Source organism: Coffea arabica, chromosome 7c (assembly GCF_036785885.1).
Source record: "Coffea arabica cultivar ET-39 chromosome 7c, Coffea Arabica ET-39 HiFi, whole genome shotgun sequence".
Lineage (NCBI taxonomy): Eukaryota > Viridiplantae > Streptophyta > Magnoliopsida > Gentianales > Rubiaceae > Coffea > Coffea arabica.
In genome coordinates, this window is record NC_092322.1 from 15771141 (window position 1) to 15874096 (window position 102956).

The 102956-nt window shown below is 36.2% G+C and overlaps 6 protein-coding genes, 1 long non-coding RNA gene and 1 other non-coding gene across 24 annotated transcripts; 3 read left to right on the forward strand and 5 right to left on the reverse strand.

Annotated features, from left to right (window-relative positions):
• The first annotated feature begins 9158 nt into the window (after positions 1-9158).
• Positions 9159-10855, forward strand: LOC113698969 (uncharacterized). The gene has a single exon (XM_027218965.2). It carries the CDS (start codon positions 9285-9287, stop codon positions 10518-10520), a length of 1236 nt encoding a protein of 411 aa, XP_027074766.1. The 5' UTR covers positions 9159-9284; the 3' UTR covers positions 10521-10855.
• A 6733-nt stretch (positions 10856-17588) lies between these two features.
• LOC140010570 (probable disease resistance protein At1g61300) lies at positions 17589-18132 on the reverse strand. Its single transcript, XM_072057862.1, has 2 exons — positions 17803-18132; positions 17589-17699 (listed from the first exon to the last, which is right to left on the reverse strand). The coding sequence occupies exons 1-2, from the start codon at positions 18130-18132 to the stop codon at positions 17589-17591; spliced, it is 441 nt and encodes a 146-aa protein (XP_071913963.1).
• Positions 18133-33143: 15011 nt separating this feature from the next.
• On the reverse strand, positions 33144-42753 carry LOC113699365 (putative disease resistance protein At4g10780). 4 transcript variants are annotated; one of them, XR_003450406.2, is made up of 4 exons: positions 42542-42742; positions 35409-38408; positions 34273-34391; positions 33144-33770 (listed from the first exon to the last, which is right to left on the reverse strand). XR_003450406.2 is itself a non-coding variant. In XM_027219693.2 (4 exons), the coding sequence occupies exons 2-3, from the start codon at positions 38401-38403 to the stop codon at positions 35431-35433; spliced, it is 2850 nt and encodes a 949-aa protein (XP_027075494.2). In that variant the 5' UTR covers positions 38404-38408; positions 42542-42743; the 3' UTR covers positions 33144-33770; positions 35409-35430. The 4 variants fall into 4 exon arrangements, 3 of the variants coding, with proteins under 3 accessions (XP_027075494.2, XP_027075492.2, XP_071914287.1); XM_027219693.2 differs by lacking the exon at positions 34273-34391 and having other exon boundaries at positions 35409-36314; positions 36438-38408; positions 42542-42743; XM_027219691.2 differs by lacking the exon at positions 34273-34391.
• Positions 42754-48057: 5304 nt separating this feature from the next.
• Positions 48058-54547, forward strand: LOC113699279 (putative disease resistance protein At4g10780). The gene is made up of 4 exons (XM_027219530.2): positions 48058-48407; positions 49216-49364; positions 51506-52925; positions 53164-54547. The coding sequence occupies exons 3-4, from the start codon at positions 51510-51512 to the stop codon at positions 53191-53193; spliced, it is 1446 nt and encodes a 481-aa protein (XP_027075331.1). The 5' UTR covers positions 48058-48407; positions 49216-49364; positions 51506-51509; the 3' UTR covers positions 53194-54547.
• LOC113699278 (disease resistance protein At4g27190-like) lies at positions 51943-62166 on the reverse strand. Of its 12 annotated transcripts, none has more exons than XR_011817891.1 (6): positions 61887-62166; positions 57577-60553; positions 55112-55743; positions 53170-53372; positions 52796-52918; positions 51943-52690 (listed from the first exon to the last, which is right to left on the reverse strand). XR_011817891.1 is itself a non-coding variant. In XM_072058187.1 (3 exons), the coding sequence occupies exon 2, from the start codon at positions 60546-60548 to the stop codon at positions 57600-57602; it is 2949 nt and encodes a 982-aa protein (XP_071914288.1). In that variant the 5' UTR covers positions 60549-60553; positions 61887-62166; the 3' UTR covers positions 57158-57403; positions 57577-57599. The 12 variants fall into 12 exon arrangements, 1 of the variants encoding a protein (XP_071914288.1); XR_011817890.1 differs by having other exon boundaries at positions 53170-53388; XR_011817892.1 differs by having other exon boundaries at positions 51943-52298; positions 52390-52690; positions 53170-55743.
• A 13164-nt stretch (positions 62167-75330) lies between these two features.
• Positions 75331-75437, forward strand: LOC113702595 (small nucleolar RNA R71). The gene has a single exon (XR_003451232.1). It is a non-coding gene; the product is annotated as a small nucleolar RNA R71 (small nucleolar RNA).
• Positions 75438-77711: 2274 nt separating this feature from the next.
• On the reverse strand, positions 77712-78746 carry LOC140010759 (uncharacterized). The gene is made up of 2 exons (XR_011817874.1): positions 78061-78746; positions 77712-77867 (listed from the first exon to the last, which is right to left on the reverse strand). It is a non-coding gene; the product is annotated as an uncharacterized lncRNA (long non-coding RNA).
• A 1304-nt stretch (positions 78747-80050) lies between these two features.
• Positions 80051-82373, reverse strand: LOC113700657 (NAC domain-containing protein 104-like). Of its 3 annotated transcripts, none has more exons than XM_072056678.1 (3): positions 81993-82373; positions 81622-81875; positions 80051-80356 (listed from the first exon to the last, which is right to left on the reverse strand). In XM_072056678.1, the coding sequence occupies exons 1-3, from the start codon at positions 82153-82155 to the stop codon at positions 80330-80332; spliced, it is 444 nt and encodes a 147-aa protein (XP_071912779.1). In that variant the 5' UTR covers positions 82156-82373; the 3' UTR covers positions 80051-80329. The 3 variants fall into 3 exon arrangements, with proteins under 3 accessions (XP_071912779.1, XP_071912780.1, XP_071912778.1); XM_072056679.1 differs by having other exon boundaries at positions 80051-80329; positions 81622-81835; positions 81993-82363; XM_072056677.1 differs by having other exon boundaries at positions 80051-80329; positions 81993-82331.
• Between the last annotated feature and the right edge of the window lie 20583 nt (positions 82374-102956).

Sequence of the window (102956 nt, forward strand, 5' to 3'; positions counted from 1 at the left end):
GTAGTGACCCACCGGTTCAACCACTTACCCACCGGTTCAACCAGTAACCCGTTGACCCACCTCCTTCGCCGGGTTCCTTCTCGGGTTGGGTTTAATAACTATGCTCACATATAGTTATTTTTTAGGAGCAAAAAGATTAGATACCATTTGTAGTTAAACAAATGATTTAATCTATATTCATTTTTACATCTAAAAAATGTAGAATCTGACCCTAACTATGTATTCATTTTTCTCTTAAAAAGTAAGATCTGACCAGATTTATATTCATTTTTGCCTTTAAATAACTGGGATTTGATCCTTTTATACCTAAAAAGTTATTATATGCGAGTTACATGATGATTTCAAACCAACAAGTGACTGAAATTTAGGAGAAAATTGCACCAGTTATCCCTCACATATTACTAATGTGAAAATTTAGTCCCTCAGAACGAAAATAAGTAATTTGAGTCATTAATAAATAAAAAAATTTTGGTCCCTAATCACTTCTCCGTTGAATTTTTTGTTGGAATTAGTCATGTGCATATCATGTGACCAATTTTTAAAGAGTAAAAATGCCATATCACTCTAGTGTTGACCAAAATGTAAGGAACCAACCAGTATTTTTCTTCATCTCCTTCAATTCTTTAATTTTCTAAACCGTGCTACCGCTACCACCGTGGTCCACCACTAAAATATGCGACAATGAGTCGAGTAGAACGACTAGTTGGATAAAGCAAATAGTCTTTGAATCATGTGTGGTAGATGGGAACGTCTGCTACCAGTGGTTAGCCAGACAAGCATGAATTCTTGCTGGCAAATTTTATTGAGTGGGTAGCTTAGTAACGGTGGCTCTTCTTCGTCTTCAAACTCTAGGGTCAAAAGAAAAAATGTAAAGAAATATGTAAGCTTTTTCCGTTGTTTCAATACAGTTGAAAAATCATTTTGATCCTCAGTCAATTGAATTCTTTTAGATTTTTCATTTGTAACGTTATTCTCAATTGTGTTGGCTTAAAGGGTTTGCAAGACTGATGTAGGAGAGCTAAACGCAATGAAGTTTACAGAATTTATTAGTTGTAAGAAAATAGCAAATGCGGTTTCTGCTATACTTGACTATATCCCCACCCCATGAAAAAAAAAGGAAAAATATTGATAGAATATGACAATATTGGAGAAATAAATCTGCTTTCTTGTGGGATCTAAGATTGGTTTAGTATTGCCATAATTGGGAGGAATATTCTTAGGAATAGTAAAATACCAGAACTGGTATTTTCTCTTTAGTTTGTCCAGTACTTTGTAATCATTTTGTTTTTTTTATCCTATTGTACTAAAAAAGTTCAGGTTTTTGGAACTTTTCGGGGAAAATTGTCAATTTAGTCTACAAACTTTTTCACTAAAGCCAATTTGGTCTCTAAAAGTTTTATCGTATCAATTAAGTCCTTTAACTAAAATTCTTGTGCTAATTGAGGACCTATACGGTGTCACCACCCAAACATGTGTTTCTATACTCAAACTAGCAGCGGGTTATGGGCATCTTTTAAAGTAGAAAATACGATTTTCTATAGGAAAGCAAACATCAAGCATTTGAGACCAAATTGGAGGAAACCTTAAGCGAAATAGGCAAGCAAAATTAGGGCTTTTTTTTTTTACTAAAATAGCCACCAATTGAGAGGGATTGGATGAAAGAACCAAAGCCGAATGGAGAAGCTGGTTTACAGATGGCACAACTAAGCAAGGAAAAGCTCAAGGATGACAATTCTGGTAGGGGCTATAAATCAAACCAAACAGTGTAGTATAAGACTTGAACGCGACTTAAATTAGACTTGTTCAAATTTGTTTGTTTAGGTATCAATCCAAACCCCAACATGATTTCAGGATCATAAATATTAACGAATCAATCACGATTTTCACGTTATCCGACTTGATATGTTTAGGACATATAAAATAAGTAAATTTTATAAAAATATATCTATAGTTTTCCTTCTAAACTCCACTTCTTTCCTTCTCATATATTACTTATCTTATAAAATAGTAAGTATATAATACTCTTATCTCTTAAATAGGCATAATTGATTTTAATTACATCCCTAATTCATTATAATAAATTTCTTGAACAGGCATAATTGACTTTAATCACATCCCTAATTCATCATAATAAATTTCTTGAATATCATAAAGTAAATATTATGGGAAAAAAGCAACAAATTAGGGTGAAAATCTCTATATAATACAACATGAAATTTCAAGTCAAACCAAACTTTGATTGTCTGTGTTTGAACTTAATACTTTGACAAGCCAAGCCAAACTTTTCGTGAACTTACAACTAAAATTTCAAACCAAACTTGATCTATGTCTTTCAAAAAATTATCAAACACAAGCCAAGTTCAAACATTCCTTTGAATTTTCAAACCAATCCTGAACATACCTCTGTTTGACTCATTGAGACTTGTATTTAGTCCTAAACTCTGGCAGAATGGCAGTGAATATTTTCGATGAGTCTTAGCTTGCTCGTAAGTGTTTGAAATTGAATTTTTTTTTGAATAAGTTGAAGTTTATATCTGTAACAAGTTGTTGGTTGTTGAATTACAGTTGTCGGATTTGAATTTTATAATTTGAATGATAGGGTTTTAGTACATGTGAGATATTGGGTATGCCATGGTATCTATTGTAGCCTTCCTTCTTACTTTAGTTTCGGTGGTCCCTTTGCTGTAAAAAATACACTATATTGTTGTTTTCATGTTGCTTAGTTGGGTTATAGGATAGTGACTGAGCATGTGGATGCCTAATTAATTTTTTTTTTGTCTTTTGTGAAAAAGAAAACATAGGACATGAGCCGGACTATTTTATACTAAAAATATATTATGATGGGGTATATTTTGGATCACCACATGAAAAGTATGTGGGGGCTAATATGGAATCCTTTGAAGGTGTTATTGCGAATATGGATAACATGTCACATATTCATTGCTTCTGCACTTTAGTCAAATACCAAGAAAATGTGAAATTGCTTTATAGAGTTCCATGTGGAGATTGTGTCTTCAAACTTTGTAATATAGAAGGTGAAGATGATGCTATAGACATGGCCCCTATTGAGAAATAAACTAGTGAAGTTGAGGTGTACTTGGTGTAGAAATTTCACGTTAGATTTATTGATAGTAAATTGGGCAACTTTAATGCAAATATTGGAGAGTTGATGTATCAAATGAAGATGCTTTTTATGTTGATATCATGTTTGATGACTCCACCACATTCAAAGAAACCAAATGTGTTGGTTGAATTAGTCGAGAAAGAAGATGGTTGTGGGATTGAAGAAGGTGTACAATCAGATTCTACAGAAGATGAAAGTTTGGCTGATAGTGATTATGTATTCAGTGATGATGAAGATGATGTCATTCTTAAGAAATCTGTTGTTGGTGCTAATAAAGAGCTTGAAACAGGGAAGAAAATGGCAGAAACAATTGCTGTTGAAAGCCAAAATAAATGCAGAAAAATGAACAAAAAAAAGCTAGCTGCTGGAAGAGCATTTGGACAACAAAATAGGGATGATAAAACTGGTGACTTGAAATTATACGATGGAAAAAATATTCCAATGCATGAAGAATCAGAGTCAATCAATTCCGAAGGTCTAAATAGCAACAGTAAAGCCTCAGATGATGATAGTTTAAAGAGGAGGAAGTCAAGATACGTGAAGTTTAGACCTGAGCACGATATGGTGAATCCAAAATTCTTTGTTGGACTATTGTTTGATGATAAACAGATATTTAAATGAGCTGTTGATTATTATGGAGTCAAATGGGGGTGAAGGTTTTAGGTGGGGAAGAATGATACTAGTAGAATACGGGCTTAAATAAAATAGTGCAAATTGTAGTTGGTTCATTTATGCTTCAAAGGAAGTTGACAGTGATGCCTTTGTTATTAGAACCATGGGATGACCTTGCAATTGTGGTAGGACTTTTTACCACAAGCACGTCAATTCAGGTTTCCTAAGCAACTACAAACGTCGATATACAAAGCTGTGGGATTACTGTGAAGAGCTGCTGGCTTGCAATCCTGGCTCAACTGTGCATATGGAGATAATGGTTGATGATATAAGTGGTAAAGAAAGATTTTAGAGTATATACATATGATTTGTCGAAACTCTATCGAAATTTTTCAAATTTTAACACAATATAAAGTTACATGAAATAGCATATAAATTATCATGTCCAAGACCAATAATAAATAGATGCATCCATACAAACAAGAACATTCCATTGCAGACTAACCTACCTTTACACATGTTTGCACGTACACAGCTTTCCAACAAACATGCCTAATCAGCTTAAATCTATTAAACGCTATTTTTTCCAACAACTTGACTATTTTAATGCAGCATTTTGAGTCCTACTTCCACAGGCCTTCTTCTTGCATTGTGAAATGACAATGCCATTAATAAGATGTAACCTTTTACCAGTGCCAATATCAATATCTTAGCTTGTTTGTTCAATTTTTGAAATTCTATCTCATTTTTCTATTGTCTCCCTCAGCTTTCCTTAGTTCTCTTAACAATTTAGCAATCGTGTTCTTCGTATACTCCAGTAAGGGCTGATCATACCATAAAAAAGTTACAAGAATGAGATGCTTGCATTCAAAATTAATCCACCATTAGTAATTATAAATAAATAAATACAGCCCAACCATTACAAAATTATTAAAATTTAAGCATTTGTTTAGTCATATTACACCATAATTTCTACACCCATGGAACCTTCTTGATGGATTTGTTGTAGTTCAAGAAGACACTTGTGATAGGCCTACCTCTCCCTAAGGCGAACCAAAGGGTTCGGCGGACCGCCTACCCAACTCTCGCCGAGACTCACTCACTTACTACAGTTCTCAAATCAATTACAATGCACATCTCAAATATTACATCAAATGTTCCACAAATTTAATTACACTACAAATTAAAACCTCAAGAGATAAAAGCAATACTAATTTCCCGAATAAGACAAAGGTCCTCAGTTCTCATATAATTACAAATACAATCGCAGTTTCAAATATTACATAAGATAAAACTAAAACTCCAACTGTACAGGAGATAATCCAACCATTCACACGGAGAACTTAATACAAGCTTTCTTTGCCTCGAGCCCTGTGGAGGGGAAATAAAATATTTTTAAGGTGAGCTAGAAGCTCAACGAGTAATTAGTAATCAAATAAGTTTCACAATAGTTCATTTCAATGATGTCATGAATCAGTAATCAAATGTATGTTTATTGCTCTTGTGAGCCAGTGAAATCATTATACTTAAACATTAAATAGATCCAGTAATAGTGAAACAGGAATAGGAAGCCATTTGTGCTCCAAATATAATGTAAACAGTGGTGGAGACGTTGGTTCTAAGCACAAGACTTTCCAAGAACTCATTGAAACCAAATCATGTCATGAACTCGCATGCAAGCACACATGATATGCAATCGAGTAAATAAATGCAAGAAACAGTTAATAAGTAGTTTTAAAAATAGTTTGGAGTCACTCATCAACCACGGCTCATAATTCTCATCCATCATAGACAGTTTCCTCGATCCAGTCCAAGCTTTTCATTCTACCAAGAATTAACCCAAACTCACAGCGATTAAACGTTCTCAAAGATTGGATAGCACTTCCTCTTAAATTCCTTATTTTCCATCCTACAAGACATTACAAATCACATCTCAACTCCATCACAATTACACATACAAATCATAAACTATTAAACACTCTTAATTAGGGTCACAACACCCTTCACATACAACCATTAGATAGCTCCATAATTAATCACAATAAAGCCCTAAATTAGAAACCCTAATCTGAACTTTAACCCCACAAGCGGAAATTTTCCATAAGTAACCGCAACTAGAACATATAAGCTTTATCTTACACCTAACCAAACTATCATTCCATGGCCCAACATTAATTATCACATAAGAGCAGAAAAATCACTAATAAATCTGAAAGTTATCAAACTCTACTTTCAGCCATGAAATCTTCCACAATACAACATATTTAACCACTATAAACCACTAATATGCCATTATTAGAACAAAGAGGGAATTTTCCAAGCAAGGTACCTTAAATCCTCAAGAAAGATGGTGACTTAGAGTTTCCCCTTCCAAAACAACTCCACCAACCTCTTTAAACCTCCATAGTGAACACTTGTATGGAGTAGATTGAAAAACTAACGGTGAAATCTCAAGATGTAAGCAAGAAATGGAAGAATGAAGTTGAAGTTTTCTTTCTCTCTTTTCCCTCATGAAGCTCGGCCAAGCCAAGGAAAGAAATGAAGATATTTCAGCCAAAAAGCAAAATAAGAATGAAGAAAACAACCAGTCAAACCTGGCTGCCGCCTGTGACATGTCACAATCCGACCGGATTCAAGACAGAATGAAATCAATTTTTTTTCAAATGGCCAACTCAATCCGGCCAATAACTGGCCAAATATGCGGCCGGATTTGCTAACACTGTTCACCAGCAATTTTTTTCCTCTTTCTTTTGGGCGTCACAACACTATTTTGCAGGATTCTTGGCAATGGCATTTCACAATTTCTTCTCCATTGTAGTATTCAGCTTTTCCTCTGCTAAATCCTTCAACATATGAACTTCCATATGTCTCATTCCTTGAAGATCGATTTGTAGTTGAGCTTGACGAACATGAACCCAAATTTCTCCATTTGTTATGCATTTCAAATGATGAACTTGAAGACATTTTAGTTGAAACCTAAAATTGGGAATAGATGGAAGAACCCTAATTTCTTCCTTTATTCCCCCGTAGCTCTTTTTGCTCCAAATTGGTCTCAAAATGGTTGATATCTTATTTTTTTTGTTAAAATCGTATTTTCTACTTCTAAAAATGCCCTACCTTGCCGGTGGTCTAGGTACAAAAGCACATGTTTCGGGTGATGACACTGTATAGGTCCTTAGTTGGCACAAGAATTTTATTTGAAGGATTTAATTCATGCGACAAAACTTTTAGGGACCAAAACGGGTTTAGTGAAAAAGTTTGGGGACAAAATTGGTAATTTTCCCAACTTTTTAACATTAATTATTGTCCTAAAGTATTAGTTTATGCCTTAGATATCAACTAAAGTTGGTAATCTTTGTTGTAGATTCATGGAATCCTGAACTATTATTTCCTCTGGGTATCATCATAGCAAGGTGCTTGAGAACATTTCCTTCGACAGACCCCGTCTAGTTTTGTCTTCATATTTTTCGCCAGTTATCTGCCCATGTGATTGGGCTTGCCGGTTAAGGCACCAGTTTGAAGCTTAGAAGTGAATCTAAGGAATTTTAGTACTCTAATCATTAGAATATTGGGATTGCACTCTTTGCTGTTGCCATGGTGCAGGTAATTCATGGGCTTGCCGGTTAAGGCACCAGTTTGAAGCTTAGAAGTGAATCTAAGGAATTTTAGTACTCTAATCATCAGAATATTGGGATTGCACCCTTTGCTGTTGCCATGGTGCAAGTAATTCATGATAGAGTTTCAATTACCACAGTGGTAGTGGTGGTGGTGGTGATAAGGTTTAGAAGATTGAAGAATTGGAGGAGATGAAAGAAGAATAGTGATTGATCTCTTACATTTTGGTCAACATTAGAGTGATATGCCATTTTTACCCTTTAAAAGTTGGTCACATGATGTGCACATGACTAATTCTTGCAAAAATTCAATGGAGAAGTGATTGGGGACCAAAATTGATCATTTTTTATTTATTTATTAGGGACTCAAATTACTCATTTTCATTCTAAGTAACTAAAATTTTACATCAGTGATATGTGAAGGACGATTAGTATAAACTTTTCAAAAGGGATAAATTTAGAAACCTTCCCAGTGGTTTCTGACAATTTCACTCGCCTCTCCTGAAATTTGTAAAATTATACAAACCTCTCTTGAGGTTAAGGTTTTGATAACAAAGTTAGTCCAATTAGAAAAAGTAATATTAAAAAAGTATTTTAAAAAAAGAGATGAAATTTTTATTTCAAAAATACCCCTTATACATGTATATAAGTCGTATTAGTAAAAGAATAAAAATAATTAAAAGTTAGAAACAATTAATACACATATTTAACCATTCACAAAATTCACATTTAATAAATTAGATAACATAAATAAGCAATAAAACTACACCAATGATTATAAGATTTAGCAAAAAAACTAGCCATGTTTTTTAACGTGATGTTTGTTATGATTCTCATTATTTCGAATAGAAAAATTTTCAAATTTTGTCTTTCTTTTCCTTCCTTTCAATTTTCTTTGAAACTCTTAAAACTGTGACAATTGTAAAGTAATTTCTTGGAAATAAAGGAGACAATTGTAAAGTAATTTCATGGAAATAAGGGAGAAAGGAGGGAAAAGAAAGGTAAAATTCGAAAATATTTCTATTCAAAATCACAAGAATCATAATAAACATTATGTTAAAAGAGATGACTAATCTGTTTTGATGAATCTTGTAATCATTAGTGTAATTTTTTTTGCTTATTTATGTTGTCTAATTTATTAAATATGAACTTTTTGAGTGGTTAAATGTGTATATTAATTGTTTTTAATTTTTAATTATTTTTATTCTTATACTAATACGACTTATATACATGCATAAGGAATATTTATAGAATAAAAGTTTTATCCTCTTCTTAAGGTACTTTTTAAATGTTACTTTTCTAATTGGACTAATTTTATTATCAAAATCTTAATTTCAAGGACGAAATATGAAAAATGTTTTAAAAGATTTTACTTTTTAAATAATCTACAAGCATGGATTCTCGTCTCACGAAGGGATATGTCTTAGTTGGGATTGGGCAGTTGGTATCGTTTATCAATACAACAACCGAGAAGACTTCGATTTAATCTATTTTTAACAAACAGAACTTTGAATGAACAGTCAAGATCAATCCCAGCTCATTTGAATTTCAAATGAATGACTGAGATCAATCTGAGCTCTCTTCGGCTGGTTTCTACGTACGCTTGCGCCTCCAATTATATCAAACCGGACCGATCCTAGTATATTACCATCTGTACCGTTTATTTCAAAATTTTGAATGCCTTGATCCACCCATCCCAAATGATCCCAACCATCCATTGGTTATCATGGATGGACTCCAACAACCGTCACTGCTCACAGATGATGTAGCAAAACTGCCCCATCCTTTCAACAAAATGACAACTATACCCTCTCCCACTTCCATGTCCCAAAGGTCAACTATTCTCTCCCCTGCGTCCACGACTCTTCCCTAATCATTCACAGAAGATTGACTTCTGCCAAAACCCTTCTGTCAATTTTTCTCTCTCGCAGAAAATGGCCAAGCCCCGTGAAACCGCAAAACCTGATCCACCAGTAGAATCCGAAGAAGAGGAAGAATCCGGCGAGGAAGAAGAGGAAGGCTCGTCGGAGGAATCAGAATCCCAACCCGAGAACGAACCTTCCCAGAAAAAGACCGCCTCCCCTCCCGCTCCGGCTACCAAGAAGCCCGAATCCGCAACACCGAAAACCCAACCGACATCTGCCGCTGCTGCAGCCTCTTCATCTGACGAATCTGAAGATGAGGAGTCCGGATCCGATACCGACTCCGACACCGAAACCCCTTCCGAGAAACCCGACCCGAGTATCAAACCCATTGCCTCAAAACCCATGGATGGCCCGCAGAAAACTACAACTACTGCAAAAAAGCCCAGATCCAAGCCCAACGCGCTGGGTCCCACTTCCCCGGCGAAGTCAACCACCGGCGCCGGAGCAAAACGGACGGCGTCAGCAGCGGGGAGTGATGAGGGGAAGGATGCAAAGAGGTCGAAGAAAAAACCCGAAGCGGAGGCTGAAAGTTCGGAGAGAAAAGGGAATTCTAATGATGATTCGAGGAGGTTGTTTCAAAGGCTGTGGAGCGAGGATGATGAGATTGCTATCCTCAAGGGAATGCTCGATTATTCGGCCAAGAAAAAGGCTGACCCGATTAATGATTTGAATGCTTTCCTTGAATTTATTAAGAAAAATATCCATATCGATGTTAGCAAGACTCAGTTGCAGGATAAGATCAGGAGGCTGAAGAAGAAGTATGAAAACAATGCTGAAAGAGAGAAGAAGGGTAATAAAGAACTCACCTTTTCGAAGCCCCACGAGCAAAAAGCTTATGAATTTTCGAAAAAGGTGTGGGGCAAAGAGAAGAATGGTGATGGGGAGGAGAATGTTGAGAGTACTAAGGCTAATGGGACTGCAGTGAGGAAGAGCCGGAGTAGAAGCGCAGTGGTGGGTATGACGCCTAAAGTTGATGAGGTGGAGGAGAAGCTGAAGGAAGTGAAGGATTTGGTGGGTGAGAAGAATGTGGTGGAGGGGTTGAAGAATGACAGTTTTGGTCCTACTGACAGTTTGAGGATTGAGGAGTGGGTTCTTAAGAGGGCACATTTGATTAAGGATGCAAAGAAGAGAGCTGAATTGGAGGAGAAGTGGAGGGAGTTGAAAGTCAAGGAGATTGAGTTGTTGGCTAGGAGATCAGAGTTGATGGCTGAGCAGAGTAAGCTGGTCTTGGAGGGCTTGAAATGATCGGGGGGTTGATATTGAGTTGTTGGAAGAATGCTGAAAAGGTTAGTTGCATTAGTGGGGTTTGGTGATGATTAATGTAGTGGCAAAAGGCAGCACAGCATTATGGTGTTGAATATATCTTTAGCACTTTTATGGTTTTAGGGTCGGTAATTAGCAAATTATGGTTTCCTGTACTTTGCCATTTTTAGGTTATATTTTGAATGTTAATGATTTTGAAACTGGGATGATTTGGATGCTTCAGTATTTATGTGCTGAATTAGGATGTTTGCTTTTTCGTATTTTGTTTAGTGTTGCAGTTGGATTCCTATGGTAATTGACTTTAAATGTGATGTTAATTGCTTGTTGGTATGCAAAACAAGATGCATCTACATTGGTTTATATTGATGATGTGCTTTGTGATATTGGTTACCTTTTCCTGATGATTAAGTGGGCATATAGAGATGGTAAGGAATTAATAGTAGCTGATAAAAACTTCTTTTAAGCTTTTGCTTCAAAGGCCGACTCAACAATAATCTGCTAGTACCATTTTCCATTTTTCTAAGAGAGAACTTAGTAGCAATTAACACGCGTTCCATGTTTGGCGTCGATCCTTTCTGTAACCCATAATCTATGACTTGAAGCACTGACGAGTGCAACTCTAGAAGAAGCAACTATAACCATGCGGAAGCCATTTTTAAGATTTAGATCTAGTAATCACCTCCCAATTCCTATATTCTCTATCCCTGTTATTTGTGCTTATGACAAATATCTGAAAATTTTTTAACTCTATATCGCTTGGTATGTGATATAGAAACTAGAAAGAAAGAGCAAACTATGTGAACCATTAAGGCATCTATGCCCTTTTGCAACATTCTTTCTAAGTGTTTACTCACAGTGTCAATGCAGGCATTCAGCTTTTCATTATCCTCCCCAAGAACTTTTGACGGTTTGTGACAGGTTAGCGCCCTAGTCAAGATATTTGCTCAATTTCTCCACTGGAAACCTAGAGTCCATTTTGAATCAAAGTATGGTTGCACTAATTGTTCTCCTGGCACTTCTTCTAGCATAATCTACTTATTTGGAGTGTTAAGTATCACTGGTTAATGGCACTGACCTCTTCAAAGATATATCCATCATTCTCCCCCATGGTTTCCAGATTTGTATTGAAAAACCTCCTTTTAGATGGATGAAGTTAATTTTACTTGCAACGTGATTGATATGCTATTAAGTCTTTTAATCCCAAGCCACTAGTAACCTAACAATGACATATATGCCAAGAAGTGCCACTTGAGTGACATGTCCAGTGCCACCAGGTTTTCCTACTTTGTCAGCTCCCCTTCTTTTCTTCTGCTTGCTGAGTTACCATCTATAACCACCATTCTCCTTCTTTCTCTCTTATTTTCCATCTTCTCGCTTCCACTGTTCTGTAGAATCAAATTATTTTTAAGCGATGACTTGGAGTCCCAATGCCAGGATCTTTTCAATTTTGTCACTTTTTTTTTAGTTTTATTTGATCAACTGTGTGTACCATATCTCTTCTTGCACCAAAATTAGATTTTTGAAGTCAAAATTTAATTGACAAAATGTTGTAAAATGAAACTTGAGGATCGTTTTGTAGACCTTTGGGTGTTTTTGAGTAAGTTTGGCTGCTAATTGGTGGGTTGTTGTTGTTGTTGCAAGCAAACCCAAAATTGGCTTATAATTTCAATTTTTTTTTCTGGATTTTTACCTGTGGTGTATTTAGGCCATTTAATCAGGGTGGAATAGTTTAATTTTGGGGAGTAAATTTATCAGTGGCCTCTAATTTTATGGATTTAGTACAACATAACAATTAGGCAATGCAGAATGCAATGGATGTGTTCAAAACTAGGGCTAATGAGCCTTATGTTACACTTTTTGAAGAATCATTCCTATTAATCATTAATTACATGGTTTGCAATAATATGATATGCACCTTTCAATTATACCAATGAAGTCATGACTAGTGACTTTGCGATAATTCTTTCCGTGTCCCATTTCCAGAATTGCAATATCTGTATGCATTTTGGTAATCTTGTATAGCTTGTTACCAGTAAGGCTGCTCTTAACTTTTTCAAACTGTAATCATCTTTTTGTTGTGTGAAAGTTTATCTTGTGCTCAAATTATGGGTTTGTACTTTTCCAAATCAAGAACTGCTATGCATCATCTCAAACCTAAACTGGGTTATGCTTTAGCTGAGTTCTCGGACTGCTTCTTTATTTCATTATCCAGAATCTGAATCTGCAATTATAAAAATGCTGATGGAGTTTAATGTAATAGGCCAGCCCTTTTTACGATTGGCATTCTCGACATGTCAGTTGGAAAACAGTTGGATTGCATGCAAAACTTTGGCGAACCTCAGTTCATACTGCATTTTATGGTTTTATCATAATGAATATGCAGTCAGCTGTATAGTTTAATTTTGCCACATTCATATTTTCCTTAGCAATCAGTTGGTGATTACCATACTGATTTCTGTATCTTTGATTTTGATTGATGTTAAAAGTGATTAACTCCTTGAGAATGATTTTAGGACTTGTCAATTGTGAAGATGGACGGCAACTTCTGCTTGTAAAATCCTTATTTCACGAATAGCTATGTGCATGGAGTAATGCTTTGACTTTCTCCTACTTATTTTGTGAAATCCGCTAACAGCCCAGAAGGCTTGGTTCATTCTAATTATTGTATGAACTGATAGCAATTGGGTATTCCTGTAAGTTCAATAGTTTGAAACAGCAGCAATTTCTGTATTGTTTTAGTTTAGTTATTTATTCTGTATGAGTTATTTCAGTTCTGTTTTGCCTATGATTTACCAAACAAGTCATTCTATGTGTGCCGAGTTGTTGGATACCAGGCAATAAATGGATGTTAACAAATAGTACAAGCAATATCAAAAGATGCTAGGATCAGTTTCTGAAAATTCTACAGCTAGTTGTGTCCTGCTAACAATGGCATTATGTTTTTAGCTAACAGTTCTGATGCTATACAAAAAATATAGCTGGTATTTCCTGGACATTGTGACATCTTTATGAGAGAGCTGTCTCTGCAGGCTAAAGGCTGCAGCATTCCACACTAGATTCATCCATCCTGTTCAGAATGGTGCCAAATAGATGTATAACCGCACAATATTACATCCTTTCCTCAATACCGTGTAGATGGTGACCCTATGTTCCTTATTGTGTATAGCATTCTTTGTTGTGCTCTAGTGAAGCAGTCAGTTTTAGTATATTGGAATGCACGAAAGAGGACCATTTCCTAAAGCTGAAAAGATGGATCCTGAAACATTTTTGTGATACTATGCCTGTACAAAAAATTCCTAGTTCATGCCTTGTCTGCTTAAAATTTTTTAATAAGATTTCTCTATGAAGATCACCGTCAATTATTTTCTTCCCCAGCTCCGGCCCAAAAAAAAAGGGAAAAAAAAAAAATGGCAAAAGATGCGACTAATACGGCAGGGTGATAGAGTTCTACGTGGGCACTAAATTAGCAAAGAAAACGACGTAGTTTCCAGTATAGAAGTTCTTTAAAGTTTAAACTCATCTCAGCCATGCCAATCCTTCCTACTATAAAGATGGGAAACGATTGGAATTGCAAAATTGATCGGATTGGTCCAATCTTTTCGGTGGCTATTGCTGTAATTTTGAGCAACTTTCGTGGCAATTTGATAATTTCAACATACGATTATATTATTATTATTATTATTGTTTCCTCCGTCCAGACTTTCTAGAACTCTCTCATCACCGCATAGCTGCCATGTATTCTCAACTTCGTCCTACAATTCCTCACCGTAACCACCCTTTTAAATTTGACAAAAGAAGAAAAAGAAAACCACCATTCTGATTGTCACCTTGTAAGGATATTGAATTTTGGCTCTTTTTCATCCTTGAAGTGGTTATTTTCCTACATTTTTTTTTTGGTCATTCAATTTTTTCCTAAGCCAATCAAATGAGGGTGTTCATTTAATCCGTCACTGTTTTCCTAATCTAGTCAAGTGAGGGTGTTCGTCAGAGATATTCATGAGGTGGGATTTATAATCTCTTCAGCAATTTATTCTTGATTTTGTTTCTGGTTGTTTAGTTTGTATGATTCTGTAGGAGTTCAATTTCAGATTGTTTGAGCAAATGTTTGGAATCAGTATAGTGTATGCAATCATTGGAACATGGTAATTATTGTTAAACAATTGTCTCCTTTTTTTTTTTTTTTTTTTTTTTGCATGGGTCAATTTCAAGTTGTCTCAACAAGTATATAAATGTGCCTCCATTGATGAAAGGGTATTCATTTTTCCAACAAATTACTTGGTAATATAAAGTTGTCTCAACAAGTATATAAAAGTTTGATAATGATCCCAAATTATTAGTTGAAAGTCATGTCTATGTGTGTCAACGTGTTCACAAGTAATTTATAACAATTTTTAATACGAGAACAAGTAATTTGTCACTATATATAATTGATATAATTGATCACTACAAAATACAATCTTTATACTTTGTGGGGTTTTTTTTTTACACAAAAAATTCATACTTTAATAACTTGTAGGATATTAGTGGCTTGTTGCCTCCTATTATGTAACTCATTAAACACATATTCTACTATTCGATAGGTTATGTGAATATCATAATTGTCCACCAATTTTATTTTTTTTTAAGCGTATCATCAATAATAGTTTTCAACCTACTCCTTTAATGACTCTAACTCGCGGCCTGTGAATTACAAATGAAACGTCTCACCAATTAGACTACATTTTATTATCCACTTATATTCACAGAGTGAACATAACTTTATTTTATTTGTTCCTTCGCTGAAAAATTTTATACTTAGGCACACTATGGAAGCCGAAAGGACACAACCCACCTCTATATGCAACTCGAACCACACTAATACATCATCTACTGATTTAGGGATTATCCCCGAGGCTTTGGTCTGGTGGTAGTAGCCTAGTTAGGTGAGTACCATTGCTAAGCATCGAATCTCCGATGAAACAACTCACACAGCTTGGGCAGTGGGACACGTGTGGACTAGTCTGATGATTCAGGATACCACACGTGATCATATGACCAAAAAAAAAAAAAAAGATTTAGGGATTATCCAAAACTTGACATACTCACGAAGTCATAACCACAAACTGCTTGTCAAATAAAAATCTCTACATTTTAGTCAGTCTTTCAAAAGCTGGGCATATCTTGAAAGAAAGTTAAGTTCTTGAGCAATACTGCTTTGATAATGTACATAGCTTTGGACAAGAACGAAAATGTTCATTAGAAAATTTTCAGTACAAAGGGAATCTTTTCCATTTTCACGAGGATATAAATGTGAAAAAGTTTATTGTATTACCTACCAATTGGCCAGAGACGTCAACTTCTATTAATCATCATGTTTTGTGGAGTAAATTTTCTGAACTGAGAATCCTTCTTCTTTATCTTCCAAGTCTATTTCCCTAACCGCCTAAATCCCTCAAAAGTATTTTAGTCGGAGAAAGATAAATAGAAAAAGAAAAAGTAATATCAAATTTTTTTTTTCTAGTCTGAGTAATATCAGAATACCTATCCAAACACACAGATATTATTTCTATTCTTTTTTTTAGGTCACTTCCCTATATTTTAATTCTCGACAGAGCATTCTAATTTTTTTTCCTGTACATTAAAAACAAAGCCAAGAAAAAATTATGATTTTTTTTTTAGAAACTATAAGATTGTATTGTACAAAGGGAAAATATTGCTAGGTGGGAAGCCAAAATTCATTCAAAGTGGGAAAAATAACACAGTGATAATTAGGATTCATACCTATTTAAATATTGAAAAAAGAAAAGAAAAGGAAAGGTAGAACACCGTAGCAGATGTCACGTGCATGCCACGGGGGCCAAAATCATTTAGAAACTTCAAAGAAATGTCCAATTCATTTTTCCTGGAAATTTGATTGGATTTACATGCATGTTATCTTCCGGTCTTCCTTCCCTAGGGTAGAAGTTATTACTTCATTTACAGGATTACGCGGTTGAGCAATTGGCAACTTTCGGTCATAGAGCTTGGTCAATGCCTCAATGGAACTTGTAGCTAGGATAGGAGGAAATTTCCTTTCTTTTTCTCTCTAAATTCCTAGGAAGATCGGTCTTTATTTAGTAGCAGAGGGAAAAAAATAAAAAAAAAAGAATCTTGTTAACGAAGCAAAGTGACTTTTGTAGGTTATGTGTGTGTGTCTATACACACACACACACGCATATATATATATATATATATATATATATATATATATATATATATATATATATAATGCACATTTTGAAGATAAATCGTAGGTTTTTTATTTAGAAAAACTTTGTCCTAGCAAGGAAAGAGAGATTTAAAAAACGGTAAAAGTGAAAAGAAATTTAAACTCACAACGTCTAAGTTTTAGAGTTTCAACCTTAACAATTAAATTAACGCATCCTCAATATAGGTATATATGTATACATACATACATACATACATATATATATATATATATATATATATATATATATGTATATGTATAATCTTAATTCCCTCTTTTTGGGTAGAAAACGTGGTAAGAATTCAATACGAGCAGGAAAATTATATAATTTTTTTTTCACTATACACAAAATTAACTTTCTGTTCAAAATACTTATGGCCACATTATTTTGGTAGTAATTTTATCTTAATCTGCTTTAAGTGCCAAGAGTCCAATCCTTGGCTTGCCTCATGCTGTGAGAATATGTCACTCAACCAAAAGGAATTTCCAAGAGAGTTTCTGATCATTTTCCTCCTCTTTTCAGTGCTCTGTCTAAAATCCACAAAACCCTATTACTTCTGGACTCAATGCATACAACTCCTAGTGCCTTTATTTCCCTATATCTAGGGGTGAAGACACCCTTATTTTGCCCAAACTTTCATTCCCAACATTAATCCATCTAAGTAGGGATTGTCCCATACACCTTCATTGTTCACTAGGTAATGCTGTTGAGTACTTGTTCAAATCATTATTTGGTTCCATTATTTTCTCCAAAGTTCTTTGGCTATTTGGTTCAGTAGTTTTAAGGCAGAAAGACAATCCCTTTTTCCTTTTTATTTTTTCTGTTATTGCACTGTTTGCAGCATCTTGTGTTTTGCCCATTTTTGTCCCTGCGAGCAGGACCTGGCAATCTCTAGGACATCTGGAGGAAGCTCTTGGTCCCTAATATGAAGTTCCTTCATAAACAGCATCCAACCTTCGTCAGCAGAAAGTGGTTCCACCTACCTTAATTTCCTTCTGGCATCCCATTTTGTAGCACACGTCCAATGATAGACTAACCACAATCAACTTCCTCCCTTCTTTTCCTAGAGGAATTCCTATCTTTCCAACATCAATAGGTGTCGATACACCATCAAGTACGATCACAAACTTGTTCTTCCTGTCTAATGCCCTTGATAATTTGGCTGCTCTCTTCCTATCATCACCAACATCCATATTTGAGATATCGACATGCAAGTCTCCTGCCAAGTCGTCCTGCAATTTGGAGACTGCAGAATTAGCATCACTGAACCAATATACATGCTTCAAAAATTTGTCTTCTTTTACTACAGCTGTTCTGCCTACTCCAGGCATACCATAGATCCCGTTGCATGAAACCTTGTCATCCATTAACCAAGCCCGTGCGTCCGTCAAATTTTGTTGAACTGATTGGCTCTTCTGTTACCAAAGGCTTATTTTCCACTTGGACAGGAATCGTATAGCCACTGCAAAATGACCCTTGTTCACTGAAAAAAGTACGGAGGTTTGCCGCTTGGGATCATCGCTAAGGTGAGAAGCATGATAGGGGCTAATGACATTCGTGAGTGGAGAGATGATGCATTGGCAGAGATGGAAGAAGGACCAGATGACAAGGTTTTTGAGGTAATGAAAAGCAGTTTTTATGGCTTGAGAAATGAAAGGTGGAAGACCTGCTTCTTGCATTGCTCTATCCTCTTGAAAGATGAAACAATTCCAAGGGATGAAGTAGTTCGAGGGGCTCATCTCGAAAGGATTGCTGGATAGAAGATGCAAAGAAGCAAAGTTTCATCAGGGTCATACCATACTCAAAGCACTCGTGAAGCCTTTTTTGCTGGATTGTGTTGTGAATGATGATGGAGTGGATTGCTTGAAGATGCATCCTTTGATAAGAGACATGGCCGCTGAGATACTGAAGAGTGACCCAACCTACATGGTAAAACGATTCTCTTCCTGCATTTCCTTTGTAGGACTAGGAATTAAGTCTAATTGCAATGGAAGTAGGAGTATTGTTGTCCTTTCATATGATTCAAAAGGTGGAGATGGTACCATTAACGAATGGTGCAGTGCAAAAATTACTCTGCTTTTAGGTATAGCATTACTCTTTTTTTTTCCCCAAAGTAGAGACAATATGAATACTAATGTTTGATTTGGAAGTGACAAACTTTGTGCAAATCAATAGACATATCAACAGAATGTCATATCCCAGTGACCAACAAAGGGAAGTTAGTCTATGCTGTTAATCGGTTGGAGTTGAACCAGAAAACAATAAAAAAAAAAAAACCAAAATTACCACCAGGGAATGGACAGTAAATGCATGAAACTTGAACTTTATAACTAAGTTGTTAGGATCGGGTCAGGAAATAGACAAACTCAAGTTAGCACAAATTAGACGGTATAACTGACCATATAATAGATAGGCGGTAGATACCAGCCATATAATAATTAGGCGGTAAAACCGACCATATAAAGACGGATAACAAAGCAAATAAAAGACACAGAAGATTTACGTGGTTCGGTCAAATTGACCTACGTCCACGGGCGAGGGAGGAGCAATATTTCTATTATGAAAAAGAAATACAAAAGCCGTAGGAAAGTGGTTCCTAGGCCAAAAGGCACTTATAAAAGGTTTAGAAAATATTCCTAAACACAAAACAAGAGAGCCTAAAATATTTGACTAAATGGGCTAGATGACTCAAGAAGCTAATAGCCCATATAACTCTCTTGAGTGGTGCAATTAACTTCAACATATGAGGCCTATATTTATAGGCGCAAAATGGAAAGCATCCTTAGCTTTCCTCCGATGTGGGACGAACCACAATTCTTTGGTCAGCAATTGCGGCTTCAACAAATCTCCACCTTGGTGAGTCCCCAACATCGAGAGATTATAAACTTGCTCCACCTTCTTCATATAAGCCCCAATGGGCTTAAATCACCAATAACGAACACCAACCAAGTCCAAACACTGCTTGAACTTGTAAACTGGAAGAGGTTTCGTAAACATATCGGCTGGATTGTCCTTAGTATTGATTTTCTGAATAAGAACTTTTCCCTCAGCAATGATATCCCGAATGAAGTGATACTTCACATCAATGTGTTTCGTCCTCTCATGATACATCTGATCTTTAGTCAAGTGTATGGCACTTTGACTATCACAGTGAATATCAGTAACACCTTGATATAGACTTAACTCGCTAAATAAACTCTTCAACCATAAGGCTTCTTTGATTGCCTCGGTCACAGCCATATATTCTGCTTCTGTAGTAGACAAAGCTACGACAGGTTGTAGAGTAGCTTTCCAACTGACAGCACAACCGCCAATGCAAAATACATAGCCTGAAAGCGATCTTCTCCTGTCAAGATCCCCAGCGTAGTCTGAGTCTACAAAACCAACCAAAGTGTTATTATTTCTTCCAAACTCCAAACATGCATTTGAAGTACCTCGCAAGTATCTGAGAATCCACTTCACAGCCTGCCAATGTGTTTTACCAGGGCAAGACATATATCTGCTAACAACACTAACTGCTTGTGCAATATCTGGACGAGTACAAACTATTGCATACATAATACTGCCGACTGCACTGGAATAAGGAACCCGTGCCATATAATTTTCCTCTTCATCTGATTTTGGTGATTGAGCAGCAGATAGCCGAAAATGGCTAGCAAGAGGAGTAGATACTGGTTTAGCATCTTTCATGCCAAAACACTCCAAGACTTTCTCAAGGTAATTTTTCTGGGTCAAAAATAACTTCCCTACTCCTCGATCTCGATTGATATCCATTCCAAGAATTTTCTTAACTGCTCCCAAATCTTTCATTTCAAATTCACTATTTAACTGCAGTTTCAAGGTGTGAATTTCTGACAAATTCTTGGCAGCAATGAGCATGTCATCAACATAAAGCAGCAAATAAATGAAAGAACCATCATTTAACTTCCGGAAGTAAACACAACTATCATACATGCTCCTCAAATAACCATGACCCAACATAAAGGAATCAAACCTCTTATACCATTGTCTTGGAGACTGTTTCAATCCATATAAGGATTTCTTCAACAAACAAACATGGTCTTCCTTACCTTCAATTTCAAAACCCTGGGGTTGTCTCATATAAATTTGTTCTTCAAGTTCGCCATGTAAGAAAGCTGTCTTAACGTCGAGCTGTTCTAACTCCAAATTATACATGGCAACTAAAGCAAGCAAAACACGAATAGAGTTATGTTTAACAACAGGTGAGAATATATCATTAAAATCAACACCTTGTATCTGACTATAGCCCTTTGCAACTAATCGTGCTTTATACCTTGCATCTTCAACCCCTGGAATACCTTGCTTTTTCTTGAAGACCCACTTGCAACCAACAATTTTCTTAGCTGACGGCGGCTTTACAAGAACCCAAGTTTCATTCTGATGAAAAGATTCGATTTCTTCATTCATCGCAATCAACCACTTTGTAGAATCATCACAAGAAACTGCTTCTGAATAGGTGGAAGGCTCGCCAACTGCATCAGTTTCTTCTGCAACAGACAAAGCATATGCAACTAAATTTGCATATCTTTGTGGTGGTCGAATGTCTCTCGTTTGTCTATCTCTGGCTATGAAATACTCCTCTTCTTCTGAACTATTTTCAATAGTAGATTCAAGTGCATCTACTGGCACTTGCTGAATAGAAGATTTGGATTGAGAAGGACCAGAACTGCCAATATCAAGCTCCACCTGCTTCTGTGTACTATCAGTAGTACAAGGACTAGAAGACTCCTTCTTGGAAGATAACATAGATAATTCATCAAAAGTAACATCTCTACTGATTACAAATTTTGGGGATTTGGGATCAGGATACCATAATCTGTATCCTTTCACCCCAGAAGCATATCCAAGAAAAATGCACTTTTTAGCCCTAGGCTCTAATTTTCCATCATTCACATGCATGTATGCTGGACACCTAAAAACTTTTAAATTGAAGTAATCAGCAGGAGTACCTGACCAAACTTCCTCAGGAGTTTTGAAATCAAGAGATGCAGAAGGAGAACAGTTGACAATATAACAGGCCATATTAATCGCCTCTGCCCAAAAGTCGTTTGTCAACCCTGCATTGGAGATCATACATCTTGCTCTCTCCAAAAGCGTTCTGTTCATACGTTCAGCCACACCATTTTGTTGAGGCGTCATCCTGACTGTGTGATGCCGAACAATTCCTTCATTTTTGTAAAATTCATTAAATTCACCTCCACAAAATTCCATACCATTATCTGTTCTCAACCGTTTAACATGTTTTCCTGCTTGTTTCTCAATCAAAACTTTCCATTGTTTGAAAGTTAGGAAAACATTATTTTTATGCTTAAAAAAATAGACCCAAACTTTTCTTGAATAATCATCAATGAAAGTCAACATGTACCTGGCACCACCTTTAGAAGGAGCACGAGAAGGACCCCATAGATCTGAATGAATGTAATCAAGAGTGCCTTTTGTCTTGTGAATTGCTGGTGAACTGAAGCTAACTCTTTTCTGCTTCCCAAAAATACAATGTTCACAGAATTCCAATGGACCGGTACTTTGTCCACACAGAAGTCCTCTTTTGCTCAGTATGTCCAAGCCTTTTTCGCTCATGTGCCCCAAACGCATATGCCATAATTTGGTGATTTCTATATCTGACAAAGATGATGTTGAAACAGTAGCAGCACCTGTCACAGTAGATCCCTGCAAAATATACAAAGTACCAGATCTGTGTGCCTTCATAACAACAAGAGCTCCTCGAGTGATTTTGAGAACTCCATCTCCACATGAATACTTGCACCCGATAGACTCAAGAGTGCCCAAAGAGATGAGATTTTTCTTCAAATCTGGAACATGTCTAACATTTGTGAGCGTCCTCACAATACCATCGTACATTTTAATCCGGATTGTGCCTTTGCCAACAACTTTACAAACAGCGTTGTTGCCCATTAAGACAACTCCACCTTCAGTTGATTCATATGTTGAAAACCAGTCCTTATTGGGACACATATGATATGAACAACCCGAATCTAAAATCCACTCATTGTTAGACCTAAAATTATTTTCCGTTGCACAGAAAATAGTTCCATCATTCTCATCAACGGCAATACTAGCCTCGGTGGTTTCACTCCTTTTCTCCTTTTGCTTTTCTTTATTTTTCAATTTAAAGCAATCAGAAATAATGTGGCCCTTCTTTTTACAATAGTTGCACACCACATTTTTATGTCTGGATTTGGATCTACTTCTATTTTCTGTGTTTCTCTTTTCAGATCTACCCCGAACAAACAAGCCATCAGCTTGACTCCCACTAGTTTCCCAGTAATATCCCTATCTATCTGCTCTTTAGATTTTAATGCAGATTTAATTTTCCGATACAAAATTGTTTCATTTCCATATATCATAGTATCACGGAAATGCTTAAAAGACTGGGGAAGGGAACACAAAAGTAATAGGGCCTGATCTACATCATCAATTTTCGAATCTATATTCTCCAAATCCATAATAATGGAATCAAATTTATCAAGATGGGAGAGTATAGATGTACCTTCAGACATCCGAAGCATGTACAAACTCTGCTTCAAATATAGCCGATTCTCGACTGTCTTTTTCATATATAAGTCTTTCAATTTATCCCACATAGCCTTGGCCGAAGTCTCCGTTGCTACCTCACGCAATACCTCATCGGAGAGATTTAGGATAATACTGGATCTTGCCTTCTTATCCATCTCAGCAAAATTTGCATCTGTCACATCTTCTGGCTTTTTCTCAATTCCTTGAAATGCCAAATCAACTCCGTCTTGAACAAGAATGGCCTCCATCTTGAGCTGCCACATGCCGAAATTGACATTCCTGTCGAATTTCTCGACAACCGTCTTTGTTATCGTCATTGTTGCCACAAAATCTGTAACTTGAAATTTGTCTCAAAAAACTGGCCAAACAAATATGCAAGTCTCGTGAGCGGGCCCCACAGGGTGAGCTGACTCCACGAGATAAGCGGGCCCCACGAGGATGAACGGACCCCACAAGGTGAGCGGTCCCCACGGATAAACGGACCCCACAGGATGAGTGGGCCCCACAGGATGGACGGACCCCACCAAATGAACGGGCCCCACCAGATGAACCTGTCTTGCAAAATATAACAACCAGCTCTGATACCAGTTTGTTAGGACCGGGCCAGGAAATAGACAAACTCAAGTTAGCACAAAATAGGCGGTATAACCGACCATATAATAGATAGGCGGTAGATACCAGTCATATAATAATTAGGCGGTAAAACCGACCATATAAAGACGGATAACAAAGCAAATAAAAGACACAGAAGATTTACGTGGTTCGGTCAAATTGACCTACGTCCACGGGCGAGAAAGGAGCAATATTTCTACTATGAAGAAGAAATACAAAAGCCGTAGGAAAGTGGTTCCTAGGCCAATAGGCACTTACAAAAGAGTTTAGAAAATATTCCTAAACTCAAAACAAGAGAGCCTAAAATATTTGACTAAATGGGCTAAATGACTCAAGAAGCTAATAGCCCATATAACTCTCTTGAGTGGTGCAATTAACTTCAACATATGAGGCCTATATTTATAGGCGCAAAATGGAAAGCATCCTTAGCTTTCCTCCGATGTGGGACGAACCACAATTCTTTGGTCAACAATTGCGGCTTCAACATAAGTGACTAAACCCTTTTGACTCGTCTTGATAGAAGAAGTGTGGTGATACAAAAATGATCACCTAATCAAATGGCAAGACCTGACTTGGATCATACACAAGAGTCAAATCCATTTGCAGCCTAATAGACACTAAATTCAGTTAATGTTGAAGCCGCAATTGCTGACCAAAGAATTGTGGTTCGTCCCACATCGGAGGAAAGCTAAGGATGCTTTTCATTTTGCGCCTATAAATATAGGCCTCATATGTTGAAGTTAATTGCACCACTCAAGAGAGTTATATGGGCTATTAGCTTCTTGAGTCATTTAGCCCATTTAGTCAAATATTTTAGACTCTCTTGTTTTGAGTTTAGGAATATTTTCTAAACTCTTTTGTAAGTGCCTATTGGCCTAGGAACCACTTTCCTACGGCTTTTGTATTTCTTCTTCATAGTAGAAATATTGCTCCTTTCTCGCCCGTGGACGTAGGTCAATTTGACCGAACCACGTAAATCTTCTGTGTCTTTTATTTGCTTTGTTATCCGTCTTTATATGGTCGGTTTTACCGCCTAATTATTATATGACTGGTATCTACCGCCTATCTATTATATGGTCGGTTATACCGCCTACTTTGTGCTAACTTGAGTTTGTCTATTTCCTGGCCCGGTCCTAACAAACTGGTATCAGAGCTGGTTGTTATATTTTGCAAGACAGGTTCATCTGGTGGGGCCCGTTCATCTGGTGGGGTCCGTCCATCCTGTGGGGCCCACTCATCCTGTGGGATCCGTTTATCCGTGGGGCCCGCTCACCTTGTGGGGTCCGTTCATCCCCGTGGGGCTCGCTTATCTCGTGGGGTCCGCTCACCCTGTGGGGCCCGCTCACGAAACTTGCATATTTGTTTGACCAGTTTTTGAGACAAATTTCAGGTTATAGATTTTGTGGCAACAATGACGATAACAAAGACTGTTGTCGAGAAATTCGACACGAATGTCAACTTCGGCATGTGGCAGCTCAAGATGGAGGCCATTCTTGTTCAAGACGGAGTTGACTTGGCAATTCAAGGAATTGAGAAAAAGCCAGAAGATGTGACAGATGCAAATTTTGCTGAGATGGATAAGAAGGCAAGATCCAGTATTATCCTAAATCTCTCCGATGAGGTATTGCGTGAGGTAGCAACGGAGACTTCGGCCAAGGCTATGTGGGATAAATTGAAAGCCTTGTATATGAAGAAGACAGTCGAGAATCGGCTATATTTGAAGCAGAGTTTGTACATGCTTCGGATGTCTGAAGGTACATCTATACTCTCCCATCTTGATAAATTTGATTCCATTATTATGGATTTGGAGAATATAGATTCGAAAATTGATGATGAAGATCAGGTCCTATTACTTTTATGTTCCCTTCCTCAGTCCTTTAAGCATTTCCGTGATATTATGATTTATGGAAAGGAAACAATTTCGTATCGAAAAATTAAATCTGCAGTAAAATTTAAAGAGCAGATAGATAGGGATATTACTGGGAAAACTAGTGGGAGTCAAGCCGATGGCTTGTTTGTTCGGGGTAGATCTGAAAGGAGAAATACAGAAAATAGAAGTAGATCCAAATCCAGACATAAAAATGTGGTGTGCAACTATTGTAAAAAGAAGGGCCATATTATCTCTGATTGCTTTAAATTGAAAAATAAAGAAAAGCAAAAGGAGAAAAGGAGTGAAACCACCGAGGCTAGTATTGCCGTTGATGAGAATGATGGAACTATTTTCTGTGCAACAGAAAATAATTTTAGGTCTAACAATGAGTGGATTTTAGATTCGGGTTGTTCATATCATATGTGTCCCAATAGGGATTGGTTTTCAACATATGAATCAACTGAAGGTGGAGTTGTCTTAATGGGCAACAACGCTGTTTGTAAAGTTGTTGGCAAAGGCACAATCCGGATTAAAATGTACCATGGTATTGTGAGGACGCTCACAAATGTTAGACATGTTCCAGATTTGAAGAAAAATCTCATCTCTTTGGGCACTCTTGAGTCTATCGGGTGCAGGTATTGAGGTGGAGATGGAGTTCTCAAAATCACTCGAGGAGCTCTTGTTGTTATGAAGGCACACAGATCTGGTACTTTGTATATTTTGCAGGGATCTACTGTGACAGGTGCTGCTGCTGTTTCAACATCATCTTTGTCAGATACAGACATCACCAAACTATGGCATATGCGTTTGGGGCACATGAGCGAAAAAGGCTTGGGCATACTAAGCAAAAGAGGACTTCTGTGTGTACAAAGTACCGGTCCATTGGAATTCTGTGAACATTGTATTTTTGGGAAGCAGAAAAGAGTTAGCTTCAGTTCACCAGCAATTCACAAGACAAAAGGCACTCTTGATTACATTCATTCAGATCTATGGGGTCCTTCTCGTGCTCCTTCTAAAGGTGGTGCCAGGTACATGTTGACTTTCATTGATGATTATTCAAGAAAAGTTTGGGTCTATTTTTTTAAGCATAAAAATAATGTTTTCCTAACTTTCAAACAATGGAAAGTTTTGATTGAGAAACAAGCAGGAAAACATGTTAAACGGTTGAGAACAGATAATGGTATGGAATTTTGTGGAGGTGAATTTAATGAATTTTACAAAAATGAAGGAATTGTTCGGCATCACACAGTCAGGATGACGCCTCAACAAAATGGTGTGGCTGAACGTATGAACAGAACGCTTTTGGAGAGAGCAAGATGTATGATCTCCAATGCAGGGTTGACAAACGACTTTTGGGCAGAGGCGATTAATATGGCCTGTTATATTGTCAACTGTTCTCCTTCTGCATCTCTTGATTTCAAAACTCCTGAGGAAGTTTGGTCAGGTACTCCTGCTGATTACTTCAATTTAAAAGTTTTTAGGTGTCCAGCATACATGCATGTGAATGATGGAAAATTAGAGCCTAGGGCTAAAAAGTGCATTTTTCTTGGATATGCTTCTGGGGTGAAAGGATACAGATTATGGTATCCTGATCCCAAATCCCCAAAATTTGTAATCAGTAGAGATGTTACTTTTGATGAATTATCTATGTTATCTTCCAAGAAGGAGTCTTCTAGTCCTTGTACTACTGATAGTACACAGAAGCAGGTGGAGCTTGATATTGGCAGTTCTGGTCCTTCTCAATCCAAATCTTCTATTCAGCAAGTGCCAGTAGATGCACTTGAATCTACTATTGAAAATAGTTCAGAAGAAGAGGAGTATTTCATAGCCAGAGATAGACAAACGAGAGACATTCGACCACCACAAAGATATGCAAATTTAGTTGCATATGCTTTGTCTGTTGCAGAAGAAACTGATGCAGTTGGCGAGCCTTCCACCTATTCAGAAGCAGTTTCTTGTGATGATTCTACAAAGTGGTTGATTGCGATGAATGAAGAAATCGAATCTTTTCATCAGAATGAAACTTGGGTTCTTGTAAAGCCGCCGTCAGCTAAGAAAATTGTTGGTTGCAAGTGGGTCTTCAAGAAAAAGCAAGGTATTCCAGGGGTTGAAGATGCAAGGTATAAAGCACGATTAGTTGCAAAGGGCTATAGTCAGATACAAGGTGTTGATTTTAATGATATATTCTCACCTGTTGTTAAACATAACTCTATTCGTGTTTTGCTTGCTTTAGTTGCCATGTATAATTTGGAGTTAGAACAGCTCGACGTTAAGACAGCTTTCTTACATGGCGAACTTGAAGAACAAATTTATATGAGACAACCCCAGGGTTTTGAAATTGAAGGTAAGGAAGACCATGTTTGTTTGTTGAAGAAATCCTTATATGGATTGAAACAGTCTCCAAGACAATGGTATAAGAGGTTTGATTCCTTTATGTTGGGTCATGGTTATTTGAGGAGCATGTATGATAGTTGTGTTTACTTCCGGAAGTTAAGTGATGGTTCTTTCATTTATTTGCTGCTTTATGTTGATGACATGCTCATTGCTGCCAAGAATTTGTCAGAAATTCACACCTTGAAACTGCAGTTAAATAGTGAATTTGAAATGAAAGATTTAGGAGCAGTTAAGAAAATTCTTGGCATGGATATCAATCGAGATCGAGGAGTAGGAAAGTTATTTTTGACCCAGAAAAATTACCTTGAGAAAGTCTTGGAGCGTTTTGGCATGAAAGATGCTAAACCAGTATCTACTCCTCTTGCTAGCCATTTTCGGCTATCTGCTGCTCAATCACCACAATCAGATGAAGAGAAAGATTATATGGCACGGGTTCCTTATTCCAGTGCAGTCGGCAGTATTATGTATGCAATGGTTTGTACTCGTCCAGATATTGCACAAGCAGTCAGTGTTGTTAGCAGATATATGTCTTGCCCTGGTAAAACACATTGGCAGGCTGTGAAGTGGATTCTCAGATACTTGCGAGGTACTTCAAATGCATGTTTGGAGTTTGGAAGAAATAATAACACTTTGGTTGGTTTTGTAGACTCAGACTACGCTGGGGATCTTGACAGGAGAAGATCGCTTTCAGGCTATGTATTTTGCATTGACGGTTGTGCTGTCAGTTGGAAAGCTACTCTACAACCTGTCGTAGCTTTGTCTACTACAGAAGCAGAATATATGGCTGTGACCGAGGCAATCAAAGAAGCCTTGTGGTTGAAGAGTTTATTTAGCGAGTTAAGTCTATATCAAGGTGTTACTGATATTCACTGTGATAGTCAAAGTGCCATACACTTGACTAAAGATCAGATGTATCATGAGAGGACGAAACACATTGATGTGAAGTATCACTTCATTCGGGATATCATTGCTGAGGGAAAAGTTCTTATTCAGAAAATCAATACTAAGGACAATCCAGCCGATATGTTTACGAAACCTCTTCCAGTTTACAAGTTCAAGCAGTGTTTGGACTTGGTTGGTGTTCGTTATTGGTGATTTAAGCCCATTGGGGCTTATATGAAGAAGGTGGAGCAAGTTTATAATCTCTCGATGTTGCGGACTCACCAAGGTGGAGATTTGTTGAAGCCGCAATTGCTGACCAAAGAATTGTGGTTCGTCCCACATCGGAGGAAAGCTAAGGATGCTTTCCATTTTGCGCCTATAAATATAGGCCTCATATGTTGAAGTTAATTGCACCATTCAAGAGAGTTATATGGGCTATTAGGTTCTTGAGTCATTTAATCCATTTAGTCAAATATTTTAGGCTCTCTTGTTTTGAGTTTAGGAATATTTTCTAAACTCTTTTGTAAGTGCCTATTGGCCTAGGAACCACTTTCCTACGGCTTTTGTATTTCTTCTTCATAGTAGAAATATTGCTCCTTTCTCGCCCGTGGACGTAGGTCAATTTGACCGAACCACGTAAATCTTCTATGTCTTTTATTTGCTTTGTTATCCGTCTTTATATGGTCGGTTTTACCGCCTAATTATTATATGGCTGGTATCTACCGCCTATCTATTATATGGTCGGTTATACCGCCTACTTTGTGCTAACTTGAGTTTGTCTATTTCCTGGCCCGGTCCTAACAGTTAAGTCCAACACAAGAGTCAGGCATTTTTTCTATACTACCTAAAAGTCACATTTTAATCATGTTGATTAGATTCAACTTTATTCTTTCTTCATGTTCTAACCTGAATATCAGAGTTTAAGCAAGGGTTATAGCCCAGCATTTGACTAGTAGACTAGACAAGTAGTAGACTAGGAGGCAGAAGATCAATAGAAGGTAACAGAAAAATGGAAAGACTAGTACAGGATTTGAAGTCCTTGCCATCAGCATATAGTGCTACAAGTGCGAACACATGATAAATGTGCCAAAGGCTCGAAGAGTTGAGAACAAAGATGGTTACCACGAGGAAGACAATCCGCAATACACACGCCACTCCAGACGCTCGACACTTACAGAGCAACCAAAGGAAACTTTAAGCCCTGCTAGAGCTGGACTCAAACGGATCGCTTTGGGGAATGAATAAAAGGGTTCAGTAGGAAAACTAGGAATAGCATCTAATTTGCTGGTTGAGCTGCATGGATGCCTTCTCAGCTTGGAACTCAAGCAAATGGTTCAATAGCAAATGATTGCAGGTACCTAGCTGCTGAATGAGCAACTAAGTTCACAGAAGCAAACGGGAGAACTTTCAACGAAGAAATCAAAATTAAATTACTAACCTTGAATTCCAAGTGTTTACCTCAAAAGCAAACGGGAGAACTTGAAAGTTGAAATAAGGACTCATTAGATAGTTATTCTTGCCAGCTGAGGTGAAACTTTGAAAGTTTGACCAACTCATTAAATATGTCGTCGTACTGTTCCTATAGTTATTTCCAATATTTTGCCTCGGACCCCTACCCCTTTTATGTCTATTTGTTGAAGATAAATAAGAAGAAATCTCTTTCCAAGAAACTTACATCCTTGCCATGCATGATGGAACTCGACATTTCTTGCCAAATAGTAATGCAGGAAGTATTTCGCATTATATCCTGTCAAAGTTCTCTAAACCCACCCCCTCCCCCGCGGGTGCGGCCCCAAAAAAAAAAAAAAAACTCTGGAGGTGTCTGCTGCCATGGGTGCCCTGGTACCGGAAAACTGTCCTAATATTTTGTTATTCACGTCCACTTCTTCTACTATACTACTATAAAGAAAGTAACGTGACTTAATAACTCTGTTTGGGCTGTAAGTGGGGGCTTAAATTCCACCTGCAGTAAAAAAAATTTCAGGGTTATGTCAAAATACTTTCTTGGTTTATTAAGGTCTGTGTCTCTACTAGTCCCTAATACAAAGTCTTTTTAGACTCCCCTCTTCTTTAGTCTAGGATAGATGGATTATACAATAATTATCGTTTTCGAAAAAAAAAACTCCAAAAAAAATAACCCCTCCCCCCCCCGCCCTAGGCGGCCCAAAAAAAAAAAACAACTCTGGAGGTGTCTATTGCCACGAGTGCCTAGGTACTGAAAAACTGTCCTAACATTTTGTCATTCACGTCCACTTCTTCTACTGTAAAGAAAGTAATGTGACTTAATAACTCTGTCGATTCAAAATCACTGAGCTTAGCTCATTGGCCACCAAGGTGAGTCTTAAGATCCTGCTTGGACTATAAGTGGGGGTTTAAATTCCACCTACAGTAAAAAAAAATTTCAGAGTTATGCCAAAATACTCTCTTGGTTTATTAAGGTCTGTGTCTCTATTAGTCCCTAACACAAAGCTTCTTTAGGCTTCCCTCTCCTCTAGTCTAGAATAGATAGGTTATATAATAGTTGTCGTCTTTGGAAAAAAAAAAAAAATCTCCGGAAAAAATAACCCCCCTTGCGGCCCAAAAAAAAAAAAACTCTGGAGGTGTCTATTACCACGGATGCCCTGGTATTGGGGCTGCAAATGAGTCGAGTCGAGTCGAGTTTTGGCCTTATCGAGTAGAGCCTTGACTTAATTTCATCGAACTCGAGCTCGAGCTCGACGAGCTGGCAATTTTGAAGCTCGAGCTCGAAAAAAATAAAAATAATTATTTTATTTTTTTAATAAATAAATAAAATAATATTTTTTCTTAATAAATAATAAAATATTAAGGATATTTATGTAATTTTACTATTAAAATTAAAAAATATAAAATATATATACTTAAAATAAAAAAAATTATATATATACTTAAAATATATATATATATATATATATATATATATATATATATATATATATATATATATCTATATATATATATATTCGAACTCGCGAGCCTAACGAGCTTAATATTTTGAGCTCGAGTTCGAGCTCGAATTAGCTCGAACTCGACTCGAGCTGCTCGCGAGCGGCTCGATTCGTTTGCAACCCTATCTGGTGTCGAAAAACTGTCATAACATTTTGTCATTCACGTCCACTTCTTCTACTATAAAGAAAGTAATGTGACTTAATAACTCTGTCGTTTCAAAACCACTGAGCTTAGTTCAGTGGTCACCAAAGTGGGTCTTAAGATCCTGCTTGGGTTATAAGTGGAGGTTTAAATTCCACCTGCAGTAAAAAAAAAAATCCAAGGTTATGTCAAAACACTCTCTTGATTTATTAAAGTCTGTCTCTACTAGTCCCTAACAGGAAGCCTCTTTAGACTCCCCTCTCTTCTAATCTAGGATAGATAGATTATACAATAGTTGTTGTCTGCGAAAAAAAAAAAAAACTCCTGAAAAGATAACCCCACTTGCACCCCAAAAAAAAAAAACCTCTGGAGGTGTCTACTGCCACGGATGCCTTGGTACCAGAAACTGTCCTAAAATTTTGTCATTCACGTCCACTTCTTCTACTATAAAGAAAGTAATGTAACTTTAATAACTCTGTCGATTCAAAACCACTGAACTTAGTTCAATGGCCATCAAGGTGAGTCTTAAGACCCTGCTTGGGCTATAAGTGGAGGTTTAAATTCCACTTACAATAAAAAAAATTTCAAGATTATATGCCAAAATACTCTCTTGATTTATTAAGGTCTGTGTCCCTACCCCCTACTAGTCCCTAACACAAAGCCTCCTTAGGCTCCCCTCTCCTCTAGTCTAGGATAGATAGGTTATATAATAATTATCGTCTCTAGAAAAAAAAAAAAAAACTGTCATTTTAAACTTTGGAATTGACACAAACTCTGAAGTAAGTGTAACTTAATAACACTTCCATAAGAAAGGGACAATAGAATTAAATATCATACACTTCCATAATGGGATTTGGCCATTGTTCTAAAGAGGGAAACTAAACATCTATATGAGCTTAAAATACTAGACAACCTTTCTGGTTACAGAGGTTTCTAAGAGAATAAATAAGAATGAGATTTCGAGCACAACTGATTATTGGAATAATGGAAGGCAAAATGTTCAGATCTGTTGCATTTCTTATTCTCAAAAATACATTCCAACCACTTTCTACATCATGATTACGAAAAGAAAAGGAATCCATGAATAAAGCCCCATTTGGTTTATTGGAGATTTCTCTGTTTTACAATGTCCAACTCGTCCAATTTGTTCCTCCAAAAGACAGCACTTTGGTGTCCGCTGAAATAAGTTGGACTAGGTTTCAAGGGAACTGGGGTAAATTCTTAAGCACCGAAAAGTTCAAATTCGACAGCATCGAAAGCCAATGAAAGTCGAGAAATAACTGTACAAAAGGGCAGATAGGCAATCCATAACTGTTAACTGCTTATGTGGCATTTCCTAGCTGGCTTAGCAAATGCAGGTTCAGAACAATATTAAGACTCGGCAACTGGGATTAACTGTCTTTACTTCATATTAGCTTGGGTTCCTGAGAGAAGCAAAACCTTGGTGTGGTTGAAAAGCACTGACGCAAATTCCAAGGGAATTTAGGATGATAACAAACTTCATTTCCAACTCTGGATGAACACAAAAGAGGCTCCGAGTATTCTCAGGCGCTTCCCAGCAACAACAGCTGCTGTGCTGCAAAGCTATAATCATGTGGTCAAGATTAAAGTAAAAAGAACACAGAGGAAAATAAACCAGATATCCCCAATATGAACACACCGCAGGGCCCAAGAAGGCTAAGGGGGAGCACTGATGCAAGCAAGTCAAGTCAAGGAAAGGGGAATTACACCATAAACTGGAACTTAGGAATTATTCAGCAAATCAGAAGTTTGGGATTCAATAGAGCCAAACCACAAATGAAAACTGCTAGAAATTCAAGGGCTTCTAGCCATGTTTGTAGATGTTGGCTTGTTCTCGGCTGATTATTTTGATTATTTCTTGGCTTGTTCATGTTTGTGATGTTCTTATTTGGTTTTGTGTTCAGATTATAGATTTTTTAATAACCAAGAAAGCTAAAATCCACAATCAACAAAAGAGTTGCTTTTGCTGATTCTAATTATTCCTATAATCACTTTCCATAATTAGATTTTACAAAATCTAAAGCAACTGAGAACAAGGCCAAAGTAAAAGATCTCAATCACCAACCAGAATATTTGGTGATGCCATGGCAAAAATGAGGTCAGAGGCTTATTGGAAGTCAAATCAAGAAGATTCGCCAGAGCACCAGCCATTCTGATGGAGACCTTATGTATCTTCTTTTTTCCCTGGCAAGGGGATTATCTTAGTATCTCCAATTTTTGAATATTAATAACACAGAATAGCTGTCATTATTATGGAATGGGAAACAATGGCCATTGAGTCAACCGACCATTATGAGAAAGAATTCAAAATTAAGTTCCAAACTTTGCTTAACCTGGTCTAAATGTGTCAGTCGAAAGGAGAAATATTAGGAAGTTGTCTAGACCATTATTTTGCAAGATTTGAGAATTCGTAAGCTCTGACTACCCCAAGAATATATTATACTCAATTAACTACTACTTTTCTATCAATGACAGACATGGTATGAATAGCCACTGGAGACTAATACTTGAAGCCCATATTCCCCAAGCCCAAACTACCAATTTAGAAATATAAGCGTTGCACCTCTAGTTTTTCAATTTGCATTCTCCAGTGATGGATAGATTTCTTGCATTTTTTTTTGGGGGACCATAAATTCAACCTGTGCTGTGTACAGAAAAGGATGGAACAAGCAAATTATAACTAAAGAAAGCAAATTAATAAAAACGAGAATATCCAAATGAACAGTAGATATCTTCACCATATCAGCCACAAGGAACTAATCAAAGTATTAAAGTGCACATAAGTAATTACTGCTATTACCTATAGCAAACAACATACATGATTTAATGCAAAAGCAGAAATCAGGGCCAAACCAGAATGCTCCTGGGACATGCACAATGATGCATGACATAGGGAAATACAAGCAGAATTTGGGAAAAAAACAAAATTAATGGCCACAGTAATATCGGTGAAAGAATCTGTCTGATATCTAGCTAACAGATCACCATTCAAACGCTACTTCACCTATAAGATCACATGAACAGAATTTGACAGAACTGAAAGAAAAGGCAACATAGTAGTTAGTGTTTCACTTTTTTTTTTTGGGGTGCTTCACGTCTTTATCTTCATGTTGGATCATTTCAGACAAGTGTTGGTAGTGCAAATAGGGAGTTGTGTAACAGGGACATGGAGAACAATTGAGAAGGAAAAGAGAGACTTACTTGAGGGTTGAAGGAACCTTGATTAAACTACTGGAAATTCAGCAACAAATTGAACAAAAGGTTGTATGACATTCCCCAAACCAGGATCTTTCCATTGCAACAACTTCCACCACTCCAGCTCTTCTTTCAAGATTTCAACAGCTCTAAAGGCCGGGGGAGGATTTGGTTGTCCACCGATGCTGGAAAAAGACAGAGGCATCCTTGCAAGATTTTTACACCCCATTAACCTTATATTCTCAATTGAATCACAGATTATTGTTCCCTCACAGATGCTCCTTAGTTTTGGTAGATGTTGTAAAGTCAACTTTTTAAGCCTTGGGAAGTTGATGTAGGTTATGAATGAGTGTTGGTCATCGTCACTTGGACTGAAAACCATGTTGCCACCTTCCTTATCAGCTATTATCTCTTCCAATCTATCACAAGACAGTACTTCAACTACTTCCAGATTTTGCAGGTGCTGCAGCAACCATGGTGTGAATATTGTTGTCATCGTATTGCACCGGCTGATGCTAATCGATTTTAGATGGCAAAAGATCCTACATGGAGGACGGTCAAACTCAATTTCGCATTTGAAAAGTCCAACAAAATTTGGCAAGAAATGGAGACTCAAATGCTCAATGCTTTCCAGGGGGGCCCAAGGAGATAATATTCTCTTTCCAACTAGTTGGTCATCAGAAGAGGATACCTTCATGATGCACTCTAGTTCAGGACAATTGTCAATTAAACAGCCAGTCAAGCCACTTTTTTGAATATTGAACAATGAAAAAGCAGTAGTTAAGCAGGTGCCTAGGCCGTGACATTTTATTATAGCAAGTTGTTGAATGTCCTCTGGCAGCACTATGGCATTCTTTCCTTCTAGTTCCATGCCCCTAAGCGTCACCTTCTTGTTAGTTATTTGGCATGGACCTGGAGACAGAAACCTTAACTGGCTCAGACTTGGTCTCACTTCAATAGTATAAAAAATGGGAGTTTCATAGCTCTGGTGATACCTAACAAAATGACAAAGAGTGTCTATATCATAAAATCCACCTTGAAATTCTTCCAGATGTTTCAGTGCCTTTAGTTCTTCTACTCTGACTTCCACATCTTCTGGAATCCGAAGGCTTTGAAGATGGGAGAGTCTGTATATTGTACCATCTGGAATCATCCTCAACCCTGTCCTATCCATGTTTAGGCAGTTCAGATTGACCAATCTTTCCATGCCTTCAGGTACATTGTTGATAGCAGTATGGCATAAATCTAACTCCCTTAATGCCTTGAGCTTCCCTATTGGCGGTACAAAACTGAGTCTACAACAATCAAACAGTAACAGTGCAGTAAGGTTCCCCAATTGTGAAATACTGTTTGGCAGCATTTCAAGTTCACAGTTGCGGCTTAAATTCAGAACTCGGAGGGCTCTCAACCGAAAAAAGAATGAATCAGGAATTAACCTCAATGGATTACTCGCCAAATTCAAGCTTGAAAGTTTAGGACAGTTAGGTGATGTGCCTGACGAAATTAATGATATGTTGTTATGTAGCAATGAGACCTTTTCCAAGTCCCCTTTCCATTCAATCTCATCTGGTATATGTTTCAAGCATCTTCCAGATTTTACCATATACTTACTGTCAAAGTCCATTATCGTTAGTGCCATATCTCTTATCAAACAATGCATCTTGACACATTCAGTTTCTCTATAATTACTCACATTAACTTCAGTATGGCTTTCCAATAAGCATATACTTTCAAGTCTTTTCAGCATCACATGACCCTGGTCAAATAACGATAGCCTTGATCTTCTTTTATCCATGACTCCTTCCAAAATCAACAATCTTATTAATTCATCCCTTGGAATTTTGTAGTTTTCAGGGTAGAAAGAGCAATACAAGAAGCATTCCTTCAGTCTGCTATCTCTCAAGTGATTAAAACTGAGATGTAAGCTATCAAAGAGATTGCCATTTTGCCCAAGAAAAGATCCTTCCAACTCTTCCAAGGCTTCCCTCCACTCATGAATGTCATCCACTCCCTTCATGTTTCCAGCCAAGGTGATAATCCCTAGTGGCAGACCACCGCATCTTTGAACCATAGACTTCGCAATCTCCTTTACATCCAAAGGAAGTTCAAGTGAAGGGCGAAGTTTCTCCAGAAACAATGTCCAAGCTTCTTTCTCGCAAAGAGGTTTGACTTTTATTTCCTTTTGGCAACCGACTTGATGACACACTTCTAATGATCGACTGGTTACTATCAACTTGCTTCCATCTAAACCTAAAGGAATTCCAATTTTATTTATGTCAAATGGGATCCATACATCATCCAATATGATCACAAAATCTTCCATTCTGCTTAATGCCAGGAACAATTTGGCTGCCCTTTTCCTCTCATCTTCCTCATTTGAGAGATCCACATTTATGGCTATGGCAACACTGTCCTGTAATTTATGGATGGTCCCCTCTTGTGAGGCAGTAACCCAGTAAACTTTATCAGAGAATTTAGTTCCAATGACAAAATCCTCATAGATACGTTTTGCTAAAGTTGTCTTGCCTACTCCTGCCATACCATATATTCCAACACTTGAGATCCCATCATTCATAAGCCATGCCCAGATTTCTTTCAAATTTGTTTCAATTTTTTGGCCTTGCCACTCTGTTTCTACTAGCAGCCCATCAGGCAAAATCTCCTCTAGAGATGCACCCAGCTCTGTAACTTCCTTAATCATTTTATCAGCATGTTGCACCATCTTCAAACGCGCATATATACTGTAAAAGCTAGCTTGCTGGGCTTGTTCTTTGAGGCTTCCAAATTCTATTTTTATTTCATCTACTGCTTTAAGCCACTCTTCAACTGCCCTCTTCCTTTTCTTTCGCAGGTGTGACTGTGCACCTTGGACTCTCGCGATCATATTGTCCCATTGATGCCTCAAATGATCAAGTTCTTTTTGAACATGTTGCATCTTCTTCTCAAGGGAAATGTAACCATATAATGGTCTGATACCAAGGTCTATAAGTTTATTAGCCATGTTCCCTACCCAAAAAAAAAAAAAAAAAAGAGGAATAATTAACTTGGTTTCCCAAAAACTAAAGACAAAACATCAAAGGTTTTTGAAAGCATATAAGCCTTACAAAATCAGTTTATGGATATTATAAAATTCCTCAATGAAATTGCTGACAATGTCAGAGTTAGTATCTAACAATAAATTCATGATGAGCTTCACGGACATTACTCCTTGGTCAACTCTGTTTTTATAGTTCAAGGATTATTTTAATAATATGTTTTTACTTTAATTGATTTTACTTGTAATGCATCTCTGACACAATACATACAGAATCCTCTTGAAAAGGTGTATTTGAACTGTTTGGATTTGATACCCTACAGGCCAAGTCCATTGGAGTTGTTTGGATAACTCAAGACTCTTCAGATTTAGAATCCACCGTAAGTCCCAAAGGATTTCACCTATTAGAAACGATTGGAATGGAAATTCATTCAACTAATGTCATTTGAAATTCCTCTCTCTAACTCTTTCTATGATTTCAATCTACCAATCAGCGCAATCTCATATTTCTTTTCCTTCTCTTTCTTTCTATTTGTTTTCTTTAGCCATTCTCGCTTTCGAACAAGGCAAAAAACAAAGTCTCTGTTAATCCTGTATAATTGCCACATACAAGATAGCAAATTTACCAAGAAGAATTACAGACCAAGTAGGTGTTTGAATTCTGATTGAACCACATGAGTCACTTTTATCAATTTGGCTATGGAAGGAATGTTAGTTGTGACTATAGGTGTCAAACAAACCCATTTAGTTAAATTTACCCATATCCGCCCATGAATAGTTGGGTATAAGTATCTTAAGTTTTTATATATGGGTACAAATAGGTTATCCAATAATACCCATTTACTAAATTGGTATAATTGGGTAACCCACCAAACCCAACTAACCTATTTAGAATTGTCTTCACAATCACATCCATTTAGAATTGTGTTCAACAATAGTATTTTAATTTCTTCAGCACCTTTGACCAAACGTAGCACCAGAAAATGGAGAACCTAATGAAAATGTGGGAGAATCTGTTGGCTAGTTTTCAACTTAAAAACAAAAAATAACTATACACTCGGAGATTTTTCTATCGTGTTTTCATTAGTGTTTTCCTAGTATCCAGTTTCAAGTTCTTAGATTCTTCATTTTTTTATAATGTTAACTACTTTTGTTTCAATTATTATTATTATTTGTTGGTTTTATCTCAGCATTTTATTTTCTCGTAGTTTGTTAACTTACTCATTTTTCAGCATTACCAATTTATGACAATCTTTATCCTCCTCTCCTACCTTCCAAAATGAAAATTTAAATTTACACACAGAAAAAAATGTTAGGGGTTAAAAGTTTTTGGATTAAGTTTTTATGTTAACTTTCATATTATTTAGTTCAAAATTTTATATTCTTATTGTTCAATTATTAAACAGTATGCAATTTTGCGACATAGCGTACGGATGAAAAAAAATGGTAATTAGACTTATTGGGCATTACAAGTAGCTATTTAAAATTAATGATAGATGCAAACTGCAAAGGGCGGTATAAATTGGTAATTTAGTTTACAAAATAAATTTAGATGGGTCTATAAAAAATTAGAATAATTGGGTTATAAATGAGTAATTGAATTACTCAACTCATTTTTTGACTTATCCATTTATAACCATCTAATTAAATGGGCATAAATGGGTTGACTCATTTATACTCGTTACCTATTTTAACCCACCCAAGTCACCCATTTTGACACCTCTAGTTGTGCCCTTGCATTAGCTCAACAAAACTTTGTTGTGTGAACTAAGAAAACCATCATTATTTTTTTACCAAAATTGGGATTAATCTTCAAGCAAGCTTTTATCTTAGGGATGTTTAGACGAAAGCCAATCAGGAGTTTGAGTATATGCCTAAACCCCAAGAAGGTCCATGTGTACCACGCGACATGCCATATAGTGTAGTAATACCAATTATTGACCACGATGCGCCCTACCTTGTCTACTACCTGCTAGACAAGGTATGACCCACCAACATTACTTGGTGATCAGTTATTGATACCAAGGTTTGCAAAATCGGGATCTTATGTAGGATCAATTTTAGTTTCATAGGATCGGATCATTGGATCGTAAGATCCCACCAAAAACTCCCAAATTAACTAAATTAATTAATTTGAAGTTCATATACAACTTTGTACAACCAAAATGATATCAAATAAGTAAATTATTTATAAACATATAGCATGTTTTACCTATAGTTTGACAAGCAATAAAGAAAAAGAATATAAACAGTTATAAATTATGATTACAAGTTTTAAACCCAAATGCTTTACAGTTTACACAACAATAATTTCAAATCTAAAATAAGCGTTAATCTCCAACAATAATAAAAAGTCATAACTTCCCTCTAACATTAAAATCATTAATTATTTACGTATCTCAATTATTTTTAGACCTTTTTTGACCTCTAGTAAAACCGAGACTTCTAGTAAAATCTAGACCAACATAGAAGAATAAACACCATTAACACAACTTCAAATGCAATTCACAAGAATATTAAGTAATACAAGGACAACAAATATTAGAAACAAGCACTAGAATAAAATCCACAACTATATATATTTTAATGTCACAAAATAGCTACAAAAAAAAAAAAGAAAGAAAAGCAACGGAACCCTAAAATGAAAAAAAAAGGTCTGGGCATCTTGTCTAATTAAAAATAAGAATACAACCCATCTTAACACTTAATATTAAAAGCATTTAGTACACATATATAGCTGATAGGCATAATTAAAAAAAAACAATCAAATTAGGGGTTACGGGTACTCGCGGTTGTTTTCGTTGGGCGACTTCTTCTACTAGAAATTCCTTGAGTTTAAACAAGGATACAAAGTCAATAGAGAATTAGAAATGGGAGATTAGCAAAATTTTGGAAAATTTTATTGGAATCTAGATGGAAAAGAAGTTTGGAATGGAGATGGGGAAAAACCAACGAGGATTTCTCTCTTTTCGTCCTTTGTGACTTTGTCTCTGTTTGTTTCATTCATTTGTTCCTGAAACTTTTGTTTTTGAGATAAAAATTGTTACAAAATTATAATTAAGGGATCTAATTCTTTGATAAGTTACAAACCTGCTCCAAATGTTTCCATTTAGTTTCAAAATTTAGCCCCACATTTACAAAATTTTCAAAACTTCATAGGATCGCAATGGGATCATAGGATTGTACAATCCTATGTACGATCGTATGATTCCACTAACGATTCTAATGATCCTATGCATATTAAGGCAATTTTTGATTCTATGCATGATCCATATCGATTTTGCTGATCCGAATCGTAGGATCGTACGATCCTACGATCTGGATCGCGATTTTGACAACCATGATTGATACCAATGCACCACATAGCAATGTCAACTGGTGCACATGGAGCATCTGATAATTTTGCCCTAAACCCCGATTCACTTTTTCGCTACAAAGGTCTGAATCTGGTGAGTTTATTGTCATGCGATGAGCAAGCTTGGGCTTGGCAAATATGAGAAGTAATGGTACCTGGTCTTTTTTATTTTTTGGATTTTTTCACATTGCATCTAAATCAGATTTCATCATTTTATGATTAAACAAGGTTCAGTACTGAACAATGGGTTTAACTAATTTGTTCAAATGCTTTTTGTTTTCAAACGATTTATTCCAATCCATAAGCATCCATTTGAAATTCTTCATAAAACCCTGATAAATCCTTGCTGATTGAATCCAGATTGAAAAAGCTCAACACTCGTTCCTGTATGCAACTTTTCAAATCACTTGCTCACTTTACTAATCAGTTGAAACAAATACATCCTAACATTGCAATGAAGAACAGGCAAATTATTTGCTTTTAAAAAATTGGTAAAATTAACCAAGAACAAAAACAAGACAAGGAACCATTACAATGAAAACTACCCCTAAGCAATTCCCAACAAGAAATTAACCAGAAAAACCAAGAAAAACAAAAAACCAAAAAAAAAAAATTCAGCTTAATCTGAAATTATTCATGCTTTTTGGAAACCTAGAACTAAAAAATTCTTCGTACATTTGAATTCAAAATTAATCAGACACAGAAAATTCATCGAAAATCATAAAACGCAAACAATAATTGTCGTATTACCTCAAATGCTGCGCTGAAATTCACCAAACTTGATGGAGAGAAGCTGGTGCCGCCTGGACGATCTGGAAGAACAGATGCCGATAAAAATTTCTCCAGAAATGTATAGTGAAGTAAATACATGAGTCCGAGTTGACTCAAATGACGAAAGGCCAAGACTTTCAGGTGGGAACTTGGAAGTCAATAGCGGTAAAATGTGAAGAAATTTCCTGCAGTTTTCTTCGAAATTCTGTAGGGTAATATTGCCGTTAACCCCCTGTTGTTATAAGCTTGTGTGATTTTGCCTCCTAAATTTTACTTATCATCAATTGACTTGAGGCACAAAAGGTAGGAAAATTTTGCGGTCCTTTTTGGGTATCAGTCCCTCAATATATATCTTAGTGATTTATAATTTAAAATTTTAAAATTATTACAATCTAAGATTCAAAAACACTTATTGTGCCATCCAATATGCATATCAACATAATGAGTCTGCAATTTCTATTTGCAAAGTCACTAATTGATAATTTAGTGCTGTTGAAAAATTGATAAGTGGTACAACAACTATCAATATTATATTATAAGCTTAGAAAAAAAATCTTTAGGAGTCTAGATGCTTAAGACGCAAGCACTGGTTGAATGGATCTAGAGCTCACAATTTGTAACTTGTGCATCTAAATTTTTACAAAAATTACAATTACATCGAAAATGTACGAATTTACACCGATGTTGTTAGATTGAAACAACTGGTTTGAGATAGAACTTGTGAGGCCTCAAATCCGTCATTGAATTCTACAAGTTATTATTATTGTCGGGATGCCCTAAAACATCGGGAGTATAAAAATCCAAAATCCAAATGGAAAAAAAGATAGCAATCTTGGAAAAAAAAAAAAAAAGGAAAGGAAAGGTAGAACACCATAGCAGATGTCATGTGCATGCCATGTGGACCAAAATGACTAATAAGCCTGGATGGTGAAAGCCTGCAATTAGTTGAATGGATCCGGAATCTCACAAGCTGATTTATTGTCTAGTTCAAATCGGTCGTGTAATTTTTACAACATGCGATGTAAATTGACATAGTTTTTGGTGTAAAATTTGACATTGTAACTCATTCGTCTAAGTTTCTACAAAAATTACAATTACATTGAGATTGTACGAATTTATGCCCAATGTTGTTAGATTGAAACAACTGGTTTGAGATAGAACTTGTGAGGCCTCAAATCCCTCGTTGAATTCTACAAGTTATTATAATTGTTGGGATGCCCTAAAACATTAGGAGTATAAAAAATCCAAAATCCAAATGGAAAAAAAGATAGCAATCTTGAAAAGGAAAAAAAAAAAAAAAAAGGGAAAGGAAAGGTAGAGCACATAGCAATGTCACGTGCATGCTATGTGGACCAAATGACTAATGAGCCTGGAGGGTGAAAGCATGCAATTAGCAACTTCAAAGAAATGTCCTTCACTTCAGGAAATTATTCTTGTAAATTCAATTGGATTTACGGGTCGTCTTCCGGTCTTCGCCGTGTAGAAGTGTACAGATTACGCGGTTAAGCAATTTGTGACTTTCGGTCATTGACCTTGGTCAATGCGTCGATGGAGATTGGAGATGATAGGAGGAAATTTGCTCTCATTTTCCCTGTAAATTCCTAGGAAGGTGGGTCTTAGTACCAAAGGGAAAAAAAAATTGTAAAAAAGAATCTTGGTAGCAAAACAAGTTGACTTTTGTAGAGTGTGTGTCTATATACACACACACATACACATGTATATATATATATATATATGTATACACACACATACATATATGTGTTTGTGTATATGTGCATGTGTGTGTGTGTAATGTACATTTTGAGGATAAATTTGTAGATTTCTATTGAAATTTTTTTCTCCAAGTTACGGAGGCAGAGATTTAAGAAAGAGAGAGGATGAAGGGAGATTTGAATTGAAGAGCTCTAAGTTTGGGAGTCTCAACTTTATCAATTAGACCAAGACCTTCTTAACGCAAGTACTTTTGTGTGTGTGTGTGTGTGTGTGTGTGACGTACATTTTGAAGATCAATTTGTAGTAGATCACTTTTTAAACAAGGTATAATAACCTGCTTAAAGAGGTGGCCCCTAAGATGCAGTATTTACAAATTATTACAATAATAATGCAGTTCAAGCTTGACCCTTTTCCACTAATCACAGTATGTATGTTAATCTGGTGATACAAGTTTGTAACAAATATTTATAACACTCATACCAGAATATATATATATATACAACATTTGGATTGCCATTTTCTGCCAGAAAATTGCATCATTTTCTGTGATCACATTTTCCTATTATCTTTTCCCCTCACATATATCAAATCGGTACAGTAATTTTTTCATAAAAAATGATGGAAAATACAATCCAAACGGACGATCATAAATCCTCTTATTTTCATTGATCTACTATATATATAAGTTTAATATGCAGCACAGTACAGATACTTGTACTTAATTCTGGACTTGGACTTGGGACAGCCAATAATTCAACCGCAACTCAAAAAAAAAGAAAAATTCAACCGGTTTTAACGGCCTTGTGCTTTTTCTAACCGACTGAAGAGTCTTGTCCAGTGCCTATATATTGCAGATAAATTCTTCTGACATTATTAGTAAATCATTCGGTGATGCGACCAAGATTCAACCAGAAAAGATAATTATCATGATTAGCAAGTTTGATTTGTGATTATTTTGTGTAGTTAAAAAAAATGAAAAAGTAAACTCTGCTAGCCAAACGTAGTAACAGTCATTTGTATGTTTTAGATTAATACAAAGTACAAAATATATATTGATCCACTTGAAGCACATTATAGGATTTTAATTTTCTTTTTTGCTTCTGGGGTAGAAAACATGGCAAGAATTCAATAGCAGGAAGAAAACATGTGATCTAAATTGACACAACTTTTTGTATAAAATTTGAGTTTGTAACTTATACAACTAAAGTTTCTACAAAAATTACAATTACATCGAAATTGCACGAATTTACTACGCCCGATATTGTTAGCTTGAAACAATTGGTTTGAACTGAAACTTGTGATGTAAATTGACCACAATTTTGGTATAAAATTTAAGTTTGTAACTTATACAACTAACTTACATCGAAATTGCACAAATTTACACTCGATATTGTTTGATTGAAACAACTAGTTTGAACTAGAACTATTTACACTTGATGTTGTTAGATTGAAACAAGAACTATTTACACTCGATATTGCCAGATTGAAACATCTAGATTGAACTAAAACTTGTGAGACCCCAAACCCTAGTTGAATTTTGCAAGTTATTATAATTGTCGGGATGCCCTGAAAACATTAGCTGATTATTTTCCCAAATGTATTTGCTTACATCATCATTACAGTTTCCAATACACTTTTTTATCTTCCCAATTACCTTTTTATCTCACATACATCACATCACAAAAAGTGTTACAGAAAAAATATCTCAAATAACTTACAATCCAAACAAACCACCAAATCCAAATGGAAAAAAAGATAGCAATCTTGGGGAAAAAAAAAAAAAAGGAAAGGAAAGGTACACGATAGCAGATGTCACGTGCATGTCAGGTGGACCAAAATGACTAATGTGCCCGGAGGATGAAAGCATGCAATTAGCAACTTCAAAGAAATGTCCTTTATTTTGCTGGAGTGAAGGAAATTTTTCTTGGAAATTTAATCGGATTTACCTGTTATCTTCGGGCCTTCCTTGTGTAGAAAAGTATGCAGGATTACGCGGTTAAGCAATTAGCAAATTTCAGTCATTGACCTCGGTCGTCAATTGAGATTGGAGATAATAGGAGGAAATTTCTTTCTTTTTCCCTATGAATTCCTTGGAGGGTGGGTCTTAGTACCAAAGGGAAAAAATTTGTAAAAAAGAATCTGGGTAACAAAGCAAAGTGACTTTTGTGCAGAGAGAGAGAGAGAGAGAGATTATGTGTGTACACACACACATTTTGAAGATAAATTTGAAGACAAACTGTTTTTTTTAAAAAAAAATGGGGAGGGAGGGATCTAAGAAACAAGAAGGATGAAAGCGATTTGAACCCAAGAACTCTAAGGATACGTTTAATAAAGTTGAAGTTTGAAAACTGAAATTTGAAATATGAATCCATTAAATTACTAAATTATTAAGTATTAAGATGTGCATTTGATAAAACTGAAACATGAATCTATTAAGTTATTGATTTTTAAGCACTAAATCTGATACATTCGGGTGTATATCATATTAAGTGCTAAGTGAATAACTTATCACCTATTTTTAGGAGTAAGTTTTGCCTTAACAATTCAATGCCACTTAATTAATTCAGATGTTCAATTTTTTGTTATCAAACGTGTCTGAACAAGTTAAGATCCGAATATATTAAATTTAAGTGATGAATTGGATTATCAAACAGAGGTTAAATTTGATACATTGAGCGTATATCACATTAAATGTTAAGTGAACTGCTTATCATTTATTTTTTACAGCAAATTTGGCCTAAAAAATTCATTGCACTTGATTAATTCAGATCTTCCTGGTTATCAAACACACCTAAACATATTAAGATTTTAGCTCATTAAATTTAAGTATTAAATTTGGTTATTAAACATGACCTTAGGTCTCAAGTTTAGCAATTAGACCAAAGCCTTCTCAACGTAGGTACATCTGTGTGTGTGTGATGTACATTTTGAAAATCAATTTATTGGCGCTTTTAAACAAGGTAAATCCTGTTTAATGAGGTGGCCCAAGGTGCAGCATTTACAAATTATTACAATAATAATGCAGTTGAAGGCTTCAAGCTTGACCTTTTTCCACTACTCACAGTAGGTAGCTTTTTATAGGCAGCACACCGCAGACACATGTACTTATTCTTCTTAATTCTGAACTTGGACTTGGGGTAGCCAATAATTAAACCGTCCTTTTTAACCAACAGAAGAGTCCTGTCAAATGCCTAGTGCAGATAAATTCTTCTGACATTATTAGTAAATCATTTGGTGATGCAACCAAGATTCAACTAGAAAAGAAAAATATCATGATTAGCAAGTTTGATTTGTGATTATTTGTGTAGTTATGAAAAATTAAAACTATACTAGCCAAACGTAGTAACTTGTCATTGTATGTTTTAGATTTTTTTTTAGGTATCCCTGCAAGGAGTGGATCCCGCAGACTAAATTCTCTGTCTCCCGTAACTTGCTGGCAACGAGGCTCGAACTAGAGACCAAGCCCCGTCTTCAGCAACCCCATGCCACCAGACTAAGCCTCGGGGGCATTGCATGTTTTAGATTAATACAAAGTACAAAATATATATTGATCCACTTGAAGCACATAATAAGATTTTAATTTCCTTTTTTTTTTTTTGGTAGAAAGCATGGCAAGAATTCAATAGCAGGAAGAAAATTATCTGAATTTTTTTCAATCACTTTCCATAACTACGTGTTTCCAATTTTCATGTTTGCATGATGATGCCTCATGCTGAGACCATGTATCCCTAGACCAAAAGTAAATCTCCAAGAGAGCTTCTGATCATTTTCCTCCTCTTTTCAGTGCTGTGTCTATAAACCAAAAAACCATTACAACTTTTGGAAAAAGAACATACAATACAACTCCTAACGCCTCATTCTCCTCCTCCCTCTTTCATCATATCCCGGTGAAAGACTCCCTTCTTCTACCTTCGTTGTTCTCTAGCTAATGCTGTTGAGTACTCCTAATCATATCACATCTTTGTTCCATTATTCTCTGACAGGTTTCTTGGCTATTTGGTTCAGTAGTTTTAGGGTAAAAAGACAACCCCTTTTGGTTCTGTTATTGCACTGTTTGCAGCTTCTTGTAGTTTGCATATCTTTGTCACAACAAGCAGTTCATTTACTTTGCCCACCAGAATTTTCTAAAAAGGTATGTTACCTCTTCTTTCACGTTTCTTGACCAAAATACTCACAAAATATAGAAACCTTATCCTTTATTCTCCGCTCAATTTTTATTTATTATTGTCTTTATCTTTTTAATTCTTAATAACATTTTTCTTCAATGCTTAAATATATATATTCTTATTTTTTTCAAGGAGAATATATACTTATTATAAATTCATATAAGAAAAGCATAAAAGTTTTAGCAATTTTCTTTTTTTATTAGTGATTCCTAGTTGTTAGAATTGATTACTAGAATTAACTTTTCTAACTTTGCATTTTATTAACAATTAATGCTTTGCCAAGAAATTAGTAATTTGTTTTGAACAAGAACTATACCAATGATAAATTAATTGTTAACAAATGTCGAAATCACATAAACTACACTATAAATGAGAGAAAATGCTAATTCAAATCAAAATTTTATTTGAATATATACATACAAATATAAAATAAAATGCATTGGCAACATCAAAAAAAAGGAAGAAGAAAAAGGTTTTACCAAACTTATAAGAAAAAGAGTATGAAAGTTAAAACTTATAAACAGAGTGAAACTTAAAAGAAAAAAACATATAAAGTTTTAGATTAATCTTCTATATACTGAAAGTGTATATACTTTTATCATTAGATGCATGATATATAATATAAATTTAAATTCGAAATTTAAATTTTACATATGTATCATACATCTAATTATGATAGTGTGTACACTGCCGCCAATACGTATAAGATTAACTTTAAAGATGTTGGTTTCGCTTATTCATTTAATTGATATTTCTACTTGGCATTTGTGCAAGGTTTTAGTACTCAAAGTTGGACTCCAACTGGTGCAACTTGATGGTCCTAGCACGGCTGCTGATATTTGACTTCACTATACTTGGCTGACGACCGGACTCCTGACCACAGATCCATCTAGGCTACACGCCACTCTTGTAGTTTAGATAAGGTTAGATTTCCATTATGCATGTGACTGAGTAATGTTCTCGTTTTTCCATATGTACTGGAAGTTAGCTTTTTGTCTCTCTCCAATCCATCACTTCTATTTTATTTTGCATTAATAAAATTTGGATTGGCCCTGTCTCCGAGGTTTGCGTTAAAAAAGAAGAGCATAAAACAACGGGGGCATATTTATCCAAGATATTATAAGTGGAGAATCATCAGAAGGTTAGTGGTGCTAGTTATCGCAAGGAAATTTTTATATTTTTTAAAAATATGAAGAAAATTGCTACATACTCCTATTTATATCGGTGCAATCTGTAATTAATTCAAAATATATATCTCAATCAAAGGTAGGGTATAAGAATCATTTCATCACTATTGATGTTAGTATTAGGCCATAATTGGCTGACAAAGAAGATAGGTTATATTTTTTTAAACTTGAGAAGAGGGCAGCGTTATGGTGAGAAAACTTCAAAGGAGATTTTTGAAATTATCCTTAAAAATTGGTGTTTAAAAGTGTTTTTGAAGGTGTCATACTGTTGCCCCCTCCATTCCTCGCCCTTCCCTCACCATCCTTTGCACCGCTGGATACGGGATCTGGACGATTTTGAGTAATAACCGTTCGGAACAATATAATATTTTTGGAATAAAGTATAACTCTACTTGAACTACTTGTAAGATCTAACAATAGAGACACAATTATTACATATGAGACCCACATGAATAGTAATAAAATATCATACATCTATTATAAGGATGTACAAGAAATTTACAAAGAGTTACAATGTTACACTATTCAGGAATGGTCTCTGCCGCGCGTCCTCATTAGGGTGGCAAACGAATCGAGCGGCTCGAGTCCGAGCTCAACTGAACTCGGTCAACATCAAACTCGAGCTGACTAAGTCAAATTCGAATTCGAAATCAAGTTCAAAAATACTAAATTCGTTAGTTCGCGAGTCGGTTCGAGTTCAATTATACATATATATATATATATTTTATTTTAATATATTTTTTTTATTTTTTATTTTAACAGTAAAATTACATATATATCCCTAAAATTTTATTATTTGTTAAGAAAAATCATTATTATTATTATTATTATTTATTTTTAAAAATAAAATAATTATTTATTTTATTTTTTTAAACTCTAGCTCGACTCGAATTTGAGTTGAGCTCAAACTCAAGCTTTACATTTTGAACTCGTCGAATTCGAACTTCATAAACTTAGGTTGAGACTCGGTTCAATTAGATCAAAATCTAGATTCAATTGGACTTGATTTGTTTGCACTCTTAGTCCCCATCGACCCTCGCTATCCCTTCCCCTTTCCCTTTCACCCTCGGCCCATCTCCTCCTCCCCACCTCCCCCAACCTCTCACCTTCTTCCCCTGCAAACTCTTACATTTTGTATGTCCTTGAGTTAACTCAGTGCAAAACCATATCTACCTGGATGTAGATTGGAACAGCATAAACAACTTTCAGATTGAGAGTCCATTTGCATGATAGAAAGAGATAATACTATGAAAATTGAGGGAAAAAAGATACAAATAATTTAGGGGTATAGGTAAAGAAAGATTAAACTGGGTAAATTCCTGGCACAAATTAACTGAAATGGGGGTGCTTAAAAAAAGAGGAAATGGCATAAGAAAAGGCAAAGAAAGTGGCATAGGATATTAGACGGAAAACACTAGAAAAGGTGAGTGTTCTATGGCAATTTCTCCAAGGAAATTAAATATGGGACAAAGTGAGCCAAGGAGGCTTTGGTTTATTGGTTAAAGGTTCAGATTTTAGGAATTAGAAGTTGTATTTACATGCATGCACTTGGAATGTTTGAAGTAGCAGTTTCCGCCTCTGTTTGGGCTGCCTAATCCACTTGTTCTCAAGAGGGACATCTACAATTGCATCTGCAACTGTGGATACTACTCTACCTAAAATGAGACTAATTATTCTTGTGTTACCGTTGTAATGTTCAGGGCAGCTGATAATCATCTTCTTTCAAATGAACAAACATATCACCGTAGTTATCTATCTGTTCACTCTCATTATTGTTCATTGTCTCTATAGATCACATGTACTGCTTTTGTGGCCCAAATTTCCATTCATTTTGGTGACATGAAATAAAATGTCATTTTGTTCTGCTTCGTTGTCAGAAAAATGCTCAAGACAGTTTTGAACGTGTTTCTGGGAATTGTAGCAAATCTTGGCATAGAGTGGATGCGCAGTCACTCAGGCCTTGACGCAAAGATGAAGACTCTAGAAAGAAGAATTCGTGTGCTGACCAAAAAAGCACGTGACATACACATGACAATAAGACATGAGCAAGACCTACATTCAGGATATAAAAGAAAGAGGGAAGTTGGGGATTGGTTGAAAAATGTAAAAAGAAAGAAAATGAAATACCAAGGCCTGAAAAGAGATTACCAGAGGAGACCATTTCCTTCGCGTATTTCATTGGCACGGTACGTTGATGCAATGATTCAGGAGGCATCAGATCTTCTTGAACAAGGGTCATTTTGCGGTGGCTATATGATTACTGTCCATGAGGAGAGCAAGCCCCTGGTAACAGAAGAGCTGATAGGCCAATCAGTTCAACAAAATTTGACAGACACACGGGCTTTGTTAATGGATGACAAGGTTTCATGCATTGGAATCTATGGTATGCCTGGAGTAGGCAAGACGGCTGTAGCAAGTCATATCCATAACGAGCTATTAAAAGAAGACAAATTTTTGAAGCATGTATATTGGTTCAGTGATGCTAATTCTGAAGTCTCCAAATTGCAGGACGACTTGGCGACAGTCTTGCATCTCGATCTCCCAAATATGGATGCCGGTGATGATAGGAGGGCAGCCAAATTAGCCTCGGCATTAGAGAGGAAGAACAAGTTTGTGATCATACTCGACGGTTTATTGACGCCTATTGATGTCGGAACGATAGGAATTCCTCTAGGAAAAGAAGGGAGGAAGTTGATTGTGGTTAGTCGATCATTGGATGTATGCCACAGAACGGGATGCCAAAAGGAAATTAAGGTGCAACCTCTTTCTGCTGATGAAGGTCGGATGCTGTTTATGGAGAAACTTCGTAGTAGGGACCAAGAGCTCCTACCGGATGTCCAAGAGATTTCCAGGTCTATTTCAGAAAAGTACGGAGGTTTGCCTCTTGGGATCATCGCTAAGGCGAGAAGCATGATAGGGGCTAATGACATTCGCCAGTGGAGAGATGCATTGGCAGAGATGGAAGAACGACCAGATGATGCGGTTTTTGAGGTAATGAAAAGCAGTTTTTATGGCTTGAGAAATGAAAGGTGGAAGACCAGCTTCTTGCATTGCTCTATCCTCTTGAAAGATGAAACAGTTCCAAGGGATGAAGTAGTTAGAGGGCTCATCTCGGAAGGATTTCTAGATAGAAGATGCAGAGAAGCAAAGCTTGATCAGGGTCATACCATACTCAAAGCACTCGAGAAGGCTTGTTTACTGGATCGTGTTGTGAATGATGGAGTGGATTGCTTGAAGATGCATCCTTTGATGAGAGACATGGCCACTGAGATAATGAAGAGTGATCCAACCTACATGGTAAAACATCATCATTATTTTCCTGCATTTTTCTTTTGTAGGACTAGGAATGAAGTCTAATTGCAATGGAAGTAGGGAGTATTGTTTGAGTTGAGATGGTACCATTAACGAATGGGGCAGTGCCAAAATTGCTCTGCTTTTAGGTATAGTATTACTCTTTTTTTTTTTTTCTCCCAAAGTAGAGACAATGAATACTAATGTTTGAGTTGGAAGTGACAAACTTTGTGCAAATTAATAGACATACCAACAGAATGCCATATCCCAGTGACCATGCTGCTGTTAATCGGTTGGACTTGGACAAGCGAAAACGTTGTTGGAGGTTCAACTCAGAAGCCAGAAATTTGCTCTTTCGACCTTGTCGAAGCTTTCCTGTTTCTCTGTTTGTCGGGATCTCTTCCCAAGCTTCTTGAATTCCGGTGACTCGCTTTTCTTCCCTTCTGCCTCCCGCTGGTAAACACCCCAACTGAGTAGTTGAAAGTAAATATATAGAGATCCAAATACTCTTTTTCTTTTTGTCTTTTTACTATCCACCAATTTTGCCTTTTGAATCATGTTTATGCATGCCAAATTAAGCAATTGAAAGTTGGAACTCATTCTAAAACAAACAAATTTATACCCAACAAAAACACATGAGAAAGAAGCCAAACTTGGGGCAAAGAACTTGGAAGATGCAAAAAACGCCTCAAAATGCACCAAATCAAGAAAAGTTTTTCACAGACACATCTGCAGTAAAGTTCTTAAAACAAACCCTTAAAAAACACGAATCCACATCATTTTGCAATAGCATTCCTGATTTTAATCAGTAATACAATCAAATGACTAAACCCTTTGAAACCAAACTATGAAGTCACATGTTAATCATGTTGAATGGATCAAGATCTTTGAATAGATTAGATTTTATTTTCTCTTTAGAATGGAAGCTCTTTTTCTTTTTTCATGTTCTAACCTGAATCAGAGATTAAGCAAGGGTTATGGCCCAGCATTTCACTACTAGACCAGAGAAATTGTAGACTAGGAGGCCGCACATCAATAGCAAGGAGAAATCGAAGAAGACCAGTACAAGATATGAAGTCCTTGCTGGTGTTTTTTGCTATCAACATATGGTATTATCTCTGAGAACACATGACAAAAGTGCCAAAGGCTTGAAGAGGTGAGGACAAAGATAACCACTGGGAAGACAATCCGCAACCAGAGCAACACATGAGATACACATGCTACTCCAGACGCTAAACACTGACAGAGCATCCAATGGAAGCTTAAGGCCCTGCTAGAGCTCATAGACTCAAGACGGATCGCTTTGGGGAATGGATAAAAGGGTTAGGTAGGGAAACTGGAAATGGCATCTAATATGCTGGTTGAGCTGTGGGGGCTTTAAGATGGATTTCCAAGAAAGCCACTCCACGTAACTGTAAGAACATGCTTGAAAGAACTTGACATTTCTAGCCAAATAGTAATATAGGGAAGTGTTTTGTGCTATATGTTTTGGTGGGGAGGGGGGGAGTGGGGGTTTCTACAGCCACAGATGCCCTGGTGCTGAAAACTTTGTCATTCATTTCCACTTCTTGTACCATAAAGAACTGTTACTTATTAACTGTCATTTTAACCTTTAAAATTGACACAAACCTCTAAAGCAAGTATTTATCAAAAAAAAAAAAAAAAAAAAACCTCTAAAGCAAGAATTGGAACTTAATAATGCTAGACCGTCATTTGGTTTTACTGAGGAGAAGAAAGGGACAAATAAAACTAAATGCCATACACTTCCATAAGTGGGATATGGCCATTCTTCTATAGAGGGAAACCAGACATCTATATGAAGTTCAAATACTAGACAACCTTTCCGGCGGACAGATGTTTAGAGCACAGCTGATGATTGGAATCATGGAAGGCAAAATCTTCAGATTTATGTAAGTTTTCTTATTCTCAAAAATACAATCCAAACAATTTTTGCATCATGATTACTCCTTTGATCCTTCCCAGAGGGGTCAAAAGATTCCAAAGCCCACAATTTACACAAAGGAATTTCCTTTAGCTTCTTATTATTTTCAACTCTTCACGAGTCAAAGGCATTAATACTTGGTCCTTGATCCAAATTGCCCTAGATGCAGTGGGGACTGTCATGTACCAAGTCTCACTCAAATTTTCTCACTCAAATTTTCTTATAAATGTTTGGATTTATGGACTCTTACCCAAATCAAGAATAGCGACAGGAAAGAAAACGGATTGTATGAATAAAGTCCTATTTGGTTGTATGAGATTTGTCTGCTTTACAATGGCCGATAGTCACACCCAGAAATTCCATCCCAGAAATTCTTTATCGATGACAGGATATTCCACTATGAAAGACAACTTTAATTTGCTTGGGACTTGTTGGACCAATTCTTCATGGTGTACGTGTTTGTGTCCAACCCGTCCAATTTGTTTCTCCAAAAGCCACTGCTTTGGTGTCCGCTGAAACAAGTTGGATTATGTTTCAAGGCAACTGGATAAATTCTTAAGTATAGGAAAGTTCAAACTCAACACATTCGAAAGCCAATGAGAGTTGAGAAATTAGTGCCCAAAAGGCAGATCAACAATCCATAGCTCTTAATTGCTTAGATGGCATATCCAAGTTGGCTTCCAGCAAATGCTGGTTCAGCTCTATATTAGGCTCGCTTCCTGAGAGAAGCGAAACCTGGGTGTGGTTGAGAGGTACTGGAGCATATTCCAAGGAAATCTAAGATAATAACAAACTTTATTTCCAACTGCGGATGAACACAAAAGAGGCTCCAAGTATTCTCCTCATGCACTTCCCAGCAACAACAGTTGCTGTGCTGCAAAGCTATAATCGTATGGTCAAAGATTAAAGCAAGAAAACACAGGAAATCATATGGTCAAAGATTAAAGCAAGAAAACACAGGAAAATAAACAGATGTCACCTAAGATCTCACCCCAAGACGGGGTAGCACTGATGCAAGCAAGCAAAGAAAAGGGGAAGAACACTATAAACTAGTAATTAGGAATTATTAATCTAATTGGAAGTTTGGGATTCAAAAGAGCCAAACCAAAAAAGAAGCCATGAAAACTGCTAGAAATTCAAGGGGTTCTCAACATGTTTATAGATATTAAGTAAAAGATCTTGAGCATCAGCTAGAATATTTGGTGATGCCACAGCGAAAATGAGGTCAGAGGCTTATTCAAAGTCAAATCAGGAAGAATTGCCAGAGCACCAGCCAGTCTGCTGGAGATCTTACATATCTTCTCCTTTTCTTGGTAAGTGGATCCCATATATCCTAGTATCCCCAATTTGTGAATATTAATAACACAGAATAGCTGTGACTGTCATGGATTGTCTGGAAACGAAGGCCTCTGAGTCAACCGACCATCATGAGAGAGAATTCTAAATGAAATTCCAAACTTTGCCTAATTGGTCTAAATATGTCAGTCATAAGACGAAATATAAGGACGCTTTCAAGACCATTATTTTGCAAGAATTTATTTGAGTACCCCAAGAATGTTATAATCAATTGACTACTTCTTTCCTATCAATGACAGATATGGTAAAAGTAGCCACTTCGGGATCCTACATAGGATCGATTTTAGTTTCACAGGATCGGATCGTAGAATCGTAAGATCCTACCAAAAGCTCTTAAGCAATTAAAGGTTGCAATTCTTTGATAAATTACAAATATACCACAAATATTTTCATTTATTTGCAAAATGGAGCTTCATATTTCACAAATTTACAAAAAAATTGTAGGATCGTACGATCCTACCGATTCTACGATCCTACGATCCTACACGATCCTACACGATCCTATACGATCCTGCTACGATTCTATGCGATCCTGCAAAAAATTAATATGATTTGCGACTCTGCATACGATCCGGATCGATTTTGATTATCCGGATCGTAGGATCGTACGATCCTACGATCCGGATCGCGATTTTGACAACTATGCTTGAGACTAGAAACCCATTTATTCCAAGCCCAAATTGCCAATATAGAAATATAAAGGTTGCTCCTCTAGTTTCTCAATTTGCATTCTCCAGTGATGGATAGATTTCTTGCATTTTTTTTCTACCAAATACTCAACCTGTGCCTTGTACAAAAAGGATGGAACAAGCAAATTATTGCTAAAGGAAGCAAAAATAAGAAAATTGAGAATGCGCAGATGAACACTAGATATTTTCACCATATCAGCCACAAGGAACTAGCCAAAGTAGTAAAGTGCACATAAGTCAATGACCCGAAATAGATAATTACTGCTATTACCTATAGCAAAGAACATGCATTTGGTTGTTAAAAGCAGAACAAGATTTACAGCAAAAGCAGAAATGAGAGCCAAACCAGTACTGCCCCTGATTCTGAAGGACATAGGCAGGACGGATGGAGATACAAATAGAATTTGGTAAAGAATGAAAACAAATGGCCATGGTCATATCAGTGCAAGAATCTCCCTGATATCTAGCTAGCGGATCATCATCAAACACTACTTCACCTATAAGATCAAACAAAACAGAATTTGACAGTATTGAAAGAAAAAGCAACATAGTTGTGTTTCACGTCTTTAACATCATGTTGGATAATCTCAGACAAGTGTTGGTAGTGCAAATAGGGAGTTGTTTAATTGAGGAAGATGGGGAATAATTGAGAAGGAAAAGACGGACTTACTTGAGGATTGAAGGGGACATTGATTAAACTACTGGAGATTCAGCAACAAATTGAACAAAAGGTTGTATGACACTCCCTGAACCAGGATCTTTCCATTGCAACAACTTCCACCACTCAAGCTCTTCATTCAAGATTTCAACAGCTCTAAGGGGCGGGGAGGGAGTTGGTTGTCCATCAATGCTGGAAAAGGAAAGAGGCATCCTTGCAAGATTTTTACACCCTATTACCCTAATATTCTCAATGGAATCACAGATTATTATTCCCTCACAGATGCTCCTTAGTTTTGGCAGATGTTGTAAAGTCAACTTTTTAAGCCTTGGGAAGTTGACAAAGGTTTTAAGAGAGTGTTGGTCACCGTTACTTAGACTGGAACGTACTTTGCCCCCTTCCTTGTCAGCTATTATCTCTTCCAATCGATCACAAAACAGCAATTCAACCACTTCCAGATTTTGAAGGTGTTGCAGCAAACATGGTGTGAATATTGTCGTCATTGTATTGCACCTGCTGATGGTAATTGATTTTAGATGGCAAAAAATCCTACATGGAGGGTCAAATTCAATTTCCCATTTGAAGAGTCCAACAAAATTTGGCAACAAATGGAGACTCAAATGCTCAAGGCTTTCCAGTGGGGCCCAAGGAGATAAAATCATCTCTCCAACTAGTTGGTCTTCAGAAGAAGACACCTTCATGATGCATTCCAGTTCAGGACAATTGTCAATTAAACACAGAGTCAAGCCTCTTCTTTGAATATTGAACGATGAGAAAGCAGTGGTTAAGCAGGCGCTTAGCCCATGACAATTTATTAGAGCTAGTTGTTGAATGTCCTCTGGCAGCACTATGGCACTCTTTCCTCCTCCTAGATCTATGCCACTAAGTGTCACATTGTTATTTATTTGGCATGGAACTGGAGATGGAAACCATAACAGGCTTAGACTTGGGCTCACTTCAATACTATAAAAAATGGGAGTTTCGTAGCTCTGGCGATATCGAACAAAATGACAAAGAGTATCTATATCATAAAATCCACCTTGAAATTCTTCTAGATGTTTCAATGCTTTTAGTTCTTCTACTCTGACTTCCACATTTTCTGGAATCCGGAGGCTTTGAAGATGGGAGAGTTTGCAGATTGTACCATCTGGAATCGTCCTTAATCCTGTACTATCAATGTTTAGGCAGTTCAGATTGACCAATCTTTCCAAGCCTTCAGGCACATTCTTAATAGCAGTATGATATAGATCTAATTCCTTCAATGCCTTGAGCCCCCCTAGTGGCGGTACAAAACTGAGTCTGTAACATTCAGATAGCAACAGTGCAATAAGGTTACTCAATTGTGAAACACTGTTTGGCAGCACTTCAAGGTCATAGTTGCGGCTTAAATCCAGAACTCGGAGGGCTCTCAACTGAGAAAAGAATGAATCAGGAATCGATCTTAAATGATTACTCGCCAAAATCAAGCTTGAAAGTTTAGGGCACTTAGGTGATATGCCTGACGGAATTAATGATATGTTGTTATCTATCAATGAGACCTTTTCCAAATCCTCTTTCCATTCAATCTCATCTGGTATGCGTTGCAAGCATCTTCCAGATTTTACCATATACTTACTGTCAGAGTCTATCATCCTTAGTGCCACATCTCGTATCAAACAATGCATCTTGACACATTCAATTTCTCTATCATTACTTTCCAATAAGCACATCCTTTCAAGTCTTTTCAGTATCACATGGCCCTGGTCAAATAACGATAGCCTCGATCTTCTTTTATCCATGAGTCCTTCCAAAATCAACAATCTTATCAATTCATCCCTTGGAATTTTGTAGTTTTCAGGGTAGAAAGAGCAATACAAGAAGCATTCCTTCAATCTCCGATCTCTCAAGTGATTAAAAGAGAGATGCAAGATATCAAAGAGATTGTCATTTTGCCCAACAAAAGATCCTTCCAACTCTTCTAAGACTTCCCTCCACTCATGAATGCCATGCACTCCCTTCATCCGTCCAGCAATGGTGATAATCCCGAGCGGCAGACCACCGCATCTTTGCACCATAGACTTCGCGATCTCCTTTACATCCAAAGGAAGTTCATGTGGAGGACAAAGTTTCTCCAGAAACAATGTCCAAGCTTCTTTCTCGCAAAGAGGTTCGACTTTTATTTCCTTTTGGCAACCTACTTGACGACACACTTCTAATGATCGACTGGTTACTATCAACTTGCTTCCATCTAAGCCTAAAGGAATTCCAATTTTATTTATGTCAAATGGGATCCAAACATCATCCAATATGATCACAAAATCTTCCATTCTGCTCAATGCTATGAACAATTTGGCTGCTCGTTTCCTCTCATCTTCCTCATTTGAGAGATCCACATTTACGGCTTTGGCAACACTGTCCTGTAATTTATGGATGCTGCCCTCTTGTGGGTCAGCAACCCAGTAAACTCTATCAGCGAATTTAGTTCCAATGACGAAATCCTCATAGATACGTTTTGCTAAAGTTGTTTTGCCCACCCCTCCCATACCATATATTCCAACACTTGAGATCCCATCGTTCAAAAGCCAAGCCCAGATTTCTTTCATATTTATTTCAATTGTTCGGCCTTGCCACTCTGTTTCTACTAGCAGCCCACCAGGCAAAATCTTCTCCAGAGATGCACCCTGCTTTGTAAGTTCCTTAATCATTTTATCAACATGTTGCACCATCTTCCAACGTGCATAAATATTATAAAAGCTAGTTTGCTGGGCTTGCTCTTTGAGGCATTCAAATTCTATTTTTATATCCTCAACTACCTTAAACAACTCTTCAACTGCCCTCTTCCTTTTCTTTTGCTGGTGTGAGTGTGCACCTCGTACTCTCGTGATCATATCACCTGATCGACACGCCAAATGATCAAGTTCTTTTTGAACATGTTGCATCTTCTTCTCAAGGGAAATGTAACCATGTACTGGTCCCAAACCAAGGTCTATAAGTTTATTCGCCATGTTCCCTGCCAGGAAAAAAAAAATTTAATTATCTTGGATTTCCAGGAATAAAGACCAAACATCAAAGGTTTTTGAGACCCTATAAGCCTTCAGATAATTTGTATATGGAAATCATAACATCTCTCAATGAAATTGCTGACAGTGTAAAAGTGAGTCCTAGATAACAATAAATTCATTATAAGCTTCATGGACATTATTCCTAGGCTATCTCTGGTTTTATGGTTCAAAGATTATTTTAATATAGCATTTTTACTTTTACTGATTTTACTTGTAATGTATCTTTGACACAATGTATACACAGTCCTCATGGAAAGGTGTATTTGAACTGTTTGGATTCGAAATCCTATAGGCCAAGTTGATTGAAGTTGTCGGGATAAATCAGGACTCTTCAGATTCAGAATCCACTGTAAGCCCAAAGGATTTTAACTGTAAAAAATAAATGGAATAATTTCTAACTCGCCACGTCATTTGATATTCCTCTCCTTGACTCTTTTTATGATTTCAATCTACATCTCATATTTCTTTACCTTCTCTTTCAGTCTATGTGTTCTCTTTCACCATTCTCACTTTTTCACAGGGAAAAAACAAAATCTCTGCTAATCATGTATAATCATCACATACAAAATAACAAATCTACCAAGAAAATTTACAGAACAAGCAGGTGTCTGAATTCTGATTGAACCACAAGCGTCACTTCTTAGAAATTCAGCTATGGGAAGAATATGTTAGTTGTGACCTTGCGTTAACTCCACAACACTTTGTCATGTGAAAAAAAAAGAAAATCATTATTATTTATTTTTTTTCAAAATTGGTACCGGTCTTCAAGCTAGCTGTTATCTCAGGGATGTTTAGAAGAAAGGCCAGTGAGGTGTTTTGAGTATATGCCTGAACCCAAGAAGGTATTTCATGCTCCACGTGGCATGCCACATGACATAAATCCTTGCTGATTGAATCCAGTTTGAAAAAGCTCAACACTCATTCCTTTATGCAACCTTTCAAATCACTTGCTCACCTTACCAATCAGTTGAAACACAGTCATCCTAATATTGCAATGAAGAACAGGCAAATTATTTGCATTTAAAAAATTGGTAAAATTAACCAACAACAAAAACAAGACAGGGAACCATTACAATGAAAAATACCCCTAATCAATTCCCAACAAGAAATTAACCAACAAAAACAAAAGGCAAGAAAAAAAATGTTCAGCTTAATCTGAAATTATTCATGCTTTTTGGAAACCTAGAAATAAAAAATTCTTCGTACATTTGAATTCAAAATCAATCAGACACAGAAAATTCATCGAAAATCATAAAACGCAAACAATAATTGTCGTATTACCTCAAATGCTGCCCTGAAAACAATTAACTGAACTCGATTTGAGAGAAGCTGGTGCCGCCTGGACAATCTGGAAGAACAGACGCAGATAAAATTTCTCCAGGAATGTGTAATGAAGTAAATACATGAGTCCGAGTTGACTCATAAGACGAAGGGCGAAGACTTTCAGGTGGGAACTCTGAAGTTAAGAGCGGCAAAATGTGAAGAAATTTCCTGCAGTTTTCTTCGAAATTCTGTTGGGTAATATTGCGGTTAACCCCCTGTCGTCATAAACTTGTGTGATTTTGGCTCTTAAATTTTACTTATCCTCATTTCACCTCCTTTTTTTTTTTGGTATAAGTCCCTCTATTTATATCTATGTGATTTATAGTTTAAAATTTTGAAATTGTTTACATTTTACACCCGATGTTGTTAGATTGAAACACCTGGCTTGAACTGGAACTTGTGAGGAAGGGAATCTCATACTTATGGAAAGGAAAGGTATGGAAAGCAATCTTGAAAAAAAAAAAAAAAAAAAAAAAAAGGGAAAGGAAATGACTAATGAGCCCGGAGGATGAAAGCGTGCAATCATCAACTTCAAAGAAATGTCCTTTATTTTGCTGAAGTGAAGGAAATTATTCTTGGAAATTTAATTGGGTTTACCTGTTATCTTCGGGTCTTCCTTGTGTGGATGTATACAGGATTAAGCGGTTAAGCAATTTGCAAGTCATTGACCTCGGTCAATGCGTCAATGGAGATTGGAGATAATAGGAGGAAATTTCTTTCTTTTTCCCTATGAATTCGCAGGTGGGTGGAAAAAATTTGTTTAAAAAAAAAATCTTGGTAACGAAGCAAAGTGACTTTTGTAGAGAGAGAGAGAGATTATATGTGTGTGCATACACACGCACATTTTGAAGGTAAATTTGTAGGTTTCTTTTTAAACTTTTTCCGTTTAAATTCGGGAGGGAGGAATTTAAGAAACGAGAAAGAAGATGAAAGGGATTTGAACCCAATAACTCTAAGGATGCGTTTGATAAAGTTGAAATTCAAAAACTGAGATCTGAAATTTGAAGTCTAAATCCATTAAATTATTGAATTATTAAATACTAAATAAGATACATTTGAGTGTATGTTACATTAAGTGATAAGTAAACAGTTTACATTTATTTTTGAGAGCAAATTTTGTCTTGACAAGCATTAGTTGAATGGATCACGGTCTCATAAATTGAGTTATTGTCTAGTTCAAGTCTGTTGTTTAATTCTTATAATATCTAGTTTAAACTAACACAATTTTGGTATAAAATTTGAATTCTTTTTATAACTTATACAACTAAGTTTCTATAAAAATCACTATTACATCAAAATTGAAATTGTATGAGTTTATACCTTATGTTATTAGATTGACACAATTGGTTTGAGTTGGAACTTGTGAGGCCCCAAATTCCTACTTGAATTCTACAAGCTATACAATTGTTGCCCCAAAACATTAGGATTATAAAAAATTCAAAATCGAAATTGCACGAATTTACACCCGATATTGTTAAATTGAAACAACTAATTAGAACCGGAACTTGTGAGGCCTCAAAGCCCTAGTTGTATCCTACAAGTTATTATAATTGTCGGGATGCCCCGAAACATTGAGAGTACTAGTATGATTCTGGCCGCTGCGTACTGATATGATCAACTAAATCTGTAACAATGAGGATAATTTGCTAAGGTTCAAGAGGTAAATAATATTAGAGATAATGATATTAAAAATTAGTTTTCTCCATCCTAGGACACTAGTTCAAAATTATTTTTTTATTTAACGTGCATCATATTAAAAAAATAATGATTTTAAAAAAAATTATTTTAAATAATTTTCTATCAAAACATGCTTGCTTAGGGTCTATTTGTATCGATGGAAAATTTTTTCAAAAAAATGTTTTCCCTTTTTTCTGATGTTTGGTTGAAAAAGCGTCCAAAAAATTTTTTTCTAGAAAAAAGGTTTTACTTTATCCAATGGAAACCAAACTTCTGCAAAAGGTTTCAGTGAATCTAAATCAACGGTATTGTTGGTTACATCATCTTATTCAATTGTTCATAGAATTTTCTATGAATGGTTTAAAAAGAATTTTTTTTTTTACCATTTTTTGACTCTCAAATTGATTGTGGTGTTTAACATGGATTGTCTATAGTAGTAGTAGAGAGATACCAACTGATAATTATATTAGAATGCGAATTTTTCAAGAAAATGATTTTTAGCGAAAAGATTTTCTTGGGGAAATTATTTTACAAGCAAACAGACGGACCCTCAACTGGCACTACTTTACCACTGGGACGTTGTTGCGCCCCGCCCACCCGCGGCCACATTTTACCATGCAAAACCATACACACAGTAGTGAGCTCTCTCTCGCACCTCTCAGTTGCCACCAATACAACCTCTCATCAAGGTGGAGCAACATTTATTTTTAATCAGCAGAAAATAGCACCAACCGAACTCAAAAATGAATACAACGGTGGTAAAATGAATACACTTGTGACGGTAAGATGTCATCTTTGGCTTAAGTTTTCTTCCGCAAATGAGATGAAAAGACGGCAAGTTCTGGGCAAATACAAAAACTGCAAATGCTCCCAGCACTTCTTTTGTTGCGTTTAACTCAGGTAGACGGCAAAATTTCAAACACTCCTAGAGCAATAACACAGTGGTGGAACACAAATGGCTACTATAGTTCAAAACTTTCTTCTTTGATAACCGAGTGACAGGGCGTCGAACCTGTGCAATAATAATAATAAAAACTAAATACCACTAAAAGCAGTCAATAATTAATCCTAAGTACTGGAGCAGGGACTCTAGGTGTGCAATGGGTTACTTGATTCACCCCGTTCCCGAAGAGTTTGCTGAATCCGATATACCAGAATTAATTAGTTGGCAAAAATTACTGAATAGTAGACAGTGGCAAGTAGGATCGTCTCCTCAGGGACTGGGGATATTTGCCTCCTTTAAATTTTAATTGGTAAGGGGGGATTTCACCAGAATTGAAATTAACAACACTTAAACAATTTAACTAAAAATGAATAATTAACTAGCACAAATATAGCAGGAATTAAATCAAGGATAAATAAATTCTAGCCAAGAATGCAACTATTCAGACGCAGTCCATTTATCCGATCATTGATGCAAGGGAGGTTCTCTTAATTTCTTAATAGGCTAGTTAAAGCCGCCGATGAATTCTAACAACCAATTTTTCCTTAAATTATTGATAACCAAGGTACGACCATTGATCACTCCTAACCAAAAAATACTCCTAGGTACGACCGCAGGAATTAATTTTTCAATTGCATTAATAACTAGAAAAACCTAACCCTAATCAATAACACGTTACGAGAGTTATTTAAATTAGATTGCACGTTCCTCTAATGTGTAAATACACCAGTTGCCACTAATATTAATCAATCAAACAATTACGGATTTAATTGACTAAATTAGCACGAGATTAATAAATCACATTGAACATCGGACCCTTGACATCCAATTAATAGAATAATCTCATGAAAATTCAAGCAGACAACGTGCAAATATTAATAAATTAAGGAACGTGTGAAAACTAATTAGATCTTACAGATTTTTCGGGACTACGCCGTCGAGTTGACCATTGACTAGATGGAAGACTTAGCCACGCCGCATAATTAAATCACCACACTAATCAATGGGTTGCAAAGGCATTGCGGTTTTTTACCAGAAAGCAAGGAATAAAAGATATTTTTCCCGTTAGGGAATATTGTCGAACACCTGGCGTGTGTCAGAGGCCAGTCAAAAGAAAGAAAACTATAACTAAACTGAAAAGCTAAAACTAAAGCCGTGCTTTGCTTTTGTATGTTGTCCCCTTTTAAAGAACCAAAATAAAGATGACTAAAAGCTATCTAGGTGGTCCCTACACATGTGGACAAAGCCTCCAAATTATTTCTTGTTCCAAGTCTCTCTACGTTGCTTTCTTTGAAGAGCCCAAATGACTAAATATCTTTCACTAGCTTTGTGGTCTCCCACCAATTCAAGGGCCCAAGGATTGAAGTCCTTAGAAGTCTCCATTTTCTTCATAAAGTCCCTCCTTTTTGGTAATTTTCCGCTTCATTCCTGAAATTAAGTCCAGATTCCAAATATAAGTAGATATCAACAATTAACGCAATATTGGGTAGGGATAAAAGGGAAAATTAATAATAAAATTACTAACAAATGATACCCTATCAATTCCACCCACACCTGAATTATGCTTGCCCTCAAGCATGGAGACAATTCAACTTTACAATGGCTAGCTTTAACATTATCATTGCCAGCTGTGCTTATACCAAAATCAAGATTTAGTGGCTAAGTGTCAAGTCATATCTCTCCCGGTTAGTTCCTAAGTTCATAGACTCGTCCAATTTATGGCTAACTCGCTCAGAAAATCCAAATATTAACTAGCACAGTCAGCAATTAAGTCAACTGGCAACCAAAATCTCAACATTGAGAGCCAAGGATCGGCGAGCCAACATGATCATAGACCATCATATTTTTCACATCTGTTCTCTCTATCTTTTTTTCGTTTTCTTTTTTTTTTTTCCTTTTTTTTTTGATCGCACAAATAATGCTTAGTCCCAAACTATTCAAGTTTTTTGACGTGAACTCTGATATTTTTAGATGAAAGAGCCCAGTTACTCAATTTTTCACAGCTCCAGGACTACTTACTCATAGATATCGCAACTTTTTTGACGCGAGAGCCGGCACTTGTGGTGAAGACTCCCGGTTACTGGGTGACGACACTAGCGGAGTATAGCCATACGTTATTCACCATAAAACACCAAAATACCCAATAATTAAATATCATAGCCTACGTCATGTCCTAAATATGGAGAACTAAGGTCAACAGGAGACTAATCCACACAACAACGTCAGCAAAATATTTACATTGCCTAAACAAGTTAGCCATAAATTGCACCAAATCGTTAAACTCAAAATATTCACCAGGAGAGCATGCTCTTACTTGCCACCGAAACTCAATTCATAGTGTAAACTACAACTAGCAATAAAAAATTGAGCTGCCAAAATATTCACCAAGATAACAGCAAGGGAAAAACACCCAAAAGGGATAAAGGAACAACACCTAAACAGAAAACAAGAGGAAAACAACCGAAAAAATGAAAAATGGAAATATCTAGCACCCAAACTGACCCCCCCACACCTAAGTCACACATTGCCCTCAATGTGATAATGTAATAGCAGAAAAGAAGGAGAAGAGCAATGGTACTTCCCTGAAGTCGTCAAAACAGGGGTGGATCGGGCGCGAACTGAGGAGCAATTCCTGCATGTTGCATAAAAGCCACCAGATTTTGTGCTATGCTATGTAAGTTGATGTCAATGTGGGTTACGCGAGTCTCCAGTCTCTCAACGGTGTTTCGAAGGTGAGTCCAATCCTCAGCCGTTGGGTTGGGAGGGGACGGAGCGAAGGATGAGGGGCCGGGATCACCGCCATCAGTGAAAGCTCGGGCAAAAGATGATCGAGGGGGAGCGCGTAGTGGCCCCCGGGGGAACAACCTCCCAACCATTGTCGCCCTTCTGAACTAAGCCCATTTTCTCTAAGCACGGGATATCCAAAGGCTCCATTTGACAGGCTATATGCAAGTTATGGTTAGAAATATCAAGGATATGCAAATTAATAGCCAAGTGAGTAATGTAGGACCCAAGAATCAAAGGACGCTTCTTTTTAGGCAAAATAGACTTGAACTGAAAAGCGAGCCAGCACCCCAGATTTACCTTAATCTTGTTATGCATGCACCATATAAAGAAAAATTCAGACTTAGACAGAATGCCTGAACTATCTCGCCTACCCGAGAAATTATAGGCCAAAAAGCGGTGGATATAGCGAGAGGCCGGGTCCTTCAGATAAGAACCCTTAGATAGACGAGGGTCATAGTTATCCCTATCTACAGACATCTCATCCCAAATATGACGATAGCGGGAGAAAAACGGCTGGACATAGTCACATGTACTCTCGGTATACTCCCGAGACTCGGCATAGGTAGGATCAATAAAACCAAGGGCCAGATTGAAGTCGGTTATGGAATGGTGGAACTCCTGACCCATTAGACGAAAGCGGATGACATTAGGAGTAGAAACTGTGTAACCCGTGGGGAGGTCGAACTCAAATGTGGCATAGAACTCCCTAACCAACTCAACAAAGGCCGGGAGATCAGTAATACGAGAATAGGGGAGCCACCAAATGGCCTCAATCAAATCGTCAAAACCAACTCGAATATTTAGGAGGCCCAAGGTGGCGGCGTCCCGATAACAGCATGGGATAATCCGCTGTTCACAAGCCGCAGCATATCGCCGCTTGTCGCTGCCCTGGTGAAGTCCAAATGACCCTAAAATGTGCAGGGTCAGAGATATGAACGCCTCTTTGTCGCCCAAGACGAGCCCTCCTCCCAGAGGAGGAAGGGTCGTACGAGGGGTCAGAGGCGGGAATGGAGTGTTGTGGTGGAGGGGGCTGAGGGGTTCTAGGGGTTCTAGACCTAGAAGAGGAAGATCGTGGTTTGACCATGGTAGCTGGCAGGTGACCCAATCAACCAGAAATAGAATGCACAAAAGATATGAACGGAAAGACCACTACGGAACCCAACCAACACTATAGCAAAAAGTAGCAATGCCAGCAAGCAAGGTCCAGGAGTACAACAATTATGAGTAGTGCTAGTGTTTAAAACGATCACCAAATGTCAGCAATTAGACACACAACCACCCAACAAGACAAATAGAGACAACCAATGTCAACAAACAAATGCAAACTGTCTCCAATTGGACAGTTAAGTACCCAATTTCACCTACTAAAATTATCAAATGACTCAAGGAAATGGCACCCCAGCAACAGCCCAGTAGTCAATGAGGCAACCAATAACACAGGGGTGACAAATATTATATAAACTACCCTCACCAGTACCACTGGTGCACGTACAAAGAAAAATTAAAGCCAATGTCACTTCAAGGGGCACAAGGTAGAAATTAACAAAACAAAACGCAAGTGATACCAACAAGGACCCCAACAGAGCAATGAACTCAACCAATTGAAATAAGTGAAACTCAACAATTGTCACTAATCGGACAGTCAATTACCCAATTCAAACGATCAAAACTAGCAATTGGGCCAAGCAACAGGCAATTGCAACAACCACTGGTTAGAATTCGAGAAATAGTTCAGGCACCAAAACTCAAGAATCGAATAGGCAGTCCAGCACAGAGAAGTAAGAAATGGAAAGTAACACTGCAACCAGTACCATTGGTGCACCGACAGGAAAGAATTAAATTCAACGATAGCAACTCAACCACAAGAACTTAAACTTAAAAATAAGCAAGTTTCTTCAAATAGCAACAACAACGAAAGGCAAAAGACCTCAACCAGTACCACTATTGAGTCACAGGGAAAAATTAATCAAACGGCCAACAATTCAATAAATAGCAGAAAATATCCCCACTGTGGCAGCAATTAAACTCAAAGCAGTCCAAAATGAGCCCCAGAAAATGCCCAAACCACCACCTTCTTTAAACCATCAGGAAACCCATACACGGATTTCAAAGAGTTAAACTAATTGGTGAAGGAATCACAATACCTCTACCTGTCAGAAATCGACAGGTGGGATGGCGTGGCTGGACAGTTGATGGCCGTGAAGAGGAGCTAGCGGCGGACTGCAGCGGCGAGGTGGAGGGAGGCGTGGCTGGTGAAGGCCAACGGGCTCGCAAGGGAGAGGGCTGCGCGCGAGGGCTGAGCACTGGCGGCCGCAGCGTGCTGGTCAGCGGTAGGCGTCGGGCTCGTGGTAGCTTCTGGTGGTGTGTAACCTGATGGAGGGCTGGTGGTGACCGCGAGGGGAGGTCGGAGCTGGAGGGAGGCGTTGCGAGCAGCGAGTTGGGGTGTAGAGGGCGGCGAGCTCGGGAGCTGGTGTGGCTGGGGAAGTGTGAGGTTGACCGCTAGTGGAGGTGATGGCAGCATGGACAGCGAACAGAGCCGGGGGAGAGCTGGAGTGTGGCAGGCGCGCGGGGTAGAGCTGCTGTGGTGGAGGGACTCGATGATTTGGGTGAAAGGGGCGGCCGCCGAAAGAAGAAAAGAAGGGAAAAGGGAAATAGAGGCAACGGGAAAGAAGGAAGAAAGAAAAGAAAGAAAGAAAGAAGAAAAGAAAAAAAAAGAAAGAAAAAAAAAGAAAAGGAAAAATAAAATGGATTTTTTTTTTGTTATTCAAAAATTATTCTAACATAAATTGTCCAAAATTTGAAATTGCTTTGTAAAAAAGAATTTTTTTTTTTTTTTGAAATATATATATATTTTAAAATTTTTCGAAATTTTTTTTTAATTTTAGAAAGAAAATAATCTCTTCGTTTTCTTTTAATGAAAGTAAATTTTTTTTAAATTAATGGTTTGGGTCGTCGAACATCGCGTGGGCATGCTAAGATTACAAAACATCCACTAACCTCAGGAGACACAAACACCGCGTGGGCACGCCAAGATTGGTTTTCGTTCTCTGATCTCAAGAGACACAAACAATGCGTGGGCACGCCAAGATTTCACTTCCTGATCACGGTGGAGGAAATATTAATATTAATACTACCCAACAGGAAAACGACAAAACGAAAGAAATGAACAACTAAAAATAATAATAAAACTAATATTCGGGTTGCCTCTCAAACGAGCGCCTTTCTTTAGTATCTTTGGCTAGACATAGCCCATAATTTGCTTAAACCAAGCAAATCGGGTCCTCCAAATGCATAGTCTCCACCCGCTCAACTGGAGCCCCATCATAATATGGCTTGAGACGATGACCATTCACCACAAATTTCTTCTCGTCTTTAGACTCCGGATCTCCACTGCACTATAATCAAAGACATTAGTTACAACAAAGGGACCGATCCAACGAGAACATAACTTACCTGAAAATAACTTCAATTTCGAGTGATACAGTAGAACTTTTTGCTCACATTCAAACGTCTTCCTAGAGATCTGCTGGTCATGAAATATCTTATTCTTCTCCTTGTAAATCATAGCATTCTCGTAGGTTTCATTGCGAATCTCCTCCAATTTTTTGTAACTGTAACTTCCTTTGAATTCCTCCCTCCTCAATATCCATGTTGCATTGTTTGACCGCTCAAAATGCTTTATGTTCGAACCCGATGGGGAGGTGACATGGCTTTCCAAATACCAAACGATAAGGGGACATACCGATTGGCGTCTTGTACGCCGTTCTGTATGCCCATAAGGCATCTTCAAGTCTCATACTCCAATTCTTCCTATCGGGTCGAACCATCTTTTCCAAAATCGACTTGATCTCCCGATTTGATGCCTCTGCCTGACCGTTTGTCTGAGGATGGTAAGAAGTGGAGACTTTGTGCAAGACACCATATCTCCGAAAAAGTACAGCAATCGTTCTATTGCAGAAATGGGTACCCCGATCGCTTACAATTGCTCGCGGCATCGCAAAGCAGACAAAAATGTTAGATCTGCCAAATTCTGCAACCACTTTGGAGTTATTGGTACGAGTGGGCTTTGCTTCCACCCATTTCGAAACATAGTCTACGGCAAGCAATATATATAGAAAACCATAAGACGAAGGAAAAGAGCCCATAAAGTCAATATCCCAAACGTCAAAAATCTCAACAAAAATCATTGGGGTTTGAGTCATTTGATCCCTACGAGAAATATTACCTACTCGTTGACACTTATCACATGACTTACAAAATAAGTAGGCATCCTTAAAGAGGGTCGGCCAATAGAATCCACTCTCTAGAACCTTACGAGCCGTCCTCTTTGGTCCAAAGTGACCTCCATATGCAAAAGAGTGACAATAAATTAGAATAGATTGGAATTCATTTCCACTTACACATCTGCGAATGATTTGGTCGGCATCACACTTCCAGAGGTATGGATCATCCCAGATGTAAGATTTTGCGTTACTCCTTAACTTGTTCCTTTTTGCCTTAGGTCATCCTGCAAGGAACTTGTCAGTAACTAGAAAATTAACAATATCTGCATACCAAGGCAAAGATAAATTAGCAGAAAATAAGTGCTCGTCGGAGAATGCATCCTTCAATGGCTCGTTCTTCTCTCCAACTGGTATGCGACTCAAATGGTCTGCTACTAGATTTTCTGAGCCTTTTTTATCTCTTATCTCCAGATCAAATTCCTGTAGTAGCAATATTCACCTGATGAGCCTCGGTTTGGCATCCTTCTGGGTCATTAGGTACCTTAATGCTGCATGATCAGAAAACACAATTACTTTAGCACCTAACAAATATGACCTGAATTTTTCTAAAGCAAAAATAACTGCAAGAATCTCCTTCTCAGTTGTAGAGTAATTCAACTGGGTTCCATTCAAAGCTCGAGATGCGTAGTAGATGACGTGAGCTGCCCTTCCTACTCTTTGCCCCAATACAGCCCCTACAGCATGATCACTGGCATCGCACATGATCTCAAATGGCAAACTCCAATCGGGGGGCTGGATGATCGGGGATGAGGTCAGTAGCTCTTTCAACTTGTTAAAAACCTTCTCACGCTTGTCACTGAACTCAAAGGTCACATTTTTTTGTAAGAGTTGGAACAACGGGGCCCCAATTTTTGAAAAATTCTTGATGAACCTTCAATAAAAACCTGCATGTCCAAGAAAAGAACGCACCTCCCGCACATTCGCGGGGTAAGGTAATACAGATATAATGTCTATTTTAGCCTTGTCAACCTCGATGCCCTTAGACGATACAATATGACCCAAGACTATCCCGTGTTCAACCATAAAATTACATTTTTCCCAATTAAACACGAGATTAGTCTCAATACATCTTAATAAGATCAATCTCAGACTATCTAGACATGTATCAAAACTATCACCATACACACTGAAATCGTCCATGAAAACTTCAATAATTTTCTCCACATATTCAGAAAAAATACTTACCATACACCTCTGGAATGTTGCTGGTGTATTGCACAACCCGAATGGCATCCGTCTGTACACGAAGGTCCCGAACGGGCATGTGAAGGTTGTCTTCTCTTGATCCTCTGGTGCAATTGCTATCTGAAAATATCCTGAAAATTCATCCAAAAAGCAATAGTAAACCCTACAAGCCAAACGTTCAACCATTTGGTCAATGAAAGGAAGAGGGAAATGGTCCTTTTTGGTGATGGCGTTCAGCTTACGGTAGTTAATACATTGCCTCCATCCAGTGGGTTTCCGCACTGGCACGAGTTCACCCGTTTGGTTGGCCTCTACCGTCACTCATGCCTTCTTTGGGACTACCTGGATTGGGCTCACCCAGGAGCTATCTGATATTGCAAAAATAATCCCCACATCTAGCAATTTCAAAATTTCTTTCTTCACCACTTTCATCATGAGGGGGTTGAGCCTCCTTTGAGCCTGCCGTACAGCTTTGGCATCCTCTTCAAGTGTAATCCGGTGCATACAGATGGAGGGGCTGATCCCCTTGATGTCTGCGATGGTCTAACCTATCGTCTCTTTATACTTTCTTAGAACCCGAATTAACTTCTCCTCCTGAGTGTCTGATTGTGCAGCTGAGATAATCACCGGGAGTGTTTCGTTGTCGCCAAAATATGCATATTTTAAATGTTTCAGCGGGGGTTTCAACTCCAATTCAGGTGCCTGCACCACAGATGGAAATACCCTCTGGTGAGATTCGAGAATAAAAATAGGCAAGATTTCATACCTTTTTGTGGTGGTCGGTAATGAGTGTAATGCACCTATTGTGTATTTTAGATACTCGCTCCACTCCACCTCAGGAGTTGTCTCCAACTCGAGATGCTTGGTTAAAGCCACCTCCAATAGTTTCAAACACTTCCTGCACTGCAGGGTCAATAGCACTCACAGAGAAAACTGAACTAAAGTTGGAGTTTGATGGATATTTCATAGTATCAAAGATATTAAAATGCACAATTTTTCCATCAAATTCCATGGATAAGGTACCCTTATTAACATCAATTTTTGTTTTTGCTGTACTCATAAAGGGTCTACCCAATAACAAAGGTGAGGGATCCGGGGAGTGATCATCATCCATATCAAGTACATAAAAATCAACCGGAAACACCAAATCATTAACTTTTACCAACACATCTTCAACCAACTCATTAGGATATGCATTAGTTCGGTCAGCTAATTGAATGATTATTCCAATTTCTTTTAATGGATCTAGTTTTAAAGAAGCATAGATAGATTTAGGTATGACATTAATTGATGCTCCCAGATCCAATATGGCCCTTCTAATCACGGTGTTGCTTATCCTACAGGGAATAGTAAACATACCTGGGTCCCCGCACTTTGGTGGAAGCTTTCTCTGCAGGACCGCAGACATATTTTCCCCAACAATAACCCTTTCATCTCCCCTCAACCGCCTTCGGTTGACACACAAGTCCCTTAGGAACTTGGCATATTTTGGTACTTGTTTGATTGCGTCTAAGAGGGGGATATTTATCTCAACTATGCAAAACACCTCCAAGATCTTCTTCTCCTTATCCTACTTCTTCGATTTTTTCAACCTACTAGAAAAAGGAGGCGGGTTAGTTCTAACTGTAATCACCGGGTTTGGAAGTACCTTTGGATCTGCACCATTGCTGTCCTCCCTCTCAAGCTCATTTTCAATTTTTTCCTCATCCTTATCCTTAGGGATCACAGGTTCAGGCCCCTGAATTTTCTTCCCGCTCCTTAGGGTCATTGCGCTCACGTTCTTCGGATTTAATTCAAGTTGAGACGGCAATTTACTCTGGGTTTGGGACTCCAAACGGTTAATTGTTGTGGTCATTTGACTCATTTGATTTCTTATGTCCTGCATTTCGGAGTCTGTCTTTTGCTGATTTTACGTAATGGTTGCCATTAGTTGCTTCATCATCTCTTCCAAAGATGGACCAGAGCTAGGGGGCGGAGGTGGTCGGGGTTGGTACGGCTGCTGGTACCCTGGTTGCTTATTTGGCACGAAATTAGATTGTCTGTTTGATGTAAAGTTGGGCTGCCTATTTCCTCCATAACTGAAATTCGGGTGGTCCTTCCAGCCGGGATTGTACGTATTCGAGTACGGGTCATAAGGCCTTCTTGGCGCGGGCGCGTGACCAACCATATTCACTTGCTCTGCACTTTTTTCCTGGATCATTGGGCACATGTCTGTAGAATGACCCATACTAGTGCAAATCCCGCATACCTTGGCCTGAGATGCATTTCTTACAGCCAGTTGCCTAACAAACGAGGTCAACTCAGTTAGCTGCTGCTGGATAGAAGATGTCTCTATCTCATTCACCTTGCGTATTGGGACATCCTCCCTCGTACCGAATTGTTGTGAATTCTCTGTCATCCCCTCTATTAACTCCCTTGCTTCCCGAGGGGTTTTGTTCACCAGTGCCCCCCACTTGCAGTATCGATTATGCTCCTATCTCTGAAAAGGAGTCCCTCATAAAAATATTGTATGAGCAACTGTTCACTTATCTGGTGCTGGGGGCACTTGTTGCACAATTTCTTGAATCGCTCCCAGTACTCATAAAGCGACTCCTCTGGGTGCTGCTTGATCCCGCAAATTTCTTTCCTCAGACTCGCAGCCGTAGACGCAGGAAAATATTTATCTAGAAATTTTTTCTTCAACGAGTCCCACGTGGTAATGCTACCTGGTGGCAGGTAGTGCAGCCAGTCCTTTGCAGAGTCTTTCAATGAGAAAGGGAATGCCCGCATTTTTATTTGCTCTTTTGTGATTCCCGGAGGTTTCATACTATTACACACAACATCAAACTCCTACAGATGCTTATACGGCTCCTCACCTGGTAAACCATGTAAAGAAGGTAAAAGATGAATCAGGCCAGATTTTAATTCAAATGGAGTGCTATCATTTAAATTTGGGAAAGTAATGCACAAAGGCTGTTGATTTAAGTTAGGAGCAGCCAACTCCCTTAATGTTCGTGCATTAGCCATGGTTCCTTCCTCCTGGTCAGAGCCACTTGAAGTGTCACCAAACGAATCTGTTGGTTCAACTTCTGGCTTAGGTCTCTGAGATGCCGCACTGGAGTACTCCTCTCTGAGCTGTTTGGTTTTCTTTCTCGTTCTACGCACGGTCTTCTATATTTCAGGGTCAAAAATCAAATCACCTGTACGAGAAAACCGAGGTATACACTAGAAAAAAAAAATCAGAAAATTAGAACAAAAAAATGAATTTAAAAAGAAACAAATAATAACGCCAGTCCCCGGCAACGACGCCAAAAATTAACAGGGCGTCGAACCTGTGCAATAATAATAATAAAAACCTAAATACCACTAAAAGCAGTCAATAATTAATCCTAGGTACTGGAGCAGGAACTCTAGGTATGCAATGGGTTACTTGATTCACCCTGTTCCCGAAGAGTTTGCTGAATCCGATATACCAGAATTAATTAGTTGGCAAAAATTAGTGAATAGTAGACAGTGGCAAGTAGGGTCATCTCCTCAGGGATTGGGGATATTTGCCTCCTTTAAATTTCAATTGGTAAGGGAAAATTTCACCAGAATGAAATTAACAACACTTAAACAATTTAACTAAAAATGAATAATTAACTAGCACAAATATAGCAGGAATTAAATCAAGAATAAATAAATTCTAGCCAAGGATGCAACTATTCAGACGCAGTCCATTTATCCGATCATTGATGCAAGGGAGGTTCTCTTAATTTCTTAATAGACTAGTTAAAGCCGCCGATGAATTCTAACAACCAATTTTTTCTTAAATTATTGATAATCAAGGTACGACCATTGATCACCCCTAACCAGAAAATATTCCTAGGTACGACCGCATGAATTAATTTTTCAATTGTATTAATAACTAGAAAAACCTAACCCTAATCAATAACACGCTACGAGGGTTATTTAAATTAGATTGCACGTTCCGCTAATGTGTAAACACACCAGTTGCCACTAATATTAATCAATCAAACAATTACGGATTTAATTGACTAAATTGGCACGAGATTAATAAATCACATTGAACATCAGACCCTTGACATCCAATTAATAAAATAATCTCATGAAAATTCAAGCAGATAACGTGCAAATATTAATAAATTAAGGAACGCGTGAAAACTAATTAAATCTCACAGATTTTTCGGGACTGCGCCGTCGAGTTGACCCTTGACTAGACGAAAGACTTAGCCACGCCGCATAGTTAAATCACCACACGAATTAGTGGGTTGCAAAGGCATTGCGGTTTTTTTACTAGAAAGCAAGGAATAAAAGATGTTTTTCCCGTTGGGGAATATTGTCGAACACCTGGCGTGTATCAGAGGCAAATCAAAAGAAAGAAAACTAGAACTAAACTAAAAAGGTAAAACTAAAGCCGTGCTTTGCTTCTGTACGTTGTCCCCTTTTAAAGAACCAAAAGAAAGATCACTAAAAGCTATCTAGGTGGTCCCCACACATGTGGACAAAGCCTTCAAATTACTTCTTGTTCCAAGTCTCTCTACGTTGCTTTCTTTGAAGAGCCCAAATGACTGAATATCTTTCACTAGCTTTGTGGTCCCCCACCAATTCAAGGGCCCAAGGATTGAAGTCCTTAGAAGTCTCCATTTTCTCCATAAAGTCCCTCCTTTTTGGTAGTTTTCTGCTTCATTCCTGAAATTAAATCCAGATACCAAATATAAGTAGATATCAACAATTAACGCAATATTGGGCAGGGATAAAAGGGGAAATTAATAATAAAATTACTAACAAATGATACCCTATCACCGAGTACACGACGCTACATATCGACATGGTTGGTCAAATGTTGATCATCCACACATATGTTTTAAATTTTAAATAATCACACTTCACTTCTAGAGCCAACAGGTCAATGTTCATTAACTCCCATTTTGCTAGGAAATACACAGCTAACCTTGCTAATGCATCTGTTGCGTTATGCTGCTTGTATTCCATCCACTACATTCTTGGGGATCCGCAGATATTTGGACTCTTTCACCCAACTTCAGCCTTCACAGTAGGGTACCTCTTAAAAGTCGGGCAACCCTTGAAATTAAAAAACAGAAGAAAAAGCAAAGATAAGTTAATCCGAAGAATTATCATCATAATTATATTCTTTTATGCATAACATCAAACACATAACAGTCTTTAATTAACGGAAGACAATATAAACAGAAGGTAGGAACATTAAAAAAAAAAATTGCAGTTCAAAATAGGAGGAGAGAATATAGAAGCGTACCTATGTTTTTCTTTGCTCGGCTGAATGCTGGCAAAACTCGGAAACAGAAGTATATAAAGGCTGGCAATAGTAGGTTTTGGAAGCTGCACCATAGATGATAACTCGGTACAACAGTCATCCCTAAATCCCTAAAGTGAGCAGATTTTGGGGGAAAAGAAATTTCAATGAGCCGATTTCCGGGATAAAAGAAAACTTCAGATGCATGTGGAGGATTTTTTCGGTGGCAATCGAAAGAAAGTACAATTAGTTGTTGGAGGATTGGTAGAAAACTGAAGATTTTGTAGGATGATAGATTTTGGGGGAAGAAAAATTTAACTGAGCTAAATTTTCGGGCAAAAGAAAACTTCACGTGCATGTCGAGGATTTTCTAGGCTGCAATAAAAAATAAAGACAATTAGTTGTTGGAAGAAATGGTAGAAAAGTGAAGATTTTGCAGGAAGGACAATTAGAAAGGAGAAGAAAGTTCTAGCTACCTATCTGACGGAAAGAAAGGGAAAGGAACTTCACTTCATTGACTAATAAGACCATTAGGTGGTGTTGACTAACTTACATGACAGAGCAACCAGTTCTAACTGGCATGACACAACAATATTTTAATTCCAATCAATAATTCAAAAATAACCCATGTGATCAAAGGAGTCCGTAAATAGTCCACAACTATTTGCATTTGACCAGGAAATTATAAAAGAAATAATTTGAAATGTACCAAAAACAGCCCTAAATAGTTAGCAACTATTTAAAGAGCTAGTTTTCATAAAAGGTTTCAATTGACCTTTCTGACTAATTAAAAACCAAACAAAAGGAACAAATGAAAATAATTAAATCATTGTTACCAATTAACCCCTAAATAGTAAGGAACTATTAAGCCTTTGAATTTGGATACCAAGGCTGAAATAGACATTTCCCTCTCTTTAATGTCCAAAATAAAGAAATGAAATTTATTTCCTCAAATGAGACCTTAACACTTGGTATCAATGGAGAACTTGAGTTGTTCTCTTATCTAGTTGGTAGATAAAGAATCCAAAATCCAAATGGATAAAAAAGATAGCACTCCTGCAAGTCTAGCCTTCATCGTCTATTGCAAGTCTAGTCTTGCAAGTCCGGTTTGGATTGGCGAAACACTTCAAGGAAATGAAGAAGCAAAGCGACAAATTCACCCCCGCATGCGGCTCAAGCGGTGAAGGCCTCCTCCCTTACGCTTGGTAAGCACGTCACCACAGCCAGGCTTATTCATACAGATGTAATATTGAAAAAAAAAAATTGTAACCACCTGTTTAAAGATTTTTTTTATATTAACAGTGCATAGAAAATTAATCCGTATATATAGAGTTTAGGTCTGGAATTTGAATTGTCTGATTTTGTTTCCCTTGTAGCAAAAAAGAGCAAGGAATTGGGATAAAAAAGAATTGGGCATCATGTTGACCTGTTCAAGATTTTTTCGAGTTAATGACTTGAGACATTTGAGGTCGAGTATTCTTGAGATAAAGCACTGGATATTGGGTCAAGTATTCTTGAGGCGTTCGAGTTTTGAGCTGCAAAATTGAGAAGTTTCTTCAACTTTCTTGTTTAGATGCCACTCATTTTGATTTTAGAATTTTTATCGCTTTGGATTTTAGCATGGCCAACTAATTTCGAAACTAGCTTGGTCAAATGATATGAAACTAGCTTGAACTTTGTGGTACGGGCAGATAGGCAATATTCAATTAGGCACAGTCCATGTTTCTTGACAGATGACTTACTTGAAAATCGTGTAATTGTCATTCATGGTAAATCAAGTCTAGCAGGTCAAGAACTGAATGCGAAGCTAACTATGGGAGGCAATTCTTTGTTGGAAAAATTTTCAATACTTTATAGACTATGGTTTGAATGTGGCTGAGTCTGCTCCAAAGGTAAACATTTGTCTGCTTATGTCTTAATTTCTTCCTGTAGATGTTGTTTGGTTTGTAGAATTGCATGATAGAAACTGTTTTTTAAGGAAAGTAGTCCAGGATGAGGAAAGAAAAGAAAGGTATATACACACACAAATACATACATACATATTTACACGTATATGTATATATATGTATATGATTTACTAGTCGCCTCATAAATTCTATATCTACTGCAGTTTGGGAAAGCTTATTGCATCATCATTATCCTCCATTGAGAGAAATACCTCGTCCAAAAGTGAGAGCTCAACTTCTTCATCATTGCCTGCTTGGACACTGTAAATACCTTGAGAATCTGCGTTTGCATGGTGAACTCGACAGAGCACCCATTCACCGAGATCCTAAACAGAAATGGTGGAAAGTGGTAACTGAAGCAAGTTATAAGCTTAAGGAATTAATTCTATTTTCAATACAAAGTCAAAAGATCAGAAAACAACATAGGAAGAAATTCATAACCTAGCTAGACCTTCAATTGTGCTGCCTAGGTCGAAAGTCTAGCGGGAGTCCAAGGAGGAAGAAATCAAACTCATTATTCTTTTTTGTGTTTTTCAATAATGATGATGTACAATTGATTTCAAATTGTATTCAATTCTCAATGGTACTAGTGCAGGCTCCTTGCTTCATCTCGAATTGTTGTTTGCAGATTAAACGTCACATAAAATCCCATTAGCAATAAGGGAGGTGATGTGTTGGGTGGTTAGAGGAGAGAAAGTGCAAATAAGAGGTTCCGAATTCAAATACTTTCACTTATACTTAAAAAAAATTTCATTAACAGTATGGATTAATTTTCTTACACTGACACTGTATACACTGTCAGGATTGGATGAGTGATAACTATGCAAAATTTAAGTTTGAAATTCAACTTTTGCGTACATGTCATAAATCAAACGGTGATAGTGTATACACTGTCAGTGTATATAAGATTTATTCTAACAATATTACATAACTTTCAACCAAGACGGGCCCAAAAAAAATCAGACTCAACTAAGTAGGTTTTTCCTGTAATCTCTTTCCATAATCACCTTTTGAGAAATCTACAGGAAACAAGAACAAGCCTATACCGTTTATTCATTGTCCCTACTAACTTAGGCACTGAGCAAAGTTACAAAAATAATAGTTTAAGCTTTGGGGTGCCTAATATTTTTGCTTAATACATAAGAATGCATTTTTTAAGGTTGAAGTCTCAGAATTTAGATCAATTCCTGGATTCTAAACCCCTTTTGTCCCTCTCCATTTCTTAAATTCCCTTGCTTGGGAAAAAAAAAATTAGAAAAAACGCCTTTTAAGGTTGATACCACATCTAATTTTCCTGAAGATAATAGAATCATCATCTACAGATCACATTAATCTAAAAGATATATAAATTCTCCTAATCGTGCTGGTTTGGAGAAACTCCTATCGATATGTTGATTTTTTTAGAATTCTTTTGGCAAGAAGCCTACCAATATTTTGATGCCTTTGATTTAATAATTGGATGGAGAATATCTTAGATACACCACTTTTAGTAAATATTGTCAATGACCTTTTTATAGCAAAAGTACAGTGGATTTTTCTGAAGAAACTCAGACAACAAACATCCTAAAATTTGAGAGAGAAAGGAGAGGACATATGAAACATAATTGAACTTGCTTACTTTCTGTCCATCCCTCCCTTTTTTGACATGCCTTTTGAACAAATGATATTCCTCCATCACCCAATTAGTCTGGATCCTTTTCTGAACTTGATCAATGCAGAACACCCAATATTTCTTGATTCCCAATTTTTTGCCAGCACCTGTGACTATATCTTCATCCATGTCTAGTTCTTCCCAGTGCCCTTTTTCAGTAGCTCGCCCTTGGATCACTTGGCTGAAGAAATACCATTGATTTTGGCTCATCAAAGCTTTCTCTTTTAATCCCACAAACAAGACGATTAATCAACTTTAATAGATAAAATCATAAACAAAGTTCTGCATGAAACTACTAGAATTTTAGCTAGAGAAAAAAAAAATTTGAGATTTCCTACCATTGAGCTCCCATGGATCAGTTGAACAAAGATCCAGCTCAGGGATGATGCTAGGATTGCATGGTAAATTGGTGACCTTTCGGTGGAGGAAGTAACCAATAAGTTCTTCATCGGTTGGATGGAAATGAAAACCAGGAGGAAGGATTATTCTGCTATCTCGCATGGTAGAAGTAAGCAGTATTAAGATTTCTATGTGATGACAATTTTCTTCTAATTAGAACTTTGTTTTGAAAGACAAGGTCAAATAATTGGATCTTCTCATTCTTGTGTATTTATAGGAGAGATAGGAGTATAATTTAAGAAAGTAGAGTTGATAATTAGTTGGGTTGAAAGGCTGCCGTGGTGGACCAAATATAGATTTGAAGGGGGAAAAGGAAATTTAAATTCAGAACCCCTAATTCTTCAATTATTGATACAGTTACTGCTAATTTATGAATATCAATTCCAACGACTGATTAAGGACATTTATAGTCTTCATTCAACCCTCCAATCATTTCCGTTAAGTTTAACGGATACTGTCATCTTTACAATTTAGTTCAAAGTACGGGGTATCGTGTTATATATTTTGAAACTACGGAAAATTTTTCTGTACATTAGGTTTACCACAAAGAGTTTTTTTGTATTTTACCCTAAATATTATGTTCGAAGATTTTCAGTATACTTTTCTTGGGCTTTTAATCTTTTTTTTTTTTTTTTTTTGCTGGGGCTCCATGTACGCATAAACAGTTGGACAAATAGACTACTGCCTTGTCTCAAATGTTTTGCACTATTTCCAAAAAATCCAACTTTCTAGAATTTGTTGTTGTTAGTGGCAGTCGTCTAAACAATTATAAATTTGCTCTCCTTATTCGAATTTTGAACAGTTTGATACATGTTATCTACAAAATTTTACAAGGGATCAAAGTGACGAAAGAGAAAGTTATATGATTTTTTTTTTTTTGTCTAATGACAATATTTTACGCCTACTTTTATTTTTACATTATAGGACATGGGGAAGTCCAACTGAATTTTAGATTTTTTTTTTTCAAGCTTCAGACCTTGTGCATGAGAAAATTTCTACGAGACTCTCTCTAACCACTGGATCAAAAGTCAGTGGTCGAGTAATAGTTATATTTTGACCTTTTAAGAATTACAGCAATTTGGAATTAGGAAAACCGAGAAGTATAAGGAAAAGTATTCTTTTTTTTTTTTCCTAAAACCAAAATCATATAGGATGCTTAAGTGGCCAAGAATGATGATAAAGTAGAAACTAGAAAATGTAGGGACATAATAATGACAGTCAATCTTGATATCAAGTTTACGTGTGCAAACACTTGTGTGCTGATTTGGAAAGTTACCACATACTAGAAGAAAGTTACTAAAATTAGACAAGCATCAAAAAGCAACATGAAATTGATCAAGAAAGAATGAATTTATACAGCACATTAGTATCTTTTTTGAAAAAAATATTTAGTACGCAAGGGATGGGATTTAAGAAATGAAAAGAAAGTAGGAGATTTAAAAATCAAAACCACTAATTTTTAAAGTCTCAATTAGGACTGCAAACGAATCGAGCCGCTCGCGAGCCGCTCGAGTCGAACTCGATATTAATCGAGATCGAGCCGGCTTGAGTCAAACTCGAGTTCAGAATATTAAGCTCGTTAGGCTCGCGAGTTTGAGTATATATATATTATTTATTTTTATTTAATAATGAAATTACGTATATTATATATATTTTTTTATTTTTTATTTTCATAGTAAAATTAGGTATATATCCTTAATATTTTATTATTTATTAAGAAAAAAATATTATTTTATTTATTTTTTAAAAAAAATAATTATTTTTTATTTTTTTCGAGCTCGAGCTTGAAAATTGCCGGCTCGTCGAGCTCGAGCTTGATAAAATTTAGTTAAAGCTCGACTCGATTAGCTCAAAACTCGACTCGGCTCGACTCGTTTACAGCCCTAGGCTCGACCTTAGAAGCACTTTAATACACTTGATTAGTGTAGAAGCAAAAATGACGAGGTTTCAATTCTATAATAAAACTTTTTAACCTCGTTGAAACGAATACTCTCTTTCCATTTTTTGATTTCCTTTTTTTTTTGGTTCCTAATTAATAAAATATGTCAGCTTTAATTGTTTTTTTCCTCTAAATTTTTTAAAACTTCCTGCAATATAGTCCCCCACATCTTTGTTTTTGTTTTTTTTTTTTTCGCTTCAACTGAAATAGATGGTGGGAGAGAATTCGGTAATTTTGAATATTAAGTTTCCCTTTTGAACATTCACATACATGTTCACTCAAAATTGACGAGTTTAAAACGGATTTGAAATGATTCAACATCTAACATACAATTATGGACTTAGTCCGAAATCTTAAAATCGAGCTGAGTTCAAGTTAAACTGTCATGTTTCTCATTATGATTATAATTCAAGTTAGACACGCAAACATTTGACTCAATTCAACTTAATTGGACGGTTACCTTTAATTCGACCAAATACCCTTTACTTTTATCAAAAGATTGTACGAATTAAACACGTAAAGAAGGCACTTTTTTTTTTTTTTTGCTTTTAGTTGTTAACTAAAGGACCGTGAAACTTCAGGTAGATGTGTAAAAGTTCCAACATAAGGGACACGTAAAGTTTTGTCTCCCAAGCAATCAATTTAAAATGAAATCGTGTGACAAGAAATGTGGCATCATTTCATGGTCTACAATAGCCTTTCGTGGAGCTTCTTTTCATTGTGTTGAACAAATTAGCCCAAAAAAAAGGGAAAAATCATTGGATTTTGTCACTCTTAGGCAACTGTTTTAATTTCTCCAACAAATTTAATTTGCCATGCATCTTTAATCAAACAAATTGAAACTGAAATCAGCTTTCTCGTCCCACTGCATCATATTGTATCATTTCCACAGTTCCCTAATGCACAAAAGATAAAGATAGTGCCCCAAAAGAAACCAGAAAGGAAGATGATGATCTCTCGCTGAGTGACAGCAAATGCAATGAATGCCACCAACTTTTTCTGACGTTACACAAAGCCAAATAATTTATTAAGACACGTCAAAACAGTCGAGTTTTGGCTCAATGGTCACAAAAAAGGGATTAAATCTCTCTTTGCGCTGTAAATTTTGGAGGGGGGGTTCGAACCCTACCTATAGTTAAAAAAATTTCAAGGAGGTGCCAGAGCATTACTTTGATCTAGTCGGATTCGTAAACCTGCTAACTTCTTTAGGCTCCTTCTCTCTATAAAATAGAATAGTTTAAATTATACAAAGGTTATTGTTACAGAAAAAAAATTTTTAAGACACATCAGGAAGTGTTGAGAGTGATAACTTGCCCTGCTGTTATCCATATGAAGGTCATGTAGTAAGGATCAAAAATTTTCTATTCCAAAAAACATTATGGAAGTTTAGAGTTTTTTTTTTTTTTTAAAAAAAATTTGTTCTTTATCGACAAAAAAAAGAGCCAGCCACATTAATTTGTTCTAGATCCCCGGGGTGTCTTTGGAATTTAAAGTGCAATTGCAAAAGTCAATTTGCTAGTGTCAATGTAGGCCATCGAAACTTGTCTTTCGGGAAGAAAAATATGCAATTTAAAATTTGAATTCAATTCCATGGAGTGACTTATGTTAATTAGTGGTGGCTTAATCAAGCCTACTAATAGGTCCAATTTTCACTTTCAGATAAAACCATCCCCTAAAATCTCAAATCAATGATGGCGAGTTTCGCTTTCCAATTGGTGTTCGTATACGTGCATGGACACGCGGTTTATCTGCACGAAAAGTTGGTAAAGACGGGGCTGAGCCGCTATCTGGGAAGGTCGATGGTCTGGATTTGTCCAACTTTTAAAATGCTCAATATGTGAAGTAAGGATCACGTAAATCACATCGGTTTTCATCTTTTCATGCAAGGGGGAAAAAATCCTAGCAGCCGCTGAGCTAATCCACACGTACACCTGTAATCTTTTTTTTTTTTTTTTTTCAATCGTCATCCTTACCCCTACTTCTACTTTATCCTAATCAAATTATGGAGAGACTCAACTGAACCTATGGAGGACTGATGGGAACAGAACCACCACCGAAACAGACGGGTACGTGGATTTTTTTAAAAAACCACAATTGTGACAAATTGATGGGAGGCAAGGGTTCCCAGTCTAAGGCTGATGGTTGTACACCTGTAGTCACTCAATCATTTTTAGATTTAAAATAGCCACTCAGCTCACAAATGTGTATATTAATAGTCATTTCGTCCAAATTTGATGATAACTTTAAAATCTTAAACAACCATTGAACTATATAGATAATATATTTTAACCATTCAACTATTTTTTGTTTCAAGTCAGTCACCCAACTCATCGAAATAGTATGTTCGCAATCTTTCATTCAAAATTTGTCATTTAGACCTATTATTATTTTTTATTTAGTCTTAGGTTTCTAAAATTAATTCACAAGAACTTCACTAAATAATTTAGATATTTTGTCAAAACTTATGACTCATAATCTATTAAACCAGCTGTTACAAATTCTAAATTTTATTTATTTTTTGTACTATATATTGAAAAATCTAAATATCTAGATGGAAAAAATTTAAAATTTGACTTTTCAAGATAAAGATCTAAAATCAGGTGAAAAACAAATATCTTAAGAGAAAAGTGATGAAATTGCAACTAGTATGCCACTTTGCTAAGTTAAATTGGTGATTGAAAAGGAAAAATCCTTTAGTGGCCAAAAAGTGCAAGTTGAATGGATCAGTGGTCAATAAAATTTGTTCTCCTATCGTTGGATGAAATTGCTTTTGATTTGGCATAGTGAATGAATGCACATGGAACTCATTCTATTGATACTAAGAGCAATATTTAATAAAATGACCAAAAGTATAGTGATTTAAGAGTTTAGTGATTATATTAAAAAAAAAATACTTGAGCGGCCAAAATTGTACGAGCGAAATAGTTTAGTACCTGCTGGGGTTTTTTGCCCTCTCATGCAATATATTGGGCTTGTGAAATAATATTGACTTTATGTGTTATACAAAAATAATTCACAAAAGACAAACTTATTTTGAAATTTTTCTAAAAATTTTCATACATTATACTGACAATCGTCCCTTCTGTGCTGAAGGCATAATTATAGACCAATTTTCGGTGGAACAAGGAAGTTAGTACCTTGGCAATAGACCTAAAAAAAAAATTAATTCATCTCTATTTTTGACTGTACAATGATTTAGCCTATATGATATGCCTAGCGATTGTAGAAGGAAGTAATAAAAAGGAAATGGCTTCTAACTATTAATTCTTCAATTATTTCTTATCATAAAAGCACATTATCTATCAGTATTTTGTTGATGACAATGATAAATAATTCAAAGAATAGTATTATGAAGGCAATTTATTGATATTTCACAAAAGAAAAGTTGTTAATTAACTTTTTATATACTATAAGGGCCCCAATGTCTTATTAGTGTTTAGGATGTGTACCTAGGATTGGAGGGTATGGATTTAACCCCTTCATTTTTTGAATTATTTAATTCCATTGATTTCTTCCTGGCAAGAATTTTCCTCTTCTATGTTCTCTTATTTAGTAGTCATCAATCAACAAAGAATATAATCTTATTGGTAGGTAAATTTCAGATTCTAGCATACCTAATATGCCCTATAGTACATATATATATATATATATATATGCAATTCCTTTTTTTTATTATTATTATTAGGACATATGCATCATTGGTTGGAAGGAGTAAAGGTATAGGAAACAAAGTCACGGATACTACTATTTTATATTTATTCCAAACAATTTCCAAAAGGAAATTTCGCCAATTTGGTCCCTAAACATTTTCACTCAAATCAATTTCGTCCTTCATTAAAAATTTTAACCAATTTAGTCCCTGAACTAGTTTTTTACTTTCAGTGTAGGACTTTTTACTACATTTTACTCAATTCGCGTGGACCAAAGGGGTATAATTGTCACACTGGCTTAATCTCCTGCAATTATCCACCGAAACGGATTAGACATCATTATCCCACCCATGTGATTATCGTCGGAAATAGAACTCAAATGGGGAAAATTGGGAGAACAACTAGGGCGAGCGGTGACCAGAGGCTGGAGGCCAGAATCGAAATGTCTACGCCACGAGCTCAGGCAATGGACGATGGCGATTCTGTAAAGGATGGCAACGATCAAGTGGAGTCATCGGGCTTAGGTGAACAGACGATGGAGGGCAGAATCGAAATGTCTACGCCACGAGCTCAGGCAATGGACGATGGCGATTCTGTCAAGGATTGCAACGATCAAGTGGAGTCATCAACAAGATCAGGTAAGTCGGCTAGCTTCAAACCTAACCTTTATCAACCGTATGCATGAGGTGCTTGAGTTGAGTGCCACTACCCACTAGTATGTTGGAATGGTGATATAATGTATAATGAAAGGACTCGAGGGAGGGGGGTTTAATTTGCAGTATTGTACTTCAGTGGCGAGGCATGAACAGGTTAGGGGATGTTAAACTTTTTTGTTAAAGTGCTTATAGATTCCACATGGGTAAGATAAAGCATTTAGTTTGGGTATGGTATTTTCAAAATTTTACTTTGTTTTCTTGAGATTTGTGATGTTGAAATGTTGGTAATTTTGAAATTGAATATGTATGCTTTTGATTTAGGTGGTGAAATTTGGTCTCGATTAAAGTAAATTTGTTTGTTTGTGAACTGTGATGTGGTCCCTGTGCCTTTAAAGTATACTATGCATTGCTTTCATGTTGATGAAAAGTCAGACATAACTGGGGCCAAAGTTCTGCATCTGAGAAATAATAAAAGATTTCTATTTTTTTTAATAAAAAAACAGGTCAAGATGTGGACTATTTTACTTTGAAAGTACATTATGGTGGCGTCTATGTTAAAGAGCCAAAACAAGCATACGTAGGGGGTAGCGTGGAAACATTTGAAGGAGTTATTCCAGAGAGAGTTAGTAAGTCAATTCTGCGTGACTTTTGCACTTTTGTGGGCTGTCGAGAGGATTCAAAGATGATATATGGAATCCCCTGTGAAAAATATGTCCTAAAGCTTCGGCAAATAGATAGTGAGGATGATGCAATAGACGTGGCTTGCATTGGTAAAAAATATGGAGAAATTGATGTGTATGGTGTCTATGAATTTCATATACGAGATGTTAATAGCAACACTGATTTAGGTGCAGCAACTGTTGAGGAAATTCAAGTAAAAGATGATAATTTATATATGGGGCTCACCTTTGATATAATTTATATGTTAAGCAAAATTGGAAATTCATTGTCTACTTTATTCCCTAATGCATGTATGTGATTTATGCAGGCACATAGGGTGTTAGATGAAGATGATGATGAAGCTGACATAGCAATACTGGAGGGATGATTAATAGATGTGAACCCCCCCTGACTGCTTAATTTTTTGTTGCACATGTTTAGGGCATGAAGTCTCCCTAATATAGATTTTACAATTGTAATTATAGCGTACTGATCTTGTGGGGGAAAGAGCCTAGAAAATATTCATGTGATTGTTTTGTTTTGTAAAAGTCTGCCGATGTTACCTTGCCATGTATCTCATAGCCTAGACATGAGCTTCTGCATTGATCTCTTTTGGACAATTGGCATTCACTGGTTATATGAAATTCCTAATATCTTTTGTTGGTTGCATATTCATCAGGTGTTACATGGGTTGGTTGTGTTTAGAGAGTATCAAATTTTAAGGCGAAATCTTGCCGAATTTTTCAAGACACCATTTGATGTAAAATTTCTTGGAGTAATGATAATTTTGATGCATTTTGCTCAAGTAATTAATTGAAGGGATAACCTAGAAATTCTTGTTTGGCTGACACGCTTGTGTCTTCCTCTGCTTTCAGTGTACAAGGAGAATTGAAGATCCTAAGAGGTCACTGCAAAAAAATTTTTGAGAATCGGAGCAAAATAGTAGTTTTTATTAATTTTGCAAGTTTTATTAATCAGGTTGTAAAGCTTATACATGGAGCAGTCAGCTCAGTTACATCAATAGCTCACTAAGCATATCTATATATTCCGTACTATGAATAATGAAAACATAATCAGCAAATCCAGCTAAGCTCAATGCCCTAAAAACAGAGCACATAGCTTGGACTCTGCTCCATACAAACCCAAAAACAGCATATTCAAAAAGTAGGTGTTCCTAGATTCCTTGTAGCATTACAAAGCACAAACTCGGCTAGCCAACTAAAGCGCCTCCACTTCCAATGTGAGATGTTCTGCAGGAACTAGCTAGCCATTTAGTTTGATCAGCCTTATCTAGAATGGGAACAAATAGATTTGGAGTGAGGTTCTGCAATTCCCTCACTAGCCTACATCAGATAAGGACACTTGAGAAAGCGAATAAAACTGCGGATCAACTACAGGTTCCAACAAAATTTGCTAATTCTGCGTTTCATCAACAGAAGACAGCTTCCAACAAAACAAATTACGATGGGCTAAATCTAATTTTTAATCTCATTTAGGAAGGCCTATCAACATGTCCATATACAAAATTTGCCCATCCATTGCATATATTACTTAGAAAAATGCTTCATCAAATGCTTACACAGCCTTACAACCAAATCATAGTCAGACAAAATTAAGGCCAACCATATCCACCTTACAACTTCGTGAACAAAAGGCTAACAGCAACTACATACGTTTCCCTAATTCATCTAAACTAACATTTGGAGCCCCCAGTCTTTTTTAGCATGTCCTCTTTTCTCGCTGCCAACAAGCACGGCAATTAACAAGCAACCACAACAAACAGCAACAAAAACTAGCAACTTGCTCTTATCTCTTAACTTTCGAATTTCAGCCTTCATCATCTTCTTCTCTTCTTTCAACCTTGCAAGTTCAATCTTCATGAACTGGTTCTCTTGTTCAGCTTTCCTTAGTTCCTTCAAAAGTTGTGCCATTGTATTTTTTGTCATCTCCGGCATTGGTGGATCATACCACAAAAAGTACTTGCAAGCTTTCGGTGACTATAATCAATATCAATACCCCAATTAGATTACCTATTATTGCAAGTTAATCTAAAGCACAAATTACTACAAAATACCCATATCCGATTATACTGCCAAATTTAAAAAATTAATTCCCCAGAAATATATTAACAAAATAGAAAAAATACCCCATAATTCTTGCAGCCGTGGAATCTTCTTCCTGGATTTGACAATGTCCACGAAGGAGCTATTCGACATGGTTCATTACAATCACAAAACACGCTCTCAGATCCATTGTACTGACCTACCTTCTCTCTCTTCACCCCTGATAAATTTTCACTTTCCTCATCCTTATGATTTGACTGTTGGAAGCTGCACGAACTTGATGCTCCATTGAAATACTTTTTCCCTTCATGCATTTTACATGTGCTCCTTTGCAGATACAATTGGGCAACTAAAAATGAGCCCTACTCTCTTCAAACCAGATGCTCGCCCCTTTTTGTAATGATGTCTAATTCGTTTTGGTGGATAATTGCAGGAGATTAAGCCAGTGTGACAATTATACCTCTTTGGTCCACGCGAATTGAGTAAAATGTAGTAAAAAGTCCTACATTGAAAGTAAAAAACTAGTTCAGGGACTAAATGGGTTAAAATTTTTAATGAATGACGAAATTGATTTAAGTGAAAATGTTTAGGGACCAAATTGGCGAAATTCCCTTTCCAAAAAGAAGTCAAATGAAATCCTTCTTTAAAATTTCTAAAGAACAAAAAGGAGGTAAGAAAAAAGGATGGCAAGAAAGCAAAGCAAAATCAAAGTTCAAACTTTCTTAAAATAAAAGAGAAAAATAAAAAATACCCCAAATATCCAATGCCTAAAATGCATTACTTGGGCCGAGTTAAGTTAAGACAAACTACCTCCTTGTAAGCCATGCTATTGGACAAATGCTCAACAACAAATGCGCCCTATTCAATCGTTTCGGGCCATTTGAGGCTCGCTCTGTGCTAGGGCTCGCCCCCACGCTTGGTTCAGAAAATGCCTTTGAAAACACTAATTACGATTATTAGCTCCAACCGTAGTTTGTTTGTGGAGGTCCAAGGCTGAACTTTCTTGGTAACTTTTGCTGTCGGTGGATGTTTGGAGTTATGAGCGGATACGAGGCCTGATGCTATCAGTAACAATTGTTTGGAATAATGTAACATTTTTTTAATAAGGTATAAATTCACGTGAATTACTTATAAAATTTAATAAAAGAGACGCAATTATTACATGTGAAACTTACATGAAGTGTCACAATTATTACTTTCAAGGTTTGTAAAATCGGGATCCTACGTAGGATCGATTTTAGTTTTACAGAATCAGATCGTAGGATCGAATCGGATAGTAGAATCGTAAGATCCCACCAAAAGCTCCTAAATTTACTAAATTAATGAATTTGAAATTCATATACCATTTTGTACATCCTAAAAGATTTCAAATAAATAGATAACTCATAATTATTTTTTACCATGTTGTCCATTTCCTGTTTTGAGTTTTAACAATCAGACAAGGAACCTTTACTTGATCCACTAATGTTTTCTTTACAACCTTTCAGCCGAAAAGTTGTGTTTTTGTACTGGCCGCCAGTAGTAGAATGTAGAATAGATGATCATAGCAAAACTAGCTACTATAGAGATAGACGAGGATCCATATGGCTTGCAATAATAAACTAACATTGTAAAAAGGGCAACAAATGAAGCCTAATATATAGTTGAGTATCATTGACCACTATACATCACTTGTATGCATCTCAAGTCAAGTTTGAAACAACCAAACAATTCCAGTTCATATTGGCTTGCCAGCCATTTAATTTTCAGACTTACATTTTATTAATTCTCTGTAATTTAATTCTAATGTGCTAAAATTAAGGAAGCAACCAATCAACACAATAGGGGGCCTGAAATACGTGGCATGGGGGCCTCATAATCATTCATTCATGGGTTCAAAAGAAAAGATGAAAGAAAACTGCCGACGATCATCAATTTGCAGGCATGTGGTGTGGAGTAACAACTATGGAGGATTTGAGTAGAGAAATGCTTAGCCAAGCAAAAGGAATACTATAAGGCGGTGAATAATCTTGGTCTTGGTCTTGGTCTTGGTCTTGGGGGTCCATCTAAAACAAAAAATAATTTGCAATGCGTGAAAGTGACTTAAGATCTAAATTCTAGAGTAATTCAGTTGGCTGGAATCCGGGGGCAACAGAGGAGATTTCGTCTTGAAGGTGCCAAAATCCGGCGGCAGTAGAGGAGATTTCGTCTTGAAGCCTTACGAAATCTAGCTTGAAGCCTTGAAGCTGTAACTTGTTGGTACTTGGTAAAAGCCGCAGCGATTTCGTCTTGTTGGTAGGCATAGGAGTTGCAGCAGTTTGATGGATAAATTCTAGGGTTTTGGGCAGCGGTGGAGAAGAAAAGAAAAGAAAAGTGCAGGCTGAACCGCTAAAGAATGAAGAAAAGAGTAAAAGAAACGACAAAGGAAAGGAGTCAAAGGCTGACCGACTAAGGAAAGGAAAAGATGAGAAGAATCGGTGCTTTTTTTGACTTTTTGAGCAAAAATTGTTAAAACATTGCAATTAAAGGCTGCAATTCTTTGATAAATTACAAGCTTACCCCAAATGTTTTCATTTACTTGCAAAATGAAGTCTCGAATTTCACATATTAGCAAAATTTTGTAGGATCGATGTAGGATCGTACGATTCTATACAATCCTACCGATCCTACAAGCGATTAATGCAATTTGTGAACTTGAATGCGATTCGGATCGATTTTGGTTATCCGGATCGCGATTTTGACAACCAAAGGATGTACACAAAATTTATATAAAATTACAAATTGTTCAAAAAATATTACACTATTCAAGGACGACTGATCTAAGCCCTGCGTCGGTTGAGCATTCTAACTTCCCAAGTGATCCAGCTGCCCCAATCTAGCCTCCCCCTTCCTATGTTCCTATTGCATTTTTTTTCCTTTTCTGGGCTATTCCATGTCTTGTTGATCATGGTTTCACTCCATCGTCTTTGATTTTTTCCATGCCTAGTCTTTCTCATGCAATTTTCCATCCAATTAATGAATTCCGGTAAAAGGAAAAACTTTGCAGCGCAAGGAAAATTATGAAACGTCAAAATGGTGGTGAATCATTCATTAGTCGCTAAAAAGGAAATTCGCAATTTTTTGTCCACAATTGTGGCCTTAGATCAATGTTTTCAGAATCGGACTGGACCGGCCGGTTCAACCGGTTGGACAGCAAACTGAACAGGCCACGGTCCGGTCTAGAGCTAAAGTCGGAGAGTAATGAAAAACCGCTAGAAACAGGATGACGCGGACGAACCGTGAAAAGCCGCACGGACTGTGAATCGACAGTTTTTGAAACTTTTCAAAAATAATTTCCAATTTGGAGCCACCAACAATCGAACACCCGGACAAACCGTGAAAAAACGCACGGACCATGAACCGGCAGTTTTTGAAACTTTTCAAAATTAATTTCCAATTTGCAGCCACCAAGAATCGAACACTAGACCTTGCGTTTGTCACAAGGAGCCCTTTACCATTGAACCATAGCCAGCGGACAATTGTTTTGTGTAGATATCTACTTAATTTATTAAGTGAAAAACTAAAAATACCAACCTAAGACACATCAAACTTATTTTTTTGTATATAAAAAATATATAAATGCAAAGATAGTAATAATTGTTAGAATATGTATATATATATATATATATATATAAAATAAATTAGGTGAATATTAAATGTGTTAGGGCAACCGTTAGAAAAATCCTTTAATAAAATAGCTTTTTCAAATTATTTTTTTTAATTTTTGTAGAAAAATGTACAACAACGGTTTAATGTGTGTAGAATAAAAATAATCCATAAATAGATTAGTGAAAAAATAAAAAATTTAAAAAATGACAATCCAAACAAGGTCTAATTTGGTAACTAAATTGAATTGTTTAGATAAGTTATTATTATAAAAATTTTTAATTACATTAGAAACACTTATGCTTTACATCATAAATACATTGTTGGTATATCAATGTTTGTTAATGTACTCCCCTTGATTATTAATGTAATCCCCTTGATTTTTTAATTTGTGAAAATAAATAAAAATACTCAGACTTTTAATTTTAGTTACAATCTCACAATAAAATAGTGGTTGAAATGCAATAACAGATAGAAAGATTGAGTAGGGATATTCTTGCTCATTTGACATTGTAGACAAGTATTTAGGAAAAAAATTGATAAATAATTACTATTTTAAAAAATATTTATAATTACATTGTACACATTCGTACTTTACATCATAACTCCTTGATTTTTTTTATTTGTGTGAATAAACAAAATACTTAAAAAATTTAATTTCAATTACAATCTCAAAACAATATCGTAGGTAGCAAGATTGAATAAGGATATTGTTACCTAACTAACTGGTAGATATGTATTAAAAAAGGGAACATTGATAAATAATTAGGCGCTAATAACAATTTTCTAATGGACAAAAAATGTGAATATGGAGAATTTTTTTTCTTTTCTTTTTTTCTTTCCAATGAATATGGACCGAGTGAGAAAGCCAAATGGCCGAAATGAAAACACAAATTTGGTATCTGGCTAGATATCAAATTTGAAAACACAAATTTTAGATTCGTGTGATAGAGGATATCGGGCTGGATATTTTTTAGTATTACTTCAAGAAGGTTCCATATTCCTCTGAAGTCTTATTTAGACCCATCTCAAATTTGAATTGCATCATTACCGAGTTGGGCCTGACAATAGCCTGTACCATGTTCTTGGACATCAACCTTCAAAGTTTAAGCTTGTAGCCGTAGGCAATGAACTGTTTCCGGAAAGAAAGATGTTTATTTAAAAAAAAAAAATAGTGAACCGGCCGGTCGGGCTGCGAACCGGTCCCTTCCCCGGTTCACTGGCTGGTCTGGTTCTAAAAACATTGCCTTAGATAAGGACCTACTTGGTTTATCCAATTTTTCAACAAGACACAAGGAACTTTTTCAACTTGGGCTCATTAAGTAAAAGTAGTTACCAAAACAAAGCCCTCATGAGTAGTAGTATTGCAGTACATGAAGTTAACAATAAATGTAGTCAAGGGATATCCTGCAAAAATAACAGGTGTTTACAATACCTGGAAATGGGCACGCCTCTATGTAAATTGACATCATAGGATTTTTTTTTAATAGGAGAGGGATGGGATTTAAGATGTATGAAAGGAACAGGAAAATTTGAATCCAATACCTCGGAGCTCTCAAAAATAGCATCAAAGTAATTTTCAAAGAAGTATATGTACTCCCTCATTCCCACTTTGATAGTTTTGGTTTTTCATTTTAACATAGTTTAAGTAAAATTAATTAATTTTGTTGGAAGAGTAAATCTAGTCTAGTATTTTTCTAAAATACCCTTATATTGATATTAGGACTATAACTAATTGCTATACTTTTACATTAATTACAATAACAATACTATGAAAGTTGCACCATTCAAGATATGAATCTAAGCAATTAATGAATGACATAGATTATATTCACTGATAACAAAGTACATTAAATAAGAATATTTTAGAGAAGTTATAAGTTAAGTATATATTTTCAATTGAAAAGTAGATTATAGTTTGGGACGAATGAAAAAGGAAAACAAGATTATCAATGTGGGATGGAGAACGTATATAGAATGTGTGACGCTTTTGTCCAATGATATGAAATGAGAATACAAAACAATACCTAGTTTTATGGAAACATGGATCTTCGCCTAAGAATACTCAAGTTGTAGAAATGAAGACTTGGATTCCTTATTAATTGGGTAAGAAGCTATATAGGAGTATACTAAAAGAATGGTAAATATTACTTAAAAACTTCATATGTTTTGTGTCGCGCCCCATTTTTTAAAAATAAAAAGGGAAAGGTGTTAGAAAAACGTGTTTTTGATTTTATTTTTAGAAAATAAAGAAAAATGGCCTAAAATGGGACATATAAAGTGTGACGGTTTAGGCTCAAAATTTAGTCTTAAAAAGGGTTTTTTTTAAAGAAAAATAAGAGGCGCCACTTGGTATCGAGTTTAGGTGTATCAAATCATCTAAAATGTATTTTAAATAAAAAAACCAATAAAACCTTTTTAGACGACTCCAGATATTTGAAAACGAGAGAAAGAGTTCGGGAGTCACGTTTGAAGAAAGAGAAGACAAAGATTTGATTTAAAGCACCCTTTCAACTTAACCAAAGTTAGTTGCGAGATTTAGTCAAAAATTCTCCTAATCTAACCTATAAAAGTTATCACATTTTTATGTTTTTATATGGATGCAATTCTAGACCTAAGGGATATCAAAAGGATTGAAATGTCTCTTCAAAGTTAGACGACTCCAGATCTTTGAAAATGAGAGAAAAGAGTTCGGGAGTCACGTTTGAAGGAAGAGAAAACAAAGATTTGATTTAAAACACCTTTTCAACCTAACCAAAGTTAGTTGTGAGATTTAGTAAAAAATTCTCCTAATCTAACCTATAAAACTTATCACATTTTTTATGTTTCTATATGGATGCATGTCTAAACCTAAGGGATATTAGAAGGACTGAAATGTCTCTTCAAAGTTTAATTGGTACCAATCACATTAATTGTGAAGTCCAAGAATAATTCTTTGAATAGGTCATGAAAAATGCAAAAGATGAGACACAAAAAAAAAAGAAAATATAATATATAGATAAACATACATGACTTAGAAGAGAGGAATGTAACATAACGGGTATGGGATGCTAAAATTCGTCACTCAATTTTCCTTCTTATAGAGGGGTAATAGCGTGTTAAGGTTAAAAAACCATAGTCGTTCATTTTCCACATTCGAAGAGTGACTCTTTTAATCTAAGCAAGCAAATGAACTAGCCTATTTCTAAAATGAAATACAATTTTAAATGATATGGTCCAAACATATAAAGGGTAAGGGGATGATAGTAGGGAAAATATCATGCAAATGATAAAAAATTCTAAAATAGGAAAAAAATGCATGAGATGCAATAAATGTCACACCAAAGTATGAATCTAACGTATCAATGATCTAAAGAGTCTAGTGTTGAGTTAGTCCATTTCTAAAAGTCCTCACTAGCGTTGCACTAGTGAGAAATTGAGAAGAAAAGTCACAACTAGCGTTGGACTAGTGTGGTGATGTCATGCATTCATTATAAATAAATAAAGCATATAAAACATAATTAAAGTCAATAAACACATAAACACATAGAGCACGTAGTACATAGACATAATATTTAAATGGAAAATCTTAGAGAAAACGAATAAAACACATAAGCATACAAGCATGCAAGCAAATAAAAACTAATTATTACATTGGGGGTCCTAACTACAATCTAGAAAGGGAATTGTGAAAATAATAAACCTATCTATTATATTTATCTAACTAATTATATTTTTGATAAAAATAAAATCTATCTATTACATGGTCTAACTAAATACATTTCTTGGACACCTATTTATTACAATTTGGCATTTAAATGCCTCTCAAATAAGCATAAAAAATTAAATAAAATGAATGAAAACCTAATTGGATAAAATGAGTAAATGAAAAAAAAACATTCAAAACATTCAATTATACATAAAAACGCATAGGAGCACATAAAGGAATTTAAAATAATAATAGAAGGTACCTCCTTTGAAGTAGTGGTTAAATGAGGTAAAATTTTCCCTATTTATACTCCAAAACCGACAAAAAAGTTAAGTCACCAATTTAATTAACAATTTAAAAGAAAAATGTAAACATATAGCAAATTCACTTTATTACTATAAAGAAATATGAATATACATAAAATCCATAAAATTTACTAATTAAATGCATTTAAATGAAGCATGATTGACAATTAAAGAAGGTAAACAATTATACTTAAGAAATCAAACCATTAGGGAATTAATTGTAAAAAATTGAAAAGTTTTTAGGCCAAATTATAGTTTTTACTCCACCGTTACTCCATTAATCAACTCAAGCATTATATTCCGGCAATGTCAAAAAGACATTCATACCTGATGGTTAATTATAGTAAATGCCCTCAAGGTATTACAGGTTTTATATTTTACCCTATAAAATTATCTTTTTCTCAATTTGTAGTTTTGTCCCAAGACCATTATGTAACTCCAATGTTTTATAACACCCAAGAAAAACAATGTCTAAAAATATTTATATCGTTGACATGATAGTGAGCAAAATAATATCTTTATGGGTATGAGTCTAGTTAAATTTTATCTTTTAATGACACTTTTTTTATATAGAGGGACATATCTTGCACATTTCATGCCATAAATTGCAAAATAACAAAGTCTTATTTAATAATTAAAATGTGAAATATTACTAAATTTCTAAAAACTGCTTAATAACTATTAATCTCTCTTTTTGATTGTGCATATAGGTTTAATTTTCATTTAATGGCTAGATTTTTGGTTTATATAAAAATATACACTTTTTCCTATTAGTAATACTCAAAAATGGCAAAAACATGATGGATTTGGCTTCCAAAGCTTCTATAATCAATTTGTAATGCTGAGAGCTACTTTGTTCAAATTTCAACGATTTATTATAGGGCATTTTTTGTTATATTGGTGAATTTAACTAATAAGGGAACAAAGTGAGAAAAAGACAATATATTCATGGGGGGAATCTTATAAATAATCCAAGTTTGATACTCAAAAAACATTTATTGTGCTTTGTCTTGATCTATGGATAATTTGGACAACTATCATGATCTACTCAAATTTTTTCAGGCTCAAAAGCAGTAAGCCCCAAAACTTTGGGATGCTTTGCACTATAGTCTCTAATTTTTTTTTTTTTTTTGGGTGCCATTTTAGTACTTGTGTTAGTCAAACTTAACATTTTGACTGTTAAATGGTAGTAATTTCCAAAATTACTCCATCATATATGAAAAAAATACCTGTTGTCCTAAATTTAATAAAAAGATCTCCACAATGCTTTCACCTAAGCAAAAACCCAGTAACCATTTTGTATAAATATAAAAAAAATTTAAAAAAAAATTTTTTTAAAAAAAAAAGAAAAAATCACAACGCTTTTAATCAACTTAGATGAAGTGTTGTATTTTTAACACTTCTTCGTCAACAAATTTTTTTAAATCTATCTAAACAAACATTTCTGTCTTTCACTTATCTTTTTGCTTCAATACGTTTTGTACCTAGGGATTTATGCTTCCTTTTCCCTCAAAATTATGAGCAAAATACATTCGTTTCCAGAATAGAGAATTAGCAATAGCAATGCTATTATTCATGTTCAACTCATTTGAATTTGAAAAATTTTGATCACAGAATAAAAAAATGAAACTTTTTTTTACCCTAATAAACAAATAAACATGAAAACAAGATTGAAATTGTTTGCCAATAGACAAATTAGTGTGCAAGCGGATTGATTATGTTAGTGAACCCCCTCAAAAAATTATATTGTTACCCCACTTTGCCCCCTTATTCTCCTTACCAGCATTGCTAACCAATGCAAGTAAATATTGCGATACTTCTTTTCTACAAAATGAGGACGTACGTAAATTTATCAGATAGAAAATAGAGAGAAAAAAAAAAAAGGACAACAAGGAGTGAGGCCATTTTCTCGTTTTATATTCACATTTTAGTCACATTTTAGATTGTAAAACTCAACCTCCTTTAATTTTCAATTTCATTTGAATGTTATTTTAAATTTTTATCTTTGTTCTTCAAATTTGGCATATTTCCTCCGAAAATTTTTTTTTTAAGGAAAAGTACATAAAACATTGGCACGTGAAGTTGGTGGCAGGCATTTAGCTTGTATTCAAGTGGCCGCGAGGGTGGAGTATCACTTGTATTCTGGGTAACTGTTCTTGGACTAAGACCACTCATGGGTAAGTTGTTTTCACCGGTGGGGTTTTTGATGGCTTATCTCCTTCTTATCATGTTTGCTCATGGACGCATGGAGACGAAGGCCCGGCGTTGTCTGTTTGGTCATCGGGCCTAATTGTTGGGAGATTGAAGAAGATCTAAATGAAAAAGAGATAGCAAATGTAAAATGACTTGTCTGGCTGTGAAAGTTTGCCCTGCAGTCGAAATCCATTATTAGTTGTAATGTTGTTTCTTAATTTCAGAAACCTCCATTGAGGTTTCCGACAATATCATTTGATACCCCTAACTTTTGAGAAATCTCACCTACTTCTTGTATTTTTAACTTTTGTAACTTTATCAACTCATTTCAAAAGATATGATTTAAAAACACTTTGGAAGAGATAGAACGTTTTTAGTCCAAAATTACCCTTTTCTTGAGAACTTTTAATTTTCATAACGAACCAAGATAAATCCTTAATAATAAGGTTGAAAGACCTTTTGCAATTTTTGAAATCATTGGTCTAGAAAAGAAATGCAAAAAAATTTATTATAATTAGAAAAAATAACATTTTAGGTTTTCAAAAACATCCCAAATGATTTTGTAAACATAATTTTAAATATTCTCTGTATTTTCAATATTCAAGTCATTGATCTATACAATAAAATTTAGAGAGTTCAGAATCCTTAAATTTATAAAATTCTCAAATAAGTGAAACACCTTACAGTGAATGAAATAATTTTTTTTTTTTTTTTGTCATGAAGCAACATAAAGACACTCTTAAATAGTATGTTTTCATACTCTCTGTCTTCATTTTCAGGCTTTTAGCAATGTATGTTTACTTTTAGAAAATAGTAGGATAACACAAGGGCAATTTTGGCATGAAAATATTTCTTATTGATATCAGAATTAAGAGAATGGAAAATGAAATTCCGGTCGATCGACACAATGTATGGGACAAAAATGGACCAAAGCCTTGATAATTGCAGGTCCAACTGATACCCCAGATCTTGGCCATATCAGCTAGGGCTAATTTGGGTCATCCAATCTAATTCTTTTTTTAAGAAGAACTTTTTATTATCAAAATTGATGGCATAGATATAAATCACATCTGCTCGACCCTATTTGACCCGTTAATTATACATATACTAGTGGAATTGTAGATAATGATAATAATTCTTATAAAGTAAGAATTATTCTATAGCCCCTCTTCCTTCTTGCCCCTTCCTCCCTTCACATCAAAAGACCACCACCACAACTTACTCCACCCCTTGTTTGCAAAGCCAATCAACAAATTTTTGCCTACATATCAACCTCGATTATCTTGCTTTATCCCCTTTTCCTTCCCAAATTGAAGAACCAATACCATAATAAAATGTTGTTTTGGGACAAGAATAGGTTTAAAAGGCGTTCGTAGGTTGTCAATATATCTTGTATCCATTCCATTCCTCTAGATAAAAACATCCTTCTCCGGCTGTTAATCCAAACGACGCAGGTCCAAATTATATACATTCTAATTGAATCGGATATGGAATTACATATTCAAACCCATTTTTGACCTGGATCTAATTTATATAAATATATGTAATAAACAACATATATTCAATATACTTTCGTTGTTAATCGACATGTTTTCTCTTGAAAAAAGAAAAGATGTGTCCAATGAATCAAGTAATTCTCGAAATTTTTCTTATTGATTTGTTACTATTTTATTAATAAAATATGTGTACAATTGAATATTAAACTTATTATAACTTTATTATATTGAATTAATTTTTCAGTGGGGAGAGATAGGTTGGATTGTACAGGGAAAGGGAATGTAAGTGAGAGATCTCAACCCTCTCACTTACACAAAAAAAAAAAAAAAAAAAAAAGAGAATTGATTTTATGGATTGGATATATTAAATTGAAACCGGATCCAGTTTTACATATTAAAACAAGACTCAATTGGTAAACGGACCTAGATTCGGAAGAATTATTCTAGGTTTGAATTTATCAATTCCAACCTGAATTTGATCAGTTTATTCTTGGTGTTCTAATTATATTATTTCACCTAATTTTAGATTCTAATTTTGAAAAGTTAGCTTTTCTTTTTTAATTTCTCTTTTGCTTTTAATTTTGTATATTATATTTTTTAATTGGTAAAAAAGTTAAGATCTAGAGTAT

What these genes read in the sequence shown, in the direction of transcription:
- LOC113698969 (XM_027218965.2), top strand. Translation starts at nt 9,285, where the DNA reads ATGGCCAAGCCCCGTGAAACCGCAAAACCTGATCCACCAGTAGAATCC.
- LOC140010570 (XM_072057862.1), bottom strand. Translation starts at nt 18,132, where the DNA reads ATGGATGACAAGGTTTCATGCAACGGGATCTATGGTATGCCTGGAGTA. An exon ending in AAGGGAGGAAGTTGATTGTG is followed by an intron (nt 17,700 to 17,802) that starts GTTAGTCTATCA and finishes CTGTTTATGAAG; the next exon opens with GAACTTCATATTAGGGACCA.
- LOC113699365 (XM_027219691.2), bottom strand. Translation starts at nt 38,403, where the DNA reads ATGGCTAATAAACTTATAGACCTTGGTATCAGACCATTATATGGTTAC.
- LOC113699279 (XM_027219530.2), top strand. Translation starts at nt 51,510, where the DNA reads ATGCTCAAGACAGTTTTGAACGTGTTTCTGGGAATTGTAGCAAATCTT. An exon ending in AGAGTGATCCAACCTACATG is followed by an intron (nt 52,926 to 53,163) that starts GTAAAACATCAT and finishes GCAAATTAATAG; the next exon opens with ACATACCAACAGAATGCCAT.
- LOC113699278 (XM_072058187.1), bottom strand. Translation starts at nt 60,548, where the DNA reads ATGGCGAATAAACTTATAGACCTTGGTTTGGGACCAGTACATGGTTAC.
- LOC113700657 (XM_072056677.1), bottom strand. Translation starts at nt 82,155, where the DNA reads ATGCGAGATAGCAGAATAATCCTTCCTCCTGGTTTTCATTTCCATCCA. An exon ending in TGATCCATGGGAGCTCAATG is followed by an intron (nt 81,876 to 81,992) that starts GTAGGAAATCTC and finishes TGGGATTAAAAG; the next exon opens with AGAAAGCTTTGATGAGCCAA. An exon ending in AAGGGAGGGATGGACAGAAA is followed by an intron (nt 80,330 to 81,621) that starts GTAAGCAAGTTC and finishes ATTTCTGTTTAG; the next exon opens with GATCTCGGTGAATGGGTGCT.